Raw genomic sequence first — 112500 nt, forward strand, 5'->3', positions numbered from 1 at the left:
CAACGAGTGTTCTGGCTTCCGCGCTCAATTTTGCTCACCTCGCAGCGAGTTTATTTACGACATAATCGAGATCTCGCATGCGCTAAAATAAATGGAAAATTTCATCTTTCTTTCTGTGGTTTAACTTGTGAACAAAATTCCCGCAAAATAAAGCAGTGTTTGTATTCTCTGGATTTGAACGTTCACTTTGAAATATGCGCATATTCGCGATTTTGCGAAACAAAAAAGACCAAAAGGAAAAAACAATAGCGTGCTGCATTCATTGTTTAGTTTGCCAACTACAAAATATTAATGAGCTTCGTCTTGCATTCTTGGCAACCAATGGCTGAAGCGCTTTCATAGAGTCTCTGAATGATTGCGCGTAATATGACAGATCTACGAACTTTGTTGAACTGGAAGTAAATGTCCCGAGAGCAATAGGCATTCTGCGCGATGAAAAGCGCCCAGAGGCCTGCAAACTCAATATTAGCGACGTGTACTTAACTGAATTACCCACTCTCACGTAAAGGCGCACAACCCAACAAGCTGCATAATATCAATAAGGAGATAATAGGCTAACAAAGTGCGTCAGGCTTTTTCCATAATTTATTCCTATTGGTTTGTGAGAAAACCCATCCTGAAGTTGGACAATGGAAAATTTCTTTACTCGCGTCAGAAGTTAACACGCCACGGGAAAACTATTTTGGATTTCGAATAAGCCCGAGACACCTTGATGCATTAATATCTCATGACCATTTTGACCAAATTTCGTTGAAATCTGGCAAATCTACATACCGTATTAATTCATTTGAAAATAAAGAATACACGCAAAAACAAAAGCCGTGTTTTGGGCCTTGAAACATTTTCAGAGTTCTCGCACATCATTAAAATACTTGCCAACATGCTTATGCCGCCAGCAAATCATACACAAAGAAGCATTCCCTGCGGAGTTCTACTACACAAAAAAATAATTTAAATTCGCGCAAAAGCATTCAGCGTCTAATACTGCAATAGGCCTTATCACGGTTTTTGACGCCATTTTGACGAGTAGGCAAACAGGCTTGAAATAACGGTGTTTGTATGAAAATCCGATGTCAAATAATTTTCATAATTTTTCAAAAAAAATTGGAGGGATGTAGCTGTGATAGAAAGCTTCCAGTCGTGTTTTGAGCTTTCCATACATTTCTCTGTATTATTTTCCCGCGAACTATTTTTAGTAGCAGTTCACGGCTGGTTCGCTTTACAGACAAATGTATGGAAAGTTTAAAACACGACCGGACCCTCTCTGGCACAGCTACATCCCTCCAATTGTTTTTCCCTAAAATCCTTTTCCTAGTGCTAAAAGTTTCCAATTCATGAATTTTTCAGAAGCGATGTTTTATGAAAGTAATTTGACATCGGATTTCAATACAAACACTGTTATTTCAAGCATGTTTGCCTACTCGTCAAAATGGCGTCGAAAACCGTGATAAGGCCTATTATAAAGCGTTATCGTAATGGTGCGAGCCACCGGCTAAATCAATACGTAGTAAAGATATGGCACAGTTAACTCACCCAAGAATTTTTTTTAAAGTTGATTTATCCAGGAAGTTTAATCTAATGATTGCGTGCGTGTTTTCCGATAAGGTAAACATTACTTGTGTATTAACTTATCATTGGAAAACCATGATGAAATTAAGGCATATTTCTAGACAGTAAAGCCCGTTCATATTTTGCTTTAGTTTAGTTCTTGTGGCTGAGAATCAGATTAAATACAATGATATTATCATTGGGTCAGGATCACTCTTCACGTTTTATTCTCAGAAATTCCACATTAACGGAGACGGCCACACAGTTGACCAACACGAGTTACCAAATCCCGTCTCTGCAAGATACATTCGTTTTCACCCAGTGACGCAGAATGGTTGGAACTGCCTTAGAGTAGAATTGTACGGCACGCCCGTTTAAATTTAAACTTGATTTGCAGCATTTACATGCATATTAGTAGATACCGGTAATTAATGCCTCATCACAGGAAAATTAAAACTGCCTTAGAGTAGAAGTGTATGGCACGCCCGTTTAAATTTAAACTTGATTTACATGTATAATTAGCAGATACCGGTAATAAATGCCTCGTCGCCACCTTTGTTGTCTGTTATCTTAAGGTTTTGTGTAATTGCTATTCGTTTTAAAAGGAAGGACGTTTATAACACCTATCACTAGAAAAAATTCAAGTTCTAGATATTTTAGATTTCTTTTAGCGATTATATAACAATAAATTGGTAACGTGCCAATTGAGGTGCTACGGATTTGATTAGAAAGACGAGTTAACGTTCACTTTTTGTCACGAAAACCTTTCCGCTGAAAGTTTACCAAGGCCATGGAGGTGCCTTTCGTCCTCACTTTGCAGTATTTGGGAGCTATCATTAATTTTGCCCAGTTTTTAAAATGTCTCGGTGAAATTCCAGTCTAAATTCTAACGGATCCGCTTATTTGCTGCCGTTAAGCACAAACCATTTTTCTTCTTTTGGTTGTCCTCTAGTCAAGCACTAAGTTACTAGTTTTAGAACGAATGTTATCATAACCAAAGGAAAACTTGCATGTACCGAAAAACTAACTTGGATGAAAAAAAATTCTGCTAAATAAAGTTTACCGTAATCCGGGGCTTAAATTGCATGTGTGACTTTATTAAAGCTTGCATAAGAGGTACCCCGCAACTCCTATAACAGCCCACAATATTAATCGGCTGAAAAAACAATTTATAAAGAAAATTAAAAGTAACGCTGTTCGACGTTTCGATGTTTTAAACATCATTATCAATAATAATGTTTGAAACATCGAAACGTCGAAAAGCGTTACTTTTAATTTTCCTTATAAAATGCTTTAACAAACAACTGACCATCCGAAAAAAACAATAGCTGGACAAAGAAACAATGGACTCTAGCTATCAAACAATAGAGCTGGTTTATTAACAGGTCCAACGAAATTAGCGAAAGGGTCTATTTACACCATTGAAGGACAGTTAGGCTATCTTGTGACTCGAATACGAATTTGTTTACGAGAAAAAAATGTTCCCAAGTCAAGCAGACTGTGAAATGCTAATAACATCCGATTGACGATAGGAAGCCATATTATCAAGATAGATTTAAGCAACAGAGGACTTTTTCCGTGTTTACATAGCCTCATCTAAACACGAGGGGGGTTGGGAGAATTCGAGACAGTTATGCAAACCCGAGACGCAGTCGAGGGTTTGCGTAACTTTCGAGAATTCTCCCAACTCCCCGAGTGTTTAGATGAGGCTATGTAAACACGGGAAAAAAGTCCTCTATTGCTTTTATAAAATATTTCTAAAAAAAAAAATTCGACAAATGAAGGGAAATTTTGTTTATTTATTTCTTGATTGAAATAGATGTTCTCAGTACACGCTTTGGACAATCGTTTTTGCTACTAGCTAATGAAAACGCGCAACTGACAACACATGAACCAATCAAAATTTGCGTTATAAAAGTCAAAATCATGTTGAAATTTGTGGCAAGCATCAGCGAGCCCCGTGTGGATGACGGCGATTTCAGCTTTGAATTCTCGTAAATTTTACAGAAAAATACCGAACATTCGGTGAATACTAGAAGAAATGTTCAAAATAAACGATTCTGTAAGGAAAGAACTTCAAGATGACTAGTTTATTTAAGCTGAAAATGAATGTCACTGTGCATGGTCGCTCCTGAAAGTTACGTGAACTTGCCCGACGTGGCAGCTTGAGATGGCCGAGAAGTCGAGTCGCTCATCGTGTCTTATGAAGTTTTGCTGTTTAGGAATCATAGCACTAGCAGCGGATCCAGACTGTGAAGTTCTTGCAGGTAATAGTAATCGTAGCAGTAGATTATTACGCTGAGAAAGTCTCGGAGAAAATACATTTTATACAAATTTGACAGCCAAAACACGGCAACGGGCCGTACAAAGTTTGATTTGAAACATTTATAGTCTGTAGCATATAGTTTTGTGTTCGTTTTCATGTACATTATTTGAATAAAGAATGTCTTTTACGGAATTTTATTGTGGTACTCAGATGCAAAAATTACCTTGGAAAATGTTTACCGCGTATTTGTTGCTTATTTTGTCGCCTTCACTTGAGCTCCCTCGACGAGGTCGTCTAGAGAGGCAGGCAAAGCGCTGTGGTTCTTCTTTCTTTTGCTTTTTTTCCCTCGGGTTCAGAGGGGAGGATATAGGCACACCCCGATCAAAATTTTGGGAAAATTTTTCACCATTTGTACTTGAAATTACTTTTCGAGTCTTGCGAAAGCTTTGAAATGTTTTCAAATTGTGCCTGGAGACACAGAAAGCATGACGTCACAACCATGTTTACATACCCTCATCTAAACACAACTATCGACCAATGAGAGTGCGCGTACTATCTCAAATATTTTATTATGAGTAATCTATGCAAACAATAAAGACCTCACTTGACAGACTACTTGCCAGATCCGTATTTTAAACCAGACACTAAAATTACTCGATATATATTCTACCCAAAGCCGAGAAAATGCACTCGCTATTAACAAACATATATTTGCGCATCACTTACATCCGACAACAACTTGATTTGATCGCTTAGTGTTCATTGCCTTTGATGTTACCATGACAGATATTTTTTGACAGGCAGTTTTAGGTCGTATAAGTGTTTCTTTATTTGTTCTTACCACACCATGTGATGACATCACTTCCCGTTACGGAGTTCAAAGGAAACATCTTTGGACGTACTATTTGTACTGTCATTGTCGTTTTCTAGCTCTTGTTATTTTTGCTTTGTCGTCAACCTCACATAAAAGGACGCCTGAAACCTTGTTACTTACCTTAGTCTTGTTTTATGTCGAAAACGACTAGAGGCCGTAAATTTAAGTCAAAAAATGAATTCCCAGGTTATTAATATACTCCTTCTTTGTCAACCAACTACATTCTTAGGCTCGGCCTTTACCTCCAGCGTTCCAGCTTTTCAAGTGAAAGAATGAAATGACCTGTTTCAACTTTTTCCGAGTAAAAGACTTGCCCATCGAATGAATACGTGCTCAGATTTAAGTTCTCTATCTAAACGTCATTTTACTCATATTTGTAACTTGTGTTACTGGAACCACTACTGGGATGAAAACTTGAGTTAGGCTCCAGTTCTCTAACACGTAATATTGCAATGTTCGAAATCGAACGATCTCTCATGGCGCTTCCTCTTAAACCATACCTCCTTGGCCTTTTCCATCGCAATCGTCCAAGGCAACCTTGTTTAATTTCCTTTCGATAGTTTTGAGTAAACAGAAAACAAATAACTGGGTTGCATGCACAGTTAACATGACGCAAGAAAATTCTGAGAAAATGCACCTTACAAGATGTAAAAACCCTCCAAAGTTCTTCAAGGGCCATCACAATAAAATATAGCAACCAACCAAGCAGAAATGCTGTGGTAACCGCAAGTATCATCAGTGTGACTTTCTTGTTTGTGGCTAAGGCGCGATTCCTTGTGGCATTGCCAATCAAGGCCTCTCTACGCTTTAGAGATATCAGTATCGCTGTGTACAGTGTTATTATGCATAAAAGAGGTAGACCATAGAACGCGATGAACATAAATGCGTGGTAAAACGTTCTGGCTTCTTCTGTCGGAAAGCTGAGGTAGTGAAGCCAAACGCAACCAAGTTCACCTGGGACAAAAATTATTGTTTTTACGGCATAGAACATTGGAGATCGAGCAGCCAGCGAGACAAGCCAAGTGCAAGATAACAAGCCCGTGGAAAGTCTTTTTGATATCACTACTCGTAATGGCAACAATACCGCAAAGAACCTTTGAAGGCTATGATAACCACGGTTAGGATGGATACGCAGATTGAAATTTCCTGGGACAAAGACACGATTTTGCAGAGTATGAGTCCAGAGGTACAGGCCATTAGCCATTCCAATCCAACAATTATTCGTGCGAGCATCTCTCTCTCTCTCTCTCTCTCTCTCTCTCTCTCTCTCTCTCTCTCTCTCTCTCTCTCTCTCTCTCTCTCTCTCTCTCTCTCTCTCTCTCTCTCTCTCTCTCTCTCTCTCTCTCTCTCTCTCTCTCTCTCTCTCTTAACTGTTTAACTTACTTTAGAACGAGGTTGTAGGAAGGTTTTAGGACGTTTCCACTAATCATAATCGTGTTGGCATGATAGGTGCCCTTCCTTGGAGTACTAAGAAGACTCGGACGCTTTCCCGTTGTGAATAAATACAGCTGCAAAGTCAATGAGATGCATAGAAAAGAAAGATATAATAAAGGGATAATTGGAGCTGGTAAATGTCGCTTAGGACTCTCTTAATGATTTCGCTAAATTAAGGTGGCTGAACACAGTTTGCGCGCGCTTTACAGATTCTGTAAGTGATGCTATTAAGCGCGCGCTAGGGTTATGGTACGCAAATACGACGGTCGATAAAGTGAACCCTCAATTTCACATGAAATGGATAATAAAGTTAAGTTTTGATCCTAAATAACTAAGTTTCTTGTGTCTGGACTCTTTTTCTTTTCTTTTCGAGCAAAAAAAAAAAAACATTCTCCAAGACCTTTCGCATGCTTTTCATCTTTGCCATGAAACCCAAATAAAACAACGCATGCGCATTTGACCAAAAAATTGCGACTGGTTGTTTTCGTGGAAATGAACTGTTTTCCAAGGAGCCGCTCATTAGAATTCCCTGAAATTTGGCATGAAAATAGTTCCCTAAAAGCGTAACTCACCTACAAAGAGAAACCTAAATCTTACAGAGGGCATCTTCACAAAACATTAAAATGCAAAATCAATATTTACAGGAGATCTCTCTGTTAAAATTACATGAAAATAATGCAACTGTGTCAGTGTTTTGTGAGTTGTTCTGGATACAAAAAATAGAAAAAATCTAATGGGTACATTTTCTAAAATAAAGGAAACCTACTATTTATGAACGTTTAATAGTTCGCTGCGTTGCCATGGAAACGATACTTAGCTCAACAAGACGTACGAAAATACATTCTTAGTTGGTCTTACACCATACCAATTTTGGGCGTCCAGAAATACATAGTTTCCAAATAACGTCTTCTAACATCTGTACACTAAAAAAACTGTATTCGGCCACCTGAACTCCCATTGTATTTGAATATGAACATAGAACCCCAAGGGAATGAAAAATGAAAATGGGCGTTAACTAAAAAAAATGGACATTACATGATTTAGGACAAATAGTTTCCTTCGGTTATATTTGAAATTTATATTTATTAAAAAATCTGAAGATTGAGAAAAATGGATGTCGCTTTGGGTATAATTTACAAATACAAAAGTACACGCCTGCAGATTAGGTGTTCCAATATGCTGTCATTCTAAGCAAGCTTTTGATCAAACATTTTCATCAACACCAAGTTGTCAAGTCAAAGCGCGGTCAAAACTGCCAATTCGAGATTTAAAGTGCCCCTAACCCTTCAATTTGTTTTCTTTTGGTAGATTTCCATGTCTTTCAAGAACTCATTTTCGAAAAAAATTTTGAGAAATATTGAATCCTTTTTTTTACGAGCGCTAGAAGTGAAGGCAGTCTTGTCGATATTTTCACCTATCGTTCGCATTAGTCCCCCACTCGGCCAAAGATGGAGCGTGACGTAAGAAAAGGACAACCTTTCAAAAATATCCGAAGATTCGCGGTAACTGCAGTCTTGTCGATATTTTCACCTATCGTTCGCATTAGTCCCCCACTCGGCCAAAGATGGAGCGTGACGTAAGAAAAGGACAACCTTTCAAAAATATCCGAAGATTCGCGGTAATGCTTCAATTGTAAACAGAGAAAATGGTTGAAAAATGTGTGGTTTTTGGATGCAGCAACTCTCGAAATGTAGAAAATGGAATCAGCATGCATAAGATTCCTTCTGAATCCTTCTGGTGTCCTTTTGTTACGTCACAGCTAAGAAAGTGTCAAATATCGGACGCTTCTCATTGGCTCGTTCTTAATGAGCCCACGAGACAAAAATTTGCCCAGCGGGGCTTAAAGCGCGCAAAAATTTAAAAATTTCAGTAACTTTTAGCGCCCGTAAAAAAAAAGGATTCAATATTTCTAAAAAACATTTTCGAAATTGAGTTCTTCACAGATATGGAAATCTACCAAAAGAACACAAATTGAAGGGTTAGGGGCACTTTAAGCTGTTTTGAATCGTCCAATGCCACCACAACAAATTGAGCAAATAAACACGTACGTGTCCTTGCGTATAGTGGGCGATGGGGGGATATTCCAAGAAGAAATAAAAGACAAGACACATCAGATCAGGCATGGGCCTCATGCATCTTTTTCTACCACACAGGAAAAAACAAACAAACAAGGAATTAACTTTGACTCCTTTCGAAAATATTGCTTTACCCAGGTCCTAGACCTGGAAACAATTAAATTAAACTTTTACACTCGTCGTAGTTTACAAACTGGACCTTGATTTAATTAATTATTCTCGCACACAAGTAGCTCTTCCACACCAGATTCACGTTCAAATCAAAGAGTTTAGCATTTGAGATAAAAAATAAATTTCACTGTTTCAATAAAATACTTTACTCTTCTGTTTGGCGGCTGCTTATTATTCTGCACTCTAGCTGTCGAGTCTTTGATCAGAAACCCCCCAAAAAGCTAATGAACTACATTTTTGTCTGGTGCTATCGATCGTGACATTGTGCGGGGCTTTAAGAGAGTGGAAGGATCGAGTAAGAACCGCTATCCTTTAAAAAAAAGCCAACACACCTGCAAAAAGAATAAACAAAAACCTCAGTGAAATTTCCCCACGTTAACGTTGGAGCTCTACGAATGTTTACTTCATCTTTGTAATGTTTGGGCTAACGTCACGTTGTTTGAGCTTCGCAGCTAGACAGTTGTGTAATAACAAATCGTAAGGATTTGGATGGGTGGAGGAGATAAATGTTTCGAAATTGGAAGGAAAATAAATTAGAAAAAACGATTTTTGAAGGACAATTGCACAACTGAACCCGTTTGTGTGTTATATTTGTCTTTTGTTATTCAGTATAGGTCGATATGAAGCGTTTCGTGTAAGTTTCAGACACCGTTTCCATTATTACATGCCATTCCCTCTGAATTCCCCTAAGGTACCAAAGGAATCAGCCACAAATTTCTTTCTGAAAGTTTCGACGATTTTAATTATTTGGAAATTTATCGTAATATCAGGGATTCCACCTGCATAATCACTGACATAAACGCATCTGCACTCATGAATGGCAAAAAAGACAAATTAAATGAAAACTGGCAAGGGAATAACAAAATAGCTAGTCCAGTGAATTATTGACTGGTGATAATTTAAGCTTTATACGTGAAAATAATATGCCAAAAACGGAGCGGAGTGTTCCATTAAAGCCTGGTTCTCATATGCCCTGCACTACTTGTGACATAACTGTCGGCAATATTCACTTTCAGCCCCAGTGAAGACACTTTTGTATAATTGTTTACTGCTGTCATTATGAACTTTAATTAATTCTTGCATAGATTTTACCACCTTGGTATCACCAAATTATTTCTCACTACATGATTTTATAGCCTCGGCATGCGTGCGAATTCAAGAGCGTAAGCGATAAAGACCTGAGATATCTTGCTAATTATGTCGATGGATGATGTTCAGCAGTATCCCTGTCGGTGTCAGAGGTTTTGTAGCAGGTTTGTCGGCCGCAAATGAGAACCAGGCTTAAGCCGGCGAGAGCGGACAGAACATGTACGAAGGCTAGAACGGGCAGAACTCGTTTGAACCGTTTTTTTTTTTTTATTTATCGCCGGTTGTCTTAGAGTGCCTGGAGCGGCACTGTGACTGAAAGTTAATATTTCAGGCAATTATAGCTACTAAAGCGTCACCTGAGAACCATACATTCTTTAACCAAACTGAATAAAACTCTACTTTGGTTAAAAAAAAACTAGGCCTCTTCAAGTTTCTTCAAACCAACTTCCAAATCTTTAGACGGCGCACGATGCAAAAACCGGAGACATTGTTTTATTTGTTTTGTTACCTTTGGTTGCCTAGCACAATATTGTTATCCTTCCATTTACAACTTTGTTTGCTTTTGTTTTACGTGACTTATGTGTTAAACCGAGGATGAGGCAAATGACTGCCAACAACGCGTTTTTAGCTTTGTAAACACATTCTCAAACGTCCACGATCTTTTTTTAGTGGTAATTAGCCGATCACATATTCAATTCTTCTTCACGTAGATGATTTCATTCGTTTTCTTTTAATGAATTATTAACAACTTTCGGGAAGTAAAACAGGAATGTTTTTGTTTTTAATTTACATACATTGAAAGAGTATAAGAATTAACGTTTTGCCAGTTATTTTGTTAATTTTACACCTGATAGGAAAACCTTAGGTTAAACGACTTACAGGCAACTTAGAAACATGTTGCGGTCTCCCAGCACCGTTGTTTTCCTTGGGTGGATTTCATTTGGATTAGGTACATTAGTGTATGCAGCTGGTAAGTTTTTTTTTTCTTTTTTTTCTGGTGAATTTCTAACTATTGGATACTGGTCAACGGCTTTCTCACAGACTAGAAAAAAATATGAGCTTTCGAGGATAGCTCGGCCCTTTTTATATTAGCCTTCTATTATCATCATCATTTTTATTTGCAAAAAACGCACTCTTCCACTGGAGAACAAGATTGCTTTGTTTTTGTTGTCGATCGATCGAGAGAGCTTGCGTGTGCTATTCCTACCTTCAAAAACTCATTATGATGGATAGCTAAGTGTTTATCACTGACAATTGGTCTAGTCGGTTCCCGGCAATATTATGTCCATCAGGTGACCACAGTGTTAAATTTCGGGCATCATGAATAGTGAATTTGCCACTAGCTTTTCTTTTTAAGTAACACACTGAATAGACAATAAAATAATTTTCTAAACAAACAATCTAGTTTAGTTTAGTTAAGTTTATCAGCTTCATTGGGAAACATAACACAGAGAAAAGAAGAAGAAATAAGAAAAAAAATATCGGACATTTTCAAAACGGGAGAGCGCGAATGGGACGCAAGTTCCCATGCGAGACGCTTCCCGACAAATAGATCAACAGTCTTAAACAACAAAATGGATCGAAACAGAAAATATTAAGATTATCATATTAGTTTTTGTTTTTAAGGCTTGACCGATTTTCGTTCGTTCAAATCGGCGAAAAGTATTTTTTCCCATAACAATTCCCACCAGTTGGACAATACCCTAAAAGGTAGCTCGATGTTATTGTGGTTACTATGCCAACAGGTCAGCTCGACAAAAAGGACTTCTAACTTTCAGTTTTTTGCTAAATATTTCAAAAACTCAGTTGGTGACCTACTGGTTTTCTTTCTTTGTTGGAAAACGCCCTTATAATAATTAATTATTTAACTCCTTCGGAAATATGACAAAAAGTTATCTAGTAGATATTGCGTTATTTCAAAAAAGGCATTTTTTCACCTACAAAAATTTCTACTAGATAAACTCTCCTAAACTTTTCTATTTGAAGTGGCATACTGAATATAGCATGCATGCAAAAATATCAAGATGTGACACCGAGCAAATTTTTGAGATAAAAACAAATGTTTCCTGCTGCTTATTATTTCCGGTTCACGCGATTTTCTGTATTTTAACTACCAGCGTTCTGCGCGGGCGACTTTCGATCAACATTTTGATTCATTCAGCTGACGCTACACCTTAGCTATGGCGTGGGTTGGGTACGCGTGCACACGAGGCTAGAAACCCTTTCAAGCCTCGTTAAAAAGAGAGATTACCAGTATTCGGCCGGATTTTAGGCTTTGGGCAAACTGTAAATTAAAAAAAAACTTTATTATCACAGGTTTCCGAGAGGGAATATATAATTACATATAATTAAACATATTTGCAATATTATAAAAGAAACAAGGAAGCTACATGAAAAAGACAGGATACCACTTCCATCCACAAATCGCATTTATGTCGCGACATTTGCCTGTTAGACTAGCTAAAGATCGCCAAACGTGAGCAGCGTGATAAATTACTTTGGTAAGTCCCACGCAACCGAGAGTACTGAAACCACACAACTGTGTTGGATAAATCTGGCCACGGATGTGGCAGGTTTATTAAGGGTAAAACTGACAACACCGCAATAAATGTAAACGGTTTAAACTTAATTAACAAACATGGGGCGAAAAACAACGCCACTAATATATATTGACTAGTAGACAAAGAAACAGTAATAACCCGTTGGCTGGCGAAAGGGGAGGGGGCGGGAAAAAACTTGTCCTTGATATGAACACACTGATGGCAAGGGAAGGAAGGACGCTTTTTTCAAGGAATCTTGACTATAAACCTCGTCAGAACCGTCCTAACACCTTATTGGTTAGACTTTACGCAATCTTGGTACCTAGCACCGATGACCTCAACGGGTTATCACGCGGGCACCATGTCGCGACATAAATAACATTATGGGTTCCAAAATGTTTGCTTTTATGTCGCGACATTTGCCTGTTAGACTAGCTAAAGATCGCTAAACGTGAGCTCTGTGATAAATTACTTTGGTAAGTCCCACGCAGCCGAGAGTACTGAAACCATACAACTGTGTTGGATAAATCTGGCCACGGATGTGGCAGGTTTATTAAGGGTAAAACTGACAACACCGCAATAAATGTAAACGGTTTAAACTTAATTAACAAACGTGGGGCGAAAAACAACGCCACAAGCCACCCACTGTGGCTGAGCCCCACAGGAAAAATAGACAATACAAACTGACCGAAAAAACACAGAGCGCACGGTTTGCGAACAAAATGACGACTGTGAGGAACGCAGCCCTTGTCTGGACGGCCTCACAGAACGTCCAAAAACAAAATATAGCTACATGGAGAATAATAGAAAAAATGACAACTCTAAGGAGCCGCAGCCCATGTCTGAACGGTCTTAATGAGCGTCCAGAAACAAATCATGAAAGGAAACAAAATTAAAATAAAATAAAAATTAAATTAAATTAAATTAAGAAAATGATGAAAGCAGTGGCTGGTCATTGTCCCCCCTATGTGAAACACAGTCAGGGTGAAATTGGAAAGGGTGAAAAAAGTGCCGATGCCAACCAAATGACAGCCCAATTGTCTGACCCACTTGGCTGGCGGGCACGCCCCCAAAAAGGATGTACTCAGTAAAGTGTTCAAATACAAAATTAAGATAGAGGTACGGAAAGAGCGATGGAGCAGCCCATGACTGAACTCCACTGGTCGCACCTTGAAATAGGACATACACATATAAATTGGACACCGTAAGACTCAAACATCAACCGCGCAAGGTCCTCGATCGCTGAACTAGTCTCAACGGCGGAAAGGAAAGCCAAGTCGTTAGTCCTGAGCTGTAAAATTACGATATCAGGGCAAGAAACTCAACGACCCCAAGGACGTGTTGAATAGTCTTAGCTATTGTTCTCCCTCCGGTCCCTCGCCATATCTCATAACGAGATCATCAACCAAGTGAAAATCAGTCAGGAAAGCAAGACTATACTTTGCAATAAGAAACGACCGCAGGCGGTGGATAAAAGAATGCCCGAGGATGAAAACACGAGTGGGCGCCATCTCGCCAAGATACAAAAGCCACGATACAAACCAAAAAGGGAACTACTCGAGAATAAACACCAATGCCCAAAAACGGGGGAAATGCTACAATTAAAAACAGGAATATCCAAAGTGATAACTTGCCTGACTAGGTTTGTGAGGGAAAAACTTGTCCTTGATATGAACACACTGATGGCAAGGGAAGGAAGGACGCTTTTTTCAAGGAATCTTGACTATATACCTCGTCAGAACCGCCCTAACACCTTATTGGTTAGACTTTACGCAATTTTGGTACCTAGCACCGATGACCTCAACGGGTTATCACGTGGGCACCATGTCGCGACATAAATAACATTATGGGTTCCATAATGTTTGCTTTTAATACATTTAAGATACAAAGAAACGATCATTTGCAAGAACAATAAATAGTTATTTTCCATGGTCCTACTCTCTGAGACAGATTGCAATAACACTTTTCATTATTATTACTATTATTATTATTATTATTATTATTATTATTATTATTATTATTATTATTATTATTATTATTATTATTATTATTATAAAATTTCAAATTCAAATTCAAACGCAATCGTTCTACAAGATACAGCAACACTAAATTTATTTGTCTAAGATTTAATCGTATGACTAAAGGCGGTAGATCATTCGCAGTTACTATTTGTCAACTTTGGAACAGCTTAAGTCTAGAACTCAGGAATTCTGTGTCATTAGCACCTTTTAAGAACAATTATAGGAACAACCTTTTTAATGTACAACAGAAACTACATCATTTTATAGGTTAACATTTGATTCATTATTTGCTTTCAAGTTATGTTTTATTTTTATTAATAATTTGTCTTCTTATCAGATGGATATTTTTAGTTTTATTGATAGTCATGTTAGAATTTGACATACATTGTATTTTTAGCTCTCACATTTCTATGTACACTTCCTATTACATTGTATTAGTTTTGTGAGACTTTATTTAGATAGAGGGCCACAAGTTTATTAGTTACCTCAACTATTCGGTACCACCCTCTCTAAATAAAGTGTATTATTATGTTGTTTTCACTGTTATTTGTACAGAGTTTGCTGCTTCCTTAACCATCGTAATTCCATTGCAATTTAACGCATAACGGGACGGTGTAAAACAAAAAGACCAAGTGTGTCACCATTCACCTTGTACCCTCCCTTAACCCTATCTAGAACAGGCCCTCTTTCGTTTTTTTGTGGCGAAGCACAACGTCGCGACTATTAAAGCTATCACAGTGACACTTTAAGGATAAATAGTACGTCTATAGATGTTTCCTATGATGGTGTGCAACGGCATAAAACTTTAAATGATGTATCATGAGCCATTATGCCACGATATTCAAATGGCGGCCATCTTAGGTTCATCATCATGGAACCATCAATCGCTCAAATATAAAACTAACAACGTGCACTTATTTCAGTTGCAGTGCTCGCAACAGAATACGACCGAGTATTAATATTCATCGAACCGCTAAAAGATAAAGCACTTCCGGGTAACGTGATTAGAACTGAGAGAGTGGCCGATGAAGGTGGCTGCCGAGTGAAGTGTTATTTCGAGCCAAACTGCGTGTCCATCAATGTGGGACCAGCAGATGATGGACAACAGATGTGCGAGTTAAACAATGTCACCGATGAAAGTCCATCACACTCTGCTCTGGAGGAAAGACATGGTTACATTTACTATGGAGTTGAGGTGTGCTTTTTTGGTGTTTCGTCTTTCTGTGAGCTATGAGAACCGATAATACGGTACTAAGTTATACCCTATGAACCTTTCTGCCCCAACTCGATAAAATTACTTTCTCCGTCTGAAAGAGAATAGCCCATATCATATCACTTGAAATGCTAACGACATCCTCTGATAATGGTAATTCGATCTTAGTAACAAACAGACAAAAGCAGCGTTTTATTGTTCGTAAGTAATTTCTGGCAATTCTGGTCATCGGTAAAAGTAGATATTTATCCGCTAATGTACCCTCCCATTTTGCTTTCAGAATTTTTGTCACGGTAATCCTTGCCCTGGAAACAATTTTCTGTGTCAAGTTGGGTTCACTAACAAAGGCTTCAGATGCGTCTGCAAAAAAGGTTATTCAGGAGAAAGGTGTAATAAAGGTAACTTCATGTTAGATAATCCAACGGCAAATACACCTGGCTTAAAATTCACAATATACCATCCTATTCTACGCGTCATCCAGCAAAAAAAAATGCATTGCGTACGGTGGCCATCTTGCAATTATAAGTGACTTTTGTTTTCCAATTTAGAGCAACATCATCCTGAATAACTGAAGTTTACCATTAATTACACTTGAAACAGATTCACTTACAATTAAGTGATGACGTATCACCAGAACCTTTTTTTACAGATTGTTCTGCCAAACATCTGAGTTGATTTAGCTGTTCAATAAACTAAGTACATGGTACATGCCACAAAAAAAAATAATAATAAAAATAAATAAATAAATAAATAAATAAATAAATAAAAGGCGTCTTTTTCCAGTCTATAGTGTGTTCCATAGGGAATCTAAAAAGTTAAGGACGGTGCCTACTAATAATGAAGTATTTTTGTGTGGATTATGACTTTGCGGGGAAATTAGATCTTAGCAAGGGCTGTAGAAATACAAAAAAAAGGGGTTACCACGCTTTTTTTGGAGATAATGAGGCAACAATAACTAAAAACAACAGTAAAATACAAAGCAATGTATGGCGTTTTTTATTTTTTATTTTTTTCCAAATTGAAGCTTTGTTATCTCTGAAAAACGCATGATTCACCCAAATTTTCTTTTTGGATACCAAGAGCACTAGGTAAGTTTTGATTGCTCTGCATAGTTTTAAACCGCGCAAAAATATCCCTGTATAAGTAGGCACCACCCATAGGAGTCTCGACTCAAGATGCGCAGAACATATGCGCAGTAAGAAAAGTAGGCACCGTCCTTTTAAAGTCTTGCTATATCGATGACCACTGTTGTCGATTACCAGTGAACTTGTTCATCAAAATTAATAACAGCACAATCTTTTTTTTTTTTTCAACACTCACTACTCGCGCTCATTTCATTTACATATGGGAAAATTGATTTGCTCCTTTCGAAGAGATGGAACGCGTATCTGCTCATTTTAAGCACAGGCAGGTAAGAGGGTGGGAAGTTGCACCTTGCTTTTTTGCGCCGAAAAGAGAGTGGAGAAGGAGTATTCACCAGTATTTATTATAACCCCAAGAGATTAGGACTTCGCATCGTGTACATGCATATCCTTGTAAATAAAGTCTAACCTTCAGGCTCCTCTTTTGGTGTTGTGAATAGCTTTTGATTGCAATTCATCATATTACACACTGGTCAACTTTTACAACTAACAAATTAGTAGGTTTTGAGTAAATTCTGTGTTCTTCAGTACTAACAGCTGTAAGTCTTGCAAAATTCAGAATCTCGACAGTGGGTTTGGAGCACAGTCCGGGGTATTAAAAGTTCGAATATATTTCTCCATTTATATTCCATATTCCTTACCACTTTCTAAGAGAAGTTAATGGACGAGTTGAAGAACTACCTTACTTGAGAGCATGTTTTCGTTATTTAAACGAAGCTACTCATGATCTTAAAAATGAGGTCTTGCCCATTGATCGTGCTTTTCGTCGTGCTGAAACGGTCACGGTTGTAAGCAGTTTAAAGGCAGATTGAGGCGTTTTACCTATCTTATAATCACATTTATTATTATTATTATTATTATTATTATTATTATTATTATTATTATTATTATTATTATTATTATTATTACTATTATTATTATTATTATTATTATTATTATTATTTGTTGCTGTTTAAAACATCTAGAATGCCACAAGGCTCTCGGCATGGAAAGTGGAGCAATAGCAGAGACAGAAATCACTGCCTCTTCTCAGTACAATGACAATCATGCCGCATCGCAGGGAAGATTGAACTTTAAGGAAACTGGAGCCAAATCAGGATCTTGGGCAGCTGGAACACGTGATGGCAATCAGTGGCTGCAAGTTGATCTGGGTAATCAGCAAACAATTGTGACACGTGTAGCAACGCAAGGACGAAATTATAATGGCCAGTGGAGTGTCCGTCACAGCCAGTGGGTAACAAAGTACAAACTGCAGTACAGAATTAACGATGGAGTAAACTTTTCGTACTACAGGGAACATGGGAAAAGCGCGGCCAAGGCGAGTTAGAAATATTTAATACGTTAAACGTCCTTTTAACTTGACATGTATATAGAAGTTCTGTATTTTAAAAGAATTACAGGCCGCATAACATCATTTCAAAAGCAACTTTATACACGCGCTCCTTTTACTCAGACAACGCTAACTAATTTTAACCATCACAAAGAATTTAATTAAAACGTTCAGATAAAAAATGCTATTTTATAATCTTTACCCATGTAAGTAGCAAAAGACATGTTCTATAAACAGTGTCCACTTCCATCCCACGCTAACCTTTCATGGCATACAGCTGTTTCGACAAAGGTTGTCGACAGTGCCGAAAGGTACTCTGGGAATTACCCAATAAATTTCAACAACAACTTAGAATCCATATTGCTCGCCATCTCAAGTCTTGGGCGTACGGTCGAGGCATTATGAATTCTGAGCTGTTGTTGAAATTTATTGGGTAATTGCCAGAGTACCTTTCGGCACTGTCGCGTACGTATGAGGATGTAACACACATTTAAATTCCAGGAAATGACGTCACAAGTAGTGCAATATACATGTTCGCAAAAAAAAAGTAAGGTTAAAATACCTGAAGATGGATTTCCATTGTCACGTAAATCTTACGCGCGTACAAAAGTTAATTCAGCTGGCTTTAATAACGTAAATAAAATAAGACGCGATGTATGAGCCGCGTGCGTAAACGTAAAAAGTTGACGGTGCTCAACTTTTTACGTTTACGCAATCCGTTCATACGTCGCTTCTTATTTTGTTTACGTAAATAAAGCGAGCTAAATTTGTCTGTACGCAAGTAAAATTTACACGACAGTGGAAATCCATCTTAAGGTGGTTGGTTTTTAAAGAAACTGTGGTGATGCGTCAGTGGGGAGTAGACGCGAATGTTTGGTAAGGGTAAATTGGCCACCGACGTTTCGAGCGTTAGCTCTTCGTCAGAGCAGATCCAATAACACAACACATCAGATTTTTCTGGTGTCGGAATTCTTGATTTTGGGTCATGTTGATAACCATTATCAAATAATCCGTTGATCACTGACAGATCGCTTGATTTTCTCATGAGACGCTCAACGTCACAAACATTTTTTTTACTGTTGTAGCAAGGAAAGACGGCTAATGTTTCTTTGAAGAACCATGATTCAATAAAATGTTCCGCGAGAGTTAAGTCCTATTTTGCTGATTTAGGAATTCAATGGAAACATAGACCGGGACAGCATCGTTACTCACGATCTCAAACAACCAATCAGGGCACGTTACATCCGTTTTCTACCAACAGCTTGGCATGGCCACATATCAATGAGGGTGGAACTCTATGGTTGTAAAGGTAGTGTAGAAGCCGTTGTTTTCAGCTTATTTTAAGGGAAAAGAAATCAAGTGTGTTCACGGCATTGCGTTTAATGTTAAGGGAGTAAAACGATGTTGGCTTTAATAGATCAGCGTATAGATATAATAATCGTGATCATAATTGATGATGATGACTATTATGGTGATGATGATGATGATGACGACGACGATGATGATGATGATGATGATGATGATGATGATGATGATGATGACCAAGACAAGGTTGATAATAACCTGACATAATCCTGCTCTCTCGAAATTGGGCTTAAAATGTAGGGAATAATAGCGTATTTTTTTTTTTTTTACAGGAATTGCCATGTAAAAGAAAAATGTTAAAGTTTGATGTAATATTATTATTATTATTATTACCTCGCAATTGCTCCAATGACCTGTACCTTTCTACTACTATGCTGCAGAACTAACAAAGATAGCCATAATCTGTGAGCGTAGCCGACAGCAGATAAGCTGTAACGCCGGAGGCAAAATACAAATCTTGTTCGCGAACTTTGGAAGGCTGGATAACTATACGTGTTCACACCACAGACTCCCCCAACAACTGAGACAGACTAACTGCCGTGCCCAGACATCCCTCCAACGCGTGCAGGAGAAGTGTCATGGTGAAATAAGCTGCGAACTAAACCCAACTAATACATTCTTCAACGGAGATCCCTGCCATGGAATTTATAAGTATCTGCTGGTCAAATACCTGTGTGAAATTTAGACCATGTTTTATTTCGATCAAAGCGCTCAGGATATGAGGAGCTTTGGTTGATTTCGTAGACGTGACGTTAATATTTTTAATGCAGTTACTGAAAGTTGTGGTCAAGTTCAATGGTAGTTTAAACAGTTGCAGTGGTATTAAACTGAGAGAGGGGTGCCACTCTCCTTTCCTGTGGAAATTCTTCGATATCTGACACCACCCTCTCAAATTCAAGGTGCCAACGTTTAAACATGACCGTGAAGAAATTAATAAAGTTGCTTAGCTTGTACTTTATAACTATAACTTGCAATTACAAGAATTGTATATTCATATACATATCAACACAATAAGGAACACTAGGGCACAATTAAAAAAAATGTAAACTTTATGACACGTGTAGCAACTAAATATCTGCTATATCGGAACTGACAAGAAACGTAATCAAATTAAAAAGTAAAGCAGATCATGATCAACAAGGGTTTCCAGTTAAATTTTGGGAACTGCATGGTAGAACCAGTAGCTATATATCCCTTGGATGGACAATCGATGAAAATCTACGATAGGCAATCTATCAATCCATTTATAGAGTGTGTGCACGACGGCCATGTTGGAGGACCGAAACAATTCAATGATTTTCCTTTGGGAAATATATTCTATTTTTATGCAAATATCTTCTATTGTTTTAGTCCTCCAACATGGCGGCCGTGCACACACTCTATATATCAATAGATTCTTGTTAGTTTAATTCAATGACATCAAGTGGCATCTACTAATCAATGGCCGATTAGTAGTTACAAGTCTAGGTTATTTAATTACATCAACTGCTATCGATTGATATGGATGTTGTGTCAGTCGCCGTTGTTAACATTCACAGCTGCAACTATGTAGACGTATTGTTTTACATTTTGAGTAAATTGCATGAGAGTCTTTGCCCCACCAAGTGCAAACGTTCCTTACAGGTTTGTTGAAGTCACGAACACAAAATGCCATATAAGTCACGAAATCGTTCGTTCAACGAATGTTCATCCGTTTTCAATATTTACACACTAACTGACATCGATCCTTATCAACTCAGTAAATCTATCACAACTGATTATCGGTTATATCAGTGGCCAAGGGGTACACGGGTATTTGCAATGTTGTGGAGGATCCCATTATGTCCATGAATCTATGCAGTTTTTATGTATGGAAATGTTTTTCTTTCTTTCTTTTTTTTTACGACACGGTTTCAAGGTCGCATTGTTTATTTAGGCATTGTACAAGGGAAATAAAAGTCTTTGACGATATTTTGGTGTTTCCGGCAACAGCGTCAAGACGGGAAGAGAAGAGGGCTACGTTTGAGGCGTACATGTAGTTTAACCACTTTCATGGTGTCACGATTAAGCAATGTAACTAACATTACGACATTAAATCAGAAGACTGATTTAATTGTGACTTGCCAAATTAAGTCCACATAGAAGAATATAATTCTGCTTGACTAACCTTTTCGATAGCTGTTTGTCCCTAAACTTGTTTCACTTCTCCTCCGCCGGAATATTTAGCTTTGACTACCACGGTTTGGTCCCTTTTTCTTGAAAACCTGAGTACTGGAATTTTCAGATGCTGCTATAGGACCAAATTATATGCACTTTAACATTTGAGCTAAACGCGATTTCGTCAAATTGGAATCTTGCGCTTAAAAGTTAACTACACCACCGAACGGGGTACAAAAAAAACAAAAACATAACAAAACAAAAATGTGGCGGAGTAAAGCCACTTCGCAGAGCATGCAGTCGTTCTTTTGGAGGTGGAGCGCCGATTTAACAACCAGTGATTTCTTACAATGACATGAAGGGAAAAATGCCCACGCTTCCTTATGGTAAGCCGTTTGTTGCGAAAGTCAACATTCTGCATGTTTATATTCAACAATTTAAGAGCGGCCCTCCGTAAATATCGACTATCGTCGTTTGGACGAGAAAAAATGAAATCCGTCAAACTTTGTCAGAAAAGAATGGTCTATATAAATGATTTACATAAATATAACTTTCAGCTCAGTTTGATTCGTATTTTAGCTGTAGTACGACCATCTTGGTTTTACCGCTCTGAGAGGGCTTTCAGCGGCCATTTTTGGGCACCCTTTTAACAATTTGCCTTCCAAAGAAAACGTTACAAATCTGAACAAAAACTCATTCGAGACAAGCAAATGTTTTTGGTAAGGTTGAGAAGCTTCCTTCTGAATTTGATCGAAGTCTGATTTTTGCCAGTGCCAAAAACTGGCTGAGTTTAAAGCAAAATATCGCTAAAGATACATTAGTTGGTATCCTAAAACTGCATCCCAGTTGAAGAGCAATGTCTCATCTGTAAGAATATGCAATAAAATTTTGGGCAGTTAAAAGGACAAAATTATAGAAGAAGTTTTCACTATACTTTTGTCAACAAACACCGCCTTTGTAATTACCATAACAACATGAAAATAACGATTTGCTATGAAAATAATGATAAATTCCACTTACCACGTGAAATATCAAGACCTGGACATTAAAAATATATCAAGTTATTGTTTCAGTAGGTCACAGCCGCGATTTTGATGATTTGCTGTGCGAAATCACTTTGATACACCGCAACCGTTAAACTGAGTTGAACTCTTCAAAGTCCGTCAGGACAACCATCAGCCAAAAAAAAATTGTCCTTCGTCTCATAAGCCGTCACAAGGAGTCAAATATTTCTAGCTTTGTTATCCTTAATGACCAAAAATTCTTTTAGCAACCATCAAAATCCTGTTTTGAACTGGAGATTCTCGTCAAGAAATCGTTTAAGTTCTGATGACCTTCCGCCATGATTAAACAATGAGATTGCGTTACAGAAACGCGCGCACATCCAGACGGGTCGGGGTGGGGGTGGGGAGGAAATGAAAATGGAGCAGCTCCTAAATTAAAACAAAAAAAAAACAAAACAAAAAAAAAAAAAGGCCATTTAAGATTTACTACCAAAGCTATTCCGTGCATTTTGGGAACCACGTAGAAAACTGCTTTCCCGGAATAATTTTGATTATGATAAGCCCCTGTACTTCTTTGGTTGAAGGGAGAGCGGTAGGGAGGGGGGGGGGGGGGGGGAGGCAAGTAACACGCTAATTTACAGTATCAGTTGATCATTTGTCCCGACAAAAAGCCCATATATTTTCTCCAAACTTAACCCTCTTAATACGGCTAATACAGACAACGGACATTTTCCTGTGTCCCGGGTGACATACATCGTTAACCCAACATTACGGACACCGGTTGCATGTGGCTATATAACGATAACGATACTTAATTTAACGTGGGATTTACGCTTAGCTTAATCAGCTAGTTACGGCCCAAATTTTATACTAAAAATTAGGAAGTACAAAATGAACAACAATTCATGGTAAAAACACTTAAGAACGGTTTGCTGTAAGGACCGACTAAGCGTATACAAAATAGAAAAAACCGATTTCCCCAAACTTTGCCAGAATAAAGGGCTTAGTGAACTACTTCTAAAAATATAAGTTTCGTTTTGTTTAGAGCTTTATTTATTTTGGGGGAATTTTTTTAAAATTTTAACCATGGAGGCGGGCTAAAATCACGCCGAAGTAGGCACTTTTGTAGAAGCTCCCTTTTATACAAGGAGCCTTTTCTAGAAAATATTAACCCAACAGAAGGAACAATTTTATTTTCTTAGACGAATAGCGGCGTTAAAGTTAAATAAAACGTAAACATGAATTTTTGACCAATCTTTTAAGTTGCGCCTTTTTACCGGTGATTATAACAACCTAATTTTGGCTAAATTCAAGGACAAAAAAAGCATTTTGGTACATCGCTTTGCCCCACGAAACTACACTCCGGGAAAACATAATCATTTCAACTAAACATTGATCGAATAAAAAATTGGGGTAAATGAAACAGCGAGTTCTCAGAGCGTTTTCAAAACATGTCACTTCAGCAATTAAGAGCGACCTTTGACCTTTTATATCGAGGGGAAATATAAACGAGAGCTCATAAACCTTGACTTTCCTTCGCCGAAAGACGCTTATTTTTACTCTGCTGGCACATTTTGAGTAAAGGAAAACTACACATTTGAATTTGAACTTATGTACTAGCTATGAAAGATAATTTGAAAAGCAAAATTAGCAATTCAATTCGACTTTGCGTCGGCGGTTTCGATTTGTTTACCACGAAATTGCGATTTTAAAGTCTGTTTACAACACAAATACGCAGGGTTGTCGCTAAGCGCCGGCTGCCGGCGAAATTCGCCGGCTGGGAAAGAGGTCATCGCCGGCTGAATTTTGGGTGGCAAGCACTCGGTTTAAAGGGCAATGAACAGTTCTTTAGTTACCCACAAGCAATTGTTCGATTTAGAATAATATAAACTCGTGACTACCTTGAGTATCGATGCCATAAAGTAATTGAAATAAAGTCTTGTTTTGAGAACTTGTTTACCGTGTCCTCTTTCCGTTTTCTTCGTCCGCCATCTTGTCAACACGAAGCTTGGTAGCCCCCGCATTCAAGGCGTTGCAAAAGATTGGGAACGAGTTTGTTATCAGGATCGGAGAAAGAAGAAGTCTTTCTCTGTAGCATGACAGAGAAAAAAACATGAAGGAACTTCTTCGTAATGTTTTAATACAGCTTTTAATTGGTTAAATTTTATTGCTTATAACATGTTTATGCTCATGAATAGCAAGAAGAACTGGGCAAACGGAGGAACAACTGAACAAACCAGAAACCAAAAACCAGAAACGTAAACGGTCCGCCGAGTGCTCGCCGGCGAAAACGAACGAACGAGAAACCGAGTGAACGAACCCGCGAAACTGGATGAACAGCTGAACGACCGAGTGGACAACTCCTTTGTTTGCAGTTCTAAGCGTTTATAAGAATCGATTTTCTGATGTTCTAGTGCAAACTTAAAAGCACTTAATTACCTTTTCGGAACGAATGGAAAGCGATGTAGCTTTCGTTTTCATTAAGCATCAGGGGGGTCAGTAATGTTGAAAATCTTACGCACGTATTTTCATTTTTAATGTTAGAGTATACATGGCATTCATGAAAAACGGGTTTTAGTTAGATTAGATTAGTTGTAGTTAGGTTTTAAATTTTGTTTAGGAGAGTTAGGTTATTTCTAATTTTTATACTCCTGATGGATTTTACCGTGTTTAAATAAAGAACTATTCTTCTAGTGAGCTCACCAAAAAGAGAATTAAGAAAGCAGCATAGATTGACGAACTGAAGTAAAACAAAGCACTGTCTGCTCAGAAGCCAGGTCTGTCATTCTCCTTAGGGGCACAGTGAACAGACCTGGTAGAGAGTTCAAGGAACGCCAAACAACGAAAATCACACGAAGGAAATATGGAAACGTCAAAGCGAGGGAGAAAATTTTCAATAAATTCAGGGTGAATCTCTGTACCACACGTTTCAAACTGCGGCACCACAGCGGACCTTCTCTTTAATGGTTGTTTCTTTTTGTATAAAAGAGCCCCTAGATTTCACCAGAGTGCACCAAATTGAATTAAAATTTTCAAAATTTCCTGGGGAGGCCCCCAGACCCCCCTAATGGGAGGGGGCAACCCCCTCCCATACCTATCCCTCCATTGGCGCAGAAGGCACTTCGCGCGTTCTTTAGCCGGCTCAATTTCTCAGCTAACCGGCAGACAAATTTCTTAGCTACAACCCTGAATACGGCATCCACTACAAGGTAAACCTCATTCTACTGAATGATTAATAAATCCTTCTTACCTTAGAGATCTTTTCTTGACTAAAAAAAGACATAGTCTGCATTCGTTGCAAAATTATTAAGCCGCCCGATCGCTAAACGATTAACCAAATAAAGCCACAGGAATCCCACTGTATAAAATTGTACAATACCGGGACCGCACAGCTCTTTTTATTTATTTAACTGTGATTCGTTTTGCACTGTACTGTCCATTAACAATGAACTACCTTTATATGACAAACGTTGCGACTTGTCAGATCTCTGTGACATTTAGGAAACTGCGATAAAAATGGGAATGATATAGGCTAATTCCACATTGTGGCTGTACCCATTTTTTTCTTTCTTGTGATCTTACCACTTGCTGTCAATCCAACGAAGTCTTAAGTGAAAAAAGATACAGAAATAGAAATAAATTCCTTGCATCACAAACAAGTAATAATTATAATAAAACAATAAACTTCAAGCAAAACTATAGATAGGGATACGGCGACTGTCTCGGTGAGTAGTAATATGAGGTACCACACCCCTTTACAAGATCTCTTAAGGTGATTCCGCTGAAAGAGAAGGAGTATTAAAAATTGTTTAAGACTTGGTCCTGATCATGACTATGTTATGAGCATTACAAAAATGCAATAAAAAATGGGAGTCACCGTGCTCGTTTTTGTGCAACCTGGATGGCTATTATAGTAAATAGATGGCCCACAAGGTTTATATTAGGAACGCTAGTAATCAGAAAAGGGAACTATCATTTCTAAAAAAATTAGTTTCTTGCATTAAAATATCGAAGCAGTTCAACAAAACTTACTCTAATCTTACACAACAAACTATTTTCATTGAACTGGAATTAAGATTATGAAAGAAATTAAAGATTTTGCTGCGTGTGCACGTAAGCAGCACTACCTAAATACGTGCTTTTTAAAGCATTCAAATAAAAATATCTCAAAGTAGACTATTAAACTTTTCTTTAAATCGCGATATATAGTGGTCAAACGTATGACATTTAAATTGATGCTTTAAAAAATGGGGTTCACCGTGCTCGTTTAGAAGAAAAGGACCATTTATTTTCCTGCCGAGCTTAACCTTAAGGAAATCCCGTAATGTTCTGCGTGCGCGCGCTAAATGACGCGAAAAATTATGCGGAAAGGGACTCTGCTTTGCGCCTTGGGTGAAATCCGTCTGTAGACGCCCCAAAAAAGCCGTTAGCATGTATAGATGATATTCCCTTCTCCCCTGACACTGACGTCCCATGCCATGCCCATCCAATGGGAGCGGCACAGATCCTCTTATTTGAACGCCATCTGATACCAAATGTGTCCCGATGTCTCGGTCAAATAGTGAGCTCAAGGTGACTTTCGCTTTTCTCAAAAATGCCTTTGAAGGTAAAACAGTCAATTACTACAGGTACTTTACCTTGCTTTTTACCTTGGAAATTTTAACATATAGAAAATAGAATGCATTAATGTTTTATTCACCACCGCCCACATTTGTTGTTCCCCTTCCCCCCCCCCCCCCCCCGCCTCCGCCTCCGACCTGAATGAATTAATAAATTCAATTTCTCTTGTCACATACATTCGGTTCCTTGAAGGCCCGCAAATCTAATAAGTCACGTTCTCTTCTTGTGAAACAAACAAGGCTATCATGATCGTCCGTACATCTTTTGTGGTTTTAGGCAAAAAATCCTTCTTCACGGACTTAAGTATTGATGATCAGGGAAACTTTTCGCTTTGTATATTTATAAAGCAACAAGAAAGCTTTTTGCCTTTACGTTTGCGGTAGCTTAGTTGTTTCGTGACTTTTAAACAAGTTTTAATTAAATTAAATTATTTTAAGCTTTTCGTAAACGTATCGAAAACATCGCAATGTTTACTAACGTTTTCGGCCTTTTACCTCTGTTAAGTTCGCTACAGCCGGAAGGGTTTTGGTTTAAAAATTACTCCTTAGACTGATCCGTGACGATTCTTGATATAAAAAACGCAAATCATATACAAATTTAACCACGTTAGCTGAGTTAGAGGTTAATTGTAACTTTCAACGTTAAAAAAGAAGGAAAAGAAAAGAAAAAAAACTCTCTTTGTTTTGAGAGTAAATATTTTTAAATTAATTTATGTTGGGCATTCATATACACAGTACACACCACTAAAACATACCTGCCCGTGCCGATAACAACTTTGCTTCAGTCTTACATAGCGTCTCGAGTGTTGCAATAACGCAGATGCCCTTGCGTGGATTTGGTACACTTGGCAAGGATTAAGCTTTTCACATTGGCTAAATTGTTCACACTTGAACCACATGTTCCCCCTACAATCTACCCATATTCTAGCCATATATAAGCACCACTGACTCCGGTGGTCGTAGCCACCGACGATAAACTCCACGGTACACTCAGCAAGTACAACGTCCAATGAACAAAAGAAGTTAGCTTTCGGGACACGGCGCTCTTTTCAATTTACGTGATCTTTAAGTAATTAAGATATTACATCTTAGTGTCCGGAAAGAAAAAAAGGCGTTTTGAATTGACGTGTCATGGTAATACCGAAATATGTAAGTACACATCTCAGTACGAAATGTACTCCTGGCATTCCTGTGGTTTCGTTAACTTGTTCTTTGGCTTGAGGCGTTCCGCGATCTCGGTCAATACACTTTTGCATTGAACATAGACCGTGTTTTTTAGGCAGGAAAAGATCTCTAAGGTAAGAAGGATTTATTGATCTTTCAGTAGAATGAGGTTTACCTTGTAGTTGATGCCGTATTTGTATTGTAAACAGGCTTTAAAATCGCAATTTCGTAGTAAACAAATCGGAACCGCCGACGCAAAGTCGAATTGAATTACTAATTTTACTTTTCAAATTATCTTTCATAGCTAGTACATAACTTCAAATTCAAATGTGTAGTTTTCCTTTACTCAAAATGTGCCAGCAGAGTAAAAATAAGCGTCTTCTGGCGAAGGAAAGTCAAGGTTTATGAGCTCTCGTTTATATTTCCCCTCGATATAAAAGGTCAAAGGTCGCTCTTATTTGCTGAAGTGACATGTTTTGAAAACGCTCTGAGAACTCGCTGTTTCATTTACCCCAATTTTTTATTCGATCAATGTTTAGTTGAAATGATTATGTTTTCCCGGAGTGTAGTTTCGTGGGGCAAAGCGATGTACCAAAATGCTTTTTTTGTCCTTGAATTTAGCCAAAATTAGGTTGTTATAATCACCGGTAAAATGGCGCAACTTAAAAAATTGGTCAAAAATTCATGTTTACGTTTTATTTAACTTTAACGCCGCTAGTCATCTAAGAAAATAAAATTGTTCCTTCTGTTGGGTTAATATTTTCTAGAAAAGGCTCCTTGTATAAAAGGGAGCTTCTACAAAAGTGCCTACTTCGGCGTGATTTTAGCCCGCCTCTATGGGTAAAATCTTAAAAAAATTCCCCCAAAATAAATAAAGCTCTAAACAAAATGAAACTTATATTTTTAGAGGTAGTTCACCAAGCCCTTTATTCTGGCAAAGTTTGGGGAAATCGGTTTTTTCTATTTTGTATACGCTTAGTCGGTCCTTACAGCAAACCGTTCTTAAAAAGCTAAGAACTGAGAATCGGATGAAAAAAAAAAAATCCAATTACAGGCAAACTTAAGCGATCAGATTTTGTTCTTCACTTCCTTAGTGCCGGCTTTAATTCTAATATCATTTGCTAGCTCGTCCCATATCTTTGCGGCAAAATATCTCCATGATTTGAGACCATATTTAGTCGTGTCAACTTTTGGCAGAGAAAGGATATGATCATGTCGATAATCATGTCATGGCCATATAATGCGCACGGTCTATTTTCGGTAATCTTTGTATGTTGTCCTTCAGCAGCATTTTGATTGAGGACTTAAAGCTGCTGTTCGGATAAAACAGTATTAAAAATCCAAGCTTTCGCCGATCAACGGTATCATCAGGAATGACATATTTGTTCATTGTCACAATTACAGTGTACCCCGTTGAAATATATACAGATTTTGACGGGTTAATATGATTTTACCACTAAAAGACATTAACAAAATTGCGTGTTCCGTCGTTTTCTGTCTGTTATGCCTGCACCAATTGAAAGTTTTACTTTCTTGGTTTCTTTCTGTAGTTATTCTTTGTAGCGTTCCCTTCTTCCTCTTTGTTGTTCTATTGCTTTGCATCAGCCTCGGAGGCTGATGCTGATACGAAATTGATTCTGTTGTCGTGTTTCAAGAACTATAACGTATGCCTATAATAAATGAGCGTAAAGTTTCTGTAGTTTGAACTGTTTAGTCACTGTTTACACTTGCAGGAACAGTTAAGAAATTAAGCAACGTTTAGTTGCCGTAGAAATGTCTGCCGGTTTAAGCCTTTGCATGGATATAAAAACATGTGTCCGTGGCATTTTTTTCTGGAGCCCGTTTAATATGGACACGTTGGCAGGTCCCCTTGGTGTCCGTATTAACCGGGTTCCGCTGTAGGTAAATCAATAAATGACACTTACTATTAGCTGTTGTGCCCTATTTGTCAGTCGGCATTTGATAGCATTTCCAAAGATGTTCAGATTTTGCAGTTTTCCTGGCTCCATTATTTGTTGTGTTAAACACTATAAAACGTTCCAAAACACAAACAGGCAAGTGTTTATTGGAATTTTATCCGTATTTTATTTACTGTAATCCGTTAATCAACATGTACATGTATTCCCATGGAAACTCTCATATTTCAGTTTTACTTGCCGATAAATATAACTTTTAACTGTTACCTAATATTACAAAAGATAGCTGTCAACGAGCTTGGGATACTTGTGACATGAATGAACTAAACAGAAGACTGATCGATCAACCGATGCTGTAGATAAGGGTTTTACTTGCCCACCCCTCCCCACCCCTCTCCCGCTAACCAAAGAAGTACAATACAGGGGCTTCTCAGGCTTATCGTAATCAAAATTATTCCGAGAAAGCAGTTTCCTATTTGGTTCCCGAAATGCACGGAATAGCTTTGGTAGTAAACTTAGTAAAGGTAGTAAATCTTAAAAGGCCTTTTTTTAAATTTAGGAGCTGTTCCATTTTTATTTCCTCCCCACCCCCACCCCGACCCGTCTCGATGTGCGCGCGTTTCTGTAACGCAATCTCATTGTTTAATCATGGCGGAAGGTCATCAGAACTTAAACGATTTCTTGCCGAGAATCTCCAGTTCAAAACAGGATTTTGATGGTTGCTAAAGGAATTTTTGGTCATTAAGGATAACAAAGCTAGAAATATTTGACTCCTCGCGGCGGCTTATGAGGCGAAAGACATTTTTTTCGGCTGCACGCAACATAAAAGTGGAGTGAGTAGGAGGCGGAAAGAGGCCAAGAGAAAGGCAAAACAGAGGAAAGAAAAGAGAAAAGGACTATGCCAAGCTGCAGTTGTGGAGTCCTTGACTGGGAAAAGTGCAGAAGAAGTTATATTGCCACTGCCAGATGACATGATCTGCCTGCAAAACACTGACGGCATTCACCCAACCGTTCTAGTGAAAGGCCTAGATCTACTTATTTCTTATGGGCGGCCTATCTGTTGGTGTAGCCAGTGAAATCCAAACATATCTAATTAGCAAATCCATTGAATGGACCCATTTGCTGTGTAAACTATTGGTGTGAGATTACATGTTTGAAACACTCTTTAGCATTGTTGTATCTTATGGTTTGAATTACTGTGGTAGAAGTACATTAAATGTCATGCGGTTCTGGAAGAAAAAAACCCAAAATTATTGATATCAACCTTCAAACTTTCTGCCCCCCCCCCCCCCCCCGCCTTCTTCCCCAGATCCAGGGTAAAACCTTTCTGACCTGGGCCCCCCCCCCCCTTTAATAGGGGAGTAAACTTCGCTTCCCCCCCTCCTATTTGCCAGCCCCCCCCCCCCCTTCTCCCCATAAATAAGGAACACTCCCTAATTTGTTAGCTGTAAGTTTTAATTTTAAGTTCCCGGACCACGCGAAATATACTCTATTCAACAAAATCGTCCCGTCCACTCCCTACTCCTTCTCTAAATATTACACGAAATAAAAACCTGCAAACAAAATAAAAGCTGTTATGACCGCACATATTATTTAAGTGACTTTCTTTTCTATGAGGCCGTTGTTACGCTGTTATACAAACGTCCTCACTTTGCGTTCGTGGGTAACAGAAACCCATAATGAAAGCTACTGAGTAGCACTTTCATGTGGTGCTCTTTATTTCTCGATATTCTGGAGCTTTAAGGATTGCAGAGAGAAGGAAATAAGAATAAATCTGCTTGACACAAAACCAACACACCTGCAAAGTGGATAAACAATAATTATCCATTGTGTATTTTTCTCCCTTTCCACACTCAAACAATGATAATGATACAAAAGACCAAAAAATAAACATATAGCAAAGTAAAGAATGAAAATGTCACATAGCGGTAAACACTTCTGGCACAAGCCACATTTGGCTTTTGTTCTGCAAGTCTAAAATCGACAATTTAAGATAAAACGTAGCGAATCGTGGGAGAGTGTTTGACACTTTCGTACTAAACAAAGACGTTTTTGCCCTTACAAGGGGTCTCCTCGTGAAATCTTTCACTCTGTACATATTAAACATGAATTTAAATTTGTTTGGCTTTATAAATTACAGTTTATTTTCAATTGCGTTCGTTCCACACCTTATACTTCCCACCGTACTGAGTAGCAGGACACCTTGCAAAGAGCAATTTTGATTGAAAAAAGAAGCAGTAAGTACAACATTTAATCCCAAAAATGAAAACAGGTTATTTTAAAAAAGTTGTAAATCCCCTTATTTAATTTCTGTATTTAACGCTCCTTAAGTCACCTTTCCTTTTTACGAAAACGCGAATAAATTTTAACTTAAAAATAACTTAATTTTAACAGTGGGCCCTGCCGCAAGCTTAGTTTTGATGTGTTTGACATCTACATTGCAACTTTATTTTATGTAAACGTCTAACAATTGATATATTTTGCAAAATGATATAAACAACTTGATAATTGCTTTTTGAGAACTGATAACCTCGGCCACATTTTCAAAGAAAGTCCCCCGTCGCATAACAAGGAAAATCTCGTAATTTAAGCAATGTATAACTGATGTTTGCTTGGAATTTGAGAGAGCTGTGCGCCATTGAGGTTATACGGGAAAAAATATAACTTACGGCGACTATTTTTTTTTTTTTTTTGGTGGAAAACAAGAAGCTTCAGCCAACTAACGAAGGTAGTTTTACCAACACCTAAAGCAAATCAGATATTAAGGCCCTCTTAACATTTCGCTCAAACAATTTCGAAATTGTTTGAAACAATCTGTCCACGATTGTTCAAAGAGTAGACAACTATATCCAGTGCATAAATCGCTATCCAGCGGATAAAATGTACTTCAAGCAATACATTTTATCCGCTGGATAGCGATTTATCTACAGAATAAAGTTATCCGCACTTTGATCAACTGGGGCCAGATGGAGAACGATCTTTCAAAACTATGATTTTCTTTTATTCTTTACCATCGTAGATAACACAGAGGATAATTTAGCTTGAAGGAAAGAACCTTTGTCTGAATTATGCAAGGGAACACAAGCTTTAACTCTACGCTGCGCACACAAAGGACGCCACTTGTGATTTGCTTCGGGGATGACCATGCGGGCATAAAGGCCATGCGCGTAATAGCCTACGCTACAATTCTACTGGTCTCGCTGATTGGTAACTCCTTCGTCATCAGTGTGCTGTGGCAAGATCGGAAGATGAGGAAACCAGTCAATTACCTCATAGCAAACATGGCCGCCGCAGACTTGGCAATCACCGTAGTCTATATGCCAAGAATGATATCATCTGTTATACGAAGCTATGAGTGGCTTGCTAATGGTACGATAGGCCTTATCCTGTGCAAAATAGTCCCGACACTTCATCTAGTATCCATTAAAGTGTCGATTTTAACGCTGGTGTTCTTGAGCGTCGAGAGACTTATGGCTGTCTCACCTCTTGCAACAAAAAAGCTCAAGGTGAGAAGCGTCAAGATCATTATTTGTTTCATCTGGCTGGTGTCCACCGCAGTCCATGTACCAAATATGTACGGGCTCAAACTCAAATCTGGTCTTGGCGGGACGAAGATTTGCGGCGCTAACCTCAATAAATTCTTTGGAAGTTCAAAAGGAAGGAAAATCTACGACAACGTACTAGCAGTGATATTTTATGCCATTCCCTTAGGTCTGATCGTTGTCCTTTACACGCTGGCCGCCGTTAAATTGAGAAGACGAATCGTCCGTGGAGTCGAGAGATTTTCCGATGGAAATGGACGCAGGAAACGCCAAGAACAAATGAACACTAATGTGTTTAAAATGCTGTTTGCAGTCACCGTGGCGTTTATTTGCTGCTGGTTAAGTTACTTCATCATGCGTAAAGGGATCATAGGAATTCGCATCTCGTGCAACGTTCAGTTCATTCGGAATTTTTTTGCGCACTGCAACAGTGCCATTACTCCTTGCCTTTATATCATATTCGGTCACAAATACCGCAGAGGCTTCAAGAGCATACTGGAGATGATGGCTTGCCGCCTTCCTGTCCGAGTGCGGAGTAGTACGACTTTGTCGCTAATTTCAGGAAGAGGAAGTTGCGGTTCGCTATGTCCAGTTTCCTCTCACGGAATTAGCCTTGTTCGACTAAATGTCGTGAGGGAAGAGAGCTCGAGGGCCTTGCCAAAGGAATAGATACTCGTTATTCCAAAACAAGACAGCTGAAACATCGTGTTCTACATCTACGTTAGACTAAATTGCAACAATGTATTTCTTAATTAACAAGTAGTTTTAGCTGCGGGTGAAAGACGTCAAGAGAGAAAGACCTGTAGACTATTGCACATGTGTTACAACTTAAACATGCAGTGCACAATTGCAAATAGCGCCTCTAACCCCAGTCCTCCCCACCCCCGACCACCTTCCCCCACCACCACAACCATGAAAGGCGACAAGTACAAAGAAACAAAGTCACAAACAAAGACGTATAGCACGACACTTTCAAATTCAGTACCGTGGATTTTAAGGATTCTCGTGCACAAAGGTTTGCGAGTCAACAGCAATGATGGGATTTTGCTTTTACGCTTCCAGTTAACCCATCGGTTACTAAGGGGCAGTGTCATCAATTTTAAGGGTCACTGTAGATAGCCAAAAAACGTATTTATTTTAATGGCATCACTAATATAATGGTTTTGTGTTGTTCACAATAACCCGGCTGCTAGTGCTCAGAATCTACTGTTAGTTATGATGGGCTGCAGATGGCTTGGGTGTAAGTGGATTGCAACTTGAAGAAATTGGCCATTTTTTTAAGTTCTTTCTATAGGCCGATTTAGACGGTACAACCTTTGCTTACGACTTTCGCATGCGCTTTCTAGAGCGTGCGCTGCTCGCGTCATGCAAAAGATCGCCGGCGCACAACTCTTGTCACTTAACATTGCCTATCTCTACGATTGTCGTAGAATTTTAAAACATGTTTTAAAATCCTACCACATTTTTTGTGTCATACACGACAGTCGTAAGCCAGTTGTAGGCTTGATTTACACGAAACAATTCGTGTCGTAGGCTTGTCGCATGCGACAAAGTTGTGCCGTGTAAATCGCCCTGATGTATTTTAGAGAAGTCGCTAAAAGTTTTTTTTTTTTTTTATTTTTTTATTTTTTTTTTATTACAAATAAACACAGAAAATTGACACATACAACAAAAGCCTTACAGACAAAAGAGGCGTTTACAGGACAAATAAAATAAAATAAAGTCCAAAAAAAAAAATTATCAGTAGCTAAACAGTTTTCTACAGCCGTTTTCTTTACATAGTTTGGTGGCAGCGGTAGATAATAACATTCACGTCAGATAATAATAAGGACAGTTTGGTAGCTACCTCAATGTACTAAGGAATGGGGACTAAGCTTAGAAAGGTGTGACCCTAAATTTTTTTTTCTTGATTTCTAATTAATATTGAGGAAAGGGAAGAGAGGCTCCCATTTCTTTTGATTTGCTCTTGATTTATAAGACTCAATGTGAAATTGTGATTTGAGGACCAGAAGGAAGCTTTTTAAAAGTGGGATCTTATTGTTTACCCTGCAACACCATATGAAGTACCTTGCTAAAAGAAAGCACATATTCAGTTGAAGGGCGGAAACGGAGTTGTCAGACCTCCAGTCAGACCTAAAAAAATGGCTACATCTTTTAAATAGTTTCTTGGTATTAACTTAAACTGCGCTAGCCTTTCAACCAAATTATCCCAAAAAAGAGAGACCTTTGGACAGAGCCAAAATAGATGAGCTAGGTTTTCTGAGGAGCCGCTACAGAAAGAGCACTTCTGGTCTTCTTTAATACCAATTTTGGTTAGAAAAACGTTTGTGGGTAGGATACGGTGAAGAAACCTGTACTGGAAGGTTACGAGTTTTGTGCTTTTGGTACACTTAGCTGCTAGCCCATAAGCGGCTTTCCAATCAGGAGTCCAATTTTCGTCAGAGGGAAAACTGTTGTTCCATTTCAGTTGGCTTTTTACTGGTGAGGTGCTTTTGGTGGAAAGAAGTTTCTTATACACTAACCTGTTACCCTTGTCACTTTTAAGAAATGTATGGAGGAAAGAGTCGGGTGTTATTGTGTCACCAGTTTCCTTAGGAAAATGAGCATTGTAATGGTAACGACGGGCTGATACAAGGCCAAAGTACCTCAATGGCTTTACTTGTATTTTGTGAGTGTTAATAAACTCATCGAAAGAGAGAATGTTGTGCGAGTCCTTCATTAGATGAGCTATCTTGGTAATTCCATGAAGAGAGAGTTGTTTATTGAAAGCCGGTTTGTCTTCAATCCTAATTAGCGAATTGTGCCATATAGGTTGCTCAAGGAATTGTTGCTTCGTTCAGTTATATGTTTACAGAAATTGACTTCTGACCAAATTTACAGACACCAAGCACTTTGACTTTATTTTAAGGCCATCTAAAATTTCTCTCTGGAAAGAGTTTTTTATTCTTTCCCGCCATTGATCCAATCCATAAGGCTTCGGTCTTAGTGTTGTTAAGTCTGAGACCAGACACTCTGCCAAACTTTTCAAGTGTATCAAGACTGGCAGATAAAGAATTTCTAGTTCCATTAAGGATAAATGTTGTGTCGTCTGCATACTGACTTATTTTAATTTCTGTATTGTTAACAGAGATTCCTTTAATATTATCGTTGGATCTTATTGCTTTGGCTAAGATCTCCGCCGGAAGTATGAAGAGATATGGAGAGAGAGGGCATCCTTGCCTAACCCCCCTTTGTAATTCAAAGAAACTGCTTGACCACCCATTATTCAGAACACAGCTTTCAATGCTTTTGTAAAAAGTTTTAAACCAATGTATTAAAGAGGGTCCAAAACCAAAGTGTTGGAGTGTGCGCTCGATAAAAGGCCATTCCAGCGAGTCGAAGGCCTTTTTCGAAATCTATAAAAAGTAGTAGACCTGATATATTTTTTTTTCTGAAGCATACTTGATAATACAATCTATCAGCCGTATGTTTTCTCCGATGAATCTTCCTTTAAGAAAGCCAGTTTGATCGTTGATAATAAGTCTTGGAATAACAGTCTTTATCCGGTTTGCTATGGCTTTTGCAGCTATTTTATAATCACAGTTCAGAAGAGTTAGTGGGCGCCAATTTTTTAAAAAGTATGATTCGGAATCTTTCTTTGGTATAAGTTTAATAATACCTCGTCTCTGTGTGATTGAGAGCATTCCTGAGTCGTAAGCATAGTTGAAAGCACTGATTAAAAAAAGGGGACAGGTCTTTCCAAAATATTTTGTAAAAATCAGCAGGGAGACCATCCGTTCTAAAAGTTGCTGAAAGTTGATTATGGTTTGCTCTTCCTTGTAGAATAACCTTAATATTTTCTTCCCGGTGTTGTTAGAGAAATTTCATGTTACAAAATAAGTTCATTGTAAAATGTTTGTCAATGAGCAGTTGTCACCAAAATGCAGCAAAATCGCCGTGACAGTGCCCCTTTAAGTCTGATCGGAGAACAGCATCTGGATTTCACAAAGTACAAATCTGTGACAGCATTAGTGATTTAATGTTAAGTGGACTCGATGCATACTAGATGGCTATGAAAGTGTGGCTATTCAAATAAAAGTAAGTAAGTAAGTAATGAAGTAAAACCTTTATTAAAGTGTCGATGTATTTAGCCTAGGTAGACTAATTGGGTACACTAAGAAAATATCGTACTAGTAAAAGTTAGATATTTACAAGAAAGTGATTAAAATTAACGAATATGGGAGATCCTATGTAGGTTGCGTCCACCAAATTTCCAAAAATTAATACAGTTAGTAAACAGCGCCCGCGGGAACAACATTTTTTGCACAAACAGTGACGAAGTTTCTTCCTTACTGTAACAACGTTCGGAAAGTTCTGAGGCCACCGTTTTGCTAGTGATGTATACAGGTTAAAGACGGCGGCGTATCCAGATTTCTCAGCCTCTATGGCCAACGGTTATCTGAAGAGACTCCAGCTGGCGTACTAGAAATAGTGCTAGAATGACAGAGTCATTACGGGACAGCAAAAAATAAATAAATAAATAAATAAATAAATAAATAAATAAATAAAAAAAGTTTTTCGACTTCCCAAGAGTCTCTTCTGGCCACCAAAGGGGGGCCAAAGAGCCTGAGGACTCTGGGTACGAGATTGAGGGTTCCGTGGCTAACAAGACAAAGCAGTCGATAACGTTTAAACTGTTTCTGCCTTTGTGCATCAGCTTTACATTGTATTTCTCTTTATTTGTTCGAACGTGTGTCTGTTCGTGGTAGTCGCCCTTAAGGAGGATTGCCATGAAGATGATTTTGCTTTAAATTTCATTGAAACCCATTATGAGAAAAACAAACAAACTTGATGAATAATGTTAGCCTTGGAAATCATAACTTGAGACCTGAGTCGGTTAATAATAATAATAATAATAATAATAATAATAATAATAATAATAATAATAATAATAATAATAATAATAAATAAAATAATTAAATAAAATAAATGTATAAATAAATAAATAAAAAGAAAACAAAAACTCCTGAAAATTTGAGAATTTGTTGTTTTTTTATTATTATTTGAATGAAAAAGAAAGTGAATCGCATGACCCTTTCTCTTGTCATCGTTATAACAGTATTGGTATTAAATGTATCAGTGACATAAATGATAGATAAGTACGTTATTTATGATCATCCAGGTGATGGTAGTCCTGAGACGGAATGTTTGAGGTAACATTGACTGACGTTTCCACAACTTGAGCGGGTCATCATCAGAGTCAATTAAATTGCGGAACGCCAGTCGATAGTATAAATTCACAATAAATGATAGCGATAACAGCATTATAGTTACTTAGAGAAAGTTTCCATTTTTCTTCTTTTTGGTGGTGTTGATTCTTTTGTCAGTAGATCTACTGCTGCGTTTGCTGGTGATTCAATGTTGAGTCGGCAATCACAATACATGTATTAATTTAGAACTTAATAGCGGAGCTCCCGCGCGCGCCGCAAGGCGCGCGCGAGCGGAGCCCCATAGCTAAGAGATTTTGGTAAACCCATCAGTGCGAGAAATTTTGGTTTGGTTATGACGTCACTTCCGTCCGACCGACCGTCCGACCGACCGTACGCATGCTACTCCATGTAAGCCAATATGAAATTAGAGACTCAAACCCTGTGCTGCAGTCCGTTTTTTTACGGCGGGAAGTTGCATCACCAACTGCGTTTTAGAAAGAAATAATAAAAATGATAATTTTGGCAGACTACAAAGTCAATTTTTGTGACCAACAGAGGGAGAAAGAGCAATACGACTAGCGGCGGGAGAAACAAATTGGCTGCCATATCATCAGAATCTTGAAGTGAAATCACTTTACTCCGAGCCGGCTCGACGAAACGTTGGATTTTTCCTCTTGAAGTGAAACGTTTCGTTCACTTAACGTTGTAGAAGGAACTAAAAAAATTGTCAATGGAATAAAAGGACTGCTTGATCTGAGAAGAGGTGAGTATATTCATGTGATTTTGTTGACAAAATTTTGCTGGATTGCTATCGTGCAAGATCTTGTTTTCTTGCAGTGTTGAGACGCCGTTTAATTTAAACTTAAGCTTAATATTGCTGACTTCAGAGCAGTCTTTTGAACTCATTTTTTTTTTCGGTCCACGTTCATTGTTTCCCTTGGTGTTTTATTTTCTAATCTCCTCCAAATTTTACTTTCCAACAGCGGGAGAAAGAGTAAGACGACTCGCGGCGGGAAACTACATGAAGGTGGCACTGATCATAAACAGCAGGCGCCGTGAGTCTTGAAGGGAAGACCCTAGAACTTAGCGGAACGGTGGAAAGGCAGAAAATCACCCCAAATCCTAAAACACGGAACGGGTAAGGGTTAGGTTTAAGGTTATAGTATATTTGGGGTGATTTCCGCCGTTCCCTGTTTTAGGATTTGGTTGGGGTGATTTTCCACCATTCCTCCGTTCCACCATTCCGGCTTTTAGGGTTGCCGATCTTAGTGAATCATTTTACTCCGATCCGGCGCGACGAAGCGTTGGATTTTTCCTCTTGAAGTGAAACGTTTCGCTCACTTAACGCTGTAAAACGAACGAAAAAATCAGCAATAGAATAAAAGGACTGGTTGTTCTCAGAAAAGGCAAGTACATGTATATTCATGTGATTTTGTAGATAAAACTTTGCTGGTTTGCGGCTGTTTTGCAATAAATTGATTTCTTGCAGTGTTGACCTGCTAACTTCAGAGTCCTTTGAGCTCATTTGTTCGGTTCATATTCATTGTTTCGATCCCTTGGCGTTTTATTTTCTAATCTGGTCCAATTTTGCCTTCCAACAGCGGGAAAAAGAGCAAGGCGAATAGCGGCGGAGGAGGACTCTTTTACAAGCGGCACATAAACAGCGGATCTTAAAACAGAAATCATTTTACTCTGATCCGCGAAGAAACGTTGGATTTTTCCTCTTGAAGTGAAACGTTTCGCTCACTTAACGTTGTAACACGAACGAAAAAATCAACAATGGAATAAAAGGACTGGTTATTTCCAAAGAGGCGAGTATATTTAAGCTTAAATGTGATTTTGTTGACAAAACTTTGCTGACTTTTGCAAGATATTTTTTTGCAGTGTTCACACCGCAACTTGTTTAACTTAAGCTACTGCTAACTTCAGAACAGTCTCTTTAGCTCATTTTTTCGGTCCATGTTCGTTATTTCCCTAGCCTTGGAGTTTTATTTTCTAATCTCATTCCTTTTTGCTTCATGTAAGAAAATTTGATTCTCAGGACAGGTAAAAATGACTATTATAGCAGGGCTTGAACAATCGATGAAACCGATGATCGGAAAATCAATCGATGACAATCGATGCCAATTAATCGATTGATATTGATAATTGATGAACAATCGATGCACAGGTTTTTTGTGATTATCGATTTCATCGATTATCAATTTTTTCGATTATCAACGCCAATCGATCAGTTAATTGACATCGATTGGTTCTCATTTTTGATGTGTTTTATTTTCAGTCAAGATTTACAAAAAGAATCTGAGTCCAAACTGTGGCTATAGTTCTCTTGTGACCGGTGGTAACTGTGTTTCGGACAGAGGCTGTACATGTTGTGTTATTGGCTTTTTCCCCCGCAGCTCTAACTAAGTTTCTCGATATGGTCTCTTTCTTTCCAGCTTTTACTATACGGCTCACCCATTTAAGCCTGCATGCAGTAAACTTTATCCATTTTTTTACCCTGTTTACTTTATGCACCTTTGCTGTGGCAAAGAAGTAATAAAATGATTACTGAAGCCTATTCACGTTAATTCTGGTTTATTTTATTACAATTCAGTATAATTACATCACCCACCATTCAGAGCTCACTCGTCTCCAGTCGCATTTGCATACAAACAATCCGGTGAACGAATTCAAATCTGAAACATTTGTGCATTCTGCGAGAGCGTATAAGTACATGCTGGAACGTGTGGAATACCGAAATTTTTTTTAACACCAATCGATGACAATCGATGAGTTGCGACCACTTTTGTGTGATTATCGATTGGTCATTGATTGGCCGATGCCAATCGATGCCAATTAACTAACAAGGCATCTATTGTCATCGATTGATTGATTGATTTTCCAATCATCGGTTTCATCGATTGTTCAAGCCCTGATTGTGGTCAGTGAAACAAACGTCTCGTAACACTTTTTTATCGTTAGCATAAACTACTGACAAGTTTTTCTCGCATATATTTCTAATTTTTGCATTTATTTCTGACAAACTTCACAGAGAATAAACACAAATACTTTAAAGGATAGGATATTTCTTTTCTAATTACATCCATTTTGAAATCACTGGTGATCCTTGGAATCTGATTGGTCCAAAATGGTGCAATTTATTCCCAAATTGCACCATTTTTTGCTCTAAATCGCATCCTTTCTTTAGCCCATAAAAATGGATTTGAAGTAACACAAATAGAATATTAATATTGACAATGATACTCTGTGATTTCAAAATGGATGTAATTAAGGGGTAATTGAACTTCGTGTCGTGCAATTTCTGTTCTGATTGTTATGAATAATTTATCACAGTTTGTTTTTTTTCCATTTATTACTCCAGGATACATGTATATTTTAAGTCTGTTTCATGGTTAGTGTAGCCTTTTTCTCTGAGGTTTATGTACAGCTTTTTGTTGATAAACAAAATTTGCCTAAGACAGTGACAGTTCGCCTCGATCATCTTTAAAACTAAAAAGAATAATAACAACAGAAAAAATACTTTGAGCGTGAAGAGAACTATCAAAAAGTCTCGATAAATAGCCAATCCCGTCCTGAATATTTACCTACAGTGTACATAATGTTTTGATATTTTTTTTGTACCCCCCACTCATATCCATGTAGCTTAGAATGTAAGTTCTGTTGAAATGGGTTTTTGGGTTTCAAGAGGATACCTTACTACCTTAATATACCTTATAGTATAGCAGATAGTATTTTTATTTGCATGAGGCCGAATAGAATTAAGGTTTAATTTTCAAGCGGCAGGGGTATTTTGCAGAATACCGAACGTTGAATCTATGGAAGTCCACCTTTAATGCAATGGCTGCCATAACAACAAATTAAAGCTAACCACCTGAATAATCAGTACTTAGCCCTAAACAGAAATAGAAAAGTGCTTAGACCTTGATAACTTTGTTTGTTGCTTAATAGGTGTCTCGCGTTCAAGCGACGTAGAGCGTACGGTTGAAACTGTGGATACCTAACCCCCACATCAAATTAATTAAAGCTTACAGAGCCGGCTTATTAAACTATACCAAGAATTTTGAAATAAAATGAATTGTCGAATTTTTAGCGCTGTTTTCTCAAATCAATTTTTTCACTTGTAGGGGGCACTTTAAAGAGCTAAAACTCAAATGGAATTTGTTTGTTTACCTTCAATTTTGGACAGTAGCTAGTTTAACATATAAGGAACAAAGACTTGTCGCGAATTTTTTCTTTTAAATAATATTTTTTCTCCGAGCGATTTTTATACGATCACTTCACATTTGTTTAATCGTATTAAGAAAATGTTCCGTAACTTTTCACTGCAATTGAATATCACAGAACGCAGACATTTTGTTTTTTGCGCTTTGGGTCCGGAAACTGAGGAGCAAATTCAATTAGCGAAAATTCACTTGACTTGTAGCCTTTAAAAGGTGATTCGGACGCTCGCATTTAGAGGTGGCAAACAATTCGACAATTCATTTAATTTCAAAATTCTTGATATAGTTTGATAGCCAGCTCTATAAGCTTTAATTTGATATAGGGGTTTACATATCTACAGTTTAAACTGGACATGGACATCGCTTGGACGCGAGAGACCTCTAAAGGTATACGGTAACCTTAATGCTAAACTGTTATAGGTGCGTAAAATGCGACATTCAGCGTTCGGCATTCTGCAAAATACCCCTTCCAGTTAAGCGACTAACAATATTGGGGGTCTAAGCACTTTTCTATACTATATAGGGTTATTGACTGCAAAGTGTGTCCACTTCTAGTGCTGCACTTTTTATTTGCCGGCAATGGTAAAAGTTCACACTCACTATCATCATTCTCACTCTCAATCAGCATCTCCTTAGTTTCACTGCACCATGTTTCACCCACAACAACAGTGTCGTCTCCACCCTTTTTTATCATTATCATCAGATGTGGGTTTGTTAACTTGTAAAAGACACTGGCCTGGCACTTCCATTGTCACTAATGTCTGCCCCCTTTGCTTCTTGTAGATGACTGGTTATTAGCACAATCTTTTAATTTTTTCAATTTTTTTATTGTATAGAAGGGAATGTTTTTTCAAGTGAGTGACAAGTTAAAAAAACAAGATATTTTAACCCTCCAGATAGTAGTAACTCTTCCCAATTGTTATCCTCGTTCTCTGTTTCATTGCTTCTCAATGGTCGCTTGACTTCGCAAATCTTTGGAAAATGGAGATGTCTAGGTATATTTTCACTAGCTCCTCAGAAACCACAAACTAAGGTAGAAGAAAAGTCTGCAGTTTCTTTCGCTGTGTTCAGCTTTCCTTCATTGAAGGAATTAGGCATAAAGTCATCAACAGTACTGGTCATGCTGTTCCAGCTTAAGATTAGTAGCCGGAGATTCAAAGACATTTTAATTTGTACCTTAACTTCTCTTTATCCAGGGAAGGGCATGGAATTCTGTCCATCATGGAGCCAGCCAACCATTTTCACATGAAGCGCACTGCTGCTCTTTCTTAACTCGCAGGTGTCTTTGACAAATTCCATGTATAACTCTAGCCACAAACTTTTGCAAAATAATGATTATAGCCATGTTTTTTTGAACTTTCAGATGCCTTCAAGTAATCATGATTAGCTGGGTCCTGTTGAAAAAAAAAACCCGCCTCCTCCTCCCTCTCTGTTACAAATGCACTTATGTAATCTGACAACAGGTGCATGGTCAATGTGCAACGCTATGTCATGAGCAACCCTCCATGCATTTCTTTCCATTCTTTATCTTCGTAATTTCATAGTGAGCTGGTCACAGTCGTCTTCTAAATTTCTATGTCTGATTTGTCATGAAATCTGAAAATATTCCATTTTATAGAACTGCCATCAGTAATGGCATCAGGGCCAACTCCAGAATTAGTCCTTTTCAGCCAGCTTTCCCCTAGCCACTGCTTTCGCGTGCTTGATGAATCCTGATGCGGTAATCAGACTTGCAAATTCTGGACAATTCGGCATCTCGGAACCTGACCTCATCAAACAATAGCATTATCCAAAACATGAACTTAGGGAAAATTTTAAAAATCATCATAGGCCCCCATCTGCATAAATTATGAACCCTCACTCAGGAGTGTTTTAAGATTTGCCACTGCCTGGGCACAAAAGCCATGCACAGAGGGTGTAACCTTTACTGGAAGGTTTAGATCTTGTGTTTTAGCTGTAGCAAAAAATAAATTGATGTAAGCTTTTTATTTACCATCACAGATCATGACAGATGTGATGAAAACACAGTATGGCTCATCAATCATTGTGTTAATGGAAGTTCTTGTTGAGGCAGTTCATTGTAAATTATCCATTCTTGCGTGAAAGTTTCTGACTGTGCACTTTTCCCATCAAGGGATAGGTCCAGTTGTATATTAAATTTTTTACCTTTTGATAAATGTTGATGTGATGGCAGGAGCCAATGAATGGGCACTGGCTGAGTATATAAAATTTTTCTTCAGCCATAAAGATTTTAATTAGTTGGCCTGATGCAGGGCTATTGCTCTAGCATGTTGTGTACAACAGAGATTGGCTACTGGTTGTCTGAGCCTACAATAGCCGTGTTTATAAGCAACAGTCAGCACTGTCACTCAATCATTCTTATAACTACAGTCAACTCTCTCGTAAGCGACCACCCTTGGTGCACGACAAAGTGGTCGCTTACGGGAGGTGGTCGCTTACGGGACAGATCAACAAAATAAGCGTAATTTTACCTTAGCAGCTAAATTAGGCAAATAGAAACTAATTTATTTGATTTTTTCACATTTATTCTTCTGATAAAACTTTGTATAACATTTAGGAACAGATCTGTCCCGTTTACCTACAGATCTAATTATAGCCATCTTCTCTGTCTGTAAACTGTTATTATCTGTCAGCAGTCCGGGGTAGCATCATTAAAAATTGAACTTTTGTCACTTCTAAGTAATGATTTACTAACGATCATACGTGATTATGTTAGGTGGTTGCTTACCGGAAACAGAAAACAAAAGAATATGTATAATTTCTGGCCTAAAAAGTGGTCGCGGTCTCTATAGAAATTGAGTGGTGGTCCCTTACAAGAGAGCTCTTGAAACAGTATTTAACTGAGAAACAAAACGGTTGTCTACGAAGTGGTCGCTTACGGGCGGTGGTCCCTTACGAGAAGTGGTCGGTATGAGAGAGTTGACTGTATTGACTAAATTGATAGAGGCTACAGAAATATGCTGAACAAGGGGCATTCCCTGTATACTTTACAGTGCAACGAACTCAACTGGGGCCACCCAACATTGATCAGCCACTCACAGGTCAAGTTTACAACAAAGGAGTCTGGCTTTGGTAGTTGATAAACCAATAAAAAACGAGAACATTTCTTTAAATTTCAAAGTGTCTGTCTTATCGGTGGCCTCGGTTGAGTTTGTTGCACTGTAAGACAAAACCTTACCTTACCATTAATTATATATATATATATATATATATATATATATATATATATATATTTTTTTTTTTTTACAAAGCCTGAATATCAGCTGTTTCCCATCTCTCACCAATCATCTAGAGAGGAGATGGCTGATATTCAGTGATTTAACAGACAAAAGGTCAAACTTCTTATCAGCCATCTCTTTTAATTGAAAGAAAAAATTTAAAACTTGGTAGTGGGTATTGAATTATGAAATATGTTCAGTTATTTATTTTTACAGTGCAATCTCAGTTATTTGAACTCTCAATGTTTTTCAGCACTCCTTATTCTTTGCACAAATAGTTGTTAATTCTCTTGAATTTGCTTCAGTCAGTTTTTTGCCTCCTATTTTTTGAACAAAATTTATTTTCCCTAGGAAGTTAAAAAAAATTTGGTACTTCCACTGCAGTGATTGTCACAACATTATTATGAAAATGTTAATATGCCAAGTAAATTGTTTTCTTTTACACTCCAAGGATAATTCTCTGATTTCTCAGTTGTATAGTCAGTACTGCACAGCACAAAATTTCATTATCCCTTAATTGTTTTGTTATTTCCAACTTTACTCCAAGTTAACTCTCATGTAGCAAAGTGTAGAAAAACTGCTGGGGATAACCGGCTCCCATAACTGCCTGATGGATTTTTTTGGTCAAGATTTTGACAGGGACGGTTGAGGATTTATACACAATTGTTATTTGATTCTATGTCAAACAATTTCCTAAATAAATTTAATTTAAAACCAGATACAAATGACTATGGACTGAAAAAAAAAAAAAATTCCGTTGATTAATTAGACTTACGACATTTATTGCATTCAACATACAAAGAACGCACTCCTTACACAGATTGGAGTTGAGATTGTATGGGAGAACCAAAGTTGATTGCCGTGAATGAAAGGATATTGGGACATATATCTGGCACCCCTGTAGATTTTGCAGGGGCAGATGATATCATTACCAAATTGGCAAAGGAGAGAACCTACGCTAGGATTGAGGTTATCAAACGTACTCTCTGATCCAGTTTTGATTATTACTAGTTTCCATATATACAAAGTAGCAAAAGGAATTCACAAGTGATTGTTGTTTTGACTTTACAATATCAAGAATATTAAGAGGCAGCCAATTACTGCTGTAGATTCTCTGAGCAAAACAGTATCACTTTGCACTCTCAAAACAAAGGAACTAATGTGATTGACAGGAAGTTATGAAAGGTTCATGTTTTCCTATCCCTACCGAAACAAATGGGAAAATTATATACTGCATTCTTAGATTAAGTTAAGAGCAAGAAAGACATCTTGACTCTCTTGTAAATCAATATCAGTTGCATGGAACTGAGCACTTAGTTTGAGTAATTATACAAAAACCAAAATAAACAACTTTAAGTGTACAAGAATATAGCTATCAACCTGGGAATAACAGAAATTTTTAAAAAATGAGCTTTTCAATCTAATTTATTGAATTAGTGAGCTACAAGTGCAGTAATTAAGAAAATATAAAAATGGCACAAAGCTAATTTTACTTGAAGAAATATCTCTCCTGTATTCAAACATCTCCAATGTGCATCTCCCTCAAACAGAACGTAAACGTAAAAAAATCACTCAATTTGACTAGAAAAAGGTGAAATTTTTAATATTTTGTAAATCCCTAGCTATAACTTATAATGACTCGTTTTTCAATTGTTCCACAGTGTACTAGTTTGCAACGATCTCCTAGTATTAGTAGACCACATGAATTGATATAACAACACTGGCTTACTATATTCCGTATTAGCTTGCAATTTTAATATTATCTTGATTAAAGATTTCTTTTAGAAAATTGCTCCCTCGTCAGAAAAAAAAAACACTACAAACAGATTAAAGGTGTGTATGCTTACATAAATATTTGAAGTTATCTTACCTCCTTAATTAACAGAGCTGTCGGACCTTTCGCCTTCCCCCGACACAACAAAACCCCTTCTAGTTTTGACATTTATCGCACTAAAAGTTTTCCTTCAAATCTGCTGTTAAAAGGGAACATTTCCACACAGTCGCGCAGGAAAAATAAGACGAGGCGTAGGAAAAATTCGATCGCTTCCAAACCTGAAAACTTATGCAAAAATTAAAAAGATCCTTTCTTTTCTTATCCACCATCCTAATACAGGAAGATATCTGAAGTAACTGCTATTTTTATCCTGTTTTATCCAAATCTCTAGAACGAAGCAAAGACAATTAAAATTCGCCTCTTCGCTCGTTCTCAGGTAGGTACTTCATATATGGTATTACTAATAATAACCATATATGAAGTACCTACCATATCCAGTGCCAGTTCCGCTGGATAAGGGTAATACGGGCTCGGAGAACGAGATTGCCGCCATTTTTTAAATGCTGGATCTGGGTACTAGGAGTCTAGGATCAGGAATCGGAAGACCTTAGATAACATAGTCTCCTTTGCAGCCGGTATTAGTGTCGTCACGCTACGCTCCGTGGGGAGGAGCGTTGCGTGACGACCCTAATAACGGCTGCGAAGGAGACTAGCTATAGATAACAAGGACTGGAACCAGATTTCAGAGCCTAGTGCTTTTCGCGAAAACGTGGGTTTGATGGGGGTGCCCATTCTCGCGGGCTCACAAACCTGGTTCCAGTACTTGTTATTTCAGGATTATTTAAGGATTTTCCTAGGAATCTCATTCCCATTCAAAAACGCGCGTGGGCTCTGAGGACGAGATTGGGGTACAAGCGCAGAGATCAACCAATCACCAACCCTTGCACGGTGAAAGGAAAATTAAGAAAAAATGCCCTCTGTTCCAACAAATCAGGAGCCGATGATCATGGGCTCCTGGTATTACATTGTTGATGGGGAGTTTGCTGCATATGCATTAAAAATATATATAACTTTAGTTTAGAAAGGATGAGGAACTACGTCCATACGATAAGCAGATTTCTATAAATGCTAGCAAAAAAATTGGAGCTCCGCTTTTAGGCTTGGCTAAATATATATATTAACTGATACCATGTATAAAATATGGAAATAACGCTGCGACAAGGTCCAGTTTCTCGATTGCTTTTGTAGCATTTATGTGGGGATACCGGTATGATTTTTCGACCAGACGGAACAGCACAACAGCACATTTTAAAGTTGTGTGCTTAAGGTCCTGGCCTTGGATTGGAGTCGAGACAGGGGGTAATCTTGTTTTGATACAAAATCCACTGTTTTTCATATATAAATGCGAACTAGTTAGCATGAGAATAGCATGATCTACATATGGAAAAGCAGTGAGGTTGTATCAGAACGAAGTCAACTCCAGCCTCGCTTCCAATCTAAGGCCAGGTCACTAAGCACACAACTGTAAAATGGCCTATCCACCAGCAGGTAGGCAGGTAGGCAGGTAGGCAGGCAAGCAGGCAGGCAGGCAGGTAGGCAGGTAGGCAGGTAGGCAGGTAGGCAGGTAGGTAGGTAGGTAGGTAGGTAGGTAGGTAGGTAGGTAGGTAGGTAGGTAGGTAGGTAGGTAGGTAGGTAGGTAGGTAGGTAGGTCGGTAGGTAGGTAGGTAGGTTGGTTGGTTGGTTGGTTGGTTGGTTGGTTGGTTGGTTGGTTGGTTGGTTGGTTGGTTGGTTGGTTGGTTGATTGATTGACTCTTTTATTGTTATCTTTTAAGCAGCCATTTTTGAAGGGGCGATTATGATGTACCGGGACGCTGCATAGATACTGAACATTTATAAGAGAGTGAACGTCTCTTGGATCATTTACGGTACTTCCAAACGAATACACGTGTGAAGAAAAAATAGCTTGAGATCAGTAATATTTGATATTAAAAAGCTTAACTGGCCTCATTTTACAAGCTTGTTAATCTAGTTAATTTGGACTAGCTCTTCTGTCTTTGCGTGTGAGGTATCTTTTCCTCCCAGCCTCAAACCGTTTTCTCTCCTCGTCTGTACTGAGTTCCAATTGGGGAATGGCCTGGGGCCGTCTTTTGTCATCCAATGAAACAAATGTGAAGAATGCACTGCACGATCTCACGCTCTTATCTAAATTATAACAGTAAAAGAGAGCTATTTTTAGCAGCACAATGGGAAATCTGAGGCACGTCTACATGAATGAAAGCCTCATGTAATTCGAGCAGTATTGTCTCAGGCAAAAGGCTGACTTCTATCATGCCTTGCATTAGCTATCAACGAAGTACGTGCACTGGATAGGAGTACAGTCGACCCTCCCGTAAGCGACCACCAAAAATGCCAAGATTTAGTGGTCACTTACAGGAGGTAGTCGCTTACGAGAATCGAACCAGACGGGGTCTCTTCCGAAGAAAGGTCTGACTCATCTGCTTATTAGAAAAGGATTTATCGAATAAAATTATTCTAGTTACTATACAAGCAGTGCTAGGCTGTCACTAAAAGTTCCTTGTAAACTCTGAGTAGTGTTGTACATGTACATACAGCGAATGATAAACAACAGACCATGTGTCAAGTGGTCGCTCACAAGAGGTTAAACACAACGTAAAATTATGATGCCGTCGGCTCAAAAAGTGGTTGCGGTCGCTTACGAGAGGTGGTCGTTTACGAGAGGTTCCAACTATAGGGCTTTGACTGGGAAAAAAATTGGTATTTTGGATAAGTGGTCGCTTATGGGAGGTGGTCGCACATGGAGCCTCGACTGAATGTAACGAAGGTACTTCCATTTTTATATGGACGTGGCGTGGAGATAATGCGAAAAGACCAAGACCAAGACCAGGACACATAGCAAGGCTAGGTGCTTCACGTTGTCAACCTGAACCTTACCATTTTTGAGTAAGAAAATCATTTTCAATAAGAACATAACACCCTAAAACAGCCATATGAACGAATATAAACCCAGACCTAATATTTGAAATTTTTACAGAACCGAGAGCACTTGTAAGACAAAGCTCATACCTGCAACATAATCCTTTGCATCTACAACAACTTCGATCTCTATCGACCTGCTGCTGGTAAACGTTGCTCGTCCAGTCAGGTGCAAAATGTGGCCCAGTTTAACAGGTGCGTGAAAGTCAATTGCATCTAAAATAAACATGACATTAAATTACGTCATGACCGGTGTTAGTCTAACCTCCCTCGCAGACGCTCTTTTGGCTCGTCACCAAGGCTAGCGTTAGTTATCGTGGTTTCAAATAATAACTCAAAATTTATTGTTTCTCTCATGATTATAGCGGGTGTTAATCGCGATGTTTCGGCCGTTATACTGCTGGTCTCCATAAAGCGATGGTATCGAATGGCTGTGCGTCAATATGAGTAACATTGTGGTTGGCGGTGATTGTTGCATTTCAATCACCGCATTTTTCTGAGATAATAAAGACGGCTTCAGTTTGGAAAAAAAATTCATATATTCCTAAATATAATTAAAGTACTGAAATGTACTTTAAAGGTTTTTGGATCTTTTGTTCCTTAGTTATCTGAAAGTTGCGTGGTTAATCCCAATTTTCTTTTTGGTCAGTAGCCCTTGCAAAGATCTACCGTAGTCATAAACGGTTAACGACACAAAAATACTTCTGTATTTGGAGGCACTGTCCTTAAGAACATCTTATTAACTTGTCAGGCTCAAAAAGCCACAAAATAAGAACGCGCAGCCTCAGCCACAAAATTACACGTTCTTATAAAAATAGGAGTGCTTACTGTACAGTGTATGGCCCAAAAATTGACATTCCAGTTCTGGTAGATCTTACCAATTGATGCAGTCACCACGTTGGTCTTACAATGTCTGAATGCCACTATTCCAGCCACTTCATCCATCATTTTCATGGTTACACCACCCTGTACATAACCAGTATATGAGCAATCTGACGGCTGCACGGAATGTATGAGAGACGACTGTGAATTGGATACACTATAACGCGAAACTTCCCCTCTACCTGAATACATCAGAGACGAGGCAGCGTCAATGCTGAGCGGTGTCTGAAGAGAAATAGAACAACAGATAAAATTACGCTTAGGTGAGGGATGTTTCAACTGGTCATAGATAAATGTGCCTTTCAATAACCACAGGTACCCCAAGCTCTTTGAGAGATATAGGCTGTGACCTTTTCGTGAGTGTTGTAATTTGAGCGTCACGGCGACCATTGCGTAACGGCGAAATTACATTGTATAAGGATTTGTATGGGAAAAAACGATTCCTACATCAGTTTAAAAATGCCAACGAGTTATCAATAAAAAAAATCCCTACCTGGACTCCCTTGTCTGTTGTTCTTTCTCCTATGTGGTTTTTGGAGCGATTTAGCGCGATTACAGTATAAAGAGAAAAGCAATGGAACTAAAACTCACTGGAATCACACTAAATCGCTCCAAAAAAAAAAAAAAAAACACATAGGAGAAAGAACAACAGACAAGGGAGTTCAGGTGGAGACTTTTTTTATTGAAAACTCGTTGGTATTTTAAAATTACGAAAATAAATTTTTATATATGAATCGTTTTCTTCCCATACAAATCCTTATAACACTCACGCAAAGGTCACGGCCTATATCGCTCACAGAGCTTGGGGTACCTGTGCAATAACATGCCAACTCTTAACTTCAAAACCCTAATTATTGCGTGCCAGGTTACTGCCGTAAATCATAATAATATTACGTTGACAACTGACTGACCGCAATAAGACAAAAGCCAACAACTAAAGAGAATTAAAATCTGCTCACCAGAGCATTTGAATGTGGCTTTTTGAGGCCAAGTGAACCAAACGACTTTGTTTTCTAAGACGTCTGCTGTACTGCAGTGGATAATGTAACGGTTGGTTGAATCTTCGCCTTTAGAATATGTATGTATGCTACTGAAAGCTGCAGTAACTTTGTATTTACAGCATTAAAGAATTCTTATTGGGAGTATTACAACTCCCTCGTGGACAGGCAGGATGTAAATGCAATCATCACAGTGGTGGGAGATGGGCTGGGAATGCGTACCTGGAAGTAAACCTAAATGGGGACGGCAACCTGGAAGTAAATAGAGTGTGGGGAACTGAAAGAACATGACCCTAATGTGTGAAAATAGGCTGACAGAGTCAGGTGAACTTCTAAGGGCCATGTTATGTGGCATCCACAAACTTTGAATAGTAATCATTGATGTACAAGTATATGGCTTACAAAGACATCATGTTTTGTAAAAGAGTTTACCTTAGAATAAATATGATGAAATATTTTAAGCCTGGTGAATAAATGAGAATGATGTAATATTCAGTAAGTGACATAGGCATACTCGCAAAAAAATCTGAGTGCTTCTATCAGGAGTCGAACCTAAGACCTTCCGATTACTAGTTTGGATGCTCTACCACTGAGCTACAGGAGACTCGTGGGAGCTAAGGCCATTAAACTACATGTACATGTACATGTACATGTAGCTTCATGGGATAAACATTCTGCATACTGCCAGGATTGGAATGTCATGCGTGGCATAATGGAATAAATGTGATGGGATAAATATATTTTTTGTCCCATGAACCTAGTTTAATGGCCTTAGCTCCCACGAGTCTCCTGTAGCTCACTGGTAGAGCATCTGAACTAGTAATCGGAAGGTATTAGGCTTGACTCCTGATAGGAGCACTCAGATTTTTTTCCAAGCATGCCTGTGTCACTTACAGGTGTACTGAAGAGTTCACGTTACTATTGCCAACTTTATAAATAATAACATTACAAATGACAGGTGACCGAGAACAGATCATGCACTTTGACTGCTATTGTTAATAATTTGGTTATTGTTTTATATCAGCTGTAATACAGTTGTCCTTCTCATCATATCTGTGTTGCTTTGTATCAAGAGTAAAAGAATTGAAAAAACTGAAAACAAATTACCAAAAACATTTAGATCAAGACCCATTCACATTTGAACTCAATTTCCTGAATGAAAGAAAATAATGTACTAGACTGTTGCATAATTATAATAATTATCCAATATGCCAGAACTCAAATTAATGCCTAAGAGGCAAAAATACAGTGTCTGCCATATTGAGATTGAAATAAGTGTGCCTGTCATTTATTCAAGATACCAGTGGATGATTTTTTTAGGCCTGGTATTTATTTGGAACTGATAACATGTAACAGACTAACATACTCATATTGTCAAATGTTAAACAGTAATGCCTTAGCTAGTAAAAAGTGGTATGCATGTACACAGGTTTTTGTCAAGCAACTTCCTGTCATTATTTTGTTTGAAAGGCTAGTGCCTGATATGCATGTTCCAAGTCATGTAATGCAAGTCATTAATTTCAGGCCCCCTGTTATAATTTTCATTTCAAACCTGCCAAATAAATTTAGAACTGATAAAAACTACAGGTATGGCTGTAAAAGATAATGATTCAGAAAAAATTATATCCGGGCCCTGCATTACTGACGATTCCAACAAATGCTAGGTCCACAAGAAAAAAGAATGAATTAAAAATAATCTAAAATGTCTCCAGTTTTTTAACCAGAAAATGCAGCACCAAACCCAAGTTGATAACTTCAGTTTGATTGGTTTTGTTCAATTTCAACCTTAAAAATCCCCCCCCCCCCCCCCGCCCAATTCCAACACCTCCAACCACCACACCCTGGCCATTTGACTGTGCACCCACCTTACCCAGGGAGTGGGGAATTTGATCAGATTTAACATGTGTGCAAAGTGCCCTAGAAGAGAGGCATTTAAACAGGTTTTTGTCCCGGAGGTGGAAATTGCAAATTCCAAATAGATAAGACATTGTATGGGGTGGACATGATTGATCAGTGCATTACAGTATCTCTTAATTATTATTAAATTGGATCATTGTATAATGCAATTCCAAGGATTTGATTGGCTTAGCAACCATGGTACAGTATATGAGCCCTTAAACCAATTGCTTTAGCAATACACCATTAAATTGCCCTCTGGTTGTTCTTGCAAAGCAAAATCTGCAAGATATTTAATAGCAATATTTCTTTCAAGATTGTTTTTAATAAAACAGTTATTCCACTCACACTTGTTGGATATGAGATGATTATAGCCAACCCGGCGCTTATCTCCTCGTTGGTTATTTATCATCTCATATCCAACGTGCGCTCGTAGAATAATTGTTAACAAGAACCGGTTAAGGGTTAAAACTACCTGATTTTTTAATGTAGTGTCATTTAATACTCTCACTTTCGTTGCTGAATCTCCGTGTCTTTCATGTGGAGCAGAATGTCCCACATACGATTCTGCATGCCTGATGCAATGTTTTGTATTACACTGTATGCCGTGACAGGGATGTCGCTGTCTACTGTAAAATAGAATGTCACCAGAAATTCCGCTAGCACCTCTAATGTAAAACTGTTACGTCACGTTATCTATTTTTAATTACCACATGGTAGGTAAAGTGGCTTCGTGTGTAATCACGACTTATGTGAAGTATTTTTTCAGTATTGGAAAACGGACACTAATGCTTTACCGTTTAACAGAAAAATCTGTTTATATCCGTTTAACGTCCGTTTAAACGGATCGCACGAGCGTTTAAATGCTTTTCTTATCCGTTTACTAAAATCTCGCATGCGTTTAACGATTTTGGTAAAACGTTTTAATGCTTGTCTTAACTGTTTGAACAAAACGTTTCTTATCTGTTTAACGTTTTGGACAAAACGTTTCTTATCCATTTAAAAGAAACTAGTATCCGTTCAATGTTTTAAGCAAAACGTTTGTGAAACGGTTAGTTTTTTTGTTTAAAGTAAAGTACACGCTCACAACTCTCAACCAATCGTTCAAATCATCAAGCTCGTTGTCAGAGCAAACAAGTAGCCATATCGTAGCTGTAAACACAATGTATTAAATACCAATTTATGCCGACAATCTGACAGACTGGCGTCACTGACGCAGATTTGCATACATCGGGAAAGTTCGGTTCAAATTTCAACTGCAATGTTCATCAATCTTTTCCGAATGGAAGCCACTGACAGGAGGATGGAAGTCTTAAGCGCCAAAACCAGAACCAGGATTGGTTTCTGGAATGTAAGAACCATGTATGAGACCGGGAAGCTATCGCAAGTTACAATCTACACATTCTTGGAGTCAGCAAGAGCCGATGGACAAGATCCGGTAGATACAGAACCAACACGGGAGAGACAGGGCTCTACAGTGGTAGAGATGAAGATCTACCAACGACCGAAGAATTTACATACCTTGGGAGCACTGTCAGACATGACGGTGGGGCAGGCAGCGACATCAAGAACCGCCTCAGTAAGGCCAGAAATGCGTTTAGAATGGAACAATGTTTGGAAGTCATCCCAGTACAGCACCAAGACCAAACTAAGACTGTACCAGAGCTGTGTTATCTCCTCCCTACTGTACGGCTTGGAATGTTGGAAGATGACAGAGAGCGACCTCAACAAGCTGTCCACCTTCCACATGAAAAACCTCAGAAGAATCCTACATATATTCTGGCCTGAAACCATCTACAACCAAGAACTTCTTGCTCGCTGCAACCAGGACAGCATGGGAACCACCATTATGCGAAGACGATGTAAATGGATCGGACATGTCATGCGACGGGAGCAAGACAACATCACTCCCACAGCCCTTCACTGGACACCAGAGGGGAGACACAGGCAAGGACGACCCAAGATCACCTGGCGTCGGACTGTGGAAGCAGAACTGAAGACCTTACATCATACCTGGGGAACCATTCAGAGGCTGGCCAGGGACAGACAGGAGTGGCTTAATTTTGTTGCTGCCCTACATGCCAAGCCGGCATATGGGCATGAGTGAGTGATATCAAACAAAGGGTAATAATTTGGAGCAAAGTTTGATTCCATTTGAAAAATTCATTGTCCGAGAGATAGGAAAATACAATATTTGCATGTAACCACTATCCCTAAGAGAACTACATGAAATAAACGACTAATCTTAACCTTTATGAGGACACGTCCCACCTACATGTACAATGCTTGAATTCCTTGAATTACTCCATGACTGTCTACGTCCTTTTCAGGTACTCCTTAACACTAACACGCTTGTTTTATCGCACCAAAAGAGTTTGTTTTTCTACCCACTTTTCATACTATTTTTTTTTCTAGTGCATACTGGCTAATTTTAGCGGCTGGATCTATTACAGAAAAAGAAGAAGAAGAAAAATAATAGTCCCGAGTCTTGGTCAGGCCAGGGTTTGAACCCAGGAGCTCCAGCTCTTGACAGACTGCCGCCCTTAAACCAACTGAGCCAAAAAGGCATTGGCCAGATGCCAAGTGCCCTATGAAAAAAAAACCCCGCCTGTTTTACCAATGGCTTCGACCCCACTGTGTAGGACACAGCGGCAAAATGAGTGTGCATGCTCCAGAGATTTGTGATTCAAGCGTGAATCGATTACGAATGCTCCACTTCAATCGCCAAATTCACACCTGTTACCACAATATTTTTTTTGTTGAATAAGATATGTGATTGGGGAAGTTCGAAGGAATCTTTCCTGAAAGCGACAACCTTATCTATTTTGATTTGGGCTTATCTGTGCGAAATGAGAACAAGCAATGGTAATTTTAAAATGCCGCCATTTTGCCGAGTAAGATTGCTCATGCGTGACGAGCATGCGCACTCACTGTGTAGGGGTCGGGCGATTAAATACAATTATATTCGCACATGTGCATGATAAATTCATAAAAGTAATGTCACCTCCTTTGAATGTTCCTCTTTTTCCAGTCTGGCTCTCTTCTGCCTCTCATACCGCTCCCTCCCTCTCTCCTCTTCCTCTTTGCTGGAATACTCAATTCCAGGGACTTCTGATATCACCTTCATCTCTTCACTTCCGGTAACTGGAACGTACCACAGAGAAGCGCGGTTGGTCAAACGACGACTTCCGGTTACGAGATTTTCCACCCAAACGAACGCTTTTACTTCTAAAGAATGCTTTGATGCGAAGCCTAGCTCCACATGAACCTGTGCGACCTCTCCGATGTACATTGGCTGTAAAAAGTCCGTCCTTTCAACGCGGGCCAAGGCAGCCAACACGGGTTTGTGATCGCCGTCCCTACAGCCATTCTTGTTACAATGGCGAGTTGCAATTATGAAACTGCCTTCTTCAATTAGCTTCAGCGTTGTTCCGCCATGGACGTTTCCGGCTATGTTAGCATCATCAGGATGCATAAGTCTACAAACTTCGATTGAACCGCGAGAAATAGAGTCTTCTTGTCCTTTCAAATCAACATCCACGTTCGACGATTTTGCCGCCATTTTGTTTCTGTAGCAGGGCTCATGAGTCGGAGACAGCGGTAATGGCATTAACGCACGCGTACAACTCATATCGGAAGTGGTCCACAGTCAAAATGGCGGCCGAGGAAGACGATGAAGATATTTGGGATAGTTGGGAAGATATGGCCGATTCTGGGGTAATGAATTTATTGACCTTGTTCTTATTTAACCGAAATTCACGTTTATGATTATTTTTCGAGATTTGATCTCTCCTAGATGTAGGGAACTTTAAGTTCTTGTTTTTATTAGGTTTTCAAAAAGGTGACAACAATGGCAACCGGCGAAATTTAGATTCCATTATTACATCTTCATCATTTGGTTGATGGATGAAATTGGTTACAAATAAACAAGAGTTTTATTTTGATTTTATGTGGGAATGGTGAACCGCACTATGCCACGCTTAGTTTAGTTTATTTGGTTGTATATCATTTAATTTATTTCAGATATATCTTATAATCAAATTGTATGTCATTTTCTACATGTTAAAGGGGAAGAATCACGGGAATTTGATGTCATTGCAGAACCCCCAAAAAGTTTTTCAGTTAACAGAATCAAAAAATAATTGTCTAGTGTTGTTATAAATTATCAGCACAGTGCAATAAAACTGTGGATTAGTGCCTCTGGCCAGAGACAGAGTAGATCGGAATAGACTGGAACTTGAAAAACGTAAGGCTAATGGTTTTCAAGTTTTCACATTTTTGTTTCCAAAATGCGCTAGAACAGATCACGAGTTGTTCCTTTCAAGAATTGAGTTGATTTCTTTCCTCTCATCATTCTAGAATTATTTGGCAGCTGATTGAAAGTATTATCTCATTATTTTTAACAAAAGGTACCAAAAACCCCTTTTGTCACAAACTAATTCTAACCAGTCGCTTTTAAATGCCTTGTTCAGGAATTAGAAAGGAGAATGGAGGAAAGAGAGAAGCAGGTCAGGGAAAAAGATGAAAAAGCTTCAACATCACAAAAGTAAGAGGACTGAAACCTTCTAAGAAAAAAGATAATTAACAATTATTCCATGAGCGTGCATTGGATATGAGCTGAAAGATGGCCAATGAGGCGCATAGTGCCGAGTTGGCTATAATCATCTCATATCCAACAAGCGTGAGTAGAATGATAATTATTCTACTCACGCTTGGGAGTAGCAGGTCAGGGAAACATTAAAACAATTATTGTTTTATTAAAATGCTCAAGAAATATTGCTAGATCTTGCTGATTTCACTTTGCAAGAACAACCAGAAGACAATTTAATGGTCGCTATTTCTCGGGCATAATGGTATAATAGCACATATACCATGGCCTCTAATAGCCAATGACATTCCTGGAATTGCATTATACAATGATCTGGTTTTTAATAATTACAATTGTAATTTCCAGGCCACCAAACTTAGAACGAGACAAGAATTAACAAGACTACTTTTGTATCCACACAAGTTCTTTTAAGCAGCATGTCAGTTGGCTGTCAAACCATGCAGCCATTTAACTATCTTCTCATTTTCTTAATGAAATTCATTAAATGCACTATGACTATGACAAGCCACAAATTCTCACAATCCCATTCATTTTAAATGGATTACTAAGAGGAGCTAACTTAATAAGACCTTTTTTTTTATGGCCGGGTCTGCAAATATGAGTGAAAAAAAATGGGAGAGAATGCCTCAAGTGTTTGCCTTTATGTTAGCCTTTTTTTTGTATGTGAGGCAAATGTGTGTTATTAGAGCAATGTTGGACTTTAGAGCCTAAATAACCTTGAATGATAAAAAATAGATGTACTGCCAAAGTAGAACTTACTTGGTGTAATTTTAATTGTACAGACAAATTTCCACTTAGCTTAGTTTTTCATTAAGCTCTTTTATTGGATGTACTCACAGTATAAAGTGTGTCCCCAATCTATGAACATGTACCATTTGTTGTAATGTTAAAAGACATAATGTTTAGTCTGGGCATAAACATTACCTAAAATAGATGTTTACTTGTACATTGTACCATCCTGACTGTTTAGTCTGAGCATACAGCATTACCTAAATAGATGTTTACATGTACATATACCGTCTTCATGGTATTATAATTATGCAGGTGCTAATCCCATGAAAATTTTTGGAGCTGTGGGCTCTCTAGTTTCAATGACAGCTATTTAATAATTGCTTGATTAATATGGAACTGATTGTATTTTGTAGTTCCTTTCTTGTTGTCCATACAGGTACCAGCTATTGTTTTTCATTGTGTTAAAATGGGACATTTTTCTTACTTTTTTTTTCTTTTTGTTATTTGCATTGCAATTTAGATCACATGAGAACAAGACCAACTCCCCAGTTATGATGCAAGAGGATACAAGCAGAACCCTTTATAAACCACAGGTAGCTATTCATGTTGTTTCTTTCAGTTACATTTACATGTACATACAATTCTCATGCAATTCTAGCCAAATTTATAGGTACATTTGTACAGTATTGGGATATTACACCTCTTCAAATGTGGTATTACCTGTCTCCCTCCCCTCCCCCTGTACCATCGAAGAACCAAAACCAGTTAATACATAATATATATTTTTTTTGTTATAAATATTAAATTATTTTGTTTATTCCCTCTGACAAGAAGTCCCACCACCTCTAGTCCAAAATCCTCCCCAACTTCCCCTACCTCTTACAAGACCTCCTGCCACCCCCAGTCCAAAAGCACTCCCCCCCCCCCCACCTCCCCTACCTCTGACAAGACGTCTTGCCACCCCCAGTCAAAAAGCCCCCACTCCTCCCCCACCCAACAGAAAAAAAAATACAGAAAATTTGTTTTGGAATTTTACAAATTATGCAGGCACTTTAGAGTTTGGTGGCCAACAATCTACAATGAATCTACAGTGTATTAATATTGTAGGTTAAAATGAATCCCAGGTTAAAATGATTTCAACCTAGGTTGATTTGTATTTTCCTTTGTTTAAGATGATAATTACCCAACCTTAACAAAGGAAAATACAAATCAACCTAGGTTGAAATCATTTTAACCTGGGATTCATTTTAACCTACAACATTAATGCCAGGACTGGTATCCACTAGATCATTCTTTTTAACAAGTACAGTATGTGCTTTAAGGTGGCCGAACACAGTTTTACAGTATACAGGTGTGAGTAAACATTATTTGAAAACTACGTACTTTTGAGTACCCGAAATTAGCATTGTGCAATATTAATTAAGAAGGAATAAATTTTGATACTTCTTGTTGGGCAAGGTGCCGTTGCCATGGCAATGCAGCAAGCTATTAACTGTCCACAAATAATGGTTTTCCTTAATTTTTAGAAAATGCACTCGTTAGATTTTTTCCATTTTTTGTATCCAGAAAAACTCACAAAATACTGACATAGTGACGCTGCTTTCATGTAATTTTAACAGAGAGATCTCCTGTAAATGTTGGTTTTGCACTTTAATATTTTTTGAAGGTACAATGTACCCTCTGTTAGAATTTGGTTTTTGTTTGTAGGCGAGTTACACTTTTAGAGAACTAGTTTTTTGTCAAATTCCACAAAATTCTAATGAGCGGCTCCTTAGAAAACAGTTCATTTTAATTAAAAGAACCAGTCACAATTTTTGGTCAAATGCGCATGCGCGGCTTTTAATTAGGTTTTCTCAGCAAAGATGAAAAGCGTCGAAAAAGGCTTAGGGCTTCATGAACTCACTTTCTTTGTTCCGTGATAAATGAAGAAGGATTCACAAACGAGAAACTGAGTTATTTTAAGAACGAAACTCACCTTTGCGATCCATTTGGTATAAAATCGAGGGATCGATAGTATTTGCTTACCACAACCCTAGCGCGCGCTTAATAACATCACTAACAGAATCTGTAAAGCACGCGCAAACTGTGTCCGGCCACCGTTGACGTAGATGAAGAAGCATGTTAATTTATATTTTAGTTACGGATTTTAAAGAGGCCAGATTCTGGAGGCACAAATCAAAGCAACAGCCAAGAAGGTGCCAAAGGCAAACATGTGCATAAAACACTGGCAGAAAGGCAGGCACAATATGCGGAGGCAAGGTGAGGGTAACATGTGCTGTTTTGCAATGGCAAGCCCTGGTGGGCTTTTATAAGAATTTGTTGCAACTTGCCTTGCAGTAATGTTGGGATGCAAGTTCTTCAAAACATTGCATAGACAAGTGCTATGACATCCACTCCGAAATGAATGTTCATTCCTGACATCTTTTTCTTGCAATAATTGTTATCAGAAGTGCATGCTTGTAGCGCATACTTAAAGTTTTGGATATTGAAACTTTTTTTTTTTTCAACACATGACTGTGCTGTATACACATGGAAAATTAAAACAAGTTTGCTTCAAAAACCGATGTGAAAATTAAGCTTGTTATAAATGGTTTTGATAAAGCAGTGTTAAACAGTTCTACACTGTACTTTAATTTCCTGGCAGGTCCATAGTCAGAATGATTTGCATGTACCATAAGATCACTTTCCAAAGTTCATGTTTACTCCAATGCACAATGCATGAGTGTGTAAAAGTTATACATCTACAGACAGATCTAGAGAAATAAAATGAAGAAAAATGCCTTAAATATTTCAGATACATGTGCATTACTTACTAATAAATTAAGAGGATGTAAATTTTATGTGCAAGTTTGTCCTCTTGGAAAATTTGTTTTGCAGTTCTGACATGTATGATTCATCCTTTTTTTTTTTTCTTCTTCTTCTTTTTTTTTTTCAGGGCAAGAATAATGGGAAATGCTTCTGATGAAAGCAATGATTCAGAGTAAGCTTCTTTAATTACTGTAATTAAAAAAAAAGAAAATCCCTACAAACTTAAACCACATCAGTGTGAAAATAAGACCCTGGTGGAGCTTCAGTAACACTTAATAAAGCTGAATTTTATGGACCTCCTGGTGTTTTAGGCCTGATTTCTGCTGTTCCCTAGTTTTGGGGAGGTGATATTTTTCGTTGTCGTTTTGCCTGCATGCCTGCATGCCTGCCTTCCTTCCTTCCTTCCTTCCTTCCTTCCTTCCTTCCTTCCTTCCTTCCTTCCTTCCTTCCTTCCTTCCTTCCTTCCTTCCTTCCTTCCTTCCTTCCTTCCTCCCTCCCTCCCTCCCTTCCTTCCTTCCTTCCTTCCTTCCTTCCTTCCTTCCTTCCTTCCTTCCTTCCTTCCTTCCTTCCTTCCTTCCTTCCTTCTCTCTTTTTATCTTATCTCTTTTTCTGTTCCTTTCTTTCTGTCTTCCTTTCAATTAATAATAATTAATATTGTGTTTTTTTACCAATCATTGCTACAGGAAAAGTGAAATGCCCAGAGCAATACAAGTGGAGCAAAAACTCCCTGATAATGTTATTCGGCTACCAAGGTACAAATGTTTCTTTCCTCTTTATTTTATTTTATTTTATTTTATTTGAAGTGCATTTGATATCACCAATCAAAACTACTGGATAAATATTACAGGGTAGTGTCACCGATTTTTTATTCATTTTTTTTTTTATTTTATTTATTTATTTATTTATTTATTTATTTATTTTTTTTTTTTTTGTTACTTTGAAAAGCCAAAAAACACATTTGAATCAATGGAATCGTCAAAATAATGGTTCAGTTTTGTTAACTATAACCTTGATAATGCACAGAAACTAGTATTAATTATCTTTGGCTGGGGATGGCTAGGATGGAAATGGATTGCAACTTGAAAAATTTGGCCAATTTTTTCAAGTTCCTCCTGTGTATTGTAGAGAAGTCGCCAAAAACTACTTATAGTTTGTTCTTTCCCGGATAAATCCCTTGATTTTCCTTCCTGGTTCTCTAACACCAATTCCATGTAAGAAAAAAAGGTTCTTTGTCAAATATTTGGGCCATTTTGACGAAAATATAGCAAAATCGCCGTGACAGTGCCCCTTTAAATTGGGAACAAGCTGATCTCTGTTTGGTCTTGAGTGCAAGGTCACACTGCTCACCTCACATGTAATTGAACCACACTACACTAGTACAGTTTGTATTTGGAATTGTACACATCCAAAAGCATATGAATTCTACCAGCTAACATAACGTATTAGAATACATAGAAAACTGCAGTGGATGGGTATTCCGGATAGTAAGTACAATATGAACAGAAAGCATGTCTGCATATTTAGTTGTGGATCCAAACAGATGCTGTAAAATTGTGAAGGGAGATCAAATTCCAAATTCCTGAAATTCACTTGTCCACGTCATTGTAATTTTAAACTGCATTTGGGTATGACGTCATTGCAAAAATGTGACTCATATTCTGTCTTGAAGATGTTTTCACTTAGAAAGTCTGGTTTCTGTAGAAAAAAGCATTTACAGTGTAGAGCTGCTTTTCATTTGTCAGAATTAACCAGCCTGGCCAATTAGCTTCAATGTGGAATGCGAGATTTTGTAGAGTAAAGCTCTAAAGATTCTTCAAATTGCACTTCTAGATATGGTTTTGCGCCATTTTAAAGGAGCTCAAAAGGACTGGCACTTGAGACCGTTCTTGCAAATGATTTATTATTTTAGTCTGTGTAAACTAACCAGTCTGGCCAGCCAGTTCGGACAATTGAAAGCAGCCGAGGATGACGCCACTCCCGCTGAATGAGAGTCAAGTATTTTGCAGGGTTATCTTCAACAGCATGTTCCCAGTACCCATTTTTACACCTGGGTGAAAATGAAGAGGAAGCAACCTGGAGCAAACTTGCCTGTACACCAGTAGGGGAAATAACAGAATGGCAGAGCCAACAATTTAGGCCTTGGACCACTACACTGCTGCACTTCCAATTAGCTGATAGAGCCAGAAATAATTTTAACTTGATAAATGAAAACCTGTGAAATGAATACGGTGGCTTATGTGCATTTTGCAGTACATTTATTTACCTATTTATTGAGGGTCTGGTACATCTACCACAAAAGCATACATGTGTGCATTCTTTGTAGTGTTTAGTTAGTGGAGGTCTCACCTCACCTTGGGCAGTCCGTAAATCAGAGCGTGTTCTCCAAAAAGGCACTCTCTCTTCTGCAAAGGCTTCACTGTACATTTTGTTTGTGTTCTTTGTGCAGGGGTCCAAATGACGATGGCTCAAAGGGATTTGAGGTCACCAGGTGAAGAACAGTTCTAAATGAGCTACTGAAGAAAACAGCAACAACAAAAGCATTCCAGCAGTCTTATTGACAGGTGCACAATAACAAAAATCTTACACATGTATGAGTTTTCAGTGTGGAAAATCTGATCAAACACTGGCTGGAAAGATAGGTTACTCCTCAATATATCCATGAAATAATGACATCAGTGGAGATATCAGTGGAATTCTGTGAAGAATGAAGTTCTATCATGAACAAAAGAAATCGTGTTAGCTACCTTTCGTTGCCTTTCTGCTGCATGTATCCTTTTTTTTCTAAAAGGGAAATTTGACAAATATGGACGAAAGAAAAGAACTGCTATACATTTGTTTGAGAGAGGGCAGCCATTACTTTATGCTACTAACACTGATGCACCTACAAGAATGGCGGGCATGGCATTAAGCTTTCAAGTACAGCACATGTAGGTGATCGCATTTAAAAGAACGCCACTCAAGCCTGTTGTCTTTAAGTCATCTCCTAACACTGAGTAGCAGGTCATCTTCACTGTATTAGCCAACCATAGTAACTGGTTGCTCTGCATGCAGAACAACATGCTACATGCTGCCCTGGACTGTGATGTGCAAGTTAAGAACACACCTGATGAAAGGTGCTGATGTCCAGTCCTCTATATTTTAACTGATATTAAGCGACATTTTAGCTTGCCTAACAAAACTTTTGCCCCGTTGGTGGATTATTTCTCTGTCCGGTGCGCCTTTTTAAGAGGAAAGAAGAAATACTATCATCGACTGGCAATGAAACACGCAGCCGTTGCATGATGTGGCGAATGTATCCGTGTGATGATCCTGTTCACTTCTCCAACTCACTGCTACTGGCTAGGTGGAAGGACGATTGTCCTCGCCTTCCACTCTTCTACACGATGTGGATCATATGTACTGATGGCGTTACTGACATCTAATGCACTAAAAACTTCGACAAGAACGAAATACATGTATGTAGCCTGCGAACGCAGACGCGTCTGCGTTCGCAGGCTAGGAAATATGAAGAAACATTTCGTCATCTCGTCGTCAATGAGTCTTCGCTGTGGGAACCTTATTCTAAGCTTTGATGCATTTTTTTTTTTTTTTCACTTGGACACAAATATTAGTATGACTGGTACATTCAGTTCAAACTTTTGCTTTGGTTTGGCCATATTGCCTTAAGTACATAGGAAGGGAGTTTATTAAATATAATTATATATTTTTTAAATGTTATTGATAATATATATGACCAGGAAGACCCCCGTACTTGGAATTCCATTTGTCTTAAGTGTAACAGCGGCCGCGGGCTAGCATGGTTTCCATCTTACTGCTTCTAAATTTTATTTAGTTTTACTTAGTTTTTTTAGGGGAGGGGATCACTGTAATTGGCTAATTGGCTATTGCTGTAGAGTCTCCCCCCCCCCCCCCTCCGCCATTATTTTGCTATCTTTTCATGTTATTATTGTCCATTACTCTTGTTTGTGTTGTACGTGGCGAAGGTAAATAAAATAAAATTAAACTTACACGGACTGTAAGTGGCCATGACATTTTATCATTCATGTAACTGTTCCTGCATTACTTCATGGAATCAGAAAAATTAACGAAAAAATAAATAAAATTGCCTGCGGTCACAAAGAAAAGAAATAGGGTGGTCTACTTCTGGATGTCACAATTAAGTATTTTGAACTTCCGGTTCACACCTTCGTACCATTCCAGTAAGCTACCAAGTAAGTAATTAACGTTATATAACCAGGGTAGCCCATTCAGCTACGAGGCTGGTATCCATAGGGGCCCTGGGAAATAAAGATATGTACAAAATTTCTTAAAGTAAAAAAAGAAATGACAAAAAAGTCCTGAATAGGCATATACAAGATAAAAAAAAACAAATGCAAATACAGTGTATACAACGAAGGTCAATAAAAGCTTGGAGTAATTTTGATAGAATACTTATAAGTGTGGCCAACTTAAGACATATTATCAAAATCGTAAAATGCGATCAAGTTTTATGGAGAGCGCTTTTCAGTTGACTGTCGAATGCAATTTGGGTTTTGCTTTGATTTTGCCTTTCTTCCCCGTGTGATTAGTCAGCAAAATTCGTATCCCTTTCTTTAATAACCATTGAGAAGCAAAACCAAGCCAATTATGACTTACTTGTACGCGTTTTTTCTGCGCTTTACGCCAGTTAAATGTATTTACTTCGAGTTCTGATTGGTTGATTGCGCTGTCTACCTCTCCTGTTACTTGCCAGAGTAATTACTCAGGGATTGCTTTTACGTAACGCAACTCAAAAAGAGCCTATTTCACCGGAGGTTTGACGGTGAAAGCCTCCTGCAATGCTGTCTAGTCTCAGATTTTGATATCTTCGCCTATCTTATTTGGAAATAAGTTACAATCTCGCCATGTACAGCAGAGTGACATTTTTCATATGTGAATAGTGGGATTCAGCATATAGCTATTTCAATTTACGTGGCTTTTTGCAAGCCTGACTGAAAATATCCCCTTTGGTAATGTGGGAATTAGCGTTGATGCCCCTCGATTTCCGTACACAGCAAGTTTTACTGCTAAAACGTTTAATTGAAACTTATGTTCCCCTTGGTCTGTCTTCCAAATTAGATCTTTCAGCCTCGAAAGTCAAGTAAGATAAGACATCTGGTTACAACAAACAGGTACATGTACTCAAATTCTATGGCGCTGTTGTGTACATTCCAAATTTTATATCAAAACCAAACACTCTCAAACGTGGTCTCCTATTCACAGAATCAAGAGTCGGGACTACTTCAGTGTTCAGGAAAAGCCTGCTTAACGCTATTCGGCCTGTTTCCTTTGAGGTCCCAAAGTGCAACGATGACTTCTTATGGCGTCCGACTTAGGTTATTTGTTCTACACATCCTCCATCTCGAATCCGCCATGTTGGATATTTCGATCTCCTAAATCTCGCAGAACACTGTCAAAGCAGTTATCAAAATTTTGTTGCCCGCGCGGCTAGGAACATCAGGTCAACGAATAGCGTAAAGAGTTTCACCTTAACGTTGTTGTACTTCAAATCCGTTTATAGCTCATGAAATAAATCGTTGTTACCTTGTGATAATTATTTTTATCTGTTATTCTGACAGGAAAAGAGGAATATAAATCTGAGGCGTATAAAAATTACACACCTTGACGAGTTGCGATATCACGGCGGACATGTGTCCCCTCAATACATTTATTTCCTCAGGATTTAACGCGAACTGTGCCATATTTTCAAATGGTGGGCTGCTGTTCAAAAAAAAAAAAAACAATGAAAGAAGTACAATCAAAATCCAATATTTGAAGATACCCAAACAAAGGCTTTCTCTTAGAGAAATGAGACTTATAACTGAGATCATACTAGCTTTCACAATTTTAAATAAATGCAATAAACTCTTTGTTTCTTGCAGCATTGAAAAACACCGGCGTAGTAAAACCAAAAATAAGTGTCTTTTCATTACCGATCTTATGAACTTGAAACGTACGTACCCTTCATGTTAAAAGCAAAGTTAAAAAAAGGTAATTAAAAATATTATATTAAACTTGCTCCAACGCGTTACTTGAAATCACATCTCGAGAAAATCAAGACAAATATTTGGATCTTATCCAATCGTAGTGGACCTGTCATTTCCTTCGCTGACATTGAACAATTGAAGCAATTTAAGGCATCTGTAAATTAAAAAGACAAACGAAGGCAGGTGAACTTGGCAATTTAGGTAGCCACTGTTTTCAATTCTTAGTTGTAGTAGCACGGAACAATTGGAGCAATAAAATGCATCAATGTATTTAAATGGTTAGCGCATCTGTAAATTAGAACACAAACAAACGAAGTGAACATGAAAATTTAGGCCGCCTCTGTTTCGAATTCCCTTAAAACGCTTAAGAATTCTTTTAGTAGCAGGGAACAATTTAAGCAAAAAAATATGTCAATATATTAAAATAGTGAGCGCACCTGTAAATTAGAACACAAACTAAGACAGTGAACGTGAAAATTTAGTCCGCCCCCGTTTCGAATTCGCTTAGAACGCTTAAAACTATTTTAGTAGCAGGGAACAATTGAAGCCATTAACTGCATTAGTATGTTAAAATATTAAGTCCAATTGTAAATTAAAACACAGTTAAAGGCAGGTGAACTTCACAATTTAAGCAGCCTCTGATTCGAATTCACTTAAAACGCTTAAGGCCGTTTCAGCACGGAGACGTCCCGTTTTCCTTCAGTGGTGAACTAGATCAGGAGTTCTCCGCGAGATCGAAAAGACATCATCCTAACTAAGAAGTGGAAATTGGGTTGAAGAAAACATGCGGTTTTGATGTTTAGGTTATAACCAGATCAGAGAAGAGATCAATTACGAAATTCTATATAAAAAGGACATTCAACTGAAAACGCTTCAGTAGCGAACGTTCTAAAAGTGAAAACTAGAAACTTTCATTCAAAATGACAGCTGGGCTAGAATCGCGTAGCACAGCTCTGAAAATCGTAGAAGCTGGTTCGATACTTCTTTTAAATATCTTATCTCTCCTTGGCAACATCCTAGTTTGTCTCTCGGTTTACAGGAATTCGCGACTTCGTACAACCACAAATCTTTACATCATCGCCTTGGCTGTCAGCGATTTAATAGCCGCTATTTTCGTCATGCCTCTTATAGCAGGAGTACTTATCTCAAGCCGATGGCCTTTCGGAGAAACAGCTTGTCAAATGCACGCGTATTTCAGCCTTTTTGTGGTTTACGTCTCACCTGTAACTATGGGCTTAACAGCCGTCAACAGATATGTCAGGATTTGCAAGTCGAATGAACAATATGAACGATTTTTCTCCAAAACAAAATCTCGTATTGTACTGGGCTCTGCATGGGCTTTTGTGATTTGCTATATCTTGATTACCAGTCTAACCGGTTTGCAGGGATTTCACTTCGTCCCAGGGTATGCAGCGTGCTTAAACAAACATTTGAGCAAATTTGGACTCACGCTTCACTACTTCGTCGTAGTTGGTCTCTTTTTTCTCCTTCCATTGGCTGTGACAATATTCAGCTACATCAAAGTTGCCAAAAAGATTCGGGATCACACCATGGAAATTGCACAGAGACTTCACACGCAAGGGCGAAATACAGCAATCAGCGTAAACGAAATTCGACTGAGCAGATCTCTGTTTGTTGTGGTTTTTGCATTCATGTTGTGCTGGATGCCTGCCTGGGTCATCACTATTTTGTCTCGTTTCCTCGCACGTGGTAGCATAGCAAGAAATGTTCAACTGTTGTGCGCCTTCTGTTTGAGTTTGTCTAACACCATCAATCCATTCATTTATGCAGGAATGAATCCTCTGTTTAGGAGGGAGTTTCGAAGATTACTCGGCTGCAAGTTTGGAGAGAGGATCGAGGAGAGTCAGCACACGCCCAGTAAAGGACAGAACACAATTTCATCGATGGCAGAATCAGATACCGTTGCTGGCCGTAGAAGAGCTGAAGTGGAAAGCTTTGAATGTCGTCAAATCAACGAGCAGGAAAACAAGACAATGGGATCGATGAGCTAAGGCTGTATGAATAACTAACATTGTAAATAAATTCCTAAGTAATTTTACTCAGCGGTAAAACATGACTTTCCCTAAGGAAGTTACATGAGCGCACGTATCTGTTATTCATTTGGTTAATTATTAATATCATTCATTTGTTTATCTATTTGTTCGAAAGTAGAGAAAAATTGCTGTTGCACGGCATATAAATACTGCGCATTTTTGTAAGTATTAAATGATAACCAATCTGAGATCCCTGCAACTTATTTAAGAATACATGTAGCATGGCTTAAAAATTACTCCTTAACATTGGCACGAAATTTCTTCGTTAATTTCGAAATTACAAAATTGCTATGGCAACGTTTTTAGATACAATAAACACGTCAAAAACTACCGATTTTGAGCGTCATTCGTCAGTCGTGATATTAAATGTTAATCAAATGGTATACTCGGAAAACCCCCGTACTTGGAATCTCATTTGTCTTAAGTGTAACAGCGGTCGCGGGCTAGCACGGTTTCCATCTAACTGCTTCTAAATTGTATTTAGTTTTACTTAGTTTTTTTAGGGGAGGGGACCACTGTAATTGGCTAATTGGCTATTGCTGTAGAGTCCCCCCCCCCCCCCCCCGCCATTTTTTTTTTATCTTATAATGTTATTATTATCCATTACTCTCGTTTGTTTTGTACATGGCGAAGGTAAATAAAATAAAATTAAACTTACACGGACTGTAAGTGGCCATGACATTTTATCATTCATGTAACTGTTCCTGCATTATTTCATACAATCAGAAAAATTAACGAATATAAAATTTTCTGCGGTCACGAAGAAAGGAAATAGGATGGTCTACTTCTCGATATCATAATTAAGTATTTTGAACTTCCGGTTCACACCTTCGTACCATTCCAGTAAGCTACCAAGTAAGTAATTAACGTTATTTAACCAGGGTAGCCCATTCAGCTACGAGGCTGGTGTCCATAGGAGCGCTGGAAAATAAAGATATGTAAAAAAATTCTTAAATTAAAAGAAGAAATAAAAAAAAAAGTCCTGAATAGACATAAACAAGATTTAAAACAATACAACAAAGGTCAGTAAAAGCTTGGAGTAATTTTGATACAATACTTATAAGTGTGGCCTAGTGTCCAACTTATGACATATTACTAGAATAGTAAAATGCGATCAATTTTTATAGAGAGCGCTCTTCAGTTGACTGTCGAATGTAATTTGGGTTTTCGTTTGATTTTGCCTTTCTTCCCCGTGTGGTTGGTAAGCAAAATTCGTATCCCTTTCTTTAATAACCATTGAGAAGCAAAACCAAACCAATTATGACTCACTCGCACGCGTTCTCCCTCGCTTGACGCCGATTACATGTATTTGCTTCGAGTTCTGATTGGTTGATTGCGCTGTCTACCTCTGCTGTTTCTGGCCAGAGTAATTACTCAGGGATTGCTTTTACATGACGCTACTCAAAAGGAGCCTATATCACCGGACGTTTGACGGTGAAAGCCTCCTGCAATACTGTTTAGTCTCAGATTTTGATATCTTCGCCTATCTTATTTGGAAATAAGTTACAATCTCGCCATGTACTGCAGAGTGACATTTTTCATATGTGAATAGTGGGATTTAGCATAGAGCTATTTCAATTTACGTGGCTTTTTGCAAGCCTGACTGAAAATATCCCCTTTGGTAATGTGGGAATTAGCGTTGATGCCCCTCGATTTCCGTACACAGCAAGTTTTACTGCTAAAACGCTTAATTGAAACTTATGCTCCCCTTGGTCTGTCTTCCAAATTAGATCTTTCAGCCTCGAAAGTCAAGTAAGATAAGGCATCTGATTACAACAAACAGGTACATGTACTCAAATTCTATGGCGCTGTTGTGTACATTCCAAATTTTATATCAAAAGCAAACACTGTCAAACTTGGGCTCCTATTCACAGAATCAAGAGTCGGGACTACTTCAGTGTTCAGGAAAAGCCCGCTTAACGCTATTCGCCCTGTTTCCTTTGAGGTCCCAAAGTGCAACGATGACTTCTTATGGCGTTCGACTTAGGTTATTTGTTCTACACATCCTCCATCTCGAATCCACCATGTTGGATATTTCGATCTCCTAAATCTCGCAGAACACTGTCAAAACAGTTATCAAAATTTTGTTGCCCGCGCGGCTAGGAACATCAGGTCAACGAATAGCGTAAAGAGTTTCCCCTTAACTCTGTTGTACTTCAAATCCGTTTATAGCTCATGAAATAAATCGTCGTTACCTTGTGATAATTATTTTTATCTGTTATTCTGACAGGAAAAGAGGAATACAAATCTCAGGCGTATAAAAATTACACACCTTGACGAGTTGCGATATCACGGCGGACATGTGTCCCCTCAATACATTTATTTCCTCAGGATTTAACGCGAACTGTGCCATATTTTCAAATGGTGGGCTGCTGTTCAAAAAAAAAAAAACAATGAAAGAAGTACAATCAAAATCCAATATTTGAAGATACCCAAACGAAGGCTCTCTCTTAGAGAAATGAGACTTATAACTGAGATCATACCAGCTTTCACAATTTTAAATAAATGCTTATGAACTTGAAACGTACGTACCCTTCGTGTTAAAAGCAAAGTTAAAAAAGGTAATTAAAAATATTATATTAAACTTGCTCCAACGCGTTACTTGAAATCACATCTCGAGAAAATCAATACAAATATTTGGATCTTATCCAATCGTAGTGGACCTGTCATTTCCTTTGCTGACATTGAACAATGGAAGCAATTTTACGCATCTGTAAATTAAAAAGACAAACGAAGGCAGGTGAACTTGACAATTTAGGTAGCCACTGTTTTCAATTCTTAGTTGTAGTAGCTCGGAACAATTGGAGCAATAAAATGCATCAATGTATTTAAATGATTAGCGCATCTGTAAATTAGAACACAAACAAACGAAGTGAACATGAAAATTTAGGCCGCCTCTGTTTCGAATTCCCTTAAAACGCTTAAGAATTGTTTTAGTAGCAGGGAACAATTGAAGCAAAAAAATACATCAATATATTAAAATAGTGAGCGCACCTGTAAATTAGAACACAAACTAAGGCAGTGAACGTGAAAATTTAGTCCCGCTCCGTTTCGAATTCGCTTAGAACGCTTAAAACCATTTTAGTAGCAGGGAACAATTGAAGCCATTAACTGCATTAGTATGTTAAAATATTAAGTCCAACTGTAAATTAAAACACAGTTAAAGGCAGGTGAACTTCACAATTTAAGCAGCCTCTGATTCGAATTCACTAAAAACGCTTAAAGCCGTTTCAGCACGGAGACGTCCCGTTTTCCCTCAGTGGTGAACTAGATCAGGAGTTCTCCGCGAGATCGAAAAGACATCATCCTAAGAAGTGGAAATTGGGTTGAGGAAAACATGCGGTTTTGATGTTAAGGTTATAACCAGCTCAGAGAAGAGATCAATTACGAAATTCTATATAAAAAGGACATTCGACTGAAAACGCTTCAGTAGCGAACGTTCTAAAAGTGAAAACTAGAAACTGTCATTCAGAATGACAGCTGGGCTAGAATCGCGTAGCACAGCTGTGAAAATCGTAGAAGCTGGTTCGATAATTCTTTTAAATATCTTATCTCTCCTTGGCAACATCCTAGTTTGTCTTTCGGTTTACAGGAATTCGCGACTTCGTACAACCACAAATCTTTACATCATCGCCTTGGCTGTCAGCGATTTAATAGCCGCTATTTTCGTCATGCCTCTCATAGCAGGAGTACTTATCTCAAGCCGGTGGCCTTTCGGAGAAACAGCTTGCCAAATGCACGCGTATTTCAGCCTTTTTGTGGTTTACGTCTCGCCTGTAACTATGGGCTTAACAGCCGTCAACAGATATGTCAGGATTTGCAAGTCGAATGAACAATATGAACGATTTTTCTCGAAAACAAAATCTCGTATTGTACTGGGCTCTGCATGGGCGTCTGTGATTTTCTATATCTTGATTACCAGTCTAACTGGTTTGCAGGGATTTCACTTCGTCCCAGGGTATGCAGCGTGCTTAAACAAACATTTGAGCAAATTTGGACTCACGCTTCACTACTTCGTCGTAGTTGGGCTCTTTTTTCTCCTTCCATTGGCTGTGACGATATTCAGCTACATCAAAGTTGCCAAAAAGATTCGGGATCACACCATGGAAATTGCACAGAGACTTCACACGCAAGGGCGAAATACATCAATCAGCGTAAACGAAATTCGACTGAGCAGATCTCTGTTTGTTGTGGTTTTTGCATTCATGTTGTGCTGGATGCCTGCCTGGGTCATCACCATTTTGTCTCGTTTCCTTGCACGTGGTAGCATAGCAAGAAATGTTCAACTGTTGTGCGCCTTCTGCTTGAGTTTGTCTAACACCATCAATCCATTCATTTATGCAGGAATGAATCCTCTGTTTAGGAGGGAATTTCGAAGATTACTCGGCTGCAAGTTTGGAGAGAGGATCGAGGAGAGTCAGGACACGCCCAATAAAGGACAGAACACAATTTCATCGATGGCACAATCAGATACCGTTGCTGGCCGTAGAACAGCTGAAGTGGAAAGCTTTGAATGTCGTCAAATCAACGAGCAGGAAAACAAGACAATGGGATCGATGAGCTAAGGCTGTATGAATAACTAGCACTGTAAATAACTTCGTAAGTAATTTTGCTCAGCGATAAAACATTATTGGGTGACTTTCCCTAAGGAAGTTACATGAGCGCACGTATCTGTTATTCATTCGGTTAATTATTAATATCATTCATTTGTTCATCTATTTGTTCGAAAGTAGAGAAAAATTGCTGTTGCACGGCATGTAAATACTGCCCAATTTTGTAAGTAATAAATGATAACCAATCTGAGATCCCTGTAACTGATTTAAGAATACATGTAGCATGGCTTATAAATTACTCCTTAACATTGGCACGAAATTTCTTCGTTAATTTCGAAATTACAAAATTTCTATGGCAACGTTTCTAGATACAATAAACACGTCAAAAACTACCGATTTTGAGCGTCATTTGTCAGCCGTGATATTAAATGGTAATCAAATGGTATACTCGGAAGACCCCCGTACTTGAAATCCCATTTGTCTTAAGTGCAACAGCGGCCGCGGGCTAGCATGGTTTCCATCTTACTGCTTCTAAATTGTATTTAGTTTTACTTAGTTTTTTTAGGGGAGCGAACCACTGTAATTGGCTAATTGGCAATTGCTGTAGAGTCCCCCCATCCCCCCCCCCCCCCCGCCATTATTTTTCTATCTAACAGCGGCCGCGGGCTAGCATGGTTTCCATCTTACTGCTTCTAGATTTTAGTTAGTTTTACTTAGATTTTTTTTTTAGGGGAGGGGGCCACTGTAATTGGCTAATTGGCTATTGCTGTAGATTCCCCCCCCCCCCCCCCAGCCATTATTTTTCTATCTTTTAATGTTAATATTGTCCATTACTCTTGTTTGCGTTGTACATGGCGAAGGTAAATAAAATAAAATTAAACTTACACGGACTGTAAGTGGCCATGACATTTTATCAGTCATGTAACTGTTCCTGCATTATTTCATTCAATCAGAAAAATTAACGAAAAAATAAATAAATTTTCTGCGGTCACAAAGAAAAGAAGTAGAGTAGTCTACTTCTGGATGTCATAATTAAGTATTTTGAACTTTTAATCAGGGTAGCCCATTCAGCTACGAGGCTGGTATCCATAGGGGCCCTGGGAAATAAAGATATGTACAAAATTTCTTAAAGTAAAAAAAGAAATGACAAAAAAGTCCTGAATAAGCATATACAAGAATAAAAAAAACAACAAATACAAATATACAACGAAGGTCAGTAAAAGCTTGGAGTAATATTGATACAATACTTCTAAGTGTGGCCTAGTGTCCAACTTATGACATATTACCAAAATAGTAAAATGCGATCAAGTTTTATGGAGAGCGCTTTGCAGTTGACTGTCGAATGCAATTTTGGGTTTGCTTTGATTTTGCCTTTCTTCCCCGTGTGATTGATAAGCAAAATTCGTGTCACTTTTCTTTAATAACAGTTGAGAAACAAAACCAAACCAATTATGACTCACTCGCACGCGTTTTCCCTCGCTTTACACCAATTACATGTATTTGCTTCGAGTTCTGATTGGTTGATTTTGCTGTCCACCTCTGCTGTTACTGGCCAGAGTAATTACTCAGGGATTGCTTTTACGTAACGCAACTCAAAAAGAGCCTATTTCACCGGACGTTTGACGGTGAAAGCCTCCTGCAATACTGCTTAGTTTCAGATTTTGATATTCCCACCCATCTTATTTAGAAATAAGTTACAATCTCGCCATGTACTGCAGGGTGACATTTTTCATACGTGAATAATAATAATAATAATAATAATAATAATAATAATAATAATAATAATATTTAATACTTATATTGCGCTTTTTTCTATACAAAATACTCAAAAGCTCATTACAATATTATCAATAATTAAATTAAATTAAAAACCAGTAAAATTACCCGATAAAATAGTGGGATTCAGCATATAGCTATTTCAATTTACGTGGCTTTTTGCAAGCCTGACTGAAAATATCCCGTTTGGTAATCTGGGAATTAGCGTTGATGCCCCTCGATTTCCGTACACAGCAAGTTTTATCGCTAAAACGTTTAATTGAAACTTATGTTCCCCTTGGTCTGTCTTCCAAATTAGATTTTTCAACCGAGAAAGTTAAGTAAGACAAGGCATCTGGTTACAACAAACAGGTACTCAAATTCCATGGCGCTCTTGTAAACATTTTTAAACAAGCTTGTTTAAATATCCCAAAGTTTTTATATCCAAAACCAAACACTGTCAAACTTAGGCCCCTATTCACAGTATAAGTGTCAGGACTACTTCAGTGTTCAGGAAAGTCCTGCTTAACGCTATTCGGCCTGTTTCCTTTGAGGTCCCCAAAGTGCGACGATGACCTCTTATGGCGTGCGACTTAGGTTATTTGTTCTGCGCATCCTCCATCTCGGATCCGCCATGTTGTATTTTTCGATCTCCCAACACTGTCAAAACAGTTGTCAAAATTTTGTTGCCCGGCTGGAAACATCAGGTCAACGAATAGCGTAAAGAGTTTCCCCTTAAATCCGTTAATAGCTGATGAAATAAATCGTCGTTACCTTAGGATAATTTTTTTTATCTGTTATTCTGACAGGAAAAGAGGCATACAAATCTCAGGCGTATAAAAATTACACAACTTGACGAGTTGCGATATCACGGCGGACATGTGTCCCCTCAATGTATTTATTTTCTCAGGATTTATCGGGAACTGTGTCATTTTGTTTGTTTGTTTGTTTGTTTTTTGTTTTGCTTTTTTGTTTGTTTGTTTTGTTTTTTGGTTTTTTTTTTTTTTGTCGTTGTTGTTGTTTGTTTTGTTTTGTTTTTTTTTAATGGTGGGCTGCTGTTCAAAAACAAAACACAAGACATAGGTGGTACTTTATGTCTTTCCATTACCGATCTTATGAACTTGAAACGTACGCTTCATATTAAAACCAAAATTAAAAAAGGTAAAATATTATGTTAACACTTGCTCCAACCTGTTACTTGTAATCACATCTCCAGAAAATCAATACAAATATTTGGATCTTATCCAATCGTAGAGGAGCTGTCATTTCCTTCGCTGGCATGGAACAATTGAAGCAATTACAGGCATCAGCAATTTTAAATATTTAGCTTATCTGTAAATTAAAAAGGCAAACGAATGGTAAGCGCACCTGTAAATTAAAACACAAACGAAGACAGTGAACGTGAAAATTTAGGCCGCCTCTTTTTCGATTCGCCTAAAACGCTTAAGAATTCTTTTTGTAGCAGGGAACAATTGAAGCAATAAAATGGATCAATATATATTCAAATGGTTAGCACACCTGTAAATTAGAACACAAGCGAAGGCAGTGAACGTGAAAAATTAGTCCGCCTCTGTTTCGAATTCGCTTAGAACGCTTAAAAACCATTCTAGTAGCAGGGAACAATTGAAGCCATTAAGTGCATTAGTATGTTAAAATGTTAAGTCCAACTGTAAATTAAAACAATTGAAAGCAGGTGAACTTCACAATTTAAGCAGCCTCTGTTTCGAATTCGCTTAAAACCCGTTTTAGCACGGAGACCTCCCGTTTTCCCTCAGTGGTGAACTACATAAGGAGTTTTCCGCGAGATCGAAAAAACATCATCCTAACGAAAAAGTGGAAATTGGGTTGAAGAAAACATGCGGTTTTGATCTTTAGGTGGTAACCTGCTCAGGAAAGAGATCAATTACGGAATTCGATAAAAGACACTGAACTGCTTCAGTAGCGAACGTTCTAAAAGTGAAAACTAGAAACTTTCATTCACAATGACAGCTGAGCTAGAATCGCGTAGCACAACTCTGAAAATCGTTGAAGCTGGTTCGATAATTCTTTTAAATTTCTTATCTCTCCTTGGCAACATCCTAGTTTGTCTCTCGGTTTACAGGAATTCGCGACTTCGTACAACTACAAATCTTTACATCATCGCCTTGGCTATAAGTGATTTAATAGCCGCCATTTTCGTCATGCCTCTTGTAGCAGGAGTACTTATCTCAGGCGGATGGCCTTTCGGAGAAACAGCTTGTCAAATGCACGCGTATTTCAGCCTTTTTGTGGTTTACGTCTCACCTGTAACTATGGGGTTAACAGCCGTCAACAGATATGTCAGGATTTGCAAGTCCAATGAACAATATGAACGATTTTTCTCGAAAACAAAATCTCGTATTGTACTGGGCTCTGCATGGGCGTTTGTGATTTGCTATGTCTTGATTCCGAGTCTTACTGGTTTGCAGGGATTTCACTTCGTTTCAGGGTATGCAGCGTGCTTAAACAAACATTTGAGCAAATTTGGACTCATGCTTCACTACTTCGTTGTAGTTGGTCTTTTTTTTCTCCTTCCATTGGCTGTGACGATATTCAGCTACATCAAAGTTGCCAAAAAGATTCGAGATCACACCATGAAAATTGCACAGAGACTTCACACGCAAGGGCGAAATACATCAATCAGCGTAAACGAAATTCGACTGAGCAGATCTCTGTTTGTTGTGGTTTTTGCATTCATGTTGTGCTGGATGCCTGCCTGGGTCATCACCATTTTGTCTCGTTTCCTCGCACGAGGTAGTATACCAAGAAATGTTCAACTGTTGTGCGCCTTCTGCTTGAGTTTATCTAACACCATCAATCCATTCATTTATGCAGGAATGAATCCTCTGTTTAGGAGGGAATTTCAAAGAATACTCGGCTGCAAGTTTGGAGAGAGGATCGAGGAGAGTCAGCACACGTCCAATGAAGAACAGAACACAATTTCATCGATGGCACAATCAGATACCATTGCTAGTCGTAGAAGAGCTGAAGTGGAAATATTTGAATGTCGTTAAACCAACGAGCACAAAAATTAAACAATGGGATCGATGAGCTAAGGCTGTGTGAATAACAAACACTGTAAATAATATATATAAATTCTCAAGTAATTTTACTCAGCGATTAAACATTATTAGGTGACTTTCCCTAAGGAAGTTACATGAGCGCACGTATCCGTGTTTCATCCGGAAAATTATTAAGATATTTCCTTTATTCATCTATTTGAAAAATCGCTGTTGCACGGCATGTAAATACTGTGCAATTTTGTAGGTATTTTATCAGTTAAATGATAACCAATCTGAGATCCCTGCAACTTATCTAAGAATACATGTGACATGGCTGAAAAATTACTCCCTCACATTGGCATCACATTTCAGCGTTAATTTCGAAATTACAAAATTGCTATGGCAACGTTTCTAGATACATTAAACACATCAAAAAAGGCCGATTTTGAGCGTAATTCGTCAGCCACGATATTACAAAGTAATCAAATGGTATACTCGTTAAATTAGGATTAACACGACGCAATTTAAATTGAAGGTCGCTTGAGTTATTAATAAATTTTCGTTTTTGTGGCATTCTTTTGACAATAGTCTCACCATATGGTTAATGAAAACACTTTTAACATGCCTAGTGGAAGCCGTCCAATATTTTTTTTTGTTCAAAGACAACGGATTTCACTCTACTGTTATATTGTTGAACATGTGCCCACGAGTTTTAAGCTGAAATTTTGCAGAGAATTTGCAAAGTTTTTCGTACTATTATTATACAGTATATAGAATTTTGTTTTTCTTTGATGGTTTTTTGTTTTGTTTTGTTGTCGTCAGATCAAACTAACTTGATTCAAACAAAGTTTCTATCGAAACAGATTTCAATTTAACTAATGAACTAAATCTAGCTGAAACTAACCCAACTTAGAACAAAAGGCTGTAAAAGGTGTCAAGGCGCGTGAAGAAACCTAGATTACTCTGATTTTTATGCGCGAATTGTGAGTGAAGAGTGCAAGTGAGCGCGAGCCTTAAACAAACTGTTCGTTACGGCGGAAATCAGTTGTTTAACAGGCCTAGCATTTGACGTCACTTGCTTGGTTCAAGAAAAAATTGTTCCTTAAAGGAGAAGTATCACGGAGATTTTGACCATTTGTGGTTAAAATGGTGCGACAACATCTCCATTTAGTTACAAAATAATTCTTGAACATCAAGAAAAAAAAATCAACTGAATTCTTGAAACGAACAACATATGACCTCATCTACTGTATTTTGGAAACGAAAACGCGAGAACTTGAAAATAGTTAGCCTAGCTTTTTTCAAGTTGCAGTCTATTCTAACCCAGTTTGTCTGTGGCGAAAGACACTCATCGATAGTCTTAGTACACTAGCGTGACAATCTACAACAAATTTGAGCAATGCTGTTAGGATTTTGTTGACGAATAAATGTTTTGGAGTTTTGATGTAATACCCAATTCTCGTGATACTTCCCCTTTAAGATAGTTTGTCCAACGTGTTGGCTGGACATATACAAATTAAGAATTACTGTGAAATTATATTTCGCTTAATGACTGTTCGACGCACTATACCAAAAATAGTTGAAATGAGGGAATCCCAAATAAACCTAAAATGTATGCTTAAATCGCCGTCCAATTTGGAAATAGTTGAACATTATTTTAAATGTTGTACCTCTTTGAGAACCCTTATAACTGAAAGGGAGTATTTTCAGTCACTTGAATTTCCTTGTCTTGGAATTAGCATTGTTACCCATTGATTTTCGTCAACAGCAAGTTTTATAACTAAAACGTTTAATTGAAGCTGGTGGTCCTCCTAATGTTATCTTCCAAATTAGATTTTTAAGCCGAGGAAGACAAGTATCATTTAAATGTCACAAAATAAGGCTCCTGGTCACCACTAGCCTCCCACGCAGACGTTCTTAGGGGTTCGTCACGCTTTCCTCGTTCGTGGGGCAGGAACGCGTGACGAACCCCTAAGAACGTCTGCGTGGGAGGCTAGGTCACGGCAACAATCTTCGGAAACCAGGATATTACTCAATCTAATTTCATGGGACTGCTTTTCAAAACGCTTCGATAATTCTCCCAAATTTTATATGCAAAAACAAACATATGCCAAGGATATTTTTAATACAACTTTTTTAGGTTCAAAGCTATTTCCTGTCAAGTTTTCAAAGTACGACGATGACGTCATATTTTTCTCAGCCGCCATATTGGTTTTGCCAAGTTTAATATCTCGAATTCTCTAAATCTAAATAAAACCACCCAATTTGACTCAAAATGTTGACAAAACCAATAAAACAACACCTAAAAGGCTAAAAAAATGTAAAAGGTATGAAGATAAACTTAAAATCTTACGCGAAAAGGTAGCAAAGCCAAAATCTGCAAATTGTGGCTGTCAAAATCTCGTTCCCTGCTGGAAGCATCAAGTCATGTCAGATACCAAATTGTTACCAGAGATATTTTAATAAAAGTCACAAACCTTGGCGTTGTTCGCTAAAATGTCATAAAGGTTATGAACACCTAAAGTACCCTATCCCCCCTCCCCCCGGAAAAATGAAAAAATATATACTGAAGCGGTTGCGTTTTCCCTCGCATTGATTCACTCCAAACTTTTTTCATATATATATCATGAAATAATCCTTACGTGTACCTTGATATATTTTTTAATGTGACCGTTAAAGCGGTAAACAAATCCCGAAATAATATACACCTGGTGGAGTTGCAATGTTGCCAAAATTTGACCAAAAAACCTATTTTTTTCAGAAACGGACGATTTTTCGTCTCGATATATTTATTTTGCCAGGATTTATTACGAAATGGGCCATTTTCCTGATTAGGGCGTTTAAAAAGTAATAATAATAATAATAATTAATAAAAGAAGTTCATTCAAAATCCAATATTTGAAATCACCCGAAGGAAGGCCTTATCTTGCACAAATGATCGGTCATCGTTTTGACTGACATGATACATAACTGTGAATAAATAATCGGGAATCACTTTTCACAATCTAGATATAGTTTTAATGTGTTCGTAAAAGAGGCAAAAAAATCCTGAAATAAAAGTAAACACCTGTCGGATATTGCGAAATGTGTCATTTTGCCAAGTAGGCCGCTTTAAAAAAAACTGAATGAAAGAAGTTCATTGAAAATCAAATATTTGAAATCACCTTAAGGAAATTGTTATCTTACACAAATGATCCATATTGCTGACATGATACATAACTGTGAATAAATAACTAGGAATCACTCCACAAGCTAGATATATTTTTAATGTGTTCGTAAAAGAGGTAAATAAATCAGGAAATAATAGTATACACCTGGCGGATATTGCGAAGTGTGTCATTTTGCCGAGTAGGCCGCTTTAAAAAAAAAAGTTAATGAAAGAACTGCATTCAAAATCCAATATTTGAAGTTACCCAAATGAACTCCGTATCTTACACAAGTGGTCCACTGATATGACACCTAATTGCGGATAAATAATCGGCAATTACCTTTCACAATCTAGATATACTGAACGATTAGTCTTTTACATTGACAGAAACAAATTGCTTTCTAAAACGTTCTAGAAGGGGGATTGGTGTATTTCTTGTCATTATTGATCTCTAAAAACATGAAAAGTCCACCCAGTATTAAAAGAAAAATTAAGAAAGCAAAAATATGATGTTCACATTTGCTTTCACAAGTGCTATTTTTCCGTGCAAGCCGCTGTTGAAACAACAGACTGAAAGAAGAAACGGACGATATTTCGCCTCGATATATTATATTTTGCCATGATTTATTACGAAATGGGTCACTTTCCCGAGTAGGCCGCTTAAAAAAAAAAAAAAAAACGACGAAAGAAGTACATTCAAAATCCAATATTTGAAATTACCCAAAGGAAGGATTTATCTTAGACAAATGACACGCATTACTCAGATAATATATAATTCTGAATAAATAATCGGGAATCACTTTTCACATTCTAGATACACTAAACGATTGGTCTTTTGGCATTGACAAAAACAAATTGCTTGTTAAAACGTTCAAAAGTGAGTATAAGGAAACGCATTGAACAAAAACGCTTCAGAAACAGGAGGACGTTTTAAAAGTAATAACTTGAAATTCAGTGCATTTTAATATGATGGCTGATCTAGAACTGCGAAGTACAGTTTTAAAAATCGTAGAAGCTGGTTCGATGATTCTTTTAAATATCTTATCTCTCCTTGGCAACATCCTAGTTTGTCTCTCGGTTTACAGGAATTCGCAACTTCGTACAACCACAAATCTTTACATCATCGCCTTGGCTATAAGTGATTTAATAGCTGCCATTTTCGTCATGCCCCTTGTAGCAGGAGTACTTATCTCAAGCCGATGGCCTTTCGGAGAAACAACTTGTCAAATGCACGCGTATTTCAGCCTTTTTGTGGTTTTCGTCTCGCCTGTAACTATGGGCTTAACAGCCGTCAACAGATATGTGAGGATGTGCAAGTCGAATGAACAATATGAACGATTTTTCTCGAAAACAAAATCTCGAATTGTACTGGGCTCTGCATGGGCGTTTGTGATTTGCTATATCTTGATTACCAGTCTAACTGGTTTGCAGGGATTTCACTTCGTTCCAGGGTATGCAGGGTGCTTAAACAAGCATTTGAGCCAATTTGGAACCATGCTACATTTCTTCGTCGTAGTTGGTCTCTTTTTCCTCCTTCCATTGGCCGTGACGATATTCAGCTACATCAAAGTTGCCAAAAAGGTTCGAGATCACAACATGCAAATGGCGCAAGGTCTTCACTCACACGGACGAAATACAGCAATCAGCGTACATGAAATTCGACTAAGTAGATCTTTGTTTGTTGTGGTTTTTGCATTCATGTTTTCCTGGATGCCTGCCTGGGTCATCACCACATTGACTCGTTTCGTTGAAGTTGATAACATACCAAGAAATGTTCAACTGTTGTGCTTCTTCTCGTTGAGTTTATCTAACACCATCAATCCATTCATTTATGCAGGAATGAATCCTATGTTTAGGAGAGAATTTCGAGGAATGCTTAGCTGCAAATTTGGACAGAGGATCGAGGAGAGTAAGCTCAGATACAATGAGGGACAGAACACAATTTCACCGAGGGCACGATCAGACACCATTGCTAGCCGTAGAAGAGCTGAAGTGAAAAGCTTTGAATGTCGACAAATCAATGAGCAGGAAAACAAGACAATGGGATCCACACTGCAAATAAATTTTACTCAATGATGAAACATTATTCGGTGACGTTCCCAAAGGAAGTTATGTGAGTGCAGCTATCCATTTCTGATTCGGTTAACTATTAATATCATTCATTTATTTATCTATAATTTGTTCTGAGAAAAATCTCTGTTGCACGGCATGTATTTACTTCGCTATTTTGAAAGCTATCATATTAACAAACAGTTGAATCTCCGCTTACGGACACCTCAAGTAAATGAACACCAAACTCAGGTCAGCTCTGCAGTTTCGATATTAACGCACTGCGCTTTAACTTCAAGGTCTTTCATGTTATTGTTACTTCAGACCATTCTTTTGACAATAGTTTCACTAACATCGAAAACAGCCCAGTTATTACTTCGAAGAATCTTTTCAATAATTTTTTGTGCACAGACAACTGATTTCACTTTTCCACTTTTGTGTAGGAGTTTGAAGGGAATTTTGAGGAATTATCGTACTACTGTTCTTGTAAATGGTGTATTATTCAGTGAATGACAGAGGCATACTCAGAAAAAAGAAATCCGACTGGTCCTTTCAGGAGTCGAGCCTGTTCGGATGCTCTACTGAAGCTACAGGAGACTCGTGGGAGCTATGGCCATTAATTAAACTGGGTTCATGAGGCAAACATCCTGCATATTGCTAAGATTGGAATTTCATGTGTGGCATATGCGCAATACAATAAATGTGATGGAATATTTTCAACCTGGTGAATAAATGTGTGATGTATTATTCAGTGAATGAGACAGGCATACATATAAAACTCTTTTCTTACTGTTTTTGTTGTTGTTGTTGTTGTTGTTTCTCTTTTGTTTTGTTTTGTTGAATCGACCCAGTACACAGTTTCTGTCGGGAAATAAGCACTGATGTGCGTGACGTACACGTAAAATATCGCATGTTAGAACATTAACTAAGAAATTAATTAAATGAATAGTCACGAAATATATCGCAAGTAACGTGAGTAATATTTTAAAAATTAGTGGGTAAAGCAGATTGCACAATTGTACTCCGGCAAAGTCCGAAGTTAATGCACTATAGCTACATGAAAATGATTAACTGCACGCAGTTAAATAAGACCTTCCACTGTATAGTTAATGGGCTCAACAGCCCAAGCGGATCAAATATTTGTAGCCGAGATCTTCAGCAACGATCGCTTTGTAGTCGGAAGCAGCCTAGCTTAATAATAATAATAATAATAATAATAATAATAATAATAATAATAATAATAATAATAACAATAATAATACTTTATTTATATAGTGCGATTTCCAGCGATGTCCAATCGCGCTTTACAATTACAGCAAATAAATTTCATTACACCATACAATAATGAATGAAAAAAAAAAGATCTAACCACAGGGTCCAGAGGAGTTCAATTCGATCATTTAAAACACGCTTTGAACGTCTTACCTTTTAAACTAAATCCTGGCTTTGTACAATAAAATCCTTAATCTAATTGCCATATCCTTTCGATCGAGCCGTTTAACTGATCTTCGCCATGTTTTTCTTTACTTCGTAAACCGCAAACAACAACTCGCGGGCGCAATTATATTTCGGAAAGCGAAGCTTTCCGAATGAGGCACGAAGTGCCGAGAAGAAAAAAGGAAAAGGGAGGAAACTTGTACCACGTGACTCGTTCGATGTGTACCGCATGACCTGGTGACGGAAGTGAACAGTTACCGGAAACGGAAGTACAATCAACCGTTACTAATTCAAAAATCAAAATATCAGCTGTAGAGGGAGATTTAACCATGGAGAATTATTTATCGAAAAGATCCGCTCCACTACAAGAAAATCCGCCAGAGAGGAAACAAGCTAAATTATCTGGCAGGGAAAAGCGCACTTTCGTTTCTAAATGGAAAGATTATGAAATGTTTGAACGCGCATTGATTTCTTTAGATTTTTAAAAACGGCCATGTCAACTTTATCTGCAGCTAGGCTTTCGATTAATTACATAAGAGATTACCAGTCCTTCACGCCGATGAAAGCCATTCTAGAGGACTACAAAAACAACTGTCTGGAGAAGGAAAATATAGATTTACCAGCATCTGAAATGGGAGTGATCTTAAAGGAGGTATTTCCAGGTGCGACTAGAGTACAGAGGAGAGTCAACGGTTGCCGATCGTGGCTGTATCCAGTTGTAAAGTCGAACTCGAGCGATCCCCAGCAGTCGCACTCAGCTGATGTTATAAGATGGGAAGGCCTGCAAAAATTCACTGCTGAGCTCGGTTGGCAGTTGTCGGACCAAACAGATCAGTATTTTGAATGGATGAAGATCCAATCTCAAGACGTATGCAACGGCAACAGAGCAAAGCACGGGCAAAAAAACAGGATCAACAAACTTTAGGGCATGCGCATAGGACCTGATCGCTGGATAAGGGTTATGCGGGCTCTGGTAATGAGATTGGATACGTCATTTCCGTCAGCAGGTGTTGCCGTGCACATTGTACAAAAGCAATGCGTTCAAGCCGTAAATTTCGCTTGCCGAAAATGTAGGTTTATCGAATGTTTCGACGGAATTTTCGCGATGTTTGGTTAGAATATAGAAATCCTAGCTCAGATACGAAAAATGAAGCTTTTTAATTGAATTTCGCCCGAGTTATGGTGATTCGAAAAAATAAACCTAAATCGGTTTCCTCCCTTTCCGTATTCTTTAGTGTTATTCGAGCTAAGCAAACTTCCGAGCCCACAGTTATTTGGCCGGCGGTAAATAATTTTTGTAACGCAATCGTAACGCAATGTAAAACGAACGGATTAGCGTGTTTTATATGATCGAATTGAACTCCTCTGGACCCTGTGATCTGACAAGATCTTGTCTGAAAGAACATACAAGTCGAACGTGGACTCATCGGTTGCAATATTCCAAATTGAGCCAAACACCTCGACAATATTGCTGTCAGCGGTCTTGTCGTCATTGACTAGTAGTCCTGTTGTGGGCTTTGCATGGGATTCATCTTCTTCGGTGACGGACTTCATGCCTTCGGATACAGATGGGTCGTCACTCCCTCAGTTGATCGGTTGATTGCCTCTCGTACAACGGTCGATTTAGTGTTCCATTTTCACAAATTGAATCCGCCTCGCTGCATAATTGATTTGGACTTCGAGTACAAATCCAACACCTTATCGTCATTTGCTTCGCCGGTAACGAGATCATCCACATACATGGAAATTCTTTAACCGCTCGATCAATTCCATCTTGAACTCTTCTGATAGTTGCGCGTCTAAATGGTGTTGAATCGTCGATTGTAAAAATAGCTGGCGATGGCCTCAGTCCAAACAACAGTCTCGTAAATCTCGAATGTTCAATTTCGGATTTCAGGTCGCCAGGATCCTTAAACCAAAAGAATCTCAGCATGTCCTTGTCGGTTTCGTTTATTCCAACCATCAGAAATGTCTTCTCGATATCGACTGTCAGACCAATTTTGTGCCAGCGAAATTTAACAAGAGTGTCAAACAACTGCAGTTTATAATTAGAGCCAGTTTGAAGACAATCGTTCAAGGAGTGATTGCGCCTAGGTGGGTTAACTGATCCGTCATTTAGTCGTTTCTCGATCTCTTCGGATCACACCATGGTGCGGTAAATAATGCATAGTTTCGATTTCGTTGACTTCGCCTTGCTCTGCGGGGACCTTTTCCACAAATCCCTGGCTGATTTGATCTTCAATGATTCGATCGTATTCCGGAATTAACTCTGGGTCCTTCAACAATCTTCGTTGCAGAGATTTGAGACAGTTAACACACAGTTCGTAATCACTCGATATGACAGGACTATTCTCCTTCCACGGGAGTTCCACTTCGTAACGTTCACCGTTAAATCGCACATTATCGTTGAAACAATCGCTTGACTGTTTGCATTCCAATTCTCCTTTTATTCCGATAGATTCAGTTTCCCAGAACTGCTTCAAAGTGTCAACGAGGGGGTCTTGGGTATGGTCCAACAAATCATTGCTGTTTCCCGATATGATCAGGTTTGTCACAGTCGTTTCAGAACTAGTAGCGAACTCCGTAGGCCATCAGAACTTGCTATTGATCGCAGTATGAACAAAGTCTCTGCGCACGATTTCATTAGTTAAGAAGTCCCAGTGATGGTCAGATCCAATAAGGACATCAATCGAATCTTGGGAATCGGAGCAGTCCGCTAATTGCAGTCCTTGCAAATGCGGGTAGCTGCTTGCGTCTACTCTTGTCGGGAGTGGCAGGAAAACTAAGGACAGAAACCTTCACAATCTCGTCGTTGCAGCTCTCAAGATGCAAAGTTACAACATCGCATTTCTGTTTTCGAACGTTCCTTTCTCCAAATGTGTTGAGGTGAAGAGTTTCCGTCTTTGCGGGTTTCAGGCTAAGCCTAGACTTGAGACTATCCGTTACATACGAACGTTGGCTTCCACAGTCGTACAATATTTTCAGGCACCTTTGTGGATTTCGACCCATCTTGATTTGCTGCGAGTGCAGTTGCGGTTTGCTGTAAGACGTGTCCTTTCGTTTCAGAACTGGCGGTTGTTGTGATTCTCTGAGGTTGTGTGTTCGCTACGTGATCATCCATTGCGTTATCATCCATTGCCTGACCATCCATTGCACAACCATCCATTACGTGACTGCTTGTTACGTGACTCACAAGAGTCTGGGTGTTCTGCGAATACTTGTTTGGGGTAGATGACTCGGTGAATTCGTTTGACGACACAGGGACTGGTGGTGTTTTCCGTGGCAACGTCGACAGTCCAAACTACAAGAACTGCTTTGATGACCGAATCGCAAGCAAACAAAACATCTTCGATCTCTTCGGAGGATTTCCAAAGGAGCTTGCAGGTCGGTAACACGATCACAAGAAGCTGAATAATGACCGCCACCACAATAAGCACATTTAATTTGGGTTCCAGCTTACGAGGGTCGCGTGCTTTCGTTAACTTTAGCAATAAGAGCTGCAGCAGACGGTGTTTTTATCTGATTGTATGTTTGTTTGGGTTTGCCAGCGTTCACCTTTACACCTTCGCTAATCTCTCGAGCCTTAACTTCCTGTCGAATCACATCCAATATGTCAGACATTTGCCAGACCTCTTAAGCCGTGTTTCTTGCGACTTCTTGCGGTAATTTGGACATAATCACGGGAATTAACAAGCTTCCATACTGGCTAGAACTGACACCAAGGGACTCCAGACCGCGCACGTTTAGGCTAATCTTGTCATACACGAATCGGAGCTGTAAAGTCTTGTCGCTAGTATACCCAGGAATTTTCAGCAACTCATCCATGTGCGTTGAAATTATGTTCCGGGGCCTTCCAAAACGATTCTGCAAAATTTCTATAGCCGATTGATAATTCACGTCTGTTCGAGTCAATCCTTGTATAGTGCGTGCTGCTTGGCCTTTGAACAAAGAACGCAAATGATTGAATTTATTGATTGAGCTTAGATAAAGATTTACGTGAATGGAACTGTTAAATGCCAACCCAGAAAGTCTGTCATTGAGCAATTTCACCTCTAAGCTTCGATAGAACGAGCTTAGGTAACTTTGCCTTTGGATTAGCTAGCGAGCTAAAGTTAGTTTGTTGAACCATACCTACATGATCAGTGCTCCCGATGATTGTGTGTTTCCAGCGTGTACTGTGTTAGCGTACGAGCTCCCCAGCGCATGAATTGGGGGATTTCCAGAACCCAAATTTAACGTTACATTTGCGTGTTGATCTCCATAAATAGGAGGCGATTCAAGGAACACCAAGGGCACATTTTTTCCACCAATTTCCTTGTTGTCGGACTTGTCGGAGCCCGTCTCGACAGCGGCTATCGTATCCATGATCCTTCGTCGTATTTCCAACGCTTTTTCGTTAATTTCGTACGATTCTTCTATTTCGAGTTCGATGTCTTCGACCTTACACGTTTCGAGAATCGCTTCGTCGAGAGATTTTACAATTTTCCACTTCTCCACAAACGATTCAGCCAGAGTTTTCAATCGTGGTCGATTCAAGACCTCGTCTTTCAGTAAACCATGTGCTTCGTTGGCAAGCTTCGTCAATACAGTTCGACTACCACGCGTTTCGGAGCGAGACCGTGCTAATTCCTCGCTCATTTCGTCGATTGTGTGTTCACTGCCCCACGTTGGGTGCCGTGTCAAGTATTTCGAATTCCTCCACCACCAATTCTAAGGGGGGAATACACCTAAATTTGAATGAAATTTGAAGAGGTTTTAAGAAGGGATAGAAGGAAGATGATTTTTGGAACACTGACAGACAGTTGACACCCACGCAAGAGCACCCCAGGTTGCTAGTGGACTAACTTGGTGTCCTTCTATTAATTATTACACGGAATGCCCGCAGGACATAACGTGTCTAGGTTTCGGTCGGGTATCTTTTTTTTCTTCGTCGTAGTCACAAATCGACAAATTAATTTATGCATTAAAATATCTCCTCCCCCAGTAGGGATGTATTGTTCTGATTGTCTTCAACAAAAGCAGGCCAATCAAAATCTATTATTCGGGCACATATCACGAGAGAGGGGACCCACTCATCCCTTCCTGTGTGACGTCAAATCATTATTTGCTTTATTCATTAAACATTGATTAAATTCTACCCTCTCCCAGAAGGGATTTATTGTTCTGATTGTCTTGAACAAAAACAGCCCAATCAAAATCTATTATCGGCGCGTGTATCACGAGGGAGGAGACCCACTTATCTCTACCTGTGTGACGTCAAAGCAAGTCATCGTTTCGAAAAGTTGTTTTTGTTCAATGGCGGCCACATGTATAAATTTAAGACTCTGATCTGCCGTTTTCAGAGAGAAAACAAACCTTTTTCAAGCGTTAAATCGAAATAATAACTCCTAGGTAGTACTCGACAGTTGGAACGGTGGAAATTGGAAGAGTTCACAGCGAAGAAACTCCGCTTTCAAAAACAGATGAAATAATCAACGCGAAGGATTAGAGCTAGAGGAGGCCGGACCAGTTCAACGGGGTCATGACGTTATTGCAGAGTTATTTCTGGTATGATTCCTAGTAACACAACGATAAGTATCACGCAATACATCTGAATAAAACCATTTAGACCATTATTTCAATTGCCAAGGGAGGATAGTTTTGAAGTATCTGCGAAACATACAATGGGGAATAATTGGGGCTACATTAAGCATTCCGTGTCAATGCCATTAGCCGGGCATCTTGTTAACTACAAATTCCAATTTTAAAACTTCACTTAATCTTCAATATTTCTTATTTCTCTTTATTTTACCAATCTTTCTAGAAAAACTACTCGTCCCAAACATACCCAAAAACCACCAAAAAATTCACAAAATACCACACAACACAGGTTCACGATATAATGATAGAGTTTTTGGATTGCTTGAAACGTGAACGAGATATTTCCATCAAAGCCATAACGAGTGGCGGGAAAATGGCGTTCAGGTGTAACTCTCCCTTAACTTGTTTAATCGTTCGATTCGAATTACACCATAACTACGCGAGAATCATACAAGATTGTAATGGAAAGCATGTGGTCCAAAAGGAATAAAAGTAATAACTTCAAATTCAATCAAAGAGAAGAAAGATCCTCGCAGTCACTACGCAACTTAAGCAGTTGCGAAAAGAAGTTCAAATATATGTTTTAAATATATCTTTCAGGCGTTCTTTTCGCAACTGCTTAAGTTGCGTAGTAACTGCGAGGATCTTTCTCCCATTTGATCTTTCATCCGCAGTTTAAATATATGTTTCATGTAATATATCAAACACGAGAAGATGTGTTTCATCAGATATCCAAACACTGAGAAGTAGGTTGAAAAAACGCAGCCGAGTTTTTTTAAACGACTTCGAGGTGTTTGGATATCTGATGAAACACACTTTCGAGTGTTTGATATGGCTTCTCAAATGATCAATAATTCTTGGAAAAATACAAGGCTAAAGTTGGCAAAATTTTATGGTAATTAGGATCACATATCCAAACCACGGTCACGGTAGTGATTTCCTTTGTTTTCTCTTGATGAATTATGAATGAGTGTGAGAAGTATTTTTACTTTACTTGTCCCCTGGTGCCAAGGTGGCGCATAGGGCCTCTAGAGAAGTATTTACATTAATTTATTCATCCTTCACGGGTATATTACGAACTCACAATTTAACCAGCTCCCAGTTGGCCTGATAGCTCAGTTGGTAGAGCACTGCACCGGCATCGCTGAGGGCATGGGTTCGAATCCCGTTTAAGCCTGAATTTTTTTTTCAGGCCATCTTTTCGAAACTGCTTAAGTTGCGTAGCAACTGCGAGGATCTTTCTTCTATTTGATCTTTCATCCGCAATTCAAATATATGTTTCATATATTTACATTTATTAAACTTGAAATTCAGTTGATTTTAGTATGATGGCTGATCTAGAACTGCGAAGTACAGCTTTAATAATCGTAGAAGCTGGTTCGATGATTCTTTTAAATATCTTATCTCTCCTTGGCAACATCCTAGTTTGCCTCTCGGTTTACAGGAATTCGCAACTTCGTACAGTCACAAATCTTTACATTATCGCCTTGGCTGTAAGTGATTTAATAGCCGCCATTTTCGTCATGCCTCTTGTAGCAGGAGTACTCATCTCAAGCCGATGGCCTTTCGGAGAAACAGCTTGTCAAATGCACGCGTATTTCAGCCTTTTTGTGGTTTTCGTCTCGCCTGTAACTATGGGCTTAACAGCCGTCAACAGATATGCGAATGAACAATATGAACGATTTTTCTCCAAAACAAAATCTCGAATTGTACTGGGCTCTGCATGGGCGTTTGTGATTTTCTATATCTTGATTACCAGTCTAACTGGTTTGCAGGGAATTCACTTCGTTCCAGGGTATGCAGGGTGCTTAAATAAGCATTTGAGCCAATTTGGAACCATGCTTCACTTCTTCGTTGTACTTGGTCTTTTTTTTCTCCTTCCATTGGCCGTAACGATATTCAGTTACATCAAAGTTGCCAAAAAGGTTCGAGATCACAGCATGCAAATGGCGGAAGGTCTTCACTCACACGGACGAAATACAGCAATCAGCGTACACGAAATTCGACTGAGCAGATCTCTGTTTGTTGTGGTTTTTGCATTCATGTTGTGCTGGATGCCTGCCTGGGTCATCACCATATTGACTCGTTTCGTTGAAGTTGATAACATACCAAGAAATGTTCAACTGTTGTGCTTCTCGTTGAGTTTATCTAAAACCATCAATCCATTCATTTATGCGGGAATGAATCCTCTGTTTAGGAGAGAATTTCGAGGAATACTCAGCTGCAAATTTGGACAGAAGATCGAGGAGAGTCAGCACACATCCAATGAAGGGCAGAACAAAGTTTCATTGATGGCACAATCAGGCACCATTGCTAGCCGTAGAAAAGCTGAAGTGGAAAGCTTTGAATGTCGACAAATCAATGAGCAGGAAAACAAGACAATGGGATCCATACTGTAAATACATTCACAAGTATATTCCCAAGTAATTTTACTCAATGATGAAACATTCGGTGACGTTCCAAAGGAAGTTACATGAGTGCAGGTATCCTTGTTTAATTCGGTTCACTACTAATATTATTCATTTATTTATCTATAATTTGTTCGAAAATAGAGAAAAATTGCTGTTGCATGGCATGTAAATATTTCGCATTTTTGAAAGTTATTATATTACCAAACAGTTGAATCTCCGCTTACGGACACCTCAAGTAAAGGAACACCAAACTGAGGTCAGCTCTGCAGATTCGATATTATTGCACTGCACTTCAACTTCAAGGTCTTTCAAGTTATTGTTATTTCAGACCATTCTTTTGACAATAGTTTCACTAACATCGAAAACAGCACAGTTATAACTTTGAAGAATCCTTTCAATACTTTTTTGTGCACAGACAACTGATTTCACTATTCCACTTTTGGGTAGGAGTTTGAAGGGAATTTTGAGGAATTGTCGTACTATTGTTGAATATAAAATTCTTGTAAATGATGTATTATTCAGTGAATGACAGAGGCATACTCAGAAAAAAGAAATGCGAGTGGTCCTATCAGGAGTCAGGACTCAAACCTGTTCGGATGCTCTACCACTGATCTACAGGAGACTAGCGGGAGTTGAGGCCATTACGCTCGGTTCATGGGTCAAACATCCTACATACTGCTAGGATTAGAATGTCATATGTGGCATAATTATTGCGCAATAGATTAAATGTGATGGAATATTTTAAGCCTGGTGAATAAATGTGCATGACGTATTATTCAGTGATTTAGACAGGCATACATATAAAATTCTTTTGTTTGTGTTGTTTCTTTTTTGTTTTGCTTTGTCATTATTTCTGTTTCGTTTGTTTGTTTGTTTTAATTTTTGTTTTAGTCGTCAAAACGTCGGCCACTCAGTTAGCCTTGCTTTCATAATGAGGTTCAAAGCAACTCGGAAATGGTCTATAAAAGCGAGTAAACTCATCAATAAAATATTTAGGGCATCTGTAAATTAAGACGCAAACAAAGACCACCTGCTGGCTGGAAGAGCTCGAGACCAATTATGGACTTGCATATAAGGAAACGCTTTTGAAGCGAACGTTCAGAAAGAAAAGTTAGAGAATTTCATTGCAAGAATGACGGCCGAGTTAGAGTCGCGTAGTACAGCTTTAAAGATCTTCGAAGCTGGTTCGATCATTGGTTTAAAAATCTTATAACTCCTTGGCAACACCCTAGTATGTCTCTCGGTTTACAGGAATTCGCATCTTCGTACAACCACAAATCTTTACATCATCGCCTTGGCTGTAAGTGATTTAATAGCCGCCTTTTTTGTCATGCCTCTTGTAGCAGAAGTACTCATCTCAAGCCAATGGCCTTTCGGAGAAACAGCTTGTCAAATGCACTCATATTTCAGCCTTTTTGTGGTTTACGTCTCACCTGTAACTATGGCCTTAACAACCGTCAACAGATATGTGAGGATGTGCAAGTCGAATGAACAATATGAACGATTTTTCTCGAAAACAAAATCTCGTATTGTACTGGGCTTTGCATGGGCGTTTGTGATTTTCTATATCTTGATTCCGAGTCTTACTAGTTTGCAGGGATTTCACTTTGTTCCAGGGTTTGCAGCGTGCTTAAACAAGCATTTGGGTAAATTTGGACTCATGCGTCACTACTTTGTCGTAGTTGGTCTCTTTTTCCTCCTTCCATTGGCTTTGACGATATTCAGTTACATCAAAGTTGCTAAAACGGTTGGAGATCACAACATTGTAATGGCACACGGACGAAATACAGCAATCAGCGTAAACGAAATTCGACTGAGCAGATCTCTGTTTGTTGTGGTTTTTGCATTCATGTTTTGCCGGATGCCTGTCTGGATCATCACCATCTTGGCTCGTTTCGTTGAAGTCGGTGACATACCAATAAATGTTCAACTGATGTGCGCCTTTTGCTTGAGTTTATCTAACACCATCAATCCATTCATTTACGCAGGAATGAATCCTTTGTTTAGGAGGGAATTTCGTAGAATACTCATCTGCAAATTTGGAGAGAGTATCGAACACACGTCCAGTGAAGGAAAGAACTTAATTTCTTCGAAAGCACGATCAGATACCATTGCTGGCCGTAGTAGAGCTGAAGTAGAAAGCTTTGAATGTCGGCAAATCAACGTGCAGGAAAACAAGAATATGGGATCGATGAGCTAAGGCTGTATGAATAACTAACACTGTAAATAAATTCGCAAGTAATTTTAATCAGCGATAAAACATTATTCGGTGACTTTCCCTAAGGAAGTTACACGAGTGCAGGTATCCCTGTAACATTTGGTTGATAACTGATATTCGTTTATTAATCTATTTGTCCAAAAATAGAGAAAAATCGCTGTCACATGCATGGCATGTGTAAATATTTTGCAATTTTGTAAGTATCATATTAACAAACAGCGGACACCTCAAGTTAATGACCTGAGGTCTCTGTAATTCATCTGTTAACGCACTGCAATTTAGCTTCAAGGTCTTTCCAAGTTATTGTTATTTCATACCATTCTTTTGACAAAAGTTTCAAGGAAATTTTGTCGAATTATCGTACTATGGTTGAACATAAAATTCTGTCTTCAGTTGTTTGTTTCGTTTTGTTTTGTTTTGTTTTGTGTTTTAGTCATCGAAACGTCAGATACTCTTATCGCTTATTTTTATCTTATTATTTCTTTATTTTTGTTTGCTTTTGTTTGTCTGTTTGAGTTTTGTTTGGGTGTCTACTTTCCTTCTAAGAAATTGAAACAATAGCTGCATCTGGCTTTTATCTCCTATTTCAGTTCTACAAGTAGAAATTCGTAGGAAATCCTCAAGTCGTACGGTCACTGAAACTTGTCATTGGAGAGTTTTAGATCCAAGTTTACCGCGAACCTCTAACCACGGTTTGCGGTTAGACGTTCAAACGTAATTCGATTCAGTTTTTCTTGCAAATTTACGGCCGCCATTTTAAATCAACTGCCATGAATGGCACTTGTTTTCAAGATCCAATAGGATTTATCAAATTTAGCATTTCGCCCGAATCTGTGCCTCTGTTAATGGATAAAGACTTGCTCCACAAACTTTTTGTATCGTTACGTGAGACAAAACAAGCGTTGTACGCTTAAAACTTTCAGGTAAATGACATACGTGAAAACCTACCTCTCTACGTTGAAAACACACGTCGAAAACCTCAAGACTGGTCACGTGACATCCAGAGGTTCGCGGTTCGCGGTAAAAACGGATCTAAAACCCTGTATATATATATACTTGCTTCTCGTTGGTGGCATTGATGACGAGAAATGAAAAATTAAACGGGGAAAGTGTGCGTTTGGCAAAATTTGTCGCATTGGTTTAAACATGTGAAAAAGCAGTCCAAGAAGACCCTGTGAGAAACCTTGTTGCTTGAAAAAGAAATGAAGCAAAAGTTCCAGCTAAGTATCATGTTTAATAATGATACGCAAAATCGGATTACCCTATCATTTCATGTTCAATGAGCTAGAGGTTGACGGGATATTTTTTAGCGATATGCTCAAAAGTAAGATAGCGTTTGTCACCCAATGTAGACGGAAAGTAGAATTGCCTGAGGTTATCGAGCCCCATTGACTACTTCTATTAAGCCTTCACTTCTCTCTTAAAACAAAGCAACAACAAGCAAACAAACAAAGAATTCGGAAAATGCTTCAATCCAAGAAATTCATCATTGATCCCGGGATATCAGAGATATACTACAACACAAACGGGAGGTAATTATAACCAAAGATCTATTTTTGTTACTAGGGTTGTGCCAAGTAAACAGGACATTTTTGTGCGGATATTAGCAAATAAACAGTAAATATTAATATCAAAGGGAGAAAAAGATTCCCTAAAGCGTGAGCATAAAACGGTTCATTTTTACGAAGTTATTCGCAAAAATCGAAATGCAGGAGGATGTGATCACGAACTGTGCGAAAGCGGTCGCGCGTGCGCAGTAACCACTCACTTGAACTAATGCAATTGAGCATTTTATTGATCCCCTGATAAAGAAAAAAAAAGCGCAAAGCAACCAACACCGCATTACTTGTGGATTAACGCTAGTAAATATTGATTGCATAAGTAAAAAACTGTTTTGTGTTATGTCGCTGAAGAGACTACCTTCGTTTACAAAGAGGCCAAGCTATGCCGCCAGATGATTTTAAACACGCAACCATCTGCCACAGTTGTAAAATTCTTCCAACGTCTGGTAAGGTGCATAGCTTCTCATAACTTCTTTCCACCGTCAATGTTTCCTTTAACCTTTTCTGGAGGTAGTATCTCTTCCTTGTGAGCAAACATGTAGACAAACCATGATCTACTACTTATGTCAATTACTCTACTACTTATGTCAATTACTCCTAAATACCAGTTTCAGATGCCGGCAAAAAGGCGATCGTCCAATTATGACTTTTCTCAAGTCATTATAATTTCCCAAAAGCGTTTTTCAGTACTTGACATCTTTCTATACTTTTCATCAAATTTTGTCTCCTTTCAGGGGCGTTTCATTCACCTGGACCCAACTTTGGCCAAAAAGCGTCCGTCTGCACATGCGCGATATTAACGCAATCATCTTCGAATTCAAAGAAAGAGAAATGCCTCCAATACACAGCGAAAAAAGTGGATTTAACACCTGAAAAGTCAAGCCAACACGCGCCTTTACTCGTTTGTAGTTTAACTGGCAGCTGCACTAGCCAATCCTCTCAAAAGTCTTTTAAATAGAGCTAATAAAGCGAAGCACCCTTAATTTAATGAGATCTTTTTGACAATCCAGTAAAAATAAAATCACGAGGAGTAGAATTCTGAACAGCTATGACTACAAAACTAAGCTTCCTTGACTCGAGATATAAACACTCTAACATGTAAGTATTCCAAAGCATAAGTTGAGTTCTCACGCTGTTCAGTATTTATACACCTGCTGCTTAGTCCTTGAGCTTGAGATATTCACCTGTAAAGCAATTTACGATACGCTAGTGTGAATGTCAAAGTACTTCAGCATTAGTCAAAAGAATATTTGTTATACGAACTTTCTAAAAGCTTGTCTTCTTTCAAAAATATGAAATAGTTTCACATCGTTGCACAGAGTCACCCAACGAGAACATGAAGGCAAATTACGTAAAATGTTCTCTGCTGTGTTCGCAGATAGTTTTGTGTCCTTTAAAAGACTAGTATATTTGTGTAATCTAATACAGTTAGATCTCTTTGGATTCTTTAGCTGAGAATTTATCTTGCAACAATTTTTAGGGAATGGAATCTTAATCACTGAATTTGCGAGCTGTTGTTGGCTTTACAAAAATGCGAGGTAACCGTATTTCGGCATATTTTAACGACAAATTCCTCCCCTCCGAAAACGGAAGGAATTAGTTTTACATTGTCAAAATTTTGAGGTACCATTTTTCCGAAGAAAACTTAAAGATTTTCTTTAGAACTAAACCCGAATTTCTGAGGTGACTTAATTCTTCCGGGTAGATATCGACCGAAATGGACCGTTGGGTGGCCCTGATTACTATCAATTCAACTTTCAATATTCAATTTTTATTAATAGCCTGATGATGGTTGAATGCAGCAAAGAATGGCTTGGAAGGAGTTCCCTCAAAAGACTTAACACACAAGGTATAGGATCTCCGTGCCGGGTACCTCAACATTAGGGGAAAGAAAAAGTCCAAATGAACCGAAGTAGTTAAAACGAAGCCATTTCTCAGCAGAAAAATTTGGTGCTCGCCAAACTGTCTGGCTTATTTCAGCCAACTATGTGTAACATACTGGAATATTTTGAAAGTAATGTTCGCATCAGTATAGAAACTTTAAATTTTCTGTGTAAAAAGCTGCAACACAAAAATTAGCCATTCAATAATATAGTTAGATACTATGTTCAAGTTACTGAAACAAACTATTTTAAAAAATTAGATTTAAACCAAAACAGTCATTTTCATGAAATCCTTTTCTAAAGAAATGAATATCTCGAACTCAAGTTGCCTATAATTGTGTCAAGTCCAGTTGCTGTTAGTGAATTTGTTTTCACTCTTGATCACTAGTGGCAAGCACAGTGTACCCAACAGGCTTGTCACGTGACTTCTTGAACACCATCAACGCTGTTCCCGCCAAACAAGCAACACACATCACAAACAGGGTCATCATAAGAGCAGGACTGGAACCTAGAGGAAATGAACTTGAGTTAATACGATGCTCGTTAAAAAAAATTCGGCATGACGCGTTGTGATAGATCTGCTTTTAACAGGTACCATTCAGAGTTCATGTTTTTGGAAGATTTTGATTAACATTCTAACAAAAATGAGCCATTTCAGGAAAAAATTGATTCAAAATGAGAAGTGAAATTTTACTGTGTATATTATAAGCCTGTAAGGTTACTGCAAGCAAACCCTTGCTACCATTATATTCACTTACCACTCTTGTCTGCAGTACTGTCACTCTTTTCCTCTCGCTTCTCACGTGCCAGCTGGAGTGGGCCCTGGGCCAAAGAGTATACAGCATCAGTCACGTGATCGCTTACTTCACGTCTTCCTCGGCCACTTGATGGACATTTTTTAACACACTCAGAGCTTGGGTTACTTGCATTGCATACGATCACGTGACAGTGAACAAACACGAATGGATGATCAGCAATGAACTTGAAGGCTTCCAAACTAAACCGCTGGGCACTGACTGAAGACGAGGAATGGTATTTAACTGTGACATCGCTTGGCCACCTAAAAGAGAATAACAACTGACTCATATACTTCTACTTAACAGTGGCGCAAATTTAACGCATAAACTTTCTTGTCCATGGCACTAACCTAATAAAGAAATAGCGATATCATAGCGAATGTCAAGCTTAATTCCACACTGCATTGTTACCCTGGGACATTTGGATAGCAATCTATACCCTTAACAGGCGTCAAGCTTTTTTATTTTTGTGAATAATTATAATGAAAAGAGAGATCTGGCCATGGAAAACCGAAGTTCAATTGAAAAATGAACATTCTATTCGGTTCATAATTTCCCCATTTTTGACGTGAAGGGAGTACTGAGAAATGAGCTCTTAGGAAGAGGCATTTTTTGCTTGAAGGTTTTTCACTCACGAAATGAGCTGTCAGGAAACCGAAGGTCGCAGTCTGGCGGAATGGCTTTAAGAATGGCAATTACCTAATAGTTTTCTTACCCTTTTGTAATGAACTCGTACTTCAAAGGATTCTTCTGATCCTGAGTGGGTGTGGAAAAACATCGACCAGCCATGACAGACAGCTGCTTATCACTTGATGATACTGACACCTCAAAGAACAAAGGTCTGCGCAGCACCACAGCAACAGGGAAATCGTCCTTCATGTAAGGACTCACGAATCTCTTGTCAGGAAACATGTTCAGGGAGAGTGTAAAGTTTCCTTTGCCTTCATCGTTAAACACGAGTTTTCTGTTATTTGGTCTCCAACCAACTGATGACACTACGCCATATTTGGAGTAGTAACAGCTGAACTGAATTTCTAGTTCACGCACGCGCGTTATGACATCTTTAGCAGCGACAGGGATTTCCAAAACTGCGTTGGAGTAGACAATGGTTGTAGGCGTGTGCCTGCGCTTTGTGTCGCAACCGGTTAGCGGTGTTGTGAGTGAGAAGTATGCGCTTGTTTCTGTAGCTTTGCATGTGGTGTCAAGGAGTCGAAGATGCTCACGGTCAATGCCACGGAAGAGGGACTTGGGAATGGTAATGGTCATATTATTGCTGTTGCAATGAACATCGACACCTGGAGCTAAAATAAAAGAAAATTAAAATGTGCTTTCTGCCTTTTAATGGCGATGCTTATTTAAGGGTGCGCTATAATATGTGAAGAAACCTGAAGATAAAAATTATGTGAAAATCATTTCACAAAATACAACACAGAAAAGGAGACTGGTTTTCAACGAAATATGCAAATGCATGGTTTGGTAGAAAATCTAATTTACCTTGCATTTTCTACTATTTATCTTTAAATTGTGCACCGTTTAATTCTTTGATCTTAGGCTGAATCATTTTATTTATGCGTTATATAATGGTGACAAGGAATGATTTGTCAGCATTCTATTTTAGTGCTATGCCAGTTTGGAAAAGCTTTTCCCTGATTACTATGTAGTGGAAAATCGTTAATAAATTAAAAACTTATCTGCGGGAATTATTAAGTAATGTGGTTTCCAAGGAAATCACAACATTTTCCCAAGAAACGTATTTGTATTTGTGTTGCTTCCTGCTTCCTATTGGTAAATTGTATTAGTGTTTGACTTTTCAGCATTTGGCCAGCGTGATTACTTTAGTTTAAGTCTAAATCTAATTAATTGAAAGTCACTCTATCATATTACTGCACAACAATAACCTCATGATTTGATATTTACCATGACAGGTCCTCTTATCAAGTGACAGGCTCAGTTCCGGATCTGGACATTCACATTTATAGCCCCCAGCGGTATTCACACACTTGTGACTGCATCCGCCGTTGTTTGACACAGAACACTCGTCAACATCTGCAAAAATCATTTTATTGTTTTTAATACCTCCGCTTGTTAGTCTTCAGCATAGATAATGTGAGCGAAGACAACTTCTTTGTGCGACAATCAACAGAAAACTTACCAACGCATGAAACTGTCTTAGCCCTGTTTGTCCACTGTCCATTCGCCCTGCATTGTTTAAATGAGGGACCTTGTAGCTGGTATCCCTGTGGACAAGTGAATGAGCATGTGGTGTTGTATTTCATCTGTGACGTCACACAACTGTTTGGTGATGTTTTGACGAGGCGGTTAACAGTAAGAGCTGGGCACTTTGCAACTGGAAGTAAAATAGATTAAACAGATTGGACTTATGTCAACCTTTCCAAAATGTTACAGATAATTTGTACCATGCGATTTTATAATTCAGAAACATATAATTAAGGGAAAACTATGAAACAATTTGATTTGAACTATTCAGCCAGCCCTGTGATTTTGCTAGCAAATCACTCATAACTGACATTAGACTGGGAATTTTTTTTTATGTCTATATACACATCCATTAGTTTCTAAGAATACTGTTGTCTTGTGAAATTATAGTTTGTTAACCGCATGCTAAAAATAGGGGACTTTATTGGGCTTTTTTGGTAAAGAAATTTTTGCTTTCGTAAAGTAAAAATATGAATGAATTTCAGTTACAAACCATTACAGGTGATTGAATTCACGTTTCGGTTCCAGACTCTTCCTTTTCCACACTGAGTAGATGAAGGACCACTGAGTCGGTATCCACGAGCACAAGAAAACGAACAAGTTGCTCCATAGCCTTGACTGGAAGAGAGGCAATGGGAAGGAGATACGTGCACACCATTACCCACAGAAAGCTTTTGACAATAATTAGCTGGCAAAAAAGAAATGAAGCAACATCACAAAACAACAAATGGCTCGAAATTTGGAGAGAAAAACACTGTTTCTTTGAAAGCCATTTCCTGCCTAGTTGCTTATTTACTTTTTTATCGTTTTATTTATTTATCTAATTATTAATTGATTTATTGATTTTTTATTTATATATTTTTTATTAGTGATTTTAGTTTTGTTTTGTTTTTTTATCTGAAATAGAATTATTACTATTATTTGTCCAAACGTTCACTCTATATATTTGTTATTGCTGTCACTTGCTCCTTCCTATCCCACGGTAATTTTCCCTTTTCTCATTTGCCGGCATATCTCAAACGGAAAAATGGCTGACATTTTAGTATTCCTTTGTCTGCATTCAAATTAGCCTCACTAGCCTCGTTCAAGGGTAATATTGTTTTGATTTTTTAACTCAAGAGCGAGGTTAGCAGGGCTAATTTGAATGCAAACAGAAGAATATTAAAATTTCAACCATTTTTGCATCGGGTCTATTACATACGTCATTATAACCCTGAAGACGGAGTCAAGTTCCCAAGAACATGATGCATGTCTTTGGTAGCCAACTTGAAATGAACTATTTAAATCAAAAGATAATTACATTTACTGACATTTCTTAAGATATATAGTGATAGAATGATCAATACGTCATTTTTTACATGGTACAGTTCTCTGGCTTACCATTTGTTTCGCAAACATAATGACGCTTATATAAACAGCCGTCGTCACTCCAACTCCACCCATCAGCCTTGTAGTAAAGTTCCCCACATTCTTCCCTAATATCGTCTGGTTCTCCTCTGCCCCATCGAGTGTAAATAGGGCGCGTTCCATCAAGCCACAGCCAGCGTGATTTGTTCTTGGGATCCCTGTACAAACCAATCCATGTCCTGTGTGATATTTTAGGGGCAAGAGCTTGTTGTTCAGCCTGTGATTTCACTACGGCGAGCTTAGATCCCAGGGCTTCACAGGCGGATTTGGCTGCATTCCAGTTCACAGCACCGGAGGAGATCTTGTAACAAGAACCTTGTATGTGTATCCAGTTTTTTGGACATAATCCTATAAAGTAAATATTTCACAGTAATTAGTTTTTTTAATTTTTAGATGATCATCAGCTCCGGGTGAAAAAATAAATAAATGGACTGCCATTGCTTTTCACTGTGAAAATAAAACACACTGCTCAGAAGAATTGCGCCAAGGTCCGCTTAGGACATTTTCAGACACAAGATTTTTACTAGAGGACAAATTTCCTAAAACGACGGTATACTGACCGTATAAATTTCGCGTAGAAAATTGATCCCAAACATGACACATTTATTCGTTACGCCAAATCAAGGAATACGCGCGATCGAAATGATGGAGTGTACAATCTCATCCAACCAATCAACCTACCTTGTGAACTGCTCCGTAACACAAACAATGAAAATGCAACCAGGAATATGAGTACCCGGTAATAATAATGCATGACAGAAACAAAAAAAAAATCAATTCAACATTTCGAATGCACAGAAAGTAACGGTGAGGAACTACAGATGGTTGAATCCAGAAATAGCAAAAACAACCTTCACTGTTGGCATAGAAGTATTCTAACTTCTGAAGAAGTAGCATAGTTTACGTCTCCCAAGACTAAGTTAGGATGCCTTAATTATAACGGGTTTTATCTCGTCTTCTGTACACAAAAATTTCTTCATTGTACTTCCCTTTATCTGCGTCACGAGACATCATTGGAGACAAGACCATTTTCCTAATCTCTCTTTTTAAAATCGAAAAGAATACTGACCAAAAAATCCTACATTTTTGGTTTCAATTAAGTAGGTCATGTTTTAAATTAAAAAAAACACGTTTCCGTTACCCTCACACTTTGACCGCAAGTCCACTTTGAAAACCAAAACCCGTATTCCTTGAATACAATTAAAAATATAAAATGATTTAAAACCGGCTTCTTAGAACCCTACACGCGATCTATTACTGCAAATCGTTCCTTGTGTAGCAAATTAACAAGAGGCTATCATTGTTGTAGCCTATACTCGTGCCATATAAATGCGGGCGATTGCTTATAGGGTGATAAGCTCTGCACAGGTTAGAAAATTCAAATTAAGCCATTTATTCCCTCATGTATTTCAGTGATTCACAAAATTAGGAAATTGGTAATAAACAAAACTATTGGCCAGTTATTTAAACAGAGTCTAACTTAGACCGCGGTTTAAGACAATCAGTGAGCCTCCAAATCTGTTTATAAGAGGTTTATTTTAAGTAGATAAATAGTTTTCTAGTCTGGGATACAAAGCCTTCTTGTTACTGTCGGCAGCAGATAATAATTAGATATGATTGTTGGCAAAATTGAAAATGGTTTAGAGCGTGGTTTTGTTAAACACCGTCTAAACTGTCTTTTAATAACTGACCCTATGTGTTTTAAAAATACTCAGCTCAATGGTTGAAAAAAAACAGCACTCCTAGCTTTGGTCTAAAATAGTTAGAATATCTAATTATTTAATTAATTTAATTATTAATTAATTTAATTAACGAATAAAATACACTAGTTGCGAATTAAACATTTTCCAAAAAAAAAAGTGACGGTAAAAATTTGATCTTCGCTTGATACCGACTGAAATACCGCAATTTGCATCACCGTATAGAAAACTAGCCGTACTAAATTCAAAATGAAAAATGGAGGGCTCGCTAGTGTTGTGAATGTAATCGTCGAGTAATATTATAACGCTAAATATAAAAACACTGAATTCTTTGGTTATAGGTAAGACGCGAGAGAGAACTTCTCTTGTTATTTTCAGGCACAGTAATTCTGCCGGATAAGTTTCCCTATAAGCATGCGCTGATGCGTACGATGGTGCACAATGGTCGCTGCTCGGTATTATTATTCTAACAAGGACGATAATTTCGCCCAATACAAGCGTAATTGTTTCCACTGATTAACTCTTAACTTAACCACTGATACCTAAACTGTTTCAAGGAAAATTGTGTATTCTTCAAATTCTCTCCGTCGAGAGTGACGAACGGCAACTTTTCTCCCCCTCGTTCTAATTATGTTGTTTTGTGACGGACTGAAAAAAGGAAAATTAAAATTCGGACCAGTATTTTACAGCCTGCGCCGCAGACGGAATCAAGCCATGTGAATGTCTCCGTCTGCGGCCGGCAGGCTAGCATTCTAGTGCTAGTGAAGAAAAAAAATGGCCGAAAATATTTTTAATCGAAAGATCCGCCTTCGCCGTTTTCGTATTTTGCAGTAAATTGAATATTTTATATCAGTGTCATTGAATCAAACACGACACAGTAGACAAGCTACGTATTGGCTGTCAAAGCAAAACCATAATTTCGATTGATAATAAGCAACGTAAGCAAGTAACTTAATCTACTCAGGTTACTTCCGCAATCAAAAATAAAGGTAAATGTATATTAAAATAACAAAGAAAAACAACTAAAGCTGCTTTGTTGGCACTAATGGTATGCTGAATTAAAAATACACTGAACTGTTTACGTTCTTATTATTACATGGTATTCTCTGGCTTACCATTTCTTTCGCAAACATAATGACGCTTATATAAACAGCCGTCGTCACTCCAACTCCACCCATCAGCCTTGTAATAAAGTTCCCCACATTCTTCCCTAATATCGTCTGGTTCTCCTCTGCCCCATCGAGTGTAACTAGGGCGCGTTCCATCAAGCCACAGCCAGCGTGATTTGTTCTTGGGATCCCTGTACAAACCAATCCATGTCCTGTGTGATATTTTAGGGGCAAGCGCTTGTTGCTCAGCCTGTGATTTCACTATTGCGAGCTTAGATCCCAGGGCTTCACAGGCAGCTTTGGCTCCGTTCCAGTTCACGGCCCCGGATGAGAACCTGTAACAAGAACCTTCTATGTGTATCCAGTTGTTTGGACAAAATCCTATCAAGTAAATATTTCATAGTAATTAGTTGTTAATTTTTAGATGATCGTTAGCTCTGGTGAAAAAGTGAATTAATGAAAAACACATTGTTCGGAAGAATTGCGCGAAGGGTCCGCTGAGAACATTTTCAGACACAAGGTTTTTACTAGAGGACAAATTTCCTAGAACGACGGTATACTGACCGTATAAATTTCGCGTAGAAAATTGACCCCAAACATGACACATTTATTTGTTACACCAAATCAAGGAATACGCACAATCAAAATGATGGTGTGTAGATCTCATCCAATCAACCTACCTTGTGAACTGCTCCGTAACACAAACAGTGAAAATCCAACCAGGGATATGAGTACCCGGTAATAATAATACATGACTTAATTCAATGTTTCGAATGTACAGAAAGAAACGGTAAGGAACTAGATATGGTTGAATCCAGAAATGGCAAAAACAACCTTCACTTTTGGCATAGAAGTATTCTAACTTCTGAAGAAGTAGCATAAGTGTCCCAAGACTAAGTTAGGATGCCTTAATTATAACGGGTTTTATCTCGTCTCCTGTACACAAAAATTTCTTCATTGTGCTTCCTGTTTATCTGCGTCACGTGACATCAATTTTCCTAATCTCTCTTTTTGTAATCGAAAAGAATACTCACCAAAAATCCTACATCTTTTAAATTAAAAAAACGAGTTTCTTTTACCCTCACACCTTGAACGCACTAAGTTTACTTTGAACCCAAACCCGTATTCCTTGAATACAATTAAATTAGATTTATAACAGACTACTTAGAACCCTACACGTGATCTATTACCGCAAATCGTTCCTTGTGTAGCAAATTAACAAGAGGCCGTGTGTAGCCTATACTCGTGCAGTATAAATGTAGGTGATTACTTATAGGGTGACAAACTCTGCACAATTCAGAGAATTCAAATTAAGCCATTGACTCCCTCATGTATTTTTCTTTACAGTGACGTTTTTAAAGTTAAGTTACTGCGGCAATTTCACTGTTCAACAAAGATGGAAAACGAAACTATTGTAAGCCTGACTATAGATCGGTGCAAAGATCGAGCAGCAGACTTTGGGAGCTTTGTGGGAAATTCAGTAATTCATGTACACGTCTGACTTTCCCATCTAAACGACGGGGAAACTCAGCCGGGAAACTCGTCCATCTCCGAAGTCGCATTCGGGAGCGTTTTTCTTCCTGAGTCCTGCAGGACGACATTTTATTGGTTATATCAATTTAATAAAGATATAAAGAAGACGAATAAATCTATCTTAATACAGCGCTACTATTTAAAACGATCGTCTATAATTTCAAACGAACAAAACTTTATGTACATACTGAGTACACAAGCGATTAATCCACTCCCTCATGAAAGACACGAAATAGCGATTCGTTATGCCAGATAATTTCGTGGAGTTCGCTTGATACCGACAGAAATATACAATGTTGCTTCACCGTATAGAAAACTAGTTAATAAATTCAAAGTGAAAAATAGAGGTCTCGCTAGTGTTGTGAATGTAATCGTCGAGTGATGTTAAAATGCTAAATATAAAAACACTGAATTCACTCTTTGCTTATATCTAAGACGCGAGAGATAACTTCTCTTGTTATTTTCAGGCGCAGTAATACTGTCGGATATTTTTCCCTAAGCATGCGCTGATGTGTACGATGGTGGACAATGGGACCTCGCTGCCTGGTATTATTATTCTAACATAGACGATAATTTCGCCCAGTACAAGCGTAATTGTTTCCACTGATTAACTGTTAACTTAACCTCTGATACCTAAACTGTTTCAAGGAAAAATAAATAAATGTTGCACTATTGTGTATTTTTCAAATTCTCTCCGTCGAGAGTGACGAAAGGCAATTTTTTCCCCTTGTTCTAAATATGTTGTTTTGTGCAATGATCGATGATGGACTGAAAAAAGAAAAATTAAAACTCGGACCAGTATTTTACAGCCTGCGCCCTAGACGGAATCAGCATTCTAGTGCTAGTGAAGAAAAAAAAAGATTTTTAATCGAAAAATCCGTCTTCGCCGTTTTCGTATTTTGCAGTAAACTGAACATTCTGTCACTGTCTTACATGACACAGTGGGCAAGCTACCTAAGGGCTGTCAGAGCAAGAAGAAAGCAATAATTATTGGGAAACAATTGATTATGCATAATTTCGATTGATAATGACCAACATAAGCAAGTAACTGAACCTACTCAGGTTACTTCCGCGATGAAAAATAAATGGAAATTCATATTGAACACACTTAAAATAACAAAGAAAAACAACTAAAGCTGTTTTGTTGGCACCAATGGTTCGTTAAATGAAAAATATACTGAACTGTTTACGTTCTTATTATTTGATTTACCCTTAACACAGCCAGAGTTGAACTTTGAATTCATTTGATCAGTCGATTAGTATTCAACATACCTTGACCATCATTTTACGACACACCAAAACCGAGGAGCGACCAGCGATGACTAGAATAACACCATAATATTTCAAACAGAAAATACGAAAAGAGAAACCTCAATGCTACTTCTGTGCATCTCGACAAAATGGCAGAAAAACTGTACTTAGTTATTATTCCACTACGAGATTTTTCTCGAGCTAACTCTATTCAAATACTTAAAGAACCAAGCCAAATGGGGCTTTGTTTCTTCCTGACGTGATACTCACAATGCAATAGTTATCATTTGTGACAGTAAAACAGCTTTTACAACATTTTGACAGCTGAATTACCCACCATCAAACGACGTTTATTATCGAGACTCAATAGAGTAGGCTCATTAGGGTTTTGTGGGGATATCGGTTTTAAATAAATATTATAATATAATTGATACTAGATATCGAAAAAGGAGATTTCGGAATCGGATGTGTCTTATGTCTTGCTAACAGTTGAAGGGCAGAAAAGTCAGCCAGAGTGTTGCGTCGGCTTTGATAATTATTTAACTTCAATTGTATTCGACCTGCGCAAATCTCAATTGATAAATTTGGCCTTATTCCTCGAAAACGTAATCTGGGTCTTGGGTAATTTATGGTTTAATGACCGGAGAGGCTCCGATTTGTGTTGGTTAATTGGACAGCAATACGAAGCTTTGCCGAAGTTGCATGCGTATAGTGAGAGCGGGAGGCAAGAACGTGTTGATCTCAGTGCGAGATTCTCCTAACTTCTAGAAGTTTCGGGAAACATTAAAGAAAATTTAAGCTTCCTCTACCTAAACCATTAAGGACAAGTGAGGCGATTTCTCTTTTCTTATTGGATTGAGCAATTTAGAATTACAGGTGGGTCGTTGATATCAACCTAATTTACTGAGAAAAGAGCTATTTTAATAGCTTAAAAGAGCAATTCTCCAGGAAAGTGAAGCAAAGTTAGAAATGAAAAATTTTAACCCCCTTTCATTTTTTGTGTGGAGGTAGGTTACCTGGAGGGATGAACAAAATCAGCCATATTTGGATTGGCAGGTGCGTCGTTCCCATGGAAACCGCACTTGATCACGTCGGCCTGAGGTCTATGTTTTGACCGAAAAATTCACTCTCAAATAGTAAAAATAAAGGAGTCTCGTTCTCGAGTACATGTGCACCAATTCAAATGAAATTCATACAGATGGTAGAGGCACTCTCCCAGTTTATAAAATTTGCTGTTAGAGTATTTTCGGTTCTATAATCAAGAAGACAATGTTCGCGGTATTACTATGTTGCCTGTCAGCCATTTTGAGAGGAAGGAAAAACAAGCACAAGCATATTCGTTATTTCTCCGAAAGTACTCCTTCCACATAAACCAAATTAGCAGCAGGGCTTACATAGATATTGAAGTTTATAAATATTATAAAATCTATTTGGGGAAAATTATATTCTGGCCATGGGTGTTGAAGACATCCGAGGCAAGTTGCAAAAAATTGCAAAATTGGAAATGTTGAGGTCTCCAGTATTTGGTTCAAACAGGCTTTAGATAGTGAATATCAGCTTCAGAGGCTTTTTCATTCATCTTATCCGTTATCTACATTTGATTAATTAAGTTTTGGCCAACGAATTTGATGAAATATAAATTAAAACAAAGCCCACCTTGCAACTTTTGGGAATTTCTTCAGGATACTTTTGTCGTATAGGATGGGTCTCTCCTCAGTTCGCTCGCTCCATTTTCTTGACCAAATCTTGCACAGACTCTAGCGGAAAGGACAAATCTAACTGCCTAGCCTCGTCGAACATCTACTTTTAGACCAAAGATGATGATGCATTAACCCGAATAAAGAACAGTCGAACAGGTCCAACACAGTCGTGTGTCGAGTATCGAAATAATTCATCAATACAATGCGACGATTCTGAATAAAGTCTTGGTGCATGGTTGAGAAGCGAAAAAATCGTTGTTTACGACCAAACGTACTAAGAAAACCACCGATACGTGGAATGGGACCGAATTTTCGTAT

At 38.3% G+C, this 112500-nt stretch overlaps 11 protein-coding genes and 1 pseudogene across 12 annotated transcripts in view; 10 read left to right on the forward strand and 2 right to left on the reverse strand.

Moving 5' to 3' along the window:
* The window catches only part of LOC146473860 (retinoschisin-like), a 25602-nt gene extending 23649 nt beyond the window's left edge, over positions 1-1953 (forward strand). The window contains exon 6 of the mRNA XM_085117910.1: positions 1783-1953. Within this exon, the coding sequence (XP_084974036.1) occupies positions 1783-1796 (14 nt within the window). The 3' untranslated portion in view covers positions 1797-1953. The remainder of the gene's footprint in view (positions 1-1782) is intronic.
* An 8261-nt stretch (positions 1954-10214) lies between these two features.
* LOC146473863 (uncharacterized) lies at positions 10215-20564 on the forward strand. The gene is made up of 6 exons (XM_085117930.1): positions 10215-10427; positions 14942-15213; positions 15512-15629; positions 17339-17691; positions 18874-19012; positions 19449-20564. Exons 1-6 carry the CDS (start codon positions 10352-10354, stop codon positions 19751-19753), a joined length of 1263 nt encoding a protein of 420 aa, XP_084974056.1. The 5' UTR covers positions 10215-10351; the 3' UTR covers positions 19754-20564.
* Positions 20565-31425: 10861 nt separating this feature from the next.
* On the forward strand, positions 31426-36247 carry LOC146473864 (QRFP-like peptide receptor). Its single transcript, XM_085117893.1, has 2 exons — positions 31426-32144; positions 32927-36247. Exon 2 carries the CDS (start codon positions 32976-32978, stop codon positions 34116-34118), a length of 1143 nt encoding a protein of 380 aa, XP_084974019.1. The 5' UTR covers positions 31426-32144; positions 32927-32975; the 3' UTR covers positions 34119-36247.
* A 13579-nt stretch (positions 36248-49826) lies between these two features.
* LOC146473865 (cytosolic acyl coenzyme A thioester hydrolase-like) lies at positions 49827-58254 on the reverse strand. Its single transcript, XM_085117889.1, has 4 exons — positions 57649-58254; positions 51747-51975; positions 50959-51084; positions 49827-50076 (listed from the first exon to the last, which is right to left on the reverse strand). Exons 1-4 carry the CDS (start codon positions 58252-58254, stop codon positions 49904-49906), a joined length of 1134 nt encoding a protein of 377 aa, XP_084974015.1. The 3' UTR covers positions 49827-49903.
* LOC146473866 (SUZ RNA-binding domain-containing-like) lies at positions 58231-66806 on the forward strand. Its single transcript, XM_085117918.1, has 7 exons — positions 58231-58361; positions 59117-59190; positions 60506-60578; positions 62123-62244; positions 62921-62965; positions 63477-63545; positions 65240-66806. The coding sequence occupies exons 1-7, from the start codon at positions 58248-58250 to the stop codon at positions 65283-65285; spliced, it is 543 nt and encodes a 180-aa protein (XP_084974044.1). The 5' UTR covers positions 58231-58247; the 3' UTR covers positions 65286-66806.
* A 2623-nt stretch (positions 66807-69429) lies between these two features.
* LOC146473867 (melatonin receptor type 1B-A-like) lies at positions 69430-70845 on the forward strand. The gene has a single exon (XM_085117902.1). The coding sequence runs from the start codon at positions 69719-69721 to the stop codon at positions 70808-70810; it is 1092 nt and encodes a 363-aa protein (XP_084974028.1). The 5' UTR covers positions 69430-69718; the 3' UTR covers positions 70811-70845.
* A 3480-nt stretch (positions 70846-74325) lies between these two features.
* On the forward strand, positions 74326-81591 carry LOC146473868 (melatonin receptor type 1B-A-like). The gene is made up of 2 exons (XM_085117901.1): positions 74326-75632; positions 80446-81591. Exon 1 carries the CDS (start codon positions 74326-74328, stop codon positions 75415-75417), a length of 1092 nt encoding a protein of 363 aa, XP_084974027.1. The 3' UTR covers positions 75418-75632; positions 80446-81591.
* On the forward strand, positions 78028-80452 carry LOC146473869 (melatonin receptor type 1B-A-like). The gene is made up of 2 exons (XM_085117907.1): positions 78028-79932; positions 80014-80452. Exons 1-2 carry the CDS (start codon positions 79143-79145, stop codon positions 80190-80192), a joined length of 969 nt encoding a protein of 322 aa, XP_084974033.1. The 5' UTR covers positions 78028-79142; the 3' UTR covers positions 80193-80452.
* A 1955-nt stretch (positions 81592-83546) lies between the features above and the next one.
* On the forward strand, positions 83547-85702 carry LOC146473870 (melatonin receptor type 1B-A-like). The gene has a single exon (XM_085117900.1). The coding sequence runs from the start codon at positions 84295-84297 to the stop codon at positions 85402-85404; it is 1110 nt and encodes a 369-aa protein (XP_084974026.1). The 5' UTR covers positions 83547-84294; the 3' UTR covers positions 85405-85702.
* Positions 85703-93719: 8017 nt separating this feature from the next.
* LOC146473871 (melatonin receptor type 1B-B-like) lies at positions 93720-95376 on the forward strand. Its single transcript, XM_085117903.1, has one exon. It carries the CDS (start codon positions 93720-93722, stop codon positions 94791-94793), a length of 1074 nt encoding a protein of 357 aa, XP_084974029.1. The 3' UTR covers positions 94794-95376.
* A 561-nt stretch (positions 95377-95937) lies between these two features.
* LOC146473872 (melatonin receptor type 1B-A-like) lies at positions 95938-98258 on the forward strand (annotated as a pseudogene).
* Positions 98259-100358: 2100 nt separating this feature from the next.
* On the reverse strand, positions 100359-108696 carry LOC146473873 (pancreatic secretory granule membrane major glycoprotein GP2-like). Of its 2 annotated transcripts, none has more exons than XM_085117848.1 (8): positions 108379-108696; positions 104863-105237; positions 103976-104170; positions 103418-103612; positions 103183-103311; positions 101981-102566; positions 101227-101528; positions 100359-100976 (listed from the first exon to the last, which is right to left on the reverse strand). In XM_085117848.1, exons 1-8 carry the CDS (start codon positions 108449-108451, stop codon positions 100840-100842), a joined length of 1992 nt encoding a protein of 663 aa, XP_084973974.1. In that variant the 5' UTR covers positions 108452-108696; the 3' UTR covers positions 100359-100839. The 2 variants fall into 2 exon arrangements, with proteins under 2 accessions (XP_084973974.1, XP_084973973.1); XM_085117847.1 differs by lacking the exon at positions 108379-108696 and adding an exon at positions 105571-105841.
* Between the last annotated feature and the right edge of the window lie 3804 nt (positions 108697-112500).

This window comes from Pavona decussata, unplaced genomic scaffold (genome assembly GCF_977016875.1).
Source record: "Pavona decussata unplaced genomic scaffold, jaPavDecu1.1 SCAFFOLD_92, whole genome shotgun sequence".
Lineage (NCBI taxonomy): Eukaryota > Metazoa > Cnidaria > Anthozoa > Scleractinia > Agariciidae > Pavona > Pavona decussata.

Bases quoted from the DNA above. Each gene is read 5' to 3' on its own strand.
- LOC146473863 (XM_085117930.1), top strand. From the start codon at position 10,352: ATGTTGCGGTCTCCCAGCACCGTTGTTTTCCTTGGGTGGATTTCATTT. The intron at 10,428-14,941 runs GTAAGTTTTTTT...CACTTATTTCAG, and splicing joins TACATTAGTGTATGCAGCTG to TTGCAGTGCTCGCAACAGAA. The intron at 19,013-19,448 runs GTAGTGTAGAAG...ACTATGCTGCAG, and splicing joins GGAACTCTATGGTTGTAAAG to AACTAACAAAGATAGCCATA.
- LOC146473866 (XM_085117918.1), top strand. From the start codon at position 58,248: ATGGCATTAACGCACGCGTACAACTCATATCGGAAGTGGTCCACAGTC. The intron at 59,191-60,505 runs GTAAGAGGACTG...ATTGCAATTTAG, and splicing joins AAAGCTTCAACATCACAAAA to ATCACATGAGAACAAGACCA. The intron at 62,966-63,476 runs GTAAGCTTCTTT...TCATTGCTACAG, and splicing joins GATGAAAGCAATGATTCAGA to GAAAAGTGAAATGCCCAGAG.
- LOC146473864 (XM_085117893.1), top strand. From the start codon at position 32,976: ATGCAAGGGAACACAAGCTTTAACTCTACGCTGCGCACACAAAGGACG.
- LOC146473873 (XM_085117848.1), bottom strand. From the start codon at position 108,451: ATGTATTATTATTACCGGGTACTCATATCCCTGGTTGGATTTTCACTG. The intron at 103,312-103,417 runs GTAAGTTTTCTG...TGATTTTTGCAG, and splicing joins TAAGACAGTTTCATGCGTTG to ATGTTGACGAGTGTTCTGTG. The intron at 100,977-101,226 runs GTAAGTGAATAT...CATTTCCTCTAG, and splicing joins CAGTACTGCAGACAAGAGTG to GTTCCAGTCCTGCTCTTATG.
- LOC146473871 (XM_085117903.1), top strand. From the start codon at position 93,720: ATGATGGCTGATCTAGAACTGCGAAGTACAGCTTTAATAATCGTAGAA.
- LOC146473869 (XM_085117907.1), top strand. From the start codon at position 79,143: ATGACAGCTGAGCTAGAATCGCGTAGCACAACTCTGAAAATCGTTGAA. The intron at 79,933-80,013 runs GTAGTATACCAA...TCATTTATGCAG, and splicing joins GTCTCGTTTCCTCGCACGAG to GAATGAATCCTCTGTTTAGG.
- LOC146473870 (XM_085117900.1), top strand. From the start codon at position 84,295: ATGATGGCTGATCTAGAACTGCGAAGTACAGTTTTAAAAATCGTAGAA.
- LOC146473865 (XM_085117889.1), bottom strand. From the start codon at position 58,254: ATGCCATTACCGCTGTCTCCGACTCATGAGCCCTGCTACAGAAACAAA. The intron at 51,976-57,648 runs GTGACATTACTT...ATTTCTCTTCAG, and splicing joins AAGAGGAACATTCAAAGGAG to ACACCGCTCAGCATTGACGC. The intron at 50,077-50,958 runs GTATGAGCTTTG...GTTATAATTTAG, and splicing joins TGCAAAGGATTATGTTGCAG to ATAAGAGCGTGAGATCGTGC.
- LOC146473868 (XM_085117901.1), top strand. From the start codon at position 74,326: ATGACAGCTGGGCTAGAATCGCGTAGCACAGCTGTGAAAATCGTAGAA.
- LOC146473867 (XM_085117902.1), top strand. From the start codon at position 69,719: ATGACAGCTGGGCTAGAATCGCGTAGCACAGCTCTGAAAATCGTAGAA.